At 45.6% G+C, this 127,254-nt stretch overlaps 2 protein-coding genes across 2 annotated transcripts; one reads left to right on the top strand and one right to left on the bottom strand.

Annotated features, from left to right (window-relative positions):
• Window positions 1-1,387: 1,387 nt before the first annotated feature.
• RNF169 (ring finger protein 169) lies at window positions 1,388-21,085 on the bottom strand (the record flags this gene model as incomplete). Its single annotated transcript, XM_079972138.1, has 7 exons — window positions 1,388-7,867; window positions 9,201-9,297; window positions 10,066-10,178; window positions 10,732-10,878; window positions 13,760-13,836; window positions 20,281-20,630; window positions 21,066-21,085. 7 exons carry the CDS (start codon window positions 21,083-21,085, stop codon window positions 6,662-6,664), a joined length of 2,010 nt encoding a protein of 669 aa, XP_079828264.1. The 3' UTR covers window positions 1,388-6,661.
• Window positions 21,086-47,623: 26,538 nt separating this feature from the next.
• CHRDL2 (chordin like 2) lies at window positions 47,624-98,397 on the top strand. The gene is made up of 11 exons (XM_079973956.1): window positions 47,624-48,027; window positions 58,011-58,123; window positions 60,393-60,486; window positions 73,133-73,278; window positions 74,318-74,411; window positions 78,112-78,161; window positions 78,835-79,003; window positions 80,467-80,661; window positions 85,940-86,113; window positions 91,643-91,735; window positions 97,222-98,397. Exons 1-11 carry the CDS (start codon window positions 47,952-47,954, stop codon window positions 97,299-97,301), a joined length of 1,284 nt encoding a protein of 427 aa, XP_079830082.1. The 5' UTR covers window positions 47,624-47,951; the 3' UTR covers window positions 97,302-98,397.
• Window positions 98,398-127,254: the final 28,857 nt, after the last annotated feature.

Raw genomic sequence — 127,254 nt, 5'->3', positions numbered from 1 at the left:
TCCCCACTTCCTTCTGCTTGCCCCAAACCAGGGGTGTCGGTAAAAGGGCATGTTGTCCCTTGCACACTTCTTTTGCTTTGCAGGTTTAAATTGCCCCCGACGACCGCTTGCCCCAACTCTTTCCTTTCCCCTTAGGCTGTGGCTCTAGGGGGGAAAAGCAATTAAATATTTAACCCTTAATGTAATTGTGCAGTTAATATTCTGCTTTACGTACCCGGTAATCCTTCACAATCCACTCTCTGAGCTCAAAGAGAATTGGCATTTGCAGATGTGGTCTTTTCAGATCAGTTAGCTAAACCACCCAGTAGCAATTCATGGGCCAAACCTTGCTGTTTCTTTTACCAAGGCAGAATTCCCTCTTTAGACCACCCAAGGTTCAAATGGCAACCACTTAAATTAGTACAGTTCTGCAGGGAGGGAGAGGTAAGGGCAATGGCCACCCCCAGCGGCAGGCTACCATGTACACACAGGACCCCACCTCAGTCCCATTCGTTCTCATAGTCCAGACTTCCGACTCCCATGGCTTTTTTCCCATGGGCTCATGCAGAATGGCTTGGCTTCCTCACACCAAGTCACCGTAATGTTTTCTCTAGATTCAAGCACTTCTCTTTTGCCCGTGCGTGGGAATGCCTGCAACTCATTCCCTGGGCATGTACATGGGAGCATGAAGGTACATGCACAGAGATCAGCTCGGCCTGTCACCTCTGTGAGCCCCCTCTCTGGAGCATGAAGCACATTTTACCCTCTCAGATCGAAATCTATTTTTGTTGCAGAGAACTCTCTAAAATTCATTGAAACCCAAGCCAGTCTTGGGGTTGCATTCTACCTTGTTGATACAGTGGGACTACTAGACAGAGGTAGGGAACCAAGTTTTGCATACGTAGGCTACTGAATGTGCGTCTGAATAGGCCTCGGCAAATTCTAAGACACTTGTAAGTAGATGGAAGAAATAAAAGCATCTCTAAAGAAGAGTTAAAATAACCACTGCTGGATCAGCATGGAAGATGGGCTAAGTCCCCTCCCCCTTCCAATTCATCTGACTGCTAGTTAAGTATTGATCCTTGTTCAGGGTGGCAACGTAGGTAAAGCTACGCTAAAGGGGGTTGTGGTTGAATAACTACAAAAATGATCCACTCTCCACAGTCATTTCCTGGTCAACTCAACTATCTTATTTTAAGTGAAGGGGCTTGTCAAAGAGGGAGTTTTAGGAAAGCATGCAATTTCATTGTGTTAGAATCAGTAGCTGGGTTGGGTTAAAGGACATCCACTTTTCTTTTTTACTGTTGCAAACCCCCTTCTCCCACCCCCAAAAATCCATTTCTAAGAACTTAGTGAGGGAGACTTGTGTACCTTTACCCATAAAGACACCCCCCCACACACACATTCGTTTCTCAGTAAACAGATTTGTTTTATCAAAAAATCTGATGAAGCCACAGTGATTAAGTTGCGATCTCAAAAATGATGCTTTGTCTTGTACTGCACTGGTTTTCAAGTACCAAGCGGAGGATACACACCAAAGCACAAAATGATTTAAAGCATACTGGGGGGGGGGGGGGTTGTTGGGAGAAGGGAAGTAGATAAATGCAGCAACATCAATTTTTCTGGGAACAGTCTGACAGTAAACACCAGTAGAACCTAGCTTACACAGAATCCCACCAATGGTAACCAAAAAAAGGTGTTTTCTTTGTTTGCATAGTGGATAGCTAATTCTATACCTGCTTGCAGTGTTTTAAATAGTTGGAAAAGGAACAATGTTTTCCATCAGATTCCTAACAACACAACATTTAGGAAGATGGCGGCACCAGCTGCAGAGTTCAGCAGTGCAGTTTTGACCTTACTGTGGAGACTCAGCACAGAGTATCTCACAGACCAGCGTCGAAATTGATGGACTTTCACATCCAGTCAGTTCTTGGGCAAGGAATGTTACTTTAAGCGACTGCATCTGGTCCTCTCCAAGAGCTGAAACTGGTTTTGGGTGGCACCTTCCTGAAGGCAAGGCCGCCTTAATCCACCGGTAAAGATGAAAATCAAGATGCCAGCATGATCCTTTTTAAAAGCCCAACAAGAAGCGTTGCAGGTGCTCGTTGAAGCAATGTCCAGGTTTGTTTTTTGTCTTTTTTTTTTGGGGGGGGGGGAATCAATGCATTATAGAAAGTCTTTAAGGCTTGTACTTTCCTCTTCCTTTGCCTTCATTGAGAGAACTTCAACAAAGTGCTTGGGTTTGACCTGTAGTCCATGACATGCCCCACAATACATTTGAAGAGAAAGAATACTGACAGTTATATAATAAAATGCAATACAATCATCGTACAAAATCCAATCTTTTGGCACTTTCCCCATCTTCGCTATTTCCACCAACATCCGTAATCAACTGAAGAACTTGCATCGCTTCCTTTTCCAAACAGGGATATCCAGGAGGGTCAAAGTGGATTTTCAGGGTCAGATTGTCTCTTTGGCAGCTGCATTCATTCACTCACTGTCAAGATCTCTCTCCCCCCCAACTGAGCTATAAACAGAACCCCATTTTTAAACCTCATCAGGAACCAGAAGTCTGAGAAAGGCAAGAGCAGGAAGTTCACAGCCACTGACATTTATGGCAAGACACTCTTTGACCTCCGTGAGCACGTAACAGGCCCAACAGCAGTGCTCTCCTTGATAAGCAGGCAATCCTGGGTCAGTTTCTGACCAAATGAGGGCAGATCTCTCAAAGGCAAGGAAAACACAAAAACACCGGGCACGCTTTTAGGCTATGAGGTGGGCAGCCAACCTTGCAAGATTAAGGCCCCCCACATCTATCTAGACTAAAGGGCCCGTTAATACATTCAGTGGCCAATAGGCTCATAAGTCCAAAGAGATTCGTGTTTGGCATCAGGTCGGCCAGAACGTTTGGGCAGTAATAGTTTGCAACTGTCCTACCTAAGGGCCAGTTTAGAGGATGTAAGGGCCACACAGCTACCTCTTGTCAGATTACATCCCTGCAGTGTGCATTGCCACATCCCCCACTAGCTAATGACGCATGGCGGGGAGGTTCACAGCCATGACTTCATCTAATAAGTGATCTCTCGCTCACACACATGTATATACACACACACACACACACACGCAAGAGCCTTGTTTGGCCTCCTACTCCTGAATCTTGTTCACATCCTGAAACAGTCATGTTTGCGTTCCATACACACCCCTCTTCCGGAATGCCTGCATTTGAAACACCAAGCTGAGGCCGCTCGCTCATTGAATAGATCCACTTTCAGAATGTGCTTCGGTTTGGAGCTTCACGCAGCAAAATCGCTACCAACATGAGTCTGACCAAACTGCGGAAGCAGTGGAAGACAGGAGTGCCTGGTGTGCTCTGGGCCATGGGGTTACAGAGTCGGACATGACTAAGCAACAAATATTGCTCCTTATGCCTATTTCCAGACATTGCCCTGGATTACAAGAGCATATAGCAGATCTCTGTTTGCAAGAGGGCTAGAGCTCTTTTGCAGCTGGTGTGTTTCCTTCAAAAAGAAGGCAAGATGCAGAATACTACTAGGCGCCCCTTAGGCCATAGGGCTACTTCAATAGTCCACTGCAAGGAAGTTAAGAGCCGAATTGATACATCACTTTGGCTATGTGCAGGTGTGCAGGCACATTACATTCCTCAGGGTGCTCAGATTGGCTTCGCTTTCCTTCCGAGCACATAATCAGTCAAAAATCTGGGTTTGTTCCTATAGAATTTGTGGAGTTGTCCTTTGTGCCTCTTACCATGAAATCTTGATGTCCCCAAGTGCAGCCATAGGCAGTCTCTTGTCTGAGACTACAAGGACAGCACTAGACCTTTTCACAGCATATCCTGGAAGGAGACCGCTGGTGTGAAGATGCCACATGGGTAAAGCTTTGCTGCCCTACCTTTCCATAGACTGTCAAAGACCTAGACTATGCTTTTCCAAATTCAGTCAGGGCCATATCACACATCTGACTTCGCCATTGCTTTGCCAACAGGTGTACCTGGAGGATGCCCTGTGTTTCTGGCACTCACTTAAATCACTTGTACATCCCGAGGGTGTATTGATCAAAAGTCTAACATCCGTGGGTGAAGAGGCCTTCACTCTCACCCATTCGTTTTTACCAGTAATGAGACATGGCGGAGTGATATTCTCTGTTACTCCATGCCAGCCTTAAGCTGGAGCCTTTAGCATTCATCTCCTGCCAGGGCCTGTGGGGTGGAGGGAACGTCGCTGGGCCCTAAATGGGTCTCAAGGGCTGAGCCCCTACAACATGCACCGGGACAACACGGAACAGACAGCCTGACTACCTGTGTGCGGTAGTGCAACAAAAGAACTGGAAACCCACATAATTCTTCCAGTTATGATCCTAAATTCCCATTAAGAAACATGATCATCAGCTCACCCAAATTATGTTACTTGACGTGCGATCACTTGGAAGAAGTGCTCTACATTCACCAGAGATTATGCAGAAATAAGCATCTGAAGTGAACTCATACTTTCCAAGTTTTTAAGGCCCAATTCTCCTCCTCTGAAGTGTCTTTCAAATCCCCTTTTCTTACTAAAGGGCCACATCTTTCCAAAGGGCCTGAAAAGGTCTGGTCTCCATAAGGGTTTCCTTACTGTAATGGCAGTCTTTGGCATGTCGAGAATAATACCAATTGCTCCCAGGTTTTCAGCAAGGAAACATTGCATTTTACATAAGCATTTTCTGTCTCTATCAGATCAGCAAAATGTAAGGTTGCAATTCTACTCAAGCTTACCAAAAAGTGAGCACCACTGAAATCAGTGGGGCTTCCTTCTAACTATGATAGAATGGCAAGAACCTAAGGAAATAAAGCAAAAGTGAAACCAAAACATATTCTAGTTCTGTTTGACAGGAAAAACAAACCAATTTGGAATTAGTTCAAAGGGCGAGAGCAACACTTTCCTCCACATAATTTTTAGAGAAGGAAATATTCCAAAGGAATACAGCAGCACAACAAAAACTGTCGGCATGCAGAGGGCCGGGAGGCCAGCTGGCTAGCCCCGGCTGTGCCGTTTCCTTCCAGCGGCCCGTGCGAAGACCATCACCTCTGCTCCGACGTAAATCAGTGACCTGGGCTTCACAGCCAGGGCACACTAAGTAGTGACACGTAACAATCTCATGTCTGTTCCTTAAGGTGGAATGGAAATGTCAACATAAACTTGGGTCTATAAGTGACTGTTGAAGTGCTAAGCGCATTTTTAAACCGCAACCTGTTTTTAGAGATTACAAGTTTCCACCCATTGAGAGCTTCTTTGGCTCTAACCATACTAGGGTGATGTACTTATAGACTATTTACTCTGTATTTCACCTTTTGTGGCTTTCAACTTTTCCTGAGCAGCAAACCCAGAGGCCTCAATGTCAATCTATCATGGTACGTAGTTCTAAGGGGCTTAAAAACACCTGCTCCTAGTGTGGGACAAACCTGGCTGATTGCAGTGGCCACTTCTGAAGTCATCATGCGTCAACTTATCCTCTTCCAATTCTTACGACAAAACAGGCTTGTGAAAAATCTACAGCAAAACAAAAAACCCTCTGCAGCACACTAGGAAACAAGCATTGCTGAAGAGATTGTAAATATGACACACTTCCACATGTGGAAACTTTAACTTGTTGACCAAGTGAGCACTGGTTAGGGTGGGTGTCCAGAAAATACTACCAACACCACCTATCTCCAATTCAAAACCCACTTTAAATGGGACAGTTTAGTCATCTGCATTGGGCCTTTCAACTCAGCAATCTCAAAAACCAGACACTGGAAGAGTTCAACAGAATCCACTCTCCACGGCCGTCTCATTCGCACAACACATCCGCACACATTTCGAGTCACAGAAGTCATTCCACTGCTGTCATAGTTTATATCCCCAAAGCTGTGCATGATGAGGACCAAGAGAAAGGCTTGGGATAACAAACAAATTGCCACGGTAGTGAGAGAGACTAGGTGCAATTTCTCTGCCTTCAGTTCTGTCTCGCCTGAGTGGGAAGCCTTGTAGTTGTACTCTGCAAATCTGACTCCTATTAACATGGCCTTGGGATCAAAAAATAATCTATGGCAATGCAAACGGATTGTGCCAGGTGTTAAGAGATGGACAGCTCAAACAGCAGCCACAGATCTGGCAAAAGGTTATTAGTTTGGGTTCTGTATAAACAGCCCTCCATAGATGTGAATGCTCAGTAATACACTGTATATTTAAATACATTCCTGTGTATCCCACAGTTCAAGCGACTGGCCTCCCTCCTTCTCAAGGCTGCTCCTGAGGTTAAAAGATCACTTACAGCAACTGGTTTCAGTGACAAAAAATGCCAATCCAATAGTGTCATCTACTCACAACCTGGAAGCTGTTTGCATACCAGTGGGACTCAGCTGTAGACACGGGTCTATGCCCTTCTGATCAGTGAAATTTAAATGCATTCCTGTGAGTGGGTCTGAAGAGTCTCAGAAGCAACTTCAGTAAAAAGAATAAAGTGTAGCCTACATCTGTGCAAAGACCTTGACTGTAGCGTGAACTGGATTTAACTCACCTTACCATAAAAAAAAAGGAAACACAATTGGGGGAGGGGGAGGTAGGATAACAAAACAGGTCTTCCTCCTTCCCAGATCATTTTGACCAACCTCACATTAACTAGAAAAGGCAACATTGTTCAATAAGTGCTACTTTGCACCCGTGGTGCTCTTTGACCGCAGGAAATACTGATCTGCCCTCCCTTTCCGCCTTGCCACTGTCCTGTTCTCGCTGTCAAACTTCCGCTGGAGCTGCAAGGCCAGCCGGCGGTCTTCCTCCTCCTGCTTCAGCCTCTGCTCCACCTCACTCCTCCTCCTCTTCCTCGGAGGTTCGGAAGCAGCCAGCGCCCCGTGGTGACAGGCCACCTGCCTCAGTCTCTTGACCGAGCCGGTCTGTTCCAAGTGCTTCATTTTGCACTGTCTCTTTCGGCCCCTCCTCAAAGGCGAGGCCTCGTCGCCGAGGGCTTTCTCGATACAGACGCCGTTTGGGAAGTTGCTCCGCTCACTTTCGTTCAGGTACTTCAGCTGCTTCCTGCCGGCTGCCTTGACCGATGGGCCGAGGGCCCCGTTCTCTGGAAACTCCGAGCTGACTCTAATCACTTTCCGGGTCACCATTTTGGCATCGACGTTCAGACATGTTTCCGTCTGCCGCAAGGCTGCTTTTGCGCTGGGGACCTCAGAAATCCTGGTGTTTAGGGTGCTTTCGTTGAGTCTCGCTACGGATGCTTTGGGGTAATCTTCCACCGCCTCCAAGTCTCTCCTGATATTGCCCGAGCTTTCAAACTTTGAAACACAGACGGAAGGCGAACAATCTGTCGCTGCCTGCACGTGCGTGATGGTTTCAGGTGGCAGCACATCGTTTGATATCTGCAGGGGCTCTTTGACAAGTGAGTTCGCGCTAGGAACCAGAAAATCTTCCCCCGCCTCTGGGGCCAGGGATGTTAGAGTGGCTTTAGAGAGAGTCTTTTTCACCTGCCGTTCCTGGAATATCTGCTCCCATTTTTTCAAGATCCTGGGACTGGCTTCGTAAGTGGTTGGCTTCTGTAAACTCCTCGTTAGGTTCCTCGGAGTAGACTTGATAATTAGAGGACTGAGAACTCCGCCGTCGGGAAGCTGCTTTGGAGGTGTGCAGGGGGAACAGACAATGGGCTTGAAGTGATTGAGTTCTTCTGAAATGCTGTCATTGCTCTCGGGGCTGATAGAGCGCTCTGGCTTCTGGAGGACGGAGAAGGAAGCAGCTGCATGGAAGACAAGGCGCTTATCAGCTGTTAGGTCTGGGGCGGAGAGGCAGCGATTGTTCTGGGTGGACGATAAAACTCCAACGAGGGGACCAGGCGCGCCAGATAACTGGTTTATCTGCAAGGAGCAAGTGGGTATCATTAACAACTAATTTATACACAGCTTAATGCCAAAGGGGGTTTACAAAGTACAGGGGTACCTTGGTTTACAATCCCAATCTGTTCCGGGAGTCCGTTTGTAAACCAAAACAGGCTGTAACCCAAGGCGCGCTTTCACCAATGGGGCCTCCAAAAAAAATTTGTTCGCAATCCAAATAAAATGGGTTGCAATCCAAAAAAAGCTTGCAAACTGGGACATGCACTTCTGGGTTTGACGTGTTTGTAATCCAAAACATAAGCAAACCAAGGTACCATGGGATAAAAACGATTTTCACAGATTACGTTGAGAACTGCTGCTGCTGCACATTAACATGGAAGGCAGATTCAGGGTAATAATGAAAACAGCTGTAACACAGCCCTCCAAGCACATTACAAAAAAAGGGGCAAATTCCATGTTATAGATAATTAAAAACGGGAACTGGAAATAAAACTGTCAATATCATGACGATGTTATACAAAACTATGGTACTAACACACTAGACGTACTGCGCAGTTCTGGTCAACACACCTAAAAAATGACATTGGAAAGCTGGAAGGTTAAAAAAAACACACGACTGAAGTGATTGTGGGGCTGGAGCAATTCACCAATGAGGAAAAGTTACACAACATTTGGGGATTAATTCAGTGAACAGGTGGATAAAGAGGGAAGCATGATAGTGGTTATAATGATTATGGATGGTGAAGCGGACAGAGACAGAACAGTGCAGTACAATAGGAAGAACCCCAGGTTATTTGATGAAGCTAGATGATGGAAGATTCAGACTAGAAAGAGGAAAGTTCTTATTCACACAGTGCATAGTTAAAACTATGGCATTCACTCCCAAATGATGTAGTGATGTCCCAAACTTCAGGTGACTTTAAGGGACAAATTCCTAGAGGAAGAGGCTCCCACTGGTTGCTAGCCATGAAGGCTGCGTCCAACCTTCACTATAGGGCAGTAAAAGCCTCTGAAATGCCTCTGAAAACCAGTTGTTGGGATTTGCAAGTAGGGAGAGCGCTATTGCACTCAGGTGGTCCTGTCTGGGGGTGTCTTATGGGCACCTCTGTGAAAAGAGGGTGCTAAGCTGGGTGGGCCTTTGGCTTGAGTCAACTACAAACTGCCACATGGAAGCACCCACAGGACCCTCTGCGGTAGTAAAGGAATGTGTCAAGACACACACATTCAGTATTACAGAAAGCCAGCAGATGCAGCAGTCCCTTGGTCAAATCAAAGACTCTTTGCAATACAGCTCAGGACATTTTGAGGCAGTGGAACCCAACATGATAGCCACCATTTTCAAAAACATCATCACCTTTGTTCGGACTGGAGCTGATCTTTGCCTGCTTTTGGATCTTTCTCGAAGGGTATCGTTGCAGCTCTGGCTCCTTTCTACCTTGGAGCTCAAGCTTCTAAAAAAATGTAAAGAAAAGAAAAGTTTAGTGGGGAAAGCACCATAAATTAACACAATGCCTACATAATGCTATCATTAAACACAAGATTGATCTTTGTGCAGTATCTTCCTCTTCGTCTCACCTGGGGGAAGGTAGAGGCACAGACCCACAGTATATATGCAGGTAGACTTACATGTATTGAACAAGGTACTGTTCTGGTTCAGCCACATGCCTTCTATCTAGAAATCATATGTCACTAGTTTTAGTTTTATTGCTTCTAATGGACTGAGCTTTATTTTAAATGTTGTTAACCCATTAGTAATAAGGATACTTCAGATATGGTATAAAAACCATTTATTTTTACTAATGGCCCATGACCTACAGAGAGCCGCCTCACCCAGAACATGAAGGGGCTATGAAATATAGAGAGGAGCTCCAAGTGTTCAGCATTTCTGGTCCACATGAGTCCCAAGAAGACTGCAAAGCAGGCAAACAAAATCCAGCTAAATTGTCCCTTCACGCAACACTGCCCCCCCCCACAGCTCCACAAAAACCAGGAGTCACAACTTCCTTGTGCCCCAGTCCCTGTAACACTTCTGCATAAATGTGCACACAATTTCAAAGTGGTTTCTAATTTGCAGTTTATTCCAGGAACAAATTCTGGGCCACTATAACACAGTCCAGACTCATCTGCTCACTCTCCTAATATTCCCTGCCCCACTTACCACCATTGCCTTAGCTGGAACTTTCCCCTAAAGACAACCCAGAGAGTGACCAAGGACTTACCCTGCCACCAATGCTATTGAGTAGGTGCTTCCCTTGGAGACAAAAGCTGACCGATGTGCAGATTTGCCCTGGAATGGTTCCTCGTTCTCGGAATCAGAGAGGCGTTCCGGAAACTGAAAGGATCAAGGAAAGATTAGTTGACACTTTCCTTATTTATAACAATATTTTAAACCGCCAACACGCAAAAAGTACCAATGTGGCATACAGTGGACCACAAACAGCCTCACTCTGGCAATTCACTGCTTCTTCCAACAGTGTTTTGAGCCTCCATTCTACAGAGCAGTTACGTTTGAAGTACGCACTGAGCAGAGGGGGATTTGTTGCCTGTAACCAAATTTAGATGTTTACTGCCGGATGTCCCCAGTTCTCCTTTGGCAGTGGCAGTCAGCAGCCCAGTCAGCCTGGTAGCGCAGTTGGCTCTGGCTGGCTCCGGGCTGCCGCTGCCACGTTTCCCGGGGACAGATTTGCAAATCTGGGGACATCTGGTAACCCTACTATAACTAAATTGTAGTATATTGAGGGGGGGCACCGCACATGTTTTGCCCACAAAAGGTTCAATCTCTGATGCCTCCAGGCTATCCTGGTTATGGCAGGTAGGTATACAGGGGGTTTTTTTTGGTGTTAGTGGGGAGACAAAGCAGCATAGCACAACCCACAGTTACTTACACGTTCTTGGGTCATTTTGACCATTAAGGACTCCTCTTTCTTCTGATCTTCTGTTTTTCTTTTCCCTGCATCAGTAGTGTCCTCAACAATCAGCTTGTGAATAAAATCATCAGAGGTTCTCTCTTCTTGCAGTTTTTCATCCCTCAACTAGAAGCAAATGAGAATTCATGTCCTGGTTTAATCTTGCTTTGGCTGCTGCTCTTTTTTAAAAAATGCAGCTGTTTTATTACTGCGGCTACATTTGGGTGCCACAGTTAAAGAGAGACATTGACCAATTGCAGTGTGTCCCAAGACGGGTGACCAGGATAGCGAGGAGACTGGAAACCAAACTGTATGACAAATGATGGAAAGACCTGGGTCTCTTTAGCATGGAGAAGTGACTTTTACACTGATTTTATGGCAAAACCTTCCAAAGCAGTTAACATAACTTAAAAACAAAGCAATCTATAGAAATACAATAAAACAGCTGAACAACGGTAACGTTAAATCCAGATAAAACACATCATTAAAACCTGAAAACACTAAAAGGTGGAAACAAATAAAGATAGTCTTCACCTAGCACTGAAAAGGTCTCAGACTCTGCATCATGTAGGCCTCTCTGAGAAGAACATTTCAGAATCCAGGTCCCACAATAAAAGGCCCCTATTGTGGTCACCACTCAAGGCAGGGGGACCCATAAGAGGACCTAAGTTGGCTCAGGGTAGCCATTTTAGAAATATAATTACTTATTTTTGGTGTTGCAAGGTTATGCTTTTTAAAAAATAAATAAAAAATAAGGCAGTTATTATGGGGAAGACTGGAGCTGCAGCTGTTCCTCATGCAGAAAAGTCTCAGAAACAATCCCTGACATCTCAGGTAGAGCTGGAAATGTATTGTCTGAATCCCTGGAGAGAGACGGCCAGTCAGTGTCGACAATATTGAGCAAGATGGAGCAAAGATCTGACTCCTATTTTCCTATCTATTATGCAAAAATTATAGTGAAAAGATCAGGTGTAGCATAGGACTAAATCCCAAGACTTGGCAGTAACTCCTGAATTTAGGCACTGGAAAATCTACATGTCCCACCTGAGCATAGGTTTAGGAATCTGCTTCCTTTGGCCACAGTTTAAAGTTCAGAAAAGGTGTTTAAACATTGAGAGGAAGCACATCTAAGCTCTGCCAGTGTGTCTGAAGAAAAAGAGCAAGGCCAGCAAGCCAAACAGGAAGTGGACAAAAAGCTGTCTCCCAACTGCACACGTGGCAGAGTCAGAGCCCCAGAAACACTTGAGAACATTTTCTCCTCAACTGCTGTAAAGGAAATCATTAGAACTACTGCCAGAAATGCTTCTACAGCATGAAGAAAATCTTAGTGCAGTTTCAACAAGGAAGCTGTGTAGGATATGCAATTCCCAGCTTCCCTTTCCTAAAGTCACCAAGCTTCTGGTGCTGCAGGCTTTAAAACTACAAGATCTGTATAAGGAATTCATTATTTCACCTCTCTGATACTGCATGCAGAACATTTCTATTTTCCCCCCTCTGGTGGCCAGTAGGCAACTGTGCTATCTTATTTATAATCCTGCAGTTTTGAATGAATCACCCAGAAGGCTCTTCACGGAGGATTAAAAACTACTAACTATTTCTATTGGGCAACTGGGTGCTTTACCAAGCAAAGTACATGGGGCCTAGAGTCTCTCTGGAGAAAATTTAAATGGCGGGTAGCTAGGGGACTGCTTTGCAGTGTGTCCAACCACCCAGGGAAAATAGTTTTAAGGAGGAGATGGTAGGGGCAAAAAGAGCAATGGAGATGGAAAAAGAATGATGGAAGAGGTGAGAGTAATGAGCAGAGCGATAACGAGGAATGAGTTAAGGGTATAGGGATCAAGCCTGGTTTGCACAATGTCTTCCGCCCCACAAAAGACAAAGCACTTGCACAACACAGGCACACACAGCACCCTGCAGGCATGTGTCCTCCTTGCTTTTCCATGGGCCTGGCAAATGTAGAATCCCGTGGAAATAAAACAAAGCAACCTGAATTTATAACAATGACAATTTATTATTTATACCCCGCCCATTTCCCCAGCCACTCTGGGCGGCTCCCAACCGAATATTAAAAACATGATACAATTTGTGTGATTTTTTACAAGGGATTCCCTCAAACGCGTCCATGGATGCGTACTGTCATTTTGTTGGCACCCTGTGTAAAAATCACGCAAGATCCACAAAGATCCATGACTTGGATCAACATCTGTGTGTCATGACAGCACTGGGAGTGGCAAGGGAAGAAGAGAAACTGAGGTGTACAGCTCTGGCACACTCTCAACATTCCACAGGTCTACAAGGGTTGGGAGCCCTTGCAATAATAATTTGCAGAAAGCATGGAAAACATTGCGCAGTTATCTCCTTTGCTCCACCTAATCTCTTTCTCTCCTCTACCAGGGCTGAGAAAGATTCCAACAAAATGAAACAGAAGTTCTCAACTGTGCCCAAGCAAACCTCCTTAGTCAAGGAAGAGAACAACAATTAACATACTTTAAATCGCCCTCAGTAGTAAAAGACTGCCCAAATTCACATTTACAGAGATGTGTATAAATTTGATGTAAATAAATGGATAGAGAGATAGATCTGACATTCAGAAAGAGAAGACAACAGAAATCTGCAAGAGTCTACGGCATGCCTTAACACCCCTGAATGCAAAATGCTTATTAAAAATAGGGTATGGATCCTATCAGCCCCCAAGAATATCTGTCAGTACTACAAAAGGATGAGCACAAAATAAACACCGGCTCTATGCTGGAGACAGATACACACTAGGCACATGTAGCAGTGGCTGCTTTGAACTTTAACAGCCATAGACCTAGAACAGGGGCAGGCCACTTCTGGCCCTCCAGATGTTGTTGGACTCCCAGCTCCCACTAAGCCCCACCAGAAGGTCCAAAGTGTCGCAGAAGATGGGTGGTGGACTCCAGAAACTTCTGGAGGGCCACCAATTGCCCATCCTGGTCTTGATGATATGGCTGCAATAATTTATCACAGAATCCAACTGTCTTACCTTTCGTAGCTGGCTTTTGTATTCCTCATGCAGCTCTCCAGGCTTGCTTAATGTGATGGGTGCTCTGAATATAAAATCTGCAGGCAGAAAGAGGGGTTGGAGGAGTTGTTTAGCGTTTTGAGCATTCACAGAAATGCAGCTAAGCATGGTTATTCTTAAAAACAGCCCCTGGCCTCTCAAAACTTTTTTTAAAAAATCAAGTGCAACAATGGTAGCCTACCTATGAAACTTGAGTGAAACTAAGCAGGATTCGCGCACATAGATGTCCTGCTGTTGGAGAGCAAAATGCCGCACTACCTCCTGTGTCATCTCTAGTAAAAAGCTCAACAGCAACTTTAAAAACCACACCCACTTTGGCAAAACACATGCCCAGGCAAGTCACTCTCTGGAACCAGAGATTCTCTACAAAGGAATTCAAGACCAAGTCATCCATAAAGCCATCCAATTTTATCTCATCATGTTTGCAAAGAAGAGACTATCGCAAAACAAATATAAGTCACTGATAAGAAGCTGAAAAGGAACAGGTTAGCCAATCCACAATTTGTGCCCACGCAATACCACCAGCTAGCTTTAAGAAAACTTTCCACATTTAAGTTACCAAACACAGGACCCATTTCAGTATCACGTGGGCATGTTTATTTTCAGACATTAAGTGTGTGGACATGAGTGCAAGAAGCAAAAAAAAAATTTTTTTAAAAATGTACCATGTGCCTCTGTCACTGCCCCATCTTCTAGGCATCAGCTTGGACTACAAACACCCATTTGTGATATACTGCCAGGTCAAAAATTATGAAGCCATTATCACAATACAGTGGTACCTCGGGTTAAGTACTTAATTCGTTCCGGAGGTCCGTTCTTAACCTGAAACTGTTCTTAACCTGAAGCACCACTTTAGCTAATGGGGCCTCCTGCTGCCGTCTGTTCTCACCCTGAAGCAAAGCTCTTAACCTGAAGCACTATTTCTGGGTTAGTGGAGCCTGTAACCTGAAGCGTATGTAACCTGAGGTACCACTGTATTAACTTCAAACTGGTTTTGGATGATTTATCGACATATTGCCCAGCCCTAGATGACATGGGGGTGACATGTGTACAGCACCCCAAAAAGGTGCCTGCATCCAGCATTGAATGTACATTATCATACATGTGTTAAGGGACTTATGTCAATTCTTTCCCTAACAAACATTTGAAAAGTCAGGATTTGCCAGAAAGTCAAAGAGTCTCTAAATGTGCTCTCCTTTATACAAAGGAAGCCTGTCCTGAATTTCCCTATCACTTGAAAGGGAGCATGATTGTATAATAGAGTGGAAATGCTTAAAGGGAACCACGTCTGGCTCTCAATACTCCTTTCTAGTAGCAAAATGCATCTTTTACTTTCCAGACATGTTAGTATGCCTTTCTTGGCACAAGGTCACGATAAATCTACGGGGGAGGAGCATGCGTGTGCACACACATCAAGATTCCCACACCAGCAGCACCCATAACACAGGCATGCACGAAGCTACACAGCCAGTCAGCTGTGAGCAAAATTTATCTGCCGGGACCCAGGGAAGCCTCACAACACGTGGATTTTTTATTTATTTTTTTAAAAAATCATTTAATGGTTTAGCACCAGTGTTGAAGCAATGATTCTTCAACATCAACTTCGTTGGACTGGTCATGTTGTATGGATGCCTGATTGTCTTCCAAAGCAACTACAGTGGTACCTCTGGATAAGAACAGGATCTGTTCCGGAGCCCCGTTCGCATCTAGAAGCAACCGTAACTAGTGACAGCACATCTGCGCACATGCGCGTCGCTTTTCGACACTTCTGTGCATGCACGTGATGTCATTTTGAGCATCTGCGCATGCGCAAGCGGTGAAACCCAGTAGTAACAGAGCACAACTTGAACGCACTCAACCCGAAGCTCATTCAACCCGAGGTATGACTACTCTATTCCGAACTTAAAAATGGAAAACGTAATGCTGGTGGTCAACAAAAGAGGTTTAGAGACTGTCTCAAGGCAAATCTAAAAAAATGTAGTATAAACACTGACAAATGGGAAACACTGGCCTGCAAGCGCTCCAGTTGGAGAACAGCTTTTACCAAAGGTGTCCTGGGCTTTGAAGACACTCAAACTCAGGACACAAAGGAGAAACGTGCTAGGAGGAAGGCATGCTTGGCAAATCCACACCGTGATCAACTCCCGTCTGGAAACCTGTGTCCCCACTGTGGAAGGACATGTGGATCCAGAATTGGCCTCCACAGTCACTTACGGACTCATTGTTAAAACAGTGTTTATGGAAGACAATCTCACTCGGCTACGAGGGATCGCTGAAGAAGAAGTAGTAGTGTCTGTATGGAGAGACAGATCTAGCAACTTTGTGTACTCGTGCAAGGTTCCCCTAAGACAAAACAGCATGTCCCCATGGCAGACGTTGCTCTGAAGCGACCCAACATTGGGTTGCATGAAATCTGACAGAACTGTTGCTCAAGACTAGACAGAATTTCCTAGATTAACAAAACAAAATCCAGTTTCCTATTTGAGGAAGTTTAATGACAGGGCAGGGCAGGGCCTAAAAGCAGAAGACCCTCTCTGAAGTTTAGCAGGTCAGAGTTTGGTCAGTGCCTAGATGCTTAAAGCTAGGGAAGAAAAATTGACTTTGAATAAACTATTTCTTAACATGTTTGTGACTGTTTACTGCGTTTAGTTAACCTGAAAACATGCCATACACAATCTTGACATAGAACACTTTTGTCCATTCTGATAATCCAATTTAGATAGAACAGCTGGATATTGCAAACAAATGTAACCTGGTACATATGATAACAGAAAATAAATTAATTCAAGCTTCATTTGCAATTTCCCATAATCAAAACAACAGCGGAATGTTGCTGTGTACCCCCCCTGCAATTACAACCCCTATTTTGTGTGCTCAAGAATCAGACAGTGACTTCTATTCAAAGCAAGAAAGCCAGCCATTGAGATCTGAAGATCCACAAGAGTCCACTTTAACTCTTTGTGTCCCCCTCAGTACAAAAGTACAACTTGCAGACCAAAGCTCAACACAGCATTATCTGAGGAATTCTCCTGAACTGAATAGTCAATTTCAAAAAGCAGTTTTCAGAAAACCTGTCAAACTACACCTAACCCAGACTTTCCATCCAACACTAAGCTATTCATTCTTTTCTGTAGTTGTACAGCAGACCAGAACAACCAGAAAATGTCCATTTATGGGGGGGAGCCGATAAAATTAGTGGCACTGAAGTGCTTTTAGAGATGAAAAGGTTTTCAGCATAGATAACACAAAGTTTTATGGCACACTGGAATCTAGGGACCTGTTGCACAAGGAATGCTCTCTCAATAACAAGAAAAAAGAAGGGTTAAGCCCTGGACACATGGCAGGCAAAGTGAAGGTAATCTGGTTAGTGGAGATCCAGCCCAGACAAGTAAAGGAAAATGGCACAAAACTGAATTTACTCATGACATCCAATTCAGCGCCCAAGGTAGTGGTGGTTGTTAAAACCCATCAAATCCCTTGCTTTAGGACAGAATAACAACCTTGCGGAAGGCGGTAGGAATTGGAGAATAACAGTAAATCCAGGTCACCCATGCACCTTTGACCAGAGAAGGGACAGGGCCATTCCCTGTTTACACACCTTAGGAAAATCTTTCCCCATACTATCACCGTCTCAATTCACCAATCATCTTCTTTTGGGCAGCATTATGTGTCCAGCATACATTATGTAGCTCAGCAGGTAGAGCACGAGACTCTTAATCCCAGGGTTGTGGGTTCAAAGCCCATGTTGGGCAAAAGATTCCAACATTGCAGGGGGTTGAACTAGATGACCCTTTTGGTCCCTTCCAACTCTACAATTCTATGATTTAATTCTATGTCCAGAACATTCTATGTCCAGAACATTCTATGTCCAGAAATTCTATGTCCAGAACATTCAATACATCTACCCACAAAGTCAAGAAATATATGACCAACACCAGAAGCAAAACTAAACTCACACTTGCTCATCTCCTGAGCATGTTTAAAAGGTGCAAATTCACACTCCATGATAAAACTCTCAAACACACATACACAAAGCCCTGCTTTACACCATGCAAAATATATTTTGGACTAATTCAGCACCATGAGTGTTAGTTGTTTTCAAATACACAGGCAGAGTGACTAAAAAAAGAATCATCTTATGTTTGTGTACAATTGTAATCCATGTAAGTGATTCAAGGAGTGGCCATCGTTCCATCAGTAACCAAGAACAGGAAATTAGCAGATTTAGAAACATATTTTGTATATGCATCATTACACAGCCGACCTCTTGTTCTTAGGAACATCACCTCACTTACTAAGTGTCATATTGTTCTAATAATACTGTGCTCCATAAACAATTAGTGATGTATACGCCTTTTCCCAATGTGCATGACTATCACACCCAAGAACTCACTAACTCGCACACCAAAGGCATCCCATTTCTCTTTACACTGTTGTGGCCCATGTGTACAACACAATACATTTCTTGGGCTTTCAATGCTACATTCTCCTCTGTCCACCCCTCCTCTCAACACCTGACTCAAAGCAAACCTCAACACACCTGGGACATGCTGTTTTGTCAATCAGGCACTAAATTTATCACAACTCTCGAGACCCACAGAGGCTGTACTTTTTGGTACCTCTGGTTAACCACGTACTTGAAAAGCCTCACAATAACACGCCCATCACACTGCCCATGCCCCATAGCCAACGGATGATCAACCCGTGTGGTGTAGTGGTTAGAGACTAGGAGCTGGGAGGCCAGGGCTCAAATCCCAGCTCAGCCATGAAACTCGCAGGGTGACCTTGGGCTAGTTCTCAGCCTAACCTACCTCACAGGGTTGTTGTGGAGGGGGGGAATGGGGAGGAAGAATACGCCTTGAGCAACTTGGGAGAGAAAGTGGGATACGGTGGTACCTCTGGATGTGAACGGGATCCGTTCTGGAGCCCCGTTCGCATCATGAGCAGAACGCAACCCGCGTCTGTGCATGCACGTGACGTCATTCTGAGCGCCTGCGCATGCGTGAACGGCGAACCCCGGAAGTAACCCATTCCGTTACTTCTGGGTCGCGCTGGGACGCAACCTGAAAAGATTTAACCCGAAGCATCTGGGTTAAACCACAGAGCCTAGGACTTGCCGATCAGAAGGTCGTGGTTCGAATCCCCGTGACAGGGTGAGCTCCCGTTGCTCGGTCCCCGCTCCTGCCCACCTAGCAGTTCGAAAGCATGTCAAAGTGCAAGTATATAAATAGGTACCGCTCCGGCAGGAAGGTAAACAGCATTTCCGTGCGCTGCTCTGGTTCGCCAGAAGCGGCTTCGTGATGCTGGCCACATGACCCGGAAGCTGTACGCCGGCTCCCTCGGCCAATAAAGCGAGATGAGCGCCGCAACCCCAGAGTCGGTCACGACTGGACCTAATGGTCAGGGGTCCCTTTACCTTTACCTATGACTGTATAAAGGCAATAAGAAAGAAAATTGAATGGGGCATGTCTGGTGACTGTTCCCCTGAATGACCTGCCCCTGCGAGGAAGAAATACACACACGGGACTCCTTCATTTCACAAGATACACTTCAGACAGATGCCAACTGTGAGGACAATGCAAAATATAAGAATGCAAACACAAAGGAGCACAGCCAATTGCAACTGACTGCACAATACATGTGCTTGTTACACTTCTCCTTTGAGTGCACCAAAGATGTATAAAACATGGACCTCCAGCACATTGCTGATGTTTTCAAACAAACAAATAAACACACACACTCCAATGTTGTGGTTAGCAAATTCCTTAAAAGCAAACAAAACAACTTGTATTTTTTATTAAGAAAGAGATCAATTATTTCTGGGTATTTAACCAATTCTTCCTGGAAATGAAGCCTGAAGGAATAGATTTCAGCAAGACTCGCAGAGAGTGGATAAAAGCAGGTGGAAAACGCAGGTCTTTGGGGTCACCTGAAAGGTGGGTCAACACGCATCATCCGGCTCCATCATTTGCTCTGAAGGCATTGCAAAACAACCACCGCAGCCACCACACGCATCTCAAGCCTGTGTCCATTTAGCTAGAAATACAGTAAATGCAATTGGGCTACTCGGGCGAAGCCCCACGCAGAGCTGCTCCCCCCGCGTGACACAGCCCCACGGCATCTCGTGTTTGCATCTTGTGTTTTTCACAAGATCTACGAATGCAAATTTAATTAACAAACAACAACAGCCACCTGCCCGCAGGCCCACGCGCCTACGCCCGCCCCCGTGAAATTTACCCATTCACACACGCGCGCCGCGCCTGGGCGCATCCCGACGTGCTTCGCTGGCAACTGGGGCGCCCGTCCAAAAACCACGCACACCCTGAGGCTCCGCTGCCCACGGAGACAGAAACGCGAGCAGGCACGCGCGCGCCCAGACAACGTCAACGAGTCGCGTGCGTTTCCTTCTCTCTCTCTCTCTCTCTCATACACACACGTAACCCATTCACACGATACGTGTCGCGCACGGGCGGGCGCCGCACCTCGCTCTGCCTGGGCGGGCGGTGGCGGAGGCGGCGGCGGCGGCGTCTCCCCTTCCGACGGGGCCCGAACCGAGGAGAAGCTGCGGCAAAACGGGCGGCCGGGGCCCTGAGGCGGGCAGCGCCGCGGCCCGCAGGCGCACCGGGACCCGCCGCCCTCCGCCGCCGCCGCCTCTTTCTCCTCAGGCCCGCCCTGGCGCCGCCTCCTCCGGCCCCGTCGCAGGAGCGGAGGCGGCGGCGGAGACCCCGCGGCCCGGACGCCGAGCGCCGCCGCCGATGCTGCTGCCGCCGCCGCCGCCATTTTCTCACGGCGTGAGGGGAGGGAAACGAGCCCCCGCGTCGGCCACGCCCACCTCCTCCATATTCATGAGCCCATCCACCGCCAGCCGCCTCCTCCTCCTCCTCCGCCGCTGCTTGTTTGTGATGGTGGCGGCGGGGGAGGGTAGTCCGTTAATGCGCGCGCCGCGGACGACGGTTAGGAAAAGGCCCGCGCCTGCCTCGGCCGCCGCGGGAGCCCCGCCCACTTCTCCCCCACATCCAATAGCCAGGCGAGGGTGGGTCGGCCGCGCCCAGTCAGAGGAGCGGGCCGGGAAGGAGGCTCCTCCTCCTGCTGTATAAGTGACACCGCGGCCGCGGCCCCCTCCCCCCCACCGCCTCAGCCCTCCCAGGCGTCGTTCGCTTTTCGCCCCGGTTTTTCCCTCACGTTACACGCCTGCACGTTGTCAATGAACGCAAATAAAGTGACTGGAAACACGCGTGTATCTGTGTCTAGACATACGCATATTTACACGAAAAGGGTGTCTCGCATATCACTGAGGGAGGGAATACAGAGACGGATCTCTGTGTTGTGTTGTGTTGTGTAACGGGGTATGCAGATAAAACACTCAGATATTTACAAAAACAACGTGGTTTTTTTAATAATATTTTATTAAGTTTTATCAAAGAAAAAGGTTGCATAAAGAAAAACACAGAGCATATAAACATACAAAAGACATCAGAATGCAAAAAAAAACACCAAAAAACAAGCAGTTAACATATAATAAAAAAAGAAAAAAACCAAGAGAAAAAGAAAAAGTTAAAACACTAAAAAAGGATTCAAAAAGTTAAAAATAAAAATCCCTCTCTTTAATTTCTTACCATTCATGAACTTATTTTCTTGACTTCCTCACACCCCCCTTTCTTGTATTCCAATTTGAAATTGATTAGCAAATTCCTTCTTATTAATTTTATCCTTGATTATCTTTCTTCACATATTGTTTATTCCTAATTTTCATCTAATATCTATCCCTTCTTTCATTCATATTCTTATTTTACCTTTTTTACTAGAACCCATTCATTTCATTTCAATGTCATCAACATTCAAAAATTTTACAATGCAAAAACAACGTTTTTATATAGCACGTGTGTGTGTGTGTGATATAAAGTCTAAAACTCAGACCCATCTCAGACCTTCCAAGGCTCTCTTTTTGCCTGGGACGTCCCTGATTTACAGAAGCTATCCTAGTTTCTGATTTTATATATATACAGGGTGAGTCTTTTAAAAGAGTATCCACGGGGCCACTTTTAAAGTACTCACCCTGTACAGTGGTGCCCCGCAAGACGAATGCCTCGCAAGATGAAAAACCCACTAGACGAAAGGGTTTTCCGTTTTGGAGGCGCTTCGCAAAACGAATTTCCCTATGGGCTTGCTTCGCAAGATGAAATGTCTTGCGAGTTTTTCCGACTCCCCCCCCCCTTTCTAAGCCGCTAAGCCGCTTATCCGCTAAGCCAATAGGCCGCTAAAAGCCGCTAAACCGCTAATAGCGCTAATCCGCTAAGCCGTCAATGGGCTTGCTTCGCAAGACGAAAAAACCGCTAGACGAAGAGAATCGCGGAACGGATTCTTTTCGTCTTGCGAGGCACCACTGTATATAAAACATTGTTTCTCAGGTCAGCTCCCTATTTGGTTCACTTTTCCTGTTTGCAATGCATAGTCTGTCACACACCAACTATAAGTATCAGTTATATATGTTGTTGTTGTTATGTAGTGAAGTTTCACCCTGGGCCAGCAGGGGGATACTGTATATAGTTTTCACTCAGGTCTGTAGATAGTTTTCACTCAGGTCCACGTCAGTTATTTTAGGCGGGAACTCTGGGCTGTTGCTGCTACAATGTTGACAGCCGGCTGCCTATAAAAGCAGGCCGGCTGAGCTGTTTGCAGTCAGTTCTATTCCAGCTTACAAAATAAAGAGCTACTTGGAGAAATCGCTGTGTCGTCTGCTATGTCAACCCACAACTTAACAGTTGTTGTTGTTGTTTAGTCGTTCAGTCGTGTCCGACTCTTCGTGACCCCCTGGACCAGAGCACGCCAGGCACTCCTGTCTTCCGCTGCCTCCCGCAGTTTGGTCAAACTCATGCTGGTAGCTTCGAGAACACTTTCCCACCATCTCGTCCTCTGTCGTCCCCTTCTCCTTGTGCCCTCCATCTTTCCCAGCATCAGGGTCTTCTCCAGGGAGTCTTCTCTTCTCATGAGGTGGCCAAAGTACTGGAGCCTCAGCTTCACAATCTGTCCTTCCAGTGAGCACTCAGGGCTGATTTCCTTCAGAATGGAGAGGTTTGATCTTCTTGCAGTCCATGGGACTCTCAAGAGTCTCCTCCAGCACCAGAATTCAAAAGCATCCATTCTTCGGCGATCAGCCTTCTTTATGGTCCAGCTTTCACTTCCATACATCACTACTGGGAAAACCATAGCTTTTACTATACGGACCTTTGTTGGCAAGGTGATGTTTCTACTTTTTAAGATGCTGTCTAGGTTTCTCATTGCTTTTCTCCCAAGAAGCAGGCGTCTCTTAATTTCGTGGCTGCTGTCACCATCTGTAGTGATCATGGAGCCCAAGAAAGTAAAATCTCTCACTGCCTCCATTTCTTCCCCTTCTATTTGCCAGGAGGTGATGGGACCAGTGGCCATGATCTTCGTTTTTTTTTGATGTTGAGCTTCAGACCATATTTTCCGCTCTTCTCTTTCACCCTCAATAAAAGGTTCTTTAATTCCTCCTCACTTTCTGCCATCAAGGTTGTGTCATATTGAGTTGTCCATGGAGTTTTCTTGGCAGGGTCAGTTATATATATATATATATGAAGCTTTTTACACGTGAAAGTCAAAAGCGAGGAAGCATCCAGAAGCCACAAAGAGATGGATCTTGTCCTTTGAGCTCCCTGGAAATTTAATTCAGAACCAGAGATTGTCTTTTAAAGTCCAACTGGATTGGACTGTTGATCTGAATTGGACGGATGCTTCAGATACTTTCAATTGTGGCTACTATTCTATATATATATATATATAGAATTAAATCCCCCTGAATTAAATTTCCAGCTTCATCAAGGCTTATTTATGCCCACAAGCCTATGCAACAGTGGCTTGAACCATTGCCCCCCACTACCCAGCCATTTTGCAGATTTTTCTGCACTGCTTTGAATGTTTTTCTATATTTCTGTACACACATTCTGGATATTTTGCAATCGGGCGATACATAAATATAAATACCGATTTATTTATTTTCTAATGGTAGGCAGAGAGCTAGCTGGGCAGTCCCACAGTTTGGTACCACAACTGAGAAGGCCCTGGATTTTATTTATTTGTTTAAAAGAATTTATATAATGCTTGATTTAAAAAACAAAACAAAACAAAACCCCCAAACCTCAAAGCGGTTTTACTGCGCTTCTGACAGTGGGGGCATCATTCAGCCTAAGGCCTCAGGAAAACACAGCAGAGGGGAGTTGGTACACATAGTTATAAATAAATTCATAAATGTCAGAATCTACCGTATTTTTCGCTCCATAAGATGCACCTGACCATAAGACGCACCAAGTTTTTAGAGGAGGAAAACCAGAAAAAAAATATTCTGAATGAAACAGTGGATGTATGATTTTTGTGGTTCATGCTGTGACCCCAGACATGTGATCTGATGGTGAATTTGGGGTGACCCAATGCAAAAATCCTGAGGATCCATGAGCTTTTACCTCCCCCCTCCCAGGCAGCCTCCGCTAGCCTCCCTTATCTCCCTCCCGATCCCACCGATCAGCTGCTTTCTTTCAACACTCCCTTCCCTCTTGTTTGCCTTAGTGTCTTTTCCTTAGCTGGACCAGTTTTTTGCTCCTCCTTTTCTTCTAGTTTCTCTCCTCATTGCTTTAGTCTTCCTGTCACCTCTCCTTGCAAGTTTGCTGTCTTTACCTCCCCCCTCCCAGGCAGCCTCCTTTATCGCTAGCCTCCCTTATCTCGCTTCCGATCGCTTGCGATCAGTGGCTTCCTTTCAACACCCCCTTCCCTCTTTCAAAAAAAAGAGCAAAAAAAGGAGAGCATGATCTGTGTTATGTACTGAAGTTCTCACCCTGGGCCAGCAGGGGGATACTGTAGATAGTTTTCACTCAGGTCCACATATGCAAATAAGGGATTGAAAGTGACGTTCAGTGATTGGATAGTTACAGAAAGTTGTTACAGTTGCGTTGTAGTGGAGCTCTATATAGCAGGCTGGCTGAACCCTTCAGTTCAGTTCTGTTCTGGCCTGTGACTAAACAAGAGCTGTTTGAAGAATCGCTGTGTCGTCTGATATGTTCATCCACAACTTAACAATCTGCTTTTCGCAAAATATTGGAAGACACAAGATTTACCCACTCTGGAAGAATGGCAGATGAAGATGATCGATTATATGGGACTGGCAGAAATGACTGGCAGAATCCGAGACCAGGGAAAAGAGTCGGCGGAAGAAGACTGGAAGAAGTTTAAAGACTATTTGCGGAAATATTGTAAAATTAATGAATGTTAAAATGATGTTAGACAGAAATTAAGTGGTTTCCAGCTGTAATGTTTAAGAGATATGAAAAATAAGGTTTAGAAATAAGTAAAAACTAATGGAGAGGATTTGCTGAACTAACAATTTGAATTGGAATATAAGAAAGGGAGGTATGAGGAGGTCTGGAAAATAAGTTAAAAGAAAATAAGTAAATGAAACTCTATGTGTTTTTAGTTGTTTTTATTTTTGTATTTCAGTATTTTTTGTTGTTTTTTCTTTTTGTTTTATATTGTATCATTTTTGAAAACTTTAATAAATATTTTACAAAAAACAACAACAACAATCTGCTTTTTGCCTCTGGGCAATCCAGCACCAGGGACCACGCATTCTCTCCATAAGAAGCACAGACATTTCCCCTTACTTTTTAGGAAGAAAAAAGTGCATCTTATGGAGCAAAAAATACGGTAGCTAATATTTGGGATAGTAAGGGAAAATGCAAGCTACAGAACTTAGCCAGCTTATTCAAACCAGCCTGGTCAAGCTGGTTGAATGCAAGCCAAGATGAAACAATGGCTGGTCATCTACGTATTTAAGAAGGTTCTCAGGTCTGTGCAAAACAGGGGTTTGCCGAGGTGTGTGAGGTGACAGGGAAAAGTATTGTTTTACTGGAGGCTTGGCTTTTTGGCGAAAGATGATGGGAAAAAGGAAGAGAACGAAGGGCAAAACCATCTCAGTACTAGCTGGAGGAGGTTGCACTAAGCGACCAGGAGCCGCAACTGACCGCCACTTCGGAGCCAAGCTTGCTGAAGCTATGAAAGGGGCCACAAGAGATACTCTTGGGATATAATGTTCTGCACCCCTCCACGGCAGACTTCCCAGTGTCATTCGGAATAAATAACAAGATGAAAGATGAAAAGATCTTTTTTAATAATTCCAGTAATTTAGCTTTAGTATGTATAATGGGACATGAATCCAATATCTCCATTCAGATCAGGTCTCTCCATAGCTTTTAGTTTGGTAATGAGTTGTAATTCAGCAACTTCTCTTTCAAGTGTATTTCTAAAATTCTTCTGCAATAAGACAGCTACTTTAAGATCTTGTATAGAATGCAATTAGAAGCTAATTTTGGTCATCTATCCCTTTAAGAATCCCTTGCCCTTCTTTGTGGAACCAACTGGCCATAACATTCCTCAACAGTTATAAGGCTGAAGTATCTGACAAAGTGTGTATTACACACGAAAGCTCATACCTTGAAAACTTATATTGAGTTGATCTTTAAGGTGCCACTGGAATTATTAAAAAAGATTTTTTCGTCTTGCTATTTATTATGACTATGACAGATCAACATGGCCTTCCACCTGAATCTGGTGTCACTCGTAGTTGACCTCTCCCACGCACACTGTCTTAGGCAACTTATTCCGGTTTTCAACTTCGGCTTTTGATCTCAAAACGTTCTGTTTATCACAGTTGATTCCTCTGTTCGTCTTTATTGGAATCGGAGTGACCGGCCTGTGCACCATGCGCCTTGCTCTTTGCAACCCTGATGTCAGGTAAGTGCCACCCCTTAGGGCAGGATCAGCCCTTGGCATGGTGCTGACAACTGCCATCACTGCAAAACCATGTCCCATGCTCCCCACCTCCCAGTGGCCCCTGGGTGTCCTTCACTGATGGATGTGAGGCAGCGCTTTTGAATGGGACCTCAGCTGGACTCCCATCCGTGGCAGCTGCCCACTACTTTACGCAACTCAGAATTAATCACAGGGATCCGTGGCCTGAGTGGATGGGAGTGAGATTGGCTTCTTTTCAGAAGCGACACTGCCACTGAAGAGTGTCTGGGGACCCAGCGGCAGGGACTGGTGGCCTGGTTGGCCAGCCTGATAAGCACCCTTCCAAGCTCCTTGGGGGCAGACCTTTTGCCACTTCTTTAAGTATTGCATCTTAAAGCACCACCTGAATAAAATATGGCCTGCTGTGCTCCAGAGGTAGAATAATAATAATAATAGTTATAAAACAAATTATAAAGCCACAGTAAAACATTAGCGTCAGCTTCTTAGCTTTAGAGTAAGAAAACCAACCATATAAGCATTGCCATTCCTCAGCCAAGTTGTACCCAAGGCATTGCAATGGGCGGTACAGCATAGCTAAAAGGGTATTTGGGAAGAGAGTAAAGCCAATGAACTGTGTGTGCTGAAAGCACAAAGTCTAGCAGGGGCCTGTCATGGAGAAAGTGTAGGATTGGGTTGTCAACATCGAGTTCTGTCCAGCACTGCCTCACAAACTTGCTGCTGTCTCTGGTGCAAGGCAGTGAGAAGCTGCCCTTGCATTTAGGTAACTATGCGTTAACTGGCTTTAAAGGGTTTTTACAAATACTTGTGGTACGATGGACTTTTTTTACATCCCACATTATAAAATAAGTGTGCTCTTCTGGTGGCACTGAGGAGGCCATGATTGTTAAATTGGGTGGGAACCACGTGCCAACAGTTGGACTGAGCGTTATGCTTTATGCTGTATGTTTTTCTTCTTCTTACAAAGATGTACTCCTTGCTGTCTGCCTCTTGTCACGTTTCTCTGCCTGGCTGGGACAAAAAGAGCAACCCAGAGCCTTGGAACAAGCTGTGACCCAGCGACCAGTACAAGGTATGGCACAAAATACTTAACTAGGGTTATGATGCTAGTTATCTTATAGGCCAGGGATGGGGAGCCTGGTGTCCAGCAGAGATTGTTGGGACTCCAACTCCCATCAGCCCCATCCCTGAAATCTATGGAAGATGGGCTAATAATAATAATAATAATAATAATAATAATGTCCATTTGGTGGGAGGAATAATAAGCTTCAGCTTTGGAAGGCCTGGTGTGTGTGATCACAGCATTTGGGGTTGGACTAGATGACCCTTGGGGTCCTTCTATGATTCTTCATTCTCCTCTCCAGTTCAATCTTCTAAACTCTGACTGAATAAGCAGAATAGATCCCTGAGTTTCAGCCATTGACTTGTGGTTCTTTCTGCAAAATTGCTTTTAAGCCCATTAAAGTTGAATGATTAGAGATCCTTTCCCCCAGTGAGGCAAAGGTTGTAGCGTCCAAGTCACCTTCAATGGTAGCCCCACGTAGAGCGCATGGTAGTAGTCCAAGCTGGAGATAACGCTTAACCGTGCTGCCCTCTTTCAGTTCTATGCGGTGAATGCAGACTATGAGAAGCTGAAAAAGGAGTGCCCAGATATCAGAAGAGCAAATGAATCTGGGAGCTATAGTTTGGGTCATAGGGTTTGATGCTTTTGTAACTGGATCTGTAATGCCTTTTAGTCAAATACAATAAATCATTGATTGATTGATTGATTGATTGATTGACTGACTGACTGACTGACTGACTGGTGAAAAAGTGCTTTTTTACTGAGATGCTAACTTTTTCTCTGCATGTCATTCCTTGCACAGCTTCCTGTGCAAATATAAGGCTTGTGCATTTGACTAGTGTTGTGTGGAGGGAAATGCAGCTCCTGGGCTGAAAAATGTCCCCTCCTGCCCCCTTGGGTTTCCAGTGTGGCCTTCACAGATATTGGCACAATGTGTGGGGGGGTGGCTGCTGAGCTGCACCCCCCATTGTGAGGGCTGAGGGGGTGATGGTGATGCCTCCCCAGTTGCTGCCATTATCTGTGGGTTGACTGTGATGCCACAAAAGCATTTGGCAGCTGAGCAGGTATAAATGTGGGCCAAGGCGCAAGCCTCGGCAGTTGCCCTCCCCAGAGAGAAACGGGTAGCTTGGTGGCACTCAGCCCTGGTGGTCTCCTGCCCCGTGGCAGCAAGCTGGCAAGCGGAAGGAGGCAATCGCCGGGTGCTGGGATGCTGTGGAGCAAGGGGAAGGCAAGTACAAAGTTTACTTGCTGGTGGGATCGCTACTTGAAGGCGACTGATATTCAGCTCTGAAGCTGGTTGGTGTCTGGCAATGGACCTGGCGAGGCTGCAGCTGGTGGGTGGTTGTTGGAAGAGTTTGCGTTCAGGCTAGTGGAGGCCACGAGGCTACGCTGGCTGAGATGGATGCAAAGTGGTTTGGAAGCCTTGTTTGTTAACAGGCAGCCAAACAGAGAGGAGTCTGGGGGGACGCTGTCGGATGGGGGCCATCCCACTCACCTGTCTGCCTTTGCCTTACAGGGATGTCCGGAGCCGGCGAGGTTTTCCCCAAGTCCAAAGTCATGAAGAGAACCGCAGGACATCCCTATTTACATCAGAGAAATGAATGTGAAATACTGGCAGTGAGCAATGGACAAGGCTGTAGCCGTACCTGAGAGAAGGAGCTTTGAAGGGAGACTGCAGGCTGCATTGCAAGTGATGGGGCAGTGGGGAGAGAGAAGAAAAAGAGGGAGGAAACATTAGGCCACATTAGGCGCACCGTCCGTCCATTGGAAGTGCTATGAAGACGCTTTGAACAGGAATGGCTTCCCTCAGGGATTCTGGGAACTGTAGGTGGTTAAGGGGACAGAGAGTTGTTAGGCGGGTTAGGCTTAGGCTTAGGAGTAGGAGTAGGGCAGGGGTAGGGTTGAGCTGGGGTAGGGTTAGGGTTCCCTTCTTGTCAGGGAACTCTGGGAAGTGTAGCTCTAGTTAAGGGTTAGCATTAGAGTTAGAGTTAGCGTCATGAGTAGGGGTAGGGTTCCCTTCTTGTCGGGAACTCTGGGAATTTTAGCTCTGGTTAGGGGGTAGGGGTAGGGTTCCCTTCTTGTCGGGAACTCTGGGAATTGTAGCTCTGGTTAGGGGGTAGGGGTAGGGTTCCCTTCTTGTCGGGAACTCTGGGAATTGTAGCTCTGGTTAGGGGGTAGGGGTAGGGTTCCCTTCTTGTCAGGGAACTCTGGGAATTGTAGCTCTAGTTAAAGGTTAAGGGTTAGCGTTAGGGTTAGAGTTAGGGTTAGCGTCAGGGGTAGGGGTAGGGGTAGAGTTCCCTTTTTGCCAGGGAACTCTGGGAATTGTAGCTCTTGGAGGGGAACAGGGGGTCTCCTAACAACTCTCTGCACCCTTTTCAAACTATAGCTCCCAGATTCTTTGGGGGAAGAAGCCATGAGTGTTTAAAGCGGCTTCATAGCGCATGAAATGGTGTGGAAGTGGCCCTGGCCTCCCTCACCCCACTGCCCCTTATTATTGCGGAATCAGTGGCGTAGCGTAGGTTGTCAGCACCCGGGGCAAGGCAAGTAATTTGCGCCCCCTAATCCGTGGATTTGTGCCCCTAACCCGTGGATTTGCGCCCCCTAACCCGTGGATTTGCCCTAACACCAGATGTTGCGCCCGGTGCGGCCGGCCCCCCCTGCACCCCCCACGCTACGCCACTGTGCGGAATCGAAAAGATTTCCCCATGCAAATCTCTTGGCAACAATGTATTTCATCTGGAAAAATATTTAATAAAGATTATTTTTTATTAAAACCTTTGAATGTGTTTGAACTGTGAGTGCGCAGAGAATGATTTCCCTTGAAAGCAATGCCCTTAGATGACAGAATCATAGAATTGCAAAGTTAGACAGGACCACGAGCATCTTCAAGTCCAGCCCCTGCAGGAATCTCTTGCTCTACATGGGGCTCAAAGGACAGCCCTGAGATTAAGGGTGGCCGTAATCTGAGCATCCTGGACACTGCCCCATGGTTCTCCTTGCCCTCCACCAAACACCCATCAAGTGTAACAAAAAAGATATTTACATTTCCCTGTTTCCCAGCCAAGTTAATCATACCCTTTTGTCTCCATCTGGGTTTGTTATTTCTGGAATGAGTACCTGTCGCGCTCAGGTATCAGGATGCCAGGAATTATCACTCAGGCAGAGGGGCTGCTGAGTAGCTGAGCCCACATGTCTAGGAATTTCTGAAACTTTCCCAGTGAGCCAGTACATAGATACATTGATCAGTGAATTCTTACATTTGGTATATCGTGCAGCAAAGGCCCTTTGAATAGATAGGAAGAAACTGTGATGAAGTGCTTTGTGGGGACAAATCACAAAAGTCACAAAAGTGATTGTGCTGGTTTTGGTAGTGGGCTGCATGTGCATGAGATCTGCTGGAGGGGCAAACCCCCCCCCCCAACGTATTCATAAATTCCTGCAACAGTACTGAGGTAAAATCAGTCACTGAATGGTTTGTGCACCCAAAAACATCAGGCTCAATGGTCTACTCCTGAGTAATATATTTAATCTCCCTTTCACTTTTCTCGTTTGCTTCTGTTGTATCCAAAAATTAGATCTCATGTAAAAGGTCCAGTTTAAAGCGTACAGCTGTGTCTATTTTCCACGTGCTGAGACAAAGTCAGTAGAGTTAAATTTATCTTGTGAAAATAATTTCCCTTTTCATCTTTTTTTTTTATAATAATAATAAACTGGTGAAACCAGTTCCTGGTTCCTGCTTGCTAGTTTTCTACAGTTTGGCTAGATGGGCCATTGGCCTTGTCCAGCCGGCTACTCCTATGTTCTTATATCTGATATTTTAATTTATAGAAATGTACCAAAGGTGTGAATGAAAATCCATGTGTAACCAGCATGCATTCCACCACAGTTCCCAGCAGATGTCTCTGTTGCCCACAAATTCAATTGTTCCAACTGGAGTGTTAATTGACATGGAATAATCACATACACATGCAGGTCAATGGAGATCAGGATAGCAATTATTACCGTAGTTCCCCTTTAATATTTACATTGTTAGCAAATCTGAATGCTTATAATAATAGGGTGGCTGGGTGTCCTACTTAAGAAAGGACAGTCCTCTGTTTGAAAGAGTCTAATTGTATTCCAGTCCAAGTCTTCATTCTATTAAAATCTTTTGTGTACAGTGGTGCCCCGCAAGACGAATGCCTCGCAAGATGAAAAACTCGCTAGACGAAAGAGTTTTCCGTTTTTGAGGTGCTTCGCAAGACGAATTTCCCCATGGGCTTGCTTCGCAAGATGAAAACGTCTTGTGAGTTCTTGAGAGTTTTTTCCCTTCTCCCCCCTTTTCTAAGCCGCTAATAGCCACTAAGACGCTAATAGCGCTAATCCGCCAATCCGCTAATAGCCGTGCTTCGCAAGACGAAAAAACCGCAAGACGAAGAGACTCGCGGAACGAATTAATTTCGTCTTGCGAGGCACCACTCTAGTTCCAGCTGCCTTCATTGGGTCAATGATTAATAATAATAATAATAATATATTAAATTTGTATACCGTCCTTCATCTGAACACCACAAGGCAGTTCACAAGATGAAACTACAAAATGGGGGAAATACATAATAAAAGAAAAACACATTTAAAAGGTGTAGTGGTTCTAAGGGGTTTCTCGTGCGTAAGCAGGTGCCTATCTCCCCGGCTGGGTGCAAACACCTGGCTGGGCTGCCAAAGTGAATCTCCTCTGTCCGGACAGCCACTTACCCGTGGCTGACTCAATCGCTGGCAGAATCTGTGAGTGGGCGTTTCTTAAACTTCCAGCAAAGAAGCTCTTTGACGCCTAGTCTCCGCCTACCCTCTCTGCGTGGAAGCCTTCTGCGCAGGGAGGGCGTGGGCAACGGAGGACCCCTACTCTCCCCGCTGGTCCCAGGCAAGGAGTCATGGGACCGCCTCGCCACTTCCCCCACCTGCCCCCCTTTCTCCACTGGTGCTACGCTGATTCTCTTCCCCAGAAGATGGGCTGCTCCTCCCGATCCCTGGACGCTCTCTGGAATCCCTCTGGCTTTTGCTCTCTCCCTCCAGCACTGATGGCAGTTCCCTGACAAAAGGTGATATAATGTTAATCAACCAAAGACCTGGTTATATAGAAATATTTTTCCCTGGTCCCTAAAGATATGTAATGAAGGTGTCTTTCTTTCTTTCTTTCTTTCTTTCTTTCTTTCTTTCTTTCTTTCTTTCTATTACTATTTATTAAATTTATATCCCACCCTTCACCCAAAGATCACAGGAGAGTTTACAGCATAAAAACAACAAAATGCATGACACAATAATAACAAAGCAACGATCCCCGCCACACAGTCACAGTTGTTGTTGTTGTTATTTATTAAATTTATTATTTCTTAAGTTTATATACCACCATTAAAACCACCCAAAGTTGGACTTCCGGAGGCGGCGCGAACGGCAATGGCTGCCCTCTTCTTCTTGTGAAGGGGGAGCTCCGCGGAAACGGGTCGTCCGCTACGGCGAAGCGGAGACCCGCACCGAAAAACCACAGGCAGCAAGAGCCTGTGGCCGTGGGACTCGGCGGGCGCCAGAAGCGCCCCCCGAAACGGTGAAGGGACCTCGTAAGAGGTCTCCGAACGTGGAGGGGGTATCGCGGCGCTGTGAGTTGATCGCTATTCCTGCGGAGCGAAGCCGCATAGCTGCTGTCGGTGAGCGCTGACCTTTCTTCCTGGAAACATCTAATCCTGAAGAGCAACAACCCGTGAGTAACAAAAGACAATAAGAATTGGAATATAAATTTGCTATAAATTCGGCTGAAAGCGGGAGACGTAAACAGGAAGTCCGTCTTCCGCTGCTACTTAAGACTTAAAGCAAAAGAATTTGATGCCTGGAGCCTGTGAAGAGGCGTTAAAAACAACTAATCTGTGCATCCATTGAAGTTGCTTCTATGCTAAAGCGGGACTTAATCTTTTTAAAGTGATTTTTCTTTTTTATGGACTGTGCTTTACTTCTTTCCATGGAATTTACAACTTTATTGAGAAGCCCAGGTAATGGATCTGCCTGAGCAATAGAACTGTCAGAGTGCAGACTTTGATACTTTGTAACTTGAGATTGCTTCAATCTGAGTTTTTTTTGGATTTGCTACATTGAAACATCTTTTTCTGGCACTTGCTGAGACATTGTAGTGCTTTTAAACCAACTCTGCTAACTACAAGAATTGAAGGTTCTTTGGAAATTAATTTGGACTGTGGAAATTAACTGGATTTTAACAATTTGGCCTTTTCCCTTAAGACACATTTGAACTCCCCCTAGAGGCCTTTGGATTTATAGTTGTATGTGACTTTACTTTCTATTTCCTTTCCTCCTATTTGACTGTTTACTCTCTGGGCTGCTGGATTCTCATGGGAACAATTCAGTTTGACCTTGACTTATAGACAAAACTGGAATGAGTGGCACCGGGAGAACAAGAGCGGCTAAAGCGAAAGCTAGACAAACAACCTTAACCTTAACTTCACAGCTGCGTAGATCATCTGTGCCTACTGTTTTGTCAGCAGCAGAAGAAGAAATTGAGCAACTACCGGAAGATATGGCTGCAGGAGCATCTGGCTCAGTATTAGAGAAAATCTTTGAAAAATTGGAAGCCTTGGACAAGAAAGCGGATGAACAAACGGCTAAGATAGAACAAAATACAGCCAGTGTAAATAAATTAGCCGAACAAGTTGCTTTGAACACCCAATCAAAACTTTTTGGGCCTTTTTAGTGATCTCCTGATCTCTGAACAAGTTGTCGTTCATCTTCCATCTAAAGGAGCCGGTTGGGATTAATCTCATATCCATCTTTACAGCGTTATGGTCGGAGCAGGTCTTTGGGCAGATTTCCACTTTTCTCGTCTTAGGTGCCAGGCCTCTAGTTATCCATATTTGGTCGATTCTTGTCCATGTCAGTTGGGCTTCAGAGAAGAATGTTCCCTCTCTTCCCAGGGGGTTCTTTGTCCTCCAGATATCAATCAAGTCCATATTGTCAGTCATTTCAAAAAAGGTTTTAGGTAGTCTGCCATCTTTTGTCACATTTTGGCTTTGAGACTTATCCATGTTGGTTGACGCCACCCCATTCATATCGCCCATCATGATGATGTTGTCATAGTCCAGATAGTCCAGCATTATCTCATGCAGCTTCTTGTAAAATTCCGATTTCCCCTCGTTAGGTGCATAAATTCCTAGTATCAAAAACTTTTCTCCTTGGTTTTGTATCTCAATTGCCAAAATTCTTCCTTGCTCATCTTTAAATAGAAATTTTGGTGAAAGGCTCTCCTTTGCATATATCACCACTCCTCTTTTCTTAACTCGATCCGACAAAATAAATTCTTGTCCTAATCTTTTGTTTATTAACACTTTCCTATGGAGCCTAGTCACATGTGTTTCTTGCAAACAAATAATGTCCAAGGTGGAAAAAAGAATTATCTGGGATGCAAGTAAGGCGGTTATGAGGGGGTTTCTGATACAACAGAATGCTGTAAAGAAAAGAGCACAAAATGAGATGAGAGAAAAGATAAGATTTTGGAGAAAATTAAAGAATGCGAGAAGAAGTTAAGATCGAAACCGAAGTCAAAGGAGATTTTGAAAGAAATTAAATTTTATCAAGCACAATACTCCAAATTGATAAATCAGGAGGTGGAGTGGAAAATCAAATTAATGAAACAAAGATCATTCGACTCGGCAAATAAATGTGGAAAACTGCTAGCATGGCAGTTGAAAAAGAGACAAAAATTAAACACGATCACCAACTTAGAGATTGAAGGAAGAAATATTCAGAACCCTGTCGAGATTAGGAAGTGCTTCCAGAGATATTTCATGCAATTATACACTCAAGGGCCGCAAAATGAGGTTGAGATAGAACAATTTCTGAGAAAAAATGGACTACCAAGGTTGTCTCAAGAAAACAGATCAATCCTGAACTGTAAAATAACACGACAAGAGATTGAAGTTGCCATTCAGAATATGCAACTGGGCAAATCTCCAGGGCCAGATGGGCTTACCTCCAAATACTACAAGATATTGAAAGACTACTTAATATATCCATTAATGGAGGTGTGCAATGAGATTATGGAGGGGAAGAAAGCACCGGAAACGTGGAAAGAAGCCTTCATCACATTGATACCTAAATCAGAATTGGAAAAGACACAACTCAAGAATTACCGTCCCATTTCCCTTTTAAATGTGGATTACAAAATTTTTGCAGACATCTTAGCAAACAGACTTAAAAAGGTGTTAAGTGAAGTGATCCATAAAGACCAGGCAGGCTTTCTCCCAGGAAGACATATATCTGCTAATACAAGGAACATTATTGACATTTTGGAACTATTACAAACGAATATTAATACTAGAGCAGTGTTAATATTTATAGATGCGGAGAAGGCCTTTGACCACAGTTCAAGAAGGACACTGACAAACTGGAACGTGTCCAGAGGAGGGCAACCAAAATGGTCAAAGGCCTGGAAACGATGCCTTATGAAGAACGGCTAAGGGAGCTGGGCATGTTTAGCCTGGAGAAGAGGAGGTTAAGGGGTGATATGATAGCCATGTTCAAATATATAAAAGGATGTCACATAAAGGAGGGAGAAAGGTTGTTTTCTGCTGCTCCAGAGAAGCGGACACGGAGCAATGGTTCCAAACTACAAGAAAAAAGATTCCACCTAAACATTAGGAAGAACTTCCTGACAGTAAGAGCTGTTCGACAGTGGAATTTGCTGCCAAGGTGTGTGGTGGAGTCTCCTTCTTTGGAGGTCTTTAAGCAGAGGCTTGACAACCATATGTCAGGAGTGCTCTGATGGTGTTTCCTGCTTGGCAGGGGGTTGGACTCGATGGCCCTTGTGGTCTCTTCCAACTCTATGATTCTATGATTCCTCATTGCTTTAGTCTTCCCGTCACCTCTCCTTGCAAGTTTGCTGTCTTTACCTCCGCCCTCCCAGGCAGCCTCCTTTATCGCTAGCCTCCCTTATCTTGGCCCCATTCAAAAGCGCTGCCTCACACCCATGTGTTCTTCCTAATGCTCAACTCATTGGAGACTGATCCATGAAAGCAGGGATGTCCAACAGGTCGACCGCGATTGGCAGGTCGGCCCCCGGTTGTTAGAAGTTGATCACGGTCGATCGCTGGCTCTTTTTCATCCGCGGGGGAGGGAGCATTCGACCTCGCCCCCCTCCCTCTGTCCTTTATCGCGCACAATTTCAAGAACGGAAGATGGAGTTTCCACTAGCGGGATGACTTATCGTTTATTGATTTATGTCGCAGCCCTACCAGAAAAGCGGCAGAAGTATCAGCTGTCCCCCCTAAAAAAAGGTCAAAAACTTTGACCTGCACCCATAAAAAAAGGTTGACAATTTAGACTTGGTCCTTTAAAAAAGCTGGAAAAAAAACCCAATGGGTAGATCGCTGCCAGTTTTTTATAGATCACAGTCTCTTGGGAGTTGGACGTCCCTGCATTAAAGAAAACAGGGGCACTGCCCACCGAACTCAGTTTGCCTTCTGCTAACAGCACCAACCTGCAGAGAATACTTTACCAAACAGTGCCCCCAAATATATACCAGGACTTGTTTTGATTAATTTCTATAGGAGACATTGCGGTTTTTAAAGTCATAATTAGGAAAAATGGTAATAATCACATATAAAAGAAACAGTACTCAAGAAGGAAATAAGGAGGCCATTTACACAATAAAGGAAGTCTTTTATTTTTATGTTTTCTTTTTTTAAAAAAAGTTTTTATTAACATTTTCAACATAACAAATTATCAAAACATATTATATTCATTATTCCCCCTTTCCTCCCTTCAAACCCTCCCCCTGAGACTTCCCTCAGCTCCTCGCTCTGATTTCTCAGCACATATTATTCTCTGCATGTTATAAAATTATACATATCCTTACATGATCAATCTATCATGTTATCAACCAATAATTTTGTGTATGTTTATTCAAAACCTGCCAAGGAGCCCAATTAATTTTGTTGTCTTTTTAGATAAATTGTAAAAAGCTCCCATTCTTCCTTAAAGTCACAGTTGTCCTTGTCCGGCAATTTGTATGTCAATTTAGCCAACTCTGCACAACTCATCATTATGTTATTTTTTCTTTGTGTAAGGGGATAGGAGTTTAATTTTGATAAGTCAATTGTCAATGGAGGTGGGTTTGTTTGTATGTATGAGTTGTTGTGGACTATGTTGCAAACAAAATAAAAAATTGAAATTGAAATAAAAATAAAAATAAAAATAAATATAGCATTGTAGGCTTGGAAGGGACCCCAAGGGTCATCCAGACCAACCTCTGGCAATGCAGGAATCACAGCTAAAGCATCCATGACCGATGCTTAGAAACCTCGCATGAGGGAGAGTCCATTACCTTTCAAAGTAGTCCATTCAGCTGTTGAACAGGATGGTGTTGAAGTGGTATTTAGCGCCCATCAGACTGAACCAGGCAGAGGGCCTTCTCGGTGGTGGCATCCGCCCTGTGGAACACCCTTCCATTAGACGTCAAGGAAATAAGCAACTATCTGACTTTTAGAAGACATCTGAAGGCAGCCCTGTTTAAGGAAGTTTTTAATGTTTGATGTTTTATCGTGTTTTTAATATCCTGTTGGAAGCTGCCCAGAGTGGGTGGGGAGGCCGGGACAGATGGGTGGGGTATAATAATAATAATAATAATAATAACAATAATAAATTTTATTTATATCCCGCCCTCCCCAGCCGAAGCTGGCCTCAGGGCGGCTAACAACAATCAAAATAATCCAACATTCTAAAAACATTCATTATAAAATTAATTAAAATCAAATTGATGGCAACCATTAAGCAAAATTCTGTGCAGATTGCCAGAGGAGGGGGTCAGGCTGCGCCCTGACCAAAGGCCTGGTGGAACAGCTCTGTCTTGCAGGCCCTGCGGAAAGATGTCAGGTCCTGCAGGGCCCTTGTCTCTTGTGACAGAGCGTTCCACCAGATTGGAGCCGCGGCCGAGAAAGCCCTGGCTCTAGTTGAGGCCAGCCTAACCTGGGATCTTCAGGATGTTTTTATTTGCAGACCGTAAATTTCTCTGTGGGACATACCAGGAGAGGCGGTCCCGTAGGTACGAGGGTCCTAGGCCGTATAGGGCTTTGAAGGTTAAAACCAGCACCTTAAACCTGACCCTGTACTCCACCGGGAGCCAGTGCAGCTGGTATAGTACCGGCTGAATATGATCTCGCAGCAAAGACCCCATAAGGAGTCTCGCCGCGGCATTCTGCACCCGCTGGAGTTTCTGGGTCAGTCTCAAGGGCAGCCCCACGTAGAGCGAGTTACAATAATCCAGTCTGGAGGTGACCGTCACATGGATCACAGTGGCTAGGTCAGGGCGAGAGAGATAAGGAGCCAACTGCTTAGCTTGGCGGAGATGAAGAAATGCCGCCTTTGTTATAGCTGTAATCTGTGCCTCCATAGAGAGGGAGGTATCGAAGATTACACCCAAACTCTTAACGGACGATGCTGGCACTAATTGCACCCCCGCAAGAGATGGGAGTTGCCCCCTCAATCCCATATCGCCCCATCCCAGCCAGAGGACCTCTGTCTTTGAAGGATTTAACTTCAACCGGCTCCCACGTAACCATCCAGCCACAGCTTCCAGACATCTGGTCAGTGTGTCTGGGGCCGAGTCAGGATGGCCATCCATCAACAGATAGAGTTGGGTGTCATCAGCATACTGATGGCAACCCAGCCCAAAACTCCGGACAAGCTGGGTGAGGGGGCGCATAAAGATGTTAAAAAGCATCGGGGAGAGAATCGCACCCTGAAGCACTCCACACACCAAGGAGTGGCGCGATGACAATTCTCCCCCAAGCGCCACCCTCTGTCCCTGACCAGAGAGAAACAAGCGCAGCCACTGAAGGACTGTGCCCTGGATCCCCACGTCGGCAAGGCGGTGGTCCAGGAGTTCGTGATCGACCATGTCGAAGGCTGCTGACAGGTCTAGGAGAATCAGCAGCCCCGGCCCGCCTCGATCCAGCTGCCTGTGGAGATCATCTGTTAGGGCGACCAGAGCCGTCTCGGTCCCATGACCAGCACGGAAGCCGGACTGGAATGGATCCAGAGCTGATGTTTCATCCAGAAACCTACCAAGCTGTTCAGCAACCGCTCTCTCAATCACCTTACCCAGGAATGGAAGATTTGAAACCGGGCGGTAATTGGATAGATCTAAGGGATCTAATGATGTTTTCTTTAAGAGCGGACGCACCACTGCCTCCTTCAGTTCCCCTGGGAATATCCCGGTGCCAAGGGACAAATTGATGATATCACCCAGGGGGGCCCGCACCTCATCTGGACACGCTCTAATCAGCCAAGACGGGCACGGGTCAAGAGTATAAGTCATGGGTAGGCAAACTAAGGCCCGGTGGCCAGATCCGGCCCAATCGCCTTCTAAATCCGGCCCACAGACTGCCCAGGAATCAGCATGTTTTACATGAGTAGAATGTGTGTTTTTATTTAAAATGCATCTCTGGGTTATTTGTGGGGCATAGGAATTTGTTAATCCTCCCCCCCCAAAAAAATAGAGTCCAGCCCTGCAAAAGGTCTGACAGTGGACTGGCCCCTGGCTGAAAAAGTTTGCTGACCCCAGGTATAAGTAATAAATTGTTGTTGTTGTTGTTGTGAAATGGGATGGGTTCTGCCTATGCGACTTCCCCGTGGGCTTGTGTTTTGTCAGGCTCTCACACACACCCTTTTGCAAGTGAAAAGAAACCTGAAACTGTAAGCTGTGCACATCAATATTAAATAACAAAAGGCTTGATTTGCTTTATGAGATTCTAACATGCACTTTTCTCTACCTGGGACCTAAATATCTTAGACATGCTTAGCAAAGATGATCCGTTCACCCCAGAAGCTTCACCCCACAAGGAAGGGGGGGCGTCACTTCCCCAACAAAGGAATTCTTCCTGTGATGAGGAACGAGTCACTTCTGATTCATGGTAATTTTTTTTAACTAACTCACCTAACTTGCTTGATAATATTGTGTTAGGCAGGGAGGCAGAATCGCTCTTCTTATATAATATGAGCTTAAGAATACTTAACGTTTCTACATGTATTTTTATTTTTATTTTTATTTGTTTAGTGAAATTTATATACCACTTGATTGTAAAAAACACCCCCAAAACCTCAAAGTGGTTTACACAGGGAATAAAACAATAAAATTACCAGTATTTGTCTTGGAAGGCAACACTGTGTGTGGTAATTTTAAAAAACCCAACAAATTTTGTAAAAAAACAAAAAACCAAATAACCTAATAACCTAATAATAGCCCATCTTGTCCAGCATTCTGTTCTTAAAGTGGCCGACCAGATGCCCATTATGGGAAACCCACAAGCAGGATTCGAACACAAGACCACTCTCCTTTCCCATGGTTTTTAGCAACTGATATTCAGATACATTTCTTCCTCCAGCCGCGAAAGCAGAGCATAGCCATTGTGGCCAGTAACCATCAATAGCCCTTTCATCCTCCATAAATTTCTCCAACCCTCTCTTTTTACAGCCATCCAGGTTGCTGGCCATCATTGCCTGCTGTGGCAGGGAGTTCCACAGTTTACGCAATGCGTGAAGAAGTCCTTTCTTTTCTCTGCCCCGAATCTTCCAAACTTCATCTTCATCAGATGTCCATAAGTTCTAGTGTTATGTGAGAGGGATAAAAAAAAATTTCTCTGTTCACTTTCTCCATGCCAGGCCTAATTTTACGGACTTCTATCATGACGCCTCTTACTCGCTTTTTTCTCACCTGGCAATAAAACTGCTGCGTTTTATACCCCTCAAAATGGGATGCCAACCACAATTCTCTTCTCCCTAGTGTCCTCTGGTGGATCCTAAAACTTAAAGAGCCTCAATAATAATAATAATAATAATATTTTTTTATTTATACCCCACCATCCCCGGCCAGAGCCAGGCTCAGGGCGGCTAACACTAGTAAAATTACAATAAAAACATAATAGGTGTGGGGGGGAACAATTTAAAATACAGGTTAAAAATACAATTTAAAATGCAGCCTCATTTTAAAATAGCTGATAAATCAAGACCATAAGGGGAGGGAAACGTAAGGGTCAGACTGAGTCCAAACCAAAGGCCAGGTGGAACAGATCTGTCTTGCAGGCCCTGAGGAAAGATGTCAAGTCCCGCAGGGCCCTGGTCTCTTGTGACAGAGCGTTCCGCCAAGACGGGGCCAGTACTGAAAAGGCCCTGGCCCTAGTTGAGACCAATCTAACCACCTTGCGAATTGGGACCTCCAAAGTGTTGTCATTTGTGGACCTTAAGGTCCTCCGCGGGACATACCAGGAGGGCGGTCCTGTAGGTACGAGGGTCCTAGGCATGGTTTGGACCATTAGTCTGGATCCAACCTTCTCTCCAGGGCCCCCAGACTGGTATTTTATTGGGGGTGCATTTCGCAACATGTTCTTGACGCAATAGTAGCAGTGGGTTTATTCTGCCTGAGTTTGTTCTGCGTTGCTTCCCCTATGCGAGCTCTTTGGAGGGCTTTAGGGCAACGAAAGCCGGGCAAAAATAAACCGGAACATTTGTGGCGTAAAAAGTTGTGGGATTTCAGCCGGGGGTTACAGGGATAAGCACGGATTGCAAATGAAGGAGTGTGAAAATAAGATGGTGTGTGATCACTCCAAGAGCATAAAGAGCACAAATCATTATGAATCCACAATGGGGGGAATGAATTCTAAAGGTAAAGGTAAAGCTACCCCAGCCCGTACGGGCCAGTCTTGACAGACTCTGGGGTTGTGCGCCCATCTCACTTAAGAGGCCAGGGGCCAGCGCTGTCCGGAGACACTTCCGGGTCACGTGGCCAGCGTGACATCGCTGCATCTGGCGAGCCAGAGCCGCACATGGAAACGCCGTTTACCTTCCCACTGGTAAGCGGTCTCTATTTATCTACTTGCACCAGGAGGTGCTTTCGAACTGCTAGGTTGGCAGGCGCTGGGACCGAGCAGCGGGAGCGCACCCCGCCGCAGGGATTCGAACCGCCGACCTTTCGATCGGCAAGTCCTAGGCGCTGAGGCTTTAACCCACAGCGCCACCTGCGTCCCTAAGTTATAAAAGTAGAGAACCAAAATCTGCCGGATCGCATGAGGCCATCTGTACAAAACTGTTTTGACCGTTATTCTTATCATTCTTCTAACAGAAGTTGAGATTTGTCACCTAAGAATTCCACCCTAGATCCATTTACCTGGGAGTAAGCCGTGTAGCATTTAATAGGACTTGCCTTCTGAATAGAACATCAACAGGATTGTGGTGCTAATTGCTACACAAAATATATATTAAATCAATATAAATTAATGTTTCAGACATTGGGTGATATCATGCTTAGCTTGGAACATTTTAACCACTGAATTCTGGTTTCTTACTCTTCCTTTTGCTTTCTCTGCAGGTCATAGCTGTCAACTTTTCCCTTTTCTTGCGAGGAATCCTATTTGGAATAAGGGAATTTCCCTTAAAAAAAGGGAAACGTTGACAGCTATGCTGCAGGTTCACCCCATGAAAGGAACAGCCTGGTGGACAGTTGTGAAGAAAGACATCTGTCTGTCTGTTTCCAAACACATTCTGCATATTGAGGATTAAAGCATCGGGTGAAAAACAAAGCTGTAAATCTGGCCAGATCCCGCTTTTGTCCTTGACAATTGCATTTACCTGTCTTGAACAAGAGAAGCCACTTTCTGTACTTTTGAAGGAAGTGCCATAACTTGCAATTTGATAAGTCAAAAAGGCTACTGCACATTCTTGGCAGCTGAAAAGACCTCTGCAATATCTTATCGCCACCCCTATTCCTCATTGATGTTGCACATAAAAATCAAAAAAAGGATGAAAGCTCAGTTGGAATCAGCCCTTCCTGATTAAAACAGCCCTTTGTGGATTAAAATTAGCTTTAACTAATTAAAATGGGTCTCTGCTAGTTAACTAAAGCTTTGGCTGATTAATCTGATAATCAAACTTGCAACACTGTTCCGAATGGCATGGTGCAGAATTGGTGCCTTAATTGGTATCCTGTTCCCTCCAAATTTCTTTTTCCTTTAGTGTTCTGTCTAGTGTTTGACACCATCATGCACAAGGCTTAGTGGCGAAACACTTACTTTGCAAATACCCTCGCCTGAAAGAGTGAGAGCCACTGCCAATTATTGTAAACAATGGCTAATAGTCAAGACAGCTATGCTCTGTTGCTCTTAAAGCTCTGAGCTAGACCTAGAGCTATTGGTCTGGCTCAGTATTGTTTGTTGTTTGTTGTTTAGTCCTTTAGTCGTGTCCGACTCTTCGTTACCCCCTGGACCAGAGCACGCCAGGCACTTCTGTTTTCCACTGCCTCCCGCAGTTTGGTCAAACTCATGCTGGGAGCTTCGAGAACACTGTCCCACCATCTCATCCTCTGTCGTCCCCTTCTCCTTGTGCCCTCCATCTTTCCCAGCATCAGGGTCTTTTCCAGGGAGTCTTCTCTTCTCATGAGGTGGCCAAAGTATTGGAGCCTCAGCTTCAGGATCTGTCCTTCCAGTGAGCACTCAGGGCTGATTTCCTTAAGAATGGAGAGGTTTGATCTTCTTGCAGTCCATGGGACTCTCAAGAGTCTCCTCCAGCACCATAATTCAAAAGCATCCATTCTTTAGCGATCAGCCTTCTTTATAGTCCCGCTCTCACTTCCATACATCACTACTGGGAAAACCAGAGCTTTAACTAGACGGACCTTTGTTGGCAAGGGGATAGTATAAGCCACCATTATCCTGAGTTTATTGATTTATTAAATTTCAAGGCTGCCCATCAGCCAGAGTCTCTTGGGGGCTTTTACAAAAAAAAAATAATAAAAAAAATGCATAAACACAACTCAGTGTTGTTGGTTTTTTTAAAAAAACCACACCTCATTACAAAATGCATGAAAAGTCATAAGCCAGCATAAAGTAAAACCACACAGCATGAAAATGGATAAACATACAGAAAGCATTATAAAAACCAATGGGGGAAAAACATTGGAGGAAAAACGCATTATTTGATCTACAGTATTTATATCCTGACTACTAAACAAAGTTCCTTAGGTGGTTTACAACGTAATTAGAATTTAAAAAAGGCCTGAGGGAATAAGGCAAACCTACATAGTTTACATTTTCTGAAATAATAGGTGAACCAAAACACAACCGTCTGAAAAATTGCACTCCTCTGAATTTTGCAATGCTGTTCGCCAGCCAAGCAGTGTGTACAGAAATGCACACAGTGGGGTAAAGGGTACGTAAAAATGAATGTACAAGGGGACATATCATGCAGAAATGCATTATGTTTGGGGAAATTGGTTTGCAAAATTTTTGCAAAATTGCATGGAACAAATTTTCGCTAAAATGCTGGTGGGTTTTCACGAGGGGTCTTCTCTTCCCCTCCAAAACACAGAATGGAAGAGCGAGAAACTGAAAGATGCTGAAATCTACAGATTCGCCCTAGGACCAGGTGGCCGTCTCCGGCCAGGGCGTTTGACAATGGGAGCATCGCCAGCAAATATAACCTTTTTTTGCTGGCTTCTTGCCCAGCCTCGTCTAGGTGGGGCAGGGTGAGGGCTGGAATCTGGGGAAGGGAGTGTGCCAGTCACACGCTGCAGATCCCGAACCCATAATCATTACAGTGAGGAGTACTGCCTGAGGAACAAGAAATCCAGAGTGGCTGCCAAAAACATCCAGGGTTCAAGGTCGATGCAGATCTTTTCAAAGTGACAGGTTCACCATCAAAGGAGCTGAGCTGTTGCACAACTTCGATTCGCTGCAGGGTGGTCCTCAGGGCCCGTCTGAATTGGCCCCACGTGCTACCCTTGTGCTTGTTCCAATTAAGAAACTGCAAAGATGTGAGAGATAAGGGAGGCTGGAGCAGATGCAGTCCCTCCTTCGTATAATCGTAGACCTGGAAGCGACCTCAAAGAGCATCTAGCTCAGTGGTTCTGAAAGTGGGTGGTATCGCTCCCTAGGGTACAGGGGATTTTTAGTGGCTGCTAAGAGGCAAGGGATGCAGGTGGGGCTGTGGGTTAAACCACAGAGCCTAGGACTTGCCGATCGGAAGGTCGGCGGTTCGAATCCCCGCGACGGGGTGAGCTCCTGTTGTTCAGTCCCAGCTCCTGCCAACCTAGCAGTTCGAAAGCACGTCAATGTGCAAGTAGATAAATAAGTACCACTCCAGCGGGAAGGTAAACAGCGTTTCCGTGCGCTGCTCTGGTTCGCCAGAAGCGGCTTAGTCCTGCTGGCCACATGACCCGGAAGCTGTACGCTGGCTCCCTCGGCCAATAAAGCGAGATGAGCGTTGCAACCCCAGAGTCGGCCACGACTGGACCTAATGGTCAGGGCTCCCTCTGCCTAAGAGTCAAGGGGGTGGCAGTGGCAGTGAAGGTGTAAACGAATATCAGTGGATAAAGTTCATCGGTTTTGTTGAATTACCGTATTTTCCCATGTATAAGACGAGGTTATTTTATTTTAAAATTATGTAAAAATTTGGGGATTGTCTTATACACGGATGGTGGAGAGGTGGGACAGGCAATTGGTGGCTGCCACGAGCAGACGATCGTCAGTGGCATTTTTATGGGCGATTGGTGGGTGCGCTGGCTATTGGCTGCGGCGGCAATGGGGCGGGCGATTGGCGCTTGCTTTTGGTGAGCACGCAGACGATTGGTGGCTTCGTCGATGTGCATGCGTTTGGCTGTGGAGGTCCTGCGGATGAGTAATTATATATATATATATATATATATATATATATATATATATATGTTTGTGTGTGTGTGTAATTTTTTATTAGTTTTTTTAACATATCATTTTCAACAGTAATTAAACATACTTTTACATCTTATTCAGATTTTTGACTTCCATCAGTCCTGTCTGAAAATTTTCCGATATAATCTCTTAGTATGCATTTCTCACTTTCCCCTATTACATTTCGAACTCATAACCAATATCTCTATCTTTTTCTACTTTGTAACACTTCTTACAAAACTTACAAAACTTCTTGTAGTCCTACTAGCATAATTTGTTGATTACAGTTGCTCTTCAAATAATTCATATACTTCTTCCAATCTTCTGTAAATCTCTGGTCCCGCAGGTTTCGAATCATTCCTGTCATTTTGTCCAATTCTGCATAGTCCATTAATTTCGTCTGCCCTTCTTCTTTCGTTGGAATTTCTTCTTGTTTCCATTTCTGGGCTAGCAATACTCTTGCCGCAGTTGTTGCATATAAAAACAATTTAACATCTTGCCTATTAATGTCCTGACCTATAATACCAAGTAAAAATGCTTCTGTTTTTTTAAAAAATGTATATTTTCAAAACCCCCCCCCAATGTTCAACAAGTCCAGGCAATCCCCACCCCCCAAAAAAACTCATGAAATGTGGGCAACCCCCCCCAAAAATAACACGGGGGCGTGTTATACATGGAAAAATACAGTAATTAAATTTATTAGTTTTTATTGGATTTTGACTACATGCACAGTTAATTGTTACTGCTTTTAATTTAGTTGTGTTATTATATTCCTTCGTGGGTCATGCAAAAAGCAGTTCTGAATGATGCTTTTTCTAGCACCCATTGGGAATGACTTTATGGAAGCAAGTAGGGGGCAGCGCCCCCCGGCAAAAAAAATTAGGAACCACTGCTGTATGTTAAGGTGTTTCCAGATGTGCTTTGGCAATTGTCATCATAATTATTATCATCATCAGAGAACGTTCCGGCAACGTGACTGAGATACAAAAGGTACAGATAGACCAGCTGGACTATTTCCTTCATCTCCCAAGTTTCTTCTCACGAGGGAGGAGAGGATGGAAACATCTGAATAGTTGTTGGCATTTAACGAGCGAAGAATCCAAAAAAAAGGAAGGAAGGAAGGAAGGAAGGAAGGAAGGAAGGAAGGAGAAGTCTCAGAAATGAAGGAGTTAAGGTTTTCCGGATTTCAGCCCCTCCCGCTGCTTTGCTTAAGAAAACTTGGGAAGGGGGGGGGAGAGAAGAGAGAGGTTTTTAAAGGCTGATTTTTTAGAAATTGTGCTCCAGTGGTTCCTTGCTTTCCCTGAAAGAGGCATAATTGCTGAGCCCAGGGCACTTGGTTCTGCCGGCAAGGACCAGCGTAGTTCTCCCAGGTGGATGGCCAAGAAGACATCTGAAATCTGACGATTCTGGTCTCTGCTCTCTCTGATCCAGAAACTCTCCAAAGAGAGGCAGATAGATAGATAGAGAGATAGATAGATAGATATCGGGATACATCTACATTTTTTCTCTTCTTTCCCTCCCTCTCTCCTGGCGTCGCATCTTGAGCAGAAGAATGGTTGCAGAAGTCCAAGAGGTTATTTTTGGCCTGGGATGCTTGCTCCTTTATTTAACTCTGGAAACCGATGCCGGTAAGTAAACTGCGATGGAAAGGCTTAAACAAAAACGATAGAAAGGTCCAGGTGAACGGATGGGGAGGCGGAGGATCTGTTGGCTGAAGGAGGGTGTGTGGTGCAGTGGTTAGAGTGCCAGCCAAGGACCTGGCAGAGACCAGGGTTTGAATCTCCACCTGGCTATGAAGCTCACTGGGTCACCTGAGGGGGGTGTGTGGTCCAGTCACAGTCCCTCTCAGCCTATTTTAACTCACAGGGTTGCTGTGAGCATTAAATAGGGAGAGGGAACCCTGTCAGCTACCTTGGGGATGGATGCAATAAATAAATAATAATAATAATAATAATAAATAAACCTGAGGACTCAGTGTGCCAATTTTGACTGCGCAAATATTGTCAAGGTGTTTAGATTTGCGTCTGTTATGAGATTTGCGTCTAGCAAAGGGAGATAAAGTCAGCAAGAGGTGGCTTGACCTGTTTCTATAATACTCCTACAGCACGATGATCGACTGGGGATGGCTCTAACGCGAGACCCGTTTGGATGTTCTTCCTGGGGCCCCTTTCCTTTTAGTTGGGGCTTGCGCTAGGGAGATTCTCTGGGCCCTATTTGAGCCACGTGCAGGAGACTTTTTTTGCTCACCTTTGCAACAGCGCTGCCAGGAGCGCACCAACCATCCTAAAGTCAGATCTCATGCATCCGGATTCAATCAAATTGCTCTTTCCCTCTCAATCTCAGCTCCCGATTTGTAGCAGAGGTGACGCTGTTGCAACGATGAATGGGGGAATGTCTCTAGAGCAGGCATAGGCGAACTCCAACCCCACCAGATGTTTGGGACTACAACTCCCATCATCCTTGACCATTGGTCCTGTTAGCTAGGGATGATGGGAATTGTAGTCCCAAACATCTGGTGGGGTTGGAGTTCGCCTATGCCTGCTCTAGACCATGGGTAGGCAAACTAAGGCCCCGGGGGCCAGATCCGGCCCAATCACCTTCTCAATCCGGCCCGCGGACGGTCTGGGAATCAGCGCATTTTTACATGAGTAGAACGTGTGCTTTTATTTAAAATGCATCTCTGGGTTATTTGTGGGGCATAGGAATTCGTTCATATATTTTTTCCAAAATATAGTCCAGCCCCTCACATGGTCTGAGGGACAGTGGACCGGCCCCCTGCTGAAAAAGTTTGCTGGCCCCTACTCTAGAGAAATTTGTGGAGGAGGAGAAGGCTATCGATGGCTGCTAGCCATCCCTTTCTCACCAAAGGAGAATAGTCTACCTCTCTTCTGCCTTGGTCAAGACCCCACCTGGAATACCGTGTCCAATTCCGGGTACCACAATTTAAGAAGGATGTTGACAAGCTGGAAGGTGTGCAGAGGTGGGCGACCAAAGGTCTGGAAACTAAGCCTGATGAGGGACAGTTGAAGGAGCTGCGTATGTTTAGCCCGGAAAAGAGGAGACTGAGAGGAGATATGAGGAAATGCACTAAGGGCTGTCACATGGAAGAGGGAGCATGCTTGTTTTCTCCTGCTCTGGCAGGTAGGACTCGAACCCATGGCTTCAAGTCTCAAGAAAGGAGATTGTGACTAATTCGGGGGGAAACTTTCTGACAGAAAGAGCTGTTTGGCAGTGAACAGACTCCCACAATTGGTGGTGGGTTCTCCTTCCTTGGAGGTTTTTAAGCAGAGATCGGACGGCCATCTGTCATGGATGCTTTAGCTGAGATTCCAGCATTGCTGGGGGTTGGACTAGATGACCATTGGGTCCCTTCCATCTCTAAGATTCTATGATTCTTTCAACCATAATTCTGTGATTCAGTGCAGACTTAAGGGAAGGATGTTGTGTTATTTTGCTATGTATGTTCCAATCTAAATGGAAAGGGGTTCCCACTTGCTGACATGATTGCCCTTTCTGCAGTCCTCTGGGATTTCCTTCTCTCTCTCCTGCCCTGGCAGTATGTGAACTGACTCACTTACAGGAGGAATCTGTTTTGAATCAACTCAACAGGGTGCAGATTTTTGTAGCTGAGATGCCCATATTACCTTGCTAAGAGGGAAGACGCATCATAAAAATGGTCGTTCAGTTGAGTCAGCTTGTTTGTTGTGGGGTGGGGGCCAGCGGGCAATGAAAATTAAACTGACAAAAGAGAGATGATACGATAATCTTTATTGTCATTGTCCCATACAGAACAACAAAATTGAAAAAAATCTACATCAGGCATTCAAAAACCCACAAGCCTGCTGTCCCAGCTATCCCAGCCTGGTTAGCCCCCTAAAAACTCTGATACCCCATAATTGAATGTAATATACTCACATAAAGCAGTGTTTCCCAACCTTTGGTCTCCAGCTGTTTTTGGACTACAATTCCCATCATCCCTGACCACTGGTCTTGCTAGCTAGGGATGATGGGAGTTGTAGTCCAAAAACAGCTGGAGACCAAAGGTTGGGAAACACTGACATAAAGGCTACCTTACACTGCGTTTAAAACCAAAATCGCATTTGGATGGAAATTGTATCTCAGGCGGCTAGTCCTAGTCTTTATAACCCTGGACCTTCTTCCAGAAGGCAGAAGCTGAAAGAGATGAGGTTCTTCTCCTGGTTGGAGTGTATTGTGTGGGCTTGCCTTTCTTGGGTTTTCCTTCCTTCATTTGTGGCGCAGGACTATGCGGCTTGGCTCGCTTGCATGAGTCGCCAGGAGCGTTGTACCTCTGGGAAATCATAGAACGTAAAAAGCTTCTTCTGGCTTTTATGCTGAGGCCCACAGTGACCTGGGCTAAGTGTGAGAGTATCTGTATTCTTGGTTGTTATTGTGGTGGTGCGGCTTCTACATTGCCACATGTGTTCCAACTCTACAGTTTGATGATTCTTGCTCCCTTTAAGTCCTGTAGATACCATTTTACATCCTCTAGACCAGCCTTCTTCAACCTGTAGCCCCCAGATGTTCAACTACAAATCCCATCTTCCGAGTCGGTTGTGGATTTTTTTTTTAACTTAATCTTTTTCCCCAATGCAAAATTACAACAAAAATTACAAACATAAAGTCCAAAACAAAGCCGTACAAACAAGAAAAGACAAAAAACAAAAAATACACAAAAAAGGATCACACATCTACAAAGAAAACCATATCGTCATACTAATCATTACGCACATATTGACTTCCTTCTTTTGTTTTGAGATCTCAAAATTTTTAATCTTTCTAAATTGTTGTGTCTGATGTAAATTACCTCTATCTTTATGCTTTTTGCACCATTTTTCACTTTCTTTAACCCTGCAAAGCTTCATTCATTACATACCGATATACTTACTCCAGAACAATGTTTTTTCATATATCCTGTAACACAATCTTATTCTTTTACTAATTTTTGGTCCGATTGTGGATTGTCGGTTGTGGATTATGGGAGTTGTAGTCTGACCATGTCTGGGGACTCAAGCTTGAAGAGCTCTGCTGGAGACCACAACAGCTTCAGGTGCTTAAACTCCCTTGCTCTCTGTCCAACCATCGGGTCCAACCCATAGTTGTACCTATAGAAACAGACGCATTTTCTTACTCAGGTGCACCTAAGAAAAGAACCTGGAATGAATATGGGTGCTTGGGAGGAGATAGGCTGCGCATTGTGGTTTGCTCCCTTCAACAGTGTGGTAAAGATTTCCTGATAATTTAGTAATAACGGTAGAAGACCCATTAAATTCACTTGAGCAGAAGATACAAGAGTTTGGACAAGTTGCAGGTTTCGAACTTAACAAAAATAAGACAAAATTATTAGTTAAAAATATACCAGAATATGATAGAGGAAAAAATTCAACAAGAAATAGGTAGAAATATTCATAATAAAGTGAAATATTTAGGGATTTGGTTGACATCAAGGAATATTAAAATTCTACAGTGTGGTAAAGATTTCCATCTCTGAGGAATCACCAAGGCTTTGCCGCAAACTGGACTTCTGTAGCTCACTTGCGCAGAACAAATTAAGATGACGGGGTCAAGTTGAAAAACAGAGTAGATTCGTGTCGGTAGCAGAAAAATCCTGTTGTTGTTGTTTAGTCGTTTAGTTGTTTGTGACCCCATGGACCAGAGCACACCAGGCACTCTTGTCTTCCACTGCCTCCCACAGTTTGGTCAAACTCATGCTGGTAGCTTTGAGGACACTGTCCAACCATCTCGTCCTCTGTCGTCCCCTTCTCCTTGTGCCTTCCATCTTTCCCAACATCAGGATCTTTTCCAGGAAGTCTTCTCCTGAGGTGGCCAAAGTATTGGAGCCTCAGCTTCAGGATCTGTCCTTCCAGTGAGCACTCAGGGCTGATTTCCTTCAGAATGGAGAGGTTTGATCTTCTTGCAGTCCATGGGACTCTCAAGAGTCTCCTCCAGCACCAGAATTCAAAAGCATCCATTCTTCGGTGATCAGCCTTCTTTATGGTCCAGCTCTCACTTCCATATATCACTACTGGGAAAACCATACCTTTAACTATATGGACCTTTGTCAGCAAGGTGATGTCTCTAAATCCTACGTATTCCCATAGGACGCAACCTTGTGATGTCAGATTATTCAGAAAATAGCAAACTGCCTTGCACTGAATGAGACCATTGGTCCAGCTGACTCAGTAGGGTCTCTACTGACGGCAGTAGTTCTCCAAGTGGAGATCCCTCAAGCCCATCTCCTCCAGCTGACAGCAGAGGTCTTTCGCACACCTCGAACCCAGGACTCTCTACAGCCAATTCAGGTGCGCTACGGCCAACCTCTTGAGCTGAGGCTACAGAGTCTTGAGAGTGTGACTCTGGTTGAAAGGAAGGGAATAATTCAAGGAAATGAGCAAGGAAAGAAATGATATCTAGAATCACAAATGGGCATAGCTGTCAACTTTCCCCTTTTTTAAAGGGAAATTCCCTTATTCCGAATAGGATTCCTTGCAAGAAAAGGGAAAAGTTGACAGCTATGCAAACCAGCCGAGACATAGGTAAAGGTAAAAGGACCCCTGACCATTAGGTCCAGTCACGTACGACTCTGGGGTTGCGGCGCTCATCTCGCTTTATTGGCCGAGGGAGCCGGCGTACAGCTTCTGGGTCATGTGGCCAGCATGACTAAGCCGCTTCTGGTGAACCAGAGCAGCACACAGAAATGCCGTTTACCTTCCCGCTGGAGCGATACCTATTTATCCACTTGCACTTTGACGTGCTTTGGAACTGCTAGGTGGGCAGGAGCAGGGACCGAGCAACGGGAGCTCACCCCGTCGCAGGGATTCGAACCGCCGACATTCTGATCAGCAAGCCCTAGGCTCAGTGGTCTAACCCACAGCGCCACCCACGTCCCTAACCAAGACATATTCTTCAAAAATAGAAGGAAAAAAGAATGAGTCTCCCTCGTGCATTTTGGAGCAGGTGACTCGAGCACACACCACATTGACAGGGGTATCGAAAACTGCAATTTGGTTAAATCTATCACGCTTAAACGTTTTTCTCATTTTATTGCCGGGTAGCAGTGGCGTTGAAAGCAAAAGAGAAATGTCTTGCTCAGTGGGATCTGAACCCAGATCTCCTGGGTCCAAGATCCAACTCTCCTCCGCAGGAGCACTTTGATTCTTCTCCGATGATGTCACAAGGTCACAAACATATTAATCAGCCTAGAATAGCAACCAGCCCCTGGTTCTTCACTCCCGGTCGCCAAAGCTGGTTCAAGTTCCCATGTTCCCTTGTAAGCTTACATTCTCCTTCCAATTAGCCCAATTAGCTGGACAGATGGAGAGCGCTAAAACGATGACTCGCCAGGAAGTTTTATTGCAGGCAGATCCAAATAGTTTGAGTACCAAGGTGTTTGAGAACCAAGGCACCACTGTTTTCTGAAAGTTGTATGGTTAATTATCTCCTTGGCTCAGGGAGGTCACATAACTCCATAGCCTCAAACATTTCTCTGATGAAAATAGGGACGTCCTAAGGAAAAGCAGGATATTTCAGGATCAAATCAGAAACCAGGATGGCTGCTGTAAATCAGAAGCCGCCTCTGGAAAATAGGGACATTTGGAGGGTCTGTATTCATGGGAGAGTGCCTCTGATTCACAGTGTTTACGGAGCTCACAGAATGTAAATCAAGTGCTCACCTGACAAATGTTGGAGGGCAGGCCACACCCTGGGAGGAAACACTTGTTTTCTGGATGAGAAACACAACCACAACTTGTCTGTGCAACCGCAGATGGGTATCTCCGCCTTTGCTGATCTACCTGTGCGAATACCAGAGAAGGAAGCTGAGCATAGGAAGCTGCTTTGTGGTGAATCAAACCATTGGCCCATGTTGTCTGCACGGACTGTCAGAGCAGCTCTCCTGACAGCTGATAGGAACATGATAGGAGTTTGTAAAATGATGCCTGGCGTTGAGAAAGAGACGTCCACCCCCCCCCCCCCCCCCATAATAACTCGTGGAAATCCACTAAATGATTTTTGGTTGTGCTCGGATCCTGCTTGCAAGTTTTACCCAGGTATCTGGTTGGCCTCTGTGAAAACAGGATGCTGGACTTGATGGGGTTTGGCCTGATCCAGCGGGCTCTTTTCTGATTTACTATAAATTCGGCAGAGTTAGCAGCATTTAAACTGAAACCTGCAAGCTCAGCACACACTTGTTTAGCTTTAACAGGGTCATCACCCTTTCAGCTAGTTCCAAAAGAAGAGATGAGCTTATGCAAGACTGCGACATACTTATTTTCGTCCTGACTTTCCCTTGGTCGTTTTCATCGGACTATCTCCAGGCTACTTAATGCTCTCAGCAAAGAAACCAATAATCCCAATTTTGCTAAGAAGCTATTCATTCCGCTGGCCTCACATAGGATTGTGAAAATCAGCTCAATAATTTATTTTTTAAATTATTTTTTATTCATTTTTCTTTTTCATTCATTACATACATCTCAATTTCTTCTTATTATTATTGTTTTTTATTATAAAATACACACATATTGCGAATATACAAGCATACAAACATACATTTCATACACAAACATACCTACATTCAGTCCCACAGATAATTCCTTTTCCCATCACTATCCACCACCCCTCACCCCACCTTTGTGTTAGACTTCCAATCTACTCAACTGCAATTTCTTTCCACTTCTATTACTTTCTTCCACACACCTTTAACCTAATTTCATACTTCTTTTTCTATTACACATTACTTATGTATCCCCTGTGAACAGAAGACACTCTGATTTATTTATTTTTTATGTATTGTGTTGTTCAGTCGTTTAGTCATGTCCGACTCTTTGTGACCCCATGGACCAGAGCACACCAGGCACTCTTGTCTTCCACTGCCTCCCACAGTTTGATCAAACTCATGTTGGTAGCTTCGAGAACACTGTCCAGCCATCTCGTCCTCTGCCGTCTCCTTCTCCTTGTGCCCTCCATCTTTCCCAACATCAGGGTCTTTTCCAGGGAGTCTTCTCTTCTCATGAGGTGGCCAAAGTCTTGGAGCCTCAGCTTCAGGATCTGTCCTTCCAGTGAGCACTCAGAGCTGATTTCCTTCAGAATGGATCGGTTTGATCTTCTTGCAGTCCATGGGACTCTCAAGAGTCTCCTCCAGCACCATAATTCAAAAGCAACTTTTTAAGTGTAAAAAGTTACAAATGACCAGTGGCGTAGCGTGGGGGGTGCAGGGGGGGTCGGCCGCACCGGACGCAACATCCGGGGGTTAGGGTTAGGGGGCGCAAATCCATGGGTTAGGGGGCGCAAATTACTTGCCTTGCCCCGGGTGCCGGACAAAAACAGGAGCACTTCCCAACGGGAATTTAATCTGAAAACGGGCCATGACAGAGACATCTCAAACACTGGCAACATATTTGTCAGTGCATAGCTCAGTTAGTTAGATGTTATCGAGCATCGCCTCTGTCAGAACAGAATTCTGGACCTGATGAGGTTTGGCCTGATCCAGCAGCTCTTCTTATGTTCTTATCAGGGCTGCCTTTACCCGGGGGTGCAAGGGGTGCAGGGCACCTGGGAGCCAAATTCAGGGGGGGGGGTGCCAGGCGCCCGCCGCTGAAGCCGCCTAAGCTCTTATCTACCTGTAATGGTTGTAAGGGGGTTACTTGTGCGTAAGTTGCCTTCAATTTTAGTTAGATTGCCTGGCCAACCATGCTTTGGCTGACAGCTCACACTCCGTGACCGGTCAGTCACTGGCAGAATCCGTCAGTGGCCGTTTCTTGAACCTCTTCCAGCATAAGAGCTGTTTGACGCCTAGTCTCCTCCTACTTTCCCTGCGCGGAACTCGTCTGCGCAAGTACGGGGAAGGCAGGGGCGTGTCAGCACTCTCTCCACTAGTCTCTGGTGAAGTGTCTTGGAGACCCGTCTCCAGTTCCTCCATCTCCCTCCCTTCTCTACTGGTGTTGCGCTGAATTCCTTCCCCCCTGCTGGTCCCCTCTCCGGCATCGCTCTGGAGCCCTGCCTCCGCCTCTCGCTCTGATGTCAGTTCCCTGACACTACCTGTTATGAAATAATAAAGAATTTTGATCAAGCTAGAAAAACAAAATACATATATACCTAGGTATTGCCGAAATGTATACCTACTATTTCACTAAAGGACTTTTGACTTAGTGCACTCATTTACCAAAGACACGCTGCGCCAGCGGCGGCGCTTGTCATTCGCAATGGCAGCACTTGTCAGACTCAGCGACGGTGCTTGTCATTCTCAATGCACATGAAATTAACTAAATTTGGGGGCTCTGGGAGGATCTTTGCACCCCAGCGGCGCATATGCTAAAGACGACCCTGGTTCTTATATCTAACAGTCGCTACAGGCACCCAACCACCAGCAAGCTAAGAGGCTTATTGGGAATTGGCCAGTAGGCTACTGGTTTATCCACGAGCTTCCCCCGGCCCTCTCCATGTAATATGTTCAGGAGAAGGAGATGGATAAAAGAATTTTAATACTTTTGCTCAATCTACAAAGCAGGACTATCCATGGGGAACCAAGCTCTGAATTTATGAGAATCTCAGTTTTCATCTTTAAAGCAAGTTTCTAGACCTCATGGGTCATAAAGACTCTCACTGAAATATGAGTTGCTTGCTCCCCCATACTCAGTGAGGGACATGTTGTTTTAGGACAGGGGTAGGCAACCTAAGGCCTGGGGGCCGGATGTGGCTCAATCACCTTCTCAATCTGGCCCACAGACGGTCTGGGAATCAGCGTGTTTTTACATGAGTAGAATGTGTGCTTTTATTTAAAATGCATCTCTGGGTGATTTGTGGGGTCTGCCTGGTGTTTTGGATTTTGGATGAGGCTGCATTTTAATGTTGTACTTAATCTTGCTTTTAAATTGTATTTTAATCAATTGTTTTTATACCTGGTGATAGCTGCCCTGAGCCTGGTCTTGGCTGGGGAGGGCAGGGTATAAATAAAAATATTATTATTATTATTATTATTATTATTATTATTACATGAGTAGAATGTGTGCTTTTATTTAAAATGCATCTCTGGGTTATTTGTGGGGCATAGGAATTCGTTCATATTTTTTTTCAAAATATAGTCCGGCAACCCCACATGGTCTGAGGGACAGTGGACCCGCCATGGCTGAAAAAGGTTGCTGACCCCTGTTTTAGGGTCATTCTACCTCCTGATAAGGGACGCGGGTGGTGCTGTGGGTTAAAACACACAGCCTAGGACTTGCCGATCAGAAGGTTGGCGGTTCGAATCCCCGCGACAGGGTGAGCTCCCGTTGCTCGGTCCCTGCTCCTGCCAACCTAGCAGTTTGAAAGCACATCAAAGTGCAAGTAGATAAATAGGTACCTCTCCGGTGGGAAGGCAAATGGCATTTCCATGCGCTGCTCTGGTTTCGCCAGAAGCGGCTTAGTCATGCTGGCCACACGACCCGGAAGCTGTACGCTGGCTCCCTCAGCCAATAAAACGAGATGAATGCCGCAACCCCAGAGCCGGCCATGACTGGACCTAATGGTCAGGGGTCCCTTTACCCTTTACCTTTACCTCCTGATTGCTTTTCCTTTCCCCACTTTGAACACAACACCCCCATGTTTTGATTTCCAGATCCGGATGTCTCCTGCATATTTAACAGCAAGAAGTACAAGGCAGGAGAGAGCTGGCACCCTTACTTGGAGCCGCAAGGAGTGATGTACTGCATTAGGTGCACCTGCTCTGAGGTACCTTGCGAAATCCTTAACTGGCTTGGGGGCAGGATCTCCAGATGAGATATTTTGAGCGACGATGACCTGAGCGGCCATCACCATCAATAATACGTATATGGTGCTTAATGTGCAGCACAGTAATATAATTTTTTAAAATGAAAATGTACAGTGGTGCCTCGCAAGACGAAATTAATTCGTTTCGCGAGTTGCTTCGCCTTGCGATTTTTTCGTCTTGCGGAGCGTGGATTCCCCGGGTATTAACGGCTTTAAGAAAAAGGAAGCAAACCCACAAGACGTTTTCATCTTGCAAAGCAAGCCCATAGGGAAATTCGTCTTGCGAAGCACCTCGAAAAACGGAAAACCCTTTCGTCTAGCGGGTTTTTCGTCTTGCGAGGCATTCGTCTTGCAGGGCACCACTGTATAGGTTATACAACATTTTAACCAAAAAAATACAAAGAAATGTATCTGTGGTTTTAAGCAACAGCAGAAGTTTGAAGAAAGCAGGGAGGGAGCAGTGCAGTAGGGAGGGGGCAAAGGCTCGAGGATGTTTCATGTTTGATGTGAGACCAGTGCCAGATTTGGGTTTGATGAGGCCCTAAGCTACTGAAGGTAATGGGGCCCTTTACATGTCCAGCTGTCCTTTGTCAACAACAAATTGTGTCTGTTTTTTGTGTTGAATATATGCTATATTGTACTGTAATTTATGGACCTAATAGGTATCTGAACCACAGAGCCTAGGACTTGCCGATCAGAAGGTCGGCGGTTAGAATCCCTGCAATGGGATAAGCTCCCATTGCTCGGTCCCTGCTCCTGCCCACCTAGCAGTTCGAAAGCACGTCAAAGTGCAAGTAGATAAATAGGTACTGCTCCAGCAGGAAGGTAAATGGTGTTTCCGTGCGCTGCTCTGATTTCGCCTGAAGCAGCTTAGTCATGCTGGCCACATGACCCAGAAGCTGTACGCCGGCTCCCTCGGCCAATAAAGCGAGATGAGCGCCACAACCCCAGAGTCGGTCACAACTCGACCTAGTGGGCAGGGGTCCCTTTACCTTTAGGTATCTAAAGCCATTTGCACATATTGCCATGCAACCTGTCCATGCACAGAACGAAATATGCATTTTATCAAAGTAATTGTTGAACTGAAACCAGTGATATTTTAGGGAGCAGGCTAGCAGGCAGGGCCCATGACTTACATCCTAGGAGCCTACACAACACAAAACACTGTTGCTGTATGTAGGTTTTATTTTATGTGCTTTTTATCTTATATTTTGGAAATGTACATCCAGTTTTTTCCCCTTTAAATTTTCTGTGGGCCCCCAAGAGAGTGGGGCCCTAAGCTACAGCTTGTTCACCTTATACATAAATCTGCACTGTGTGAGATGGTGGGGTAAGGATTGGTAGACGTCAGCTCTGTGTGATCTGCCTTATGGCTGCAGTCAGTGATTTCAGCTCAGCCGAGGTGACCATTGCCCAGCAGTGATTTCAGCTTGTGGAAGCTAGCCAAGGCTGCATACCTAGGCTAGCATCCCATCCTTCTCACCAGTGAAGTGTAGCTGGGTTCCCACGAGGCAAGACACAGCAATAACAGCAAGAACCTTCACTGAACTACACAACTGGGAAACAGGGGCAAAGCAACTGCTTATATACATCCCTGAAAGCCTGGGCCACTCCCACTCCCAATGTGATTGGCTGTCTAAACTTCCAAGCTGCGAATCACGACTCAAGAGTTCAAGGGCCAATGGCAGAAGCCCAAATCCTGAAATGTTCTGTGATTGGACATCATGTATCAAATCAGAACACAGGCGCTTATCAGAATCCTTAGTCCAGACTCAAGCTCAGGCAAACTCAGACCACTGAATACATAACAGGTTTGACTGTCTATCGATCTATTTATTGATTCTAAGTTTTAATTTATATATTTTTTAACTGCTGCTATATCTGTGTTGTCCCGGTTATACCTAATTGCAAATTCAAATGTATCCCTATCGTGTTTTATGACTTCCTTGATATTGTATGTAGGCTAGAACTGGTCTGTGACGGAAATAATAAAATTCAATTCAATTGATTGATTGATTGATTGATTGATTGATATGGATAAACATTGACCAGTCAAACAAAGGAAATGAAAAGGCATGGAGCTGTTTAAAGACTTTCGCTGCACTAAGAATTGTCTTCTTGAAAAAGGCTGAGGCTTCCAGGTCAGAGAGCAGAACTGGTGAGGATTTGTTCTGTTGATAGATATTGAGCCAAAAATTCATCCTCACTGATTATTCCCTTTTCTTTACAGGATACCAATGTCAGCTGCTCCCAAATACAGTGCCCGCCTCTTCAGTGTCCGAATCCCATCAGCGACCCACACCAATGCTGTCCTAAGTGCCCAGGTAAGTGGATTTGAATGCTCCTTCCCTGACAGCACACAAACAGTTTATACATATCTATATCCTGCTGTTTATAGCAGTGCCCCCCCCCCCCTTCCCCAGAAATGTACGTGTGATTGCACTGGTGAGAAATATCCTCATATGGGGGGTGGGGAGGCAAAATTGCTGGAAAAGAAGTGTCTCTGGTAGGAGAAATTTCCAGTAAAAGGCTGATGACTTTTCATGACTTTTCCAAAATGAAAACTGATGCGGAAATGTGGATATCATCAAATCGTAGGGTTGGAATAAGTTCAGCCCCCGAAAGTGAACTTTTTTTTTTTTTTTTTAAGTGAGGAAATAAAGCAGGCATTTTTACCAAGCAAGATAATGTGACTTCAGTTGCAATCTCTTCTGCTCAAAGATAGGGATATGGGATTAAAACTGTGTCTTGTGAGCGCTTTGCCAATGTTATTTTTCAGATAAAGTAAAGGTAAAGGGACCCCTGACCATTAGGTCCAATCGTGGCTGACTCTGGGGTTGCGGCGCTCATCTCGCTTTATTGGCCGAGGGAGCCAGCGTACAGCTTCCGGGTCATAATAAATAATAATAATAATTTATTATTTATACCCCGCCCATCTGGCTGGGCCTCTCCAGCCACTCTGGGCGGCTTCCATAGAAAGCAAAAATACAATAAAATATCACACGTTAAAAACTTCCCTGAACAGGGCTGCCTTCAGATGTCTTCTGAATGTCAGGTAGTTGTTAATCGCTTTGACATCTGCTGGAAGGGTGTTCCACAGGGCGGGCGCCACTACCGAGAAGGCCCTCTGCCTGGTTCCCTGTAGCTTTACTTCTCGCAATGAGGGAACCGCCAGAAGGCCCTCTGCGCTAGACCTCAGCGTCCGGGCAGAATGATGGGGGTGGAGACGCTCCTTCAGGTATACTGGACCGAGGCCGTTTAGGGCTTTAAAGGTCAGCACCAACACTTTGAATTGTGCTCGGAAACGTACTGGGAGCCAATGTAGGTCTTTCAAGACCGGTGTTATATGGTCTCGGCGGCCGCCCCCAGTCACCAGTCTAGCTGCCGCATTCTGGATTAGTTGTAGTTTCCGAGTCACCTTCAAAGGTAGCCCCACGTAGAGTGCATTGCAGTAGTCCAAGCGGGAGATAACCAGAGCATGCACCACTCTGGCGAGACAGTCCACAGGCAGATAGGGTCTCAGCCTACGTACCAGATGGAGCTGGTAAACAGCTGCCCTGGACACAGATTTGACCTGTGCCTCCATGGACAGCTGTGAGTCCAAAATGACTCCCAGGCTGCGCACCTGGTCCTTCAGGGGCACAGTTACCCCATTCAGGACCAGGGAATTCTCCACACCTGCCCGCCTCCTGTCCCCCAAAAACAGCACTTCTGTCTTGTCAGGATTCAACCTCAATCTGTTAGCCGCCATCCATCCTCCAACCGCCTCCAGACACTCACACAGGACCTTCACCGCCTTCACTGGTTCTGATTTAAAAGAGAGGTAGAGCTGGGTATCATCCGCATACTGATGAACACCCAGCCCAAACCTCCTGATGATCTCTCCCAGCGACTGCATGTAAATGTTGAAAAGCATGGGGGAGAGGACAGAACCCTGAGGCACCCCACAAGTGAGAGCCCAGGGGTCTGAACACTCATCCCCCGCCACCACTTTCTGAACACGGCCCAGGAGGAAGGAGCGGAACCACTGTATGACAGTGCCCCCAGCTCCCAGCCCCTCAAGACGGTCCAGAAGGATGTTATGGTCGATGGTATCAAACGCCGCTGAGAGATCCAGCAGAACTAGGAAACAGCTCTCACCTTTGTCCCTAGCCCGCCGGAGATCATCAACCAGTGCGACCAAGGCAGTTTCAGACCCATGATGAGGCCTGAATCCCGACTGGAAGGGATCCAAATGGTCCGCTTCTTCCAGACGTGCCTGGAGTTGTTCGGCCACTGCTCGCTCAATCACCTTGCCCAAGAATGGAAAATTTGAAACTGGGCGATAGTTGGCCATCGTGGCCGCATCTAAAGATGGTTTTTTAAGAAGCGGTTTAATAACCGCCTCTTTCAGCGGGTCTGGGAAGGCTCCCTCACGGAGGGAAGCATTCACCACCCCACGAAGCCCATCGCCCAGTCCTTCCCGGCTAGCTTTTATAAGCCAGGATGGGCAAGGATCCAGGAGACAGGTGGTTGGCTTCACTCGTCCAAGCAGCCTGTCCACATCCTCGGAGGTAGCAGATTGGAATTGATCCCACTCAACTTGACTAGACAGAACTCTAGCACTCTCCCGCCCCGGCCCTGCTCCCACGGTGGAGTCTACTTCTTCCCGAATCTGAGCGATTTTATCTGCAAAAAACTTTGCAAAATCATTGCAGGAGAACATGTGGCCCGTACTGGGCCCCGATGTTGCAGGTGGTTCCACTAAATTGTGAACCACCTGAAAAAGTCTCCTGCTGCTGTTTTCTGCAGATGCAATAGAGGCGGTGAAGAAATTCTTCTTCGCCGTCACTATCGCCACTTGGTAGGCTCGACGTTGAGCTCTAACCTGTGTCCGGTCAGATTCGGAATGAGTTATCCGCCACCGGCGCTCTAGCCGTCTCAACGATTGTTTCATTGCCCTCAGATCCGTGGAAAACCATGGGGCTGTCCGGGCTCCATGCAATCGGAGAGGGCGCTTCGGAGCCAAACAGTCAATAGCCCTGGTTAACTCCACATTCCAGCGGGCCACCAGGGAATCGGCTGAAAGGCCATCAACATGGGATAAAGCATCCCCTACCACTCTCTGGAAACCATTTGGATCCATTAAGTGGCGGGGGCGGACCATCCGAATTGGTCCCACCTCCCTGCAGAGGGGATGGGTTGCAGAGAAGTCCAGTTGCACCAGGAAGTGATCTGTGGCCAGCATGACTAAGCCGCTTCTGGCGAACCAGAGCAGCGCACAGAAACGCCGTTTACCTTTCCGCCAGAGCGGTACCTATTTATCTACTTGCACTTTGATGTGCTTTCGAACTGCTAGGTTGGCAGGAGCAGGGACCGAGCAATGGGAGCTTACGCAGGGATTCGAACCACTGACCTTCTGATCGGCAAGCTCTAGGCTATGTGGTTTAACCCACAGCGCCACCTGTGTCCCCATTAATTGTAGCATTTGGTGAAAGCTGAGAGAGAAGCCCAGCCTTCTGAATTTTGGGGGTGGATTTCTGGACAACTTCCTAACCTGCATCTGGATTCTGGCACTAAACTATAGGCTTCACCCTGACACAACCTCACTAGGCTTTGCTACCAACATTTCTTTTTCAATTTCCTTTTTTAAATTTACTGAGAAGTCTTCTATCATCACCACTTGGGTTAGAGGGGAATTTGCTGGTATCAGTTTTCCTTTATAGTTCACCCACATCTTAGTGATATTTCTTAATCAGGGATTTTCAATATTCTGCCACCATTGCCTGCTTGGTTTGATAAAAAAATATATTTGCTATCTTCTCGCTCATTTCCTGTGTACAGTGGACCCTCGGGTTATGTATCGCTCTGGATACGTAATCTTCAGGTTGCAAAAGCGGCAAACCCAGAAGTGTATTCTTCCGGGTTTTGCCACTCACACGTGCGCAGAAGCACTCTATTGCGCCATGCGCATGTGCAGAAGCGGCACCTCTGGTTACAGATTTTTCTTTTTTTTTTTATAATAATTTTTATTAATTTTCCACACAAATAATAAAGAACAATATAAAACAGTATAACTTCAAGCTCATCGGTTCATGCCCTTTTTTCTTTGACTTCCCCATACCTCCCCAACCCTGCATCCTTATTTAATAATTCTTTAGCAACCCTTAGGTCCATTGTCTTAATTCCCTTTCATCAAAAATTTCTTAAGTTTTTTATTTACTGCTGCAATTCTTTACTTCTTACCCCCTGACATCTTAACATTCCTCAATTTTACAATTACTTTTAAGATATATTTTGAATTTCTTCCAGTCCTCTTCCATTGTCTCTTTCCCCTGGTCCCGGATTCTGCCCGTCGTCTCGGCCAGTCCCATAAAGTCGATCACCTTTGTTTGCCATTCTTCCAGAGTAGGTAGTTCTTGCGTCTTCCAATACTTTGCCAGTAGAATTCTTGCTGCTGTAGTGGCATACATAAAGAAAATCCTATCCTTCCTTGGCACCATTTGGCCCACCATGCCCAAGAGGAAAGCCTCTGGTTTCTTAGGAAAAGTCCACTTAAGGACCTTCTTAATTTCATTATAGATCATTTCCCAGAAAGCTTTAACCTTTGGGCAGGTCCACCAAAGGTGGTAGAAAGTGCCTTCAGTCTCATTACATTTCCAACACTTATTATTAGGCAAATGATATATTTTTACAAGCTTGACTGGGGTCATGTACCATCGGTAGATCATTTTCATAATATTTTCTTTTAAGGCATTACATGCAGTAAATTTAATACCGGTGGTCCATAACTGTTCCCAGTCAGCAAACATAATATCATGACCGATATCTTGTGCCCATTTAATCATGGCTGATTTCACCATTTCATCCTGTGTATTCCATTTTAACAGCAAGTTATACATTTTTGATAAGTTCTTAGTATTGGGTTCCAACAATTCTGTTTCTAGTTTTGACTTCTCTTTCTGAAATCCTATTTTCCTGTCCTGTTTAAACGTCTCATTTATCTGATGGTAATGCAACCAGTCTCGAACCTTAGGCTTTAGTTTCTCATAACTCTGAAGTTTCACCCTTTCGCCATCGTATTCTAAAATCTCATGATATTTTGGCCATTTAGAATCCATATTAAGTTTTTTTACTTCCCTAGCTTCCATTGGTGACACCCACCTAGGGGTTTTACTTTCCAACAAATCTTTGTATCTAATCCAAACGTTATACAATGCTTTCCTTACAATATGGTTTTTAAAGCTTTTATACACCTTTACCTTGTCGTACCATAAGTATGCATGCCAACCAAAACTATTGTCGTACCCTTCCAGATCCAAAATGTCAGTGTTCTCAAGAAGTAGCCAGTGTTTCAACCAGCAGAAAGCTGCTGATTCATAATAAAGTCTTAAGTCCGGCAGGGCAAACCCCCCTCTATCCTTTGCATCAGTTAAAATCTTAAATTTAATTCTGGGCTTTTTGCCCTGCCAGACAAATTTTGATATGTCTTTCTGCCACTTCTTGAAACAGTCCATCTTGTCCACAATCTGCAACGTCTGGAATAAAAACAGCATTCTAGGCAATACATTCATCTTAATAGTAGCAATTCGGCCTAACAAGGAAAGTTTCAACCTTGACCATATTTCCAGATCCTTTTTAACTTCTGACCAACATTTTTCATAATTATCCTTAAATAAGTTCACATTCTTGGATGTTAAATTTACCCCCAGGTATTTTACCCTTTTTGTTATTTCCAAGCCTGTTTCATTCTGAAAACTCTCTCTTTCTTCCATTGTTAAATTTTTTTCCAACACTTTCGTTTTTTGTCTATTCAATTTAAAACCTGCTACTCGACCAAATATATCAATTAGTTCTAATACTCTTTTGGTACTAGTGTCTGGCTGTTGCAAAGTCAATACCAGATCGTCCAGATCATGATCTCTGGACGATCTGGTATTGACTTTGCAACAGCCAGACACTAGTACCAAAAGAGTTACAGATTTTTCAGGACCCTCAAAACAAATTAAATTAAGTGGCCAGAATATTGATTGCAAAGAACTTGAAGGGGGAGAAAATACCATCATTATTAGAATGGCAAAGCAAATTCTGTGGGTTTGTGGAAATGGCAAAATTGACCGCAATCATTAGAGGCCATTCAAATCAGAGAATAATTAGGAGTGGGATGGAGTGAAGGAAAACATGAAAAAATATGGTTCCGGAACTGGAATATTAATAGATAATGTGTAAAACGTGCAGGGGTAAGCAAGGAAATAATAAAAGAATCAATTGAATAATTATTAAACTACGACAACACAACAAGATGTTGTGTACCTTCACCCCCAGAACCTGGAGACCCAGAAAAAAAGACACCACCACCAGAACAATAACAGATTTATCCAGGATGTCTCTGCAACTTTTGAGCTGGAACATTCATGGTTGTAACTCCCCGGAAAAAAGGAGGAAGATATTTCATATATTAAAAAAGGAACAATTGGACATTATCTGTTTGCAAGAAACACATGTGACCAGGCTCCATAGGAAAGTGTTAATTAACAAAAGACTAGGCCAAGAATTTATCTCTTCGGACAAAGTAAAGAAGAGAGGAGTGGTGGTTTATGCAAAGGAGAGCCTGGCACCTAAATTCTTATTCAAAGATGAACAAGGAAGAATTGTGGCAATTGAGATACAACATCAAGGAGAGAAATTTTTGATATTAGGAATTTATGCACCGAATGAGGGGAAATCAGAATTTTACAATAAGTTGCATGAGAGCGTCCTGGACTATCTGGACTATGATAACATCATCATGATGGGAGATATGAATGGAGTGGTATCAACCAACATGGATAAGTCACAAAATCAAAATATATCAAAAGATGGCAGACTACCTAAGACTTTTTTTGAACTGACTGACAATATGGACTTGATTGACATTTGGAGGACAAAAAACCCCTTGGGAAGAGAAGGAACATTCTTTTCTGAAGCCCAGCTGACATGGACAAGAATAGACCAAATATGGATATCTAGAGGCCTGGCACCGAAGACCAGAAAGGTGGAAATCTGCCCAAAAACCTGCTCCGACCACAATGCTGTAAAGATGGATATGACACTACTACCATCCGGCTCCTTTAGGTGGAAGATGAATGACAATTTGTTCAGAGATCAGGAGATTGTTAAAAAAGCCCAAAAAGTTTTGAAGGACTATTTTGAGATAAATTTGAACACTTCAGTGGAAAAAACAACTATCTGGGACGCAAGTAAAGCGGTGATGAGGGGGTTCTTGATACAACAGAATGCTGTAAAGAAAAGGGCACAAAATGAGAAAAAAGACAAGATTTTGGAGAAAATTAAAGAACTGGAGAAGAAATTAAGATCAAACCCGAAGTCACAGCCGATTCTGAGAGAAATTAAATTATACCAAGCACAATATTCTAAATTGATGAACCAGGAAATAGAATGGAGAATTAAATTAATGAAACAAAAAACATTTGAATCGGCAAATAAATGTGGGAAACTGCTAGCATGGCAGTTGAAAAGGAGACAGAAAATGAATACAGTTACTAATTTAGAGATTGAAGGGGAAAATGTTCAGAACCCCATGGAGATCAGAAAGTGCTTTCAGAGGTATTTTAAACAACTATATACTCAAGGTCCGCAAGATGAGGCACAGATAGAACAATTTAGTTTTGACCCTACAGGAGCCAGAGCCAAGTACGAAAAAAGCATTACAATTGATCCAAGAATTTGGCCAGGTGGCGGGATTTAAATTAAACAAACAGAAAACTAAAGTATTGGGAAAGAACTTGACAGATACAGAGTCAGAATGGTTTCAGAAAGAGACAGAGTTAAATGTGGTTAAAAAAGTGAAATACCTAGGGGTAAATATAACATCAAAAAATCTAAATCTGTTTAAGGATAATTATGAGAAATGCTGGTCAGAAATTAAGAGAGATCTAGAAAGTTGGACAAGATTGAAACTTTCTTTGTTAGGCCGAATCGCCGCTGTAAAGATGAATGTATTGCCAAAAATGTTGTTTTTGTTTCAAACATTACAGATTGTGGATAAAACAGAATGCTTCCAGAAGTGGCAGAGAGATATTTCCAAATTTGTCTGGCAGGGCAAAAAGCCCAGAATCAAGTTTAAGATACTAACTGATGTGAAAGAAAGAGGGGGCTTTGCCCTGCCAGACTTAAGGCTGTATTATGAAGCAGCAGCTTTCTGCTGGCTAAAAGACTGGCTACTTCTGGAGGACACTGATGTATTGGATTTGGAAGGTTTCAACAATGCGTTTGGTTGGCATGCATATCTATGGTACGATAAGGCTAAGATTCATAAGGCTTTTAAGAACCATATTGTCAGAAAGGCAGTGTTTAATGTCTGGACAAAATATAAAGACTTATTGGAAAATAAAACTCCAAGGTGGCTTTCACCATTGGAAGCTAAGGCCCGAAAAAGACTCAATATGGAGGCCAAATGGCCAAAGTATTGGGAAATATTAGAAAAAGAAGGAGACAATTGGAAATTGCAGAGTCAGGAGAAAATGAAAGACAAAGTGCGAGATTGGTTACACTACGCCCAGATTAAAGAAGTTTTTAAACTTGATAAAAAATTAGGATTCCAGGTGGAAAAATCGAAATTAGAAACGGAATTGCTAGAGCCTAAGACCAAGGTACTTTCAAGAATGTACAACTTGCTGTTAAAATGGAACATACAAGATGAAACGGTTAAATCGGCTATGATAAAGTGGGCACAGGACATAGGGTATAATATTATGTTTGAGGACTGGGAAAAGTTGTGGACTACTGGGTTGAATTTCACTGCATGTAATGCTTTGAAAGAAAATGTAATGAAAATGATATATAGATGGTACATGACCCCAGTCAAACTTGCAAAAATATACCACTTGTCTGATAATAAGTGTTGGAAATGTAAGGAAAATGAAGGAACGTTCTTTCACCTTTGGTGGACCTGTCCTAAGGTGAAGGTCTTCTGGGAAATGATATATAATGAGCTGAAAAAGGTATTTAAGTATACCTTCCTTAAGAAACCAGAGGCCTTCCTTTTGGGTATTGTTGGCCAAGGGGTGTTAAAGAAAGACCGAACTTTTTTCATGTATGCAACAACAGCAGCAAGGATACTTATTGCTAAACACTGGAAAACCCAAGATCTACCCACACTGGAAGAATGGCAGATGCAACTGATGAACTACATGGAACTGGCTGAGATGACTGGCAGAATCCGAGACCTGGGAGAAGAAATCGTTGAAGAGGACTGGAAAAAATTTAAGCTTTATCTGCAAAAATATTGTAAACTGTATGAATGTTAAGCAGGATGCTTGATTTTAGACAAATTGGCACCATCAAAATAGATGAAGTAAATCATGAAGATAATTTAAATATAAGATGAAAAACCTATTTTTTTTTAGATAATTATTAGGCTAAACTAAATTTTCTTTTGTAAGGATTGGAATAAACGTATCTAAAATTTGAAATATATTCGAAATTTGACAGTAAGGATGGAGATAAGGGAATAAATTGTTGTTTTAAGTGTATTAAACTAGAACGTAGGAGCGGGAGATGTGAGGAAGTCCAGAAGTGATAAGAAAATATGTGATATGCAATGTTATGTTCATTTTTTTTTTTTACTGTAAATGAAAAATTCTTAATAAATATTTTTTTTAAAAAAAAAAACACAACAAGATGGAAGAAGTTAAAAAAAATAGTGAGATCACACATGTGTGAAGGGGAGTGGGGGTATAGGGGAATTTATAAAAATTTCTAATTTAATATTTCTAATTGCATTGCATTTATATATAGCAAAGGGAAGTCTATAGCAATTAGGTATATTTTAATCTAGTCAACTACTGTATGTAATAGGCTTATGTTACAAAACGAATATGGATTTTGAATTGGATGTTTGTAATTCTTTTTCGGTTTTGGAATAAAGTTTAAAAAAATAAGAAAGAGAAAGAAAGAAAGAAATTAAATTCATAACCAGAGGGTCCACTTTACCACTCTCTAGCCATTCTATCTCTCCTTGCTCTGTTATCCCATCTATGATATATACAGTGGTACCTCGGGTTACATATGCTTCAGGTTACATACGCTTCAGGTTACATACTCCGCTAACCAAGAAATAGTACCTCGGGTTAAGAACTTTACTTCAGGATGAGAACAGAAATCATGCTCCGGCGGCGCAGCAGCAGCAGCAGGAGGCCCCATTAGCTAAAGTGGTGCTTCAGGTTAAGAACAGTTTCAGGTTAAGAACCGACCTCCAGAACAAATTACGTACTTAACCTGAGGTACCACTGTATCTTAACTGATTTGCTATATAATATAACTTTATGTTGGGGAGACAGTCCTCCTGTTTTCTGGGGTTTATGCCATCTTCTTTTTGTTAATTCTAGATTTCTTATCCCCATTACAAAATGTATTGATCATACCAACATTTCTACAATCCCTTTCCAGCCTAGGGGCTTCTCTGTGTTGTGGGTAGTGTGGCTGTGTGTCCCTCTTTAGAGTAGACAGTCCTCTATTGCAGCAGCACCCAAACTTTTCCGGGCTACTGCCCCCTTGGTCCCACAAACGCCTCCGCAGTGCCCCCTATCCTATAAAAAGCAACATTAGGAACAACGGTTCGTATGTCCCCCTAAGGGAGATAACAACCCAATAAAATCCAAAGCAGCGGCAATTGATTGCACACTTACTCAAAATCCAATTAAAACCATTTAGTTTAATTAACTCAACGAGATGGAAGAACTTGATTCAGCGATGCCAGCTAGTCGAAATCCAATAGACCAGGGCCTGTCCAGTCCAAGCCCAGTTTAAAGATGAAGGACTCTAAGAAGGGAGAGCAGCTCTCTCTCTCTCTCTCTCTCTCTCTCTCTCTCTCTCTCTCTCTCTGTGTGTGTGTGTGTGTGTGTATGTACTGAGTTGAATAGGATCCAAAAGCAGCAGTCTGATTGGTCCTAGAACAATAGGATTCCGAATGCAGCAGTCTGATTGGTCCCAAAACAATAGGATCCAGAATGCAGCAGTATGATTGGTCCACAGGAGCCACCCAATCCAGCTCCAGGTGGAAGTAAATCCGCAACCTGATTGGCCTACAGGAAAATCCCGGAATTAGCCAATCACGTGGGGCCCATTGTGTAAATAATGTATATAAAGCAGACATTCTGGGGGAACTTCCATTCCTCCTCACCACTATGAGCTGAATAAAGAGCATGAAATCCACTCTCAACTCTGAGTATATTTCAGTGTGTAAAACCATCTTGGTTTGTGTTAGCAGCACCAAAGTGTCCTCTCCGGGGAACAAGCCTGGAGGTCTTGGGCTGCCTAGACAACAAGTCTCCTCTCTCAACCTCGCTGCATGTTAAATTGCTGTTTTAGGGGTTGTTTTTAAAAGTCTGGGACGGAGTAATCCGTTTTGCATTACTTTCTTTCTTTTTTTATTAAATATTTATTGCTTTTTAAAAAGGAAAAAGAAAGAAAAGAGAGAAACAAACAAATAAAAAAGAACAAGAACAAGAAAAAACAAAACAACACAATACAATATACAAAACACAACCTCAACACCTCACCCAACATAATAAACTGAACAAAACAAAACAAAAACAATTTGAAAACATACATCATTCCTTTTCCATATTCTAACTTTCATTCCCTTATATCATCGACCTCCTCTCACCTCCCTCTTTGTATTCCACTTCCATTAATTGTTTTAGCAATTCCTTTCCATCTTTCTCCATTTTCTATCATATAAATGTCTTAACATATTTTTAATCTTATTTCCATTAAAATTGGTATACTTATTTAAACTTAACTCCTTATAGCATTTCTACTAAGGTCATAAAAATTCATTCCAACATTTTCCTGTCACTCATTAATTTTACAATATTTCTATATAAAGACTTTAAATCTTCCAATCTTCTTCCACCATCTCCTCTCCCTGGTCTCGGGCTCTGACAGACACCTCCATCCACTCCATACAGTCCATCAACCTGGAGATCTTATGTCCGAAGCTCTTAACTCTTTTCCACATCCCTTCTGCAGTTCTTCTCCATGTTCTTTGATGCTAAAGAGCAGATCTCGAGGAAACTCCAATCCAACGACACCTCCACTCCCTCTCGACAGGTCAGCCAAATTTCCACAATTAAAGCTAGGATCCATAAAGTATTTCAGGGCATATTTCAAAATTCCTCCAACTCCAAAGGCCCCTCGAACTCCAATCTCCTCCTGACCCAAGTCCATATTCCAAAAGTCAGTTAATCCCTGCATAGAGGGATCTTTCCAACTTTCCTTTTCTAGTCTAGGCCAGGCTCTGATCTTCAAAGTCTGACTTTTTCTAGTTTCAATCATAAAGGGCCTCAACTTATAGTCTTCGATTTGCCTCTATAAGACTAAAGCTCCCCCTTTAGGTTTGACAACAGCAACTTTCTCCTTCTCCTTTTCAGCAATTTGTCCTGCTAAAATAGATTCCTGTGTCAAATCCTGAGTAATTTCTGTATTGGTGCTCACTTTTGGTCCCAAAATGTCAGTTTTAGTAATCATACCATCCAATTTTTTTTATGAAGCTGTTCCAGCAGATAATTTGTCTTGCAAAATGCAGTTGCTAAGGCTTCTCCTATCGACATTCTCGAATGTCCAAGGTCAATCTCTAGTTCCCACACTTCTTATCAAGCAGCTGGAGATTTCCCAGATCCACTCTTGTAACAGTTTCAAAAGCTACCTCTAGAGGGACCGTTTTGCATTACTTTCTATGGGAAAGTGCACCTTAGTTTTGGAACGCTTTGGTTTAAGAACGGACTTCTGGAACGGATTAAGTTTGAGAACCAAGGTACCACTGTACATAAAATTGCCGGAGGGTTATTACTTCTCATTGGGGCTTGATTGCCTGCCAGAGATCATTACATGTGGTTTGCTACAGTTAGCCACTCCTGGAAAAATCGTCGCAGGGGGATGTAGGGAGAGAGAAAATGTTCTCGATCGTGTCTTCTTCTTCCTCCGCAGAGCTGCTCACCCTGCCTGGGATCCAGACGCCAGCCAATTCCTCCTGCCGCTACAACGGCACGGCCTACCAGCATGGCGACATCTTCACCCACAACGAGCTCTTCCCTTCCAGGCAGTCAAATCAGTGCACTCAGTGCAGTTGCTCGGTAAGTGGCTTCGGAGAGCCGTTCTGGACGCCTCGCCGCAAAACGGTCGTTGAGGAGTTGGGAAAGGTTCGGAAGAGGGAAACCCAAATGATCAAATCTCACGGAACAGGGCAACCCGAGCATGTATCAAAATTGAGGTGCTGCAATATATGACAACAGGCCAGGGAAAACGAAAGAAAGTATTTGCTTAGCACACACCAACATCAGGGTAGGGCCCTGGTGGGGATGGGATAGGATAGGATAGGATAGGATAGGATACGATGATACGATACGATAATCTTTATTGTCATTGTCCCATACATAAAATCTACATAAGATATTCAAAACCAACAAGCCTGCTATCCCAGCTATCCCAGCCTGGTTAGCCCCCTAAAAACTCTGATACCCCATTTTTAAATACAATATACTCCCATAGATACTACCTTACACTTCGTTTAAAACCAAAATCGCATTTGGATAGAAACTGTTTCTCAGACGGCTAGTCCTAGTCAGTGGCGTGGCGTGGGGGGTGCAGGGGGGGCCGGCCGCACCGGGCGCAACATCTGGGGGTTAGGGTTAGGGGCGCAAATCCACGGGTTAGGGGGTGCAAATTACTTGCCTTGCCCCGGGTGCTGACAACCCACGCTACGCCACTGGTCCTAGTCTTTATGACCCTGTACCTTCTTCCAGAAGGCAGAAGCTGAAAGAGATCATTTCCGGGGTGCGCACTATCCTGCGCTATCTCTGCAGCTTTCTTATGGCACCCGGAAGCGTAGATTTGATCCACCTTACCTTGGAAACCCAGCTAGATGGGCTGGGTAGAAATAATAAATTATTATGATATGATTATTATTGGAAAGGCAGGAGTGTACAGGCAGGAGCCTTTTCAGTCAGAAGCTGGACACCCAAGCTATGGGGAAACGGATGGTTAGACTACTGCAATGTGATGTAACTGGGCCTGCCCTTGAAGACGGTTTGGAAATGCTAGCTAGCTCAAAACACATCAGGTGGGGATGTGCTGCTATTGACGAAGTGTATGGATTTCTTGTGTTTTTCTCAGGAAGGCCACATTTACTGCGGCCTGGTGACCTGCCCAGAGGTGCTGTGTGCCTCTCCCGAAACCATGCCAGGCTCCTGCTGCCAAGTCTGCAGAGGTAATGTGAGAACCATGATCCTCGCCACATCCCTCGCTCCCACACCATGGACCTTTGGAGGGGTGGTAAAAACAGCCAGAGATCTATTATTATTATTATTATTATTATTATTATTATTATTATTATTAAATTTTATTGAATACAAAAAAAGAATATCAAATAAAAAAAGAAATACAAAACAAATTTCATACATATACACATAAACATGATTATTTATACATCCATAAAGCAATATTCAGAAAGAAAGAGGGAGAAGGGAAAAAGAATAGACAAAGAAAGAAAAAAGGAATAAAAGAAAAAAGAAGGATTTAAAATAGAAATTTAGAAAATAGAAAAGTTTTCGCTATAAACAACAGCTCCAGATCTATGCTTGCATACTACTATATATTTCCGTCTTGCAAGACATCAACCTTAATTAAAATGTTTTAAAAAGACTTCCACCATTTATACCAAGTTCTTGTCTGCTGCCAAACACTGCCCTTTGTTAATATTTCCTAGGCTGCCCTGTGCAGGAATTGGTTGTTTTTCTTTCTTTTTCTTTTTCTTTTTCTTTTTCTTTTTCTTTTTCTTTTTCTTTTTCTTTTGTATAACAATTTTTGTTGAGTTTTCCATATTTAGTCACATTTTATTACATAAATCTATAACCTTAAGCATTGCTCAAACAGAGCATCGACCTCCTTCCCTCCCTCTTTCTGACTTCGAAAAATGTTTTAGTAAATTCTTAGCATTTCTATAACCACTTTTTTACCTTCTATCTTCTTTTAACATTCCACCTCATTTTTTACCTTCTGTCTTCTTTTAACATTTCACCTCATTATATGTAAAACAGCTCCTTATTTTAACATTACAAAATATTTCAACTCAAACCTACAAACGTTTATACTAAGGTCAAAGCCTTCTGGGATATAATATGTAATGAATTAAAGAAGGTTTTAAAATATAATTTCAGTAAAAAACCAGAGGCATTTTTGTTAGGTTTAATTGGAGAGGAAATTCAGGAAAAAGATGTAAATTTGTTTGTGTATGCCACAACGGCTGCAAGGATACTTCTGGCCCAGAAATGGAAGTAGCAGGAACTTCCTACGTTGGCAGTAAAAAGATGATGGAATATGTAGAGTTGGCAAAGCTGTTGGGGAAGATCTGGAATCGGCGAGACAAACTGTTTCAAAAGGACTGGAGCAAATTTATATTTTACATGAAAGAAAATTGTAAACATTTGAAAACGTTTGTAGGAATTGGTTGCTTTTCTAGCGCCATCTCAAGCTCCTTTGCTCTCCTCCTAGAGGAAGATTATTTTTCCGGGTGCGCTGTGGGTTAAACCACAGAGCCTAGGACTTGCCGATCAGAAGGTTGGCGGTTCGAAAACCCGCGATGGGGTGAGGTCCCGTTGCTCGGTCCCTGCTCCTGCCAACCTAGCAGTTCAAAAGCACTTCAAAGTGCAAGTAGATAAATAGGTACCACTCTGGCGGGAAGGTAAACGGCATTTCCGTGAGCTGCTCTGGTTCTCCAGAAGTGGCTTCGTCATGCTGGCCACATGACCCGGAAGCTGTATGCCGGCTCCCTCAGCCAATAAAGCGAGATGAGCACCGCAACCCCAGAGTCGGCCACGACTGGACCTAATGGTCAGGGGTCCCTTTACCTTTACCCAGGAGCAACTAGAGCTGTTTTGCTGCCTGAGGCAGAACTTTATGGAAGCAGGCTAGTTTGGGATCTGCAGGGCATACCACGTGGCCCCCATTCCTAGCTCCATTCCAACACCACCTGAATTTACCGCCCGAGGCAGCTGCCTCGCTCTGCCTCATGGAAGGACTGGCCATGCTTCTCCCCATCCCATCTGAACTCCTTGCATTTGGTTATATAGGGCAGTGGAGGTAGAGATTCTGTGGCAGGGGTCAGCAAACTTTTTCAGCAGGGGGCCGGTCCACTGTCCCTCAGACCTTGTGGGGGGCCGGACTATATTTTGAAGAAAAAAAATATGAACAAATTCCTATGCCCCACAAATAACCCAGAGATGCATTTTAGATAAAAGGACGAATTCTACTCATGTAAAAACACACTGATTCCCCGACCGTCCACAGGCTGGATTTAGAAGGCGATTGTGCCGGATCTGGCCCCCGGGGCCTTAGTTTGCCTACCCATGGGCTAGAGCAGGCATAGGCAAACACTGGCCCTCCAGATGCTTGGGACTTCAATTCCCATCACCCCTAGCTAACAGGACCAGTGGTCAGGGATGATGGGAATTGTAGTCACAAACATCTGGAGGGCCAGAGTTGATTCCCGAACCGTCTGCAGGCCAGATGTAGAAGGCGATTGGGCCGGATCCAGCCCCCGGGCCTTAGTCTGCCTACCCATGTTCTATGGTTTCTTCAAGTTCTCTCCCTTAAGAAGTTTCTTTCTCCCTCTGTTTGATATAGTGAATAGTTACTTCCTTGGGAGTGAGGGGCAATAGGGTGTCATGACGGAGGGGTGTGTGTGGTCAACTGTGTTTCACCTCGGGGTGCTCCTGTTAAGCCCAGAGATCCCAGAAATTTGCTGCCCTAATAATTTGAAAGTTAACTTTCAACTGGGCTAACTCTATGCACACGTAACGTTAACATTTGAAAGGCAGCAACCGCTTCAAATGAAAACATTCATTTGCTATCTTTCAAACAAAGACAAGAAAGAAAACTCGATCAATTTAAAAAGAACCGCAAAAGTGCTTTCAGGCCAATAAGTGAAAAATGGGTGCGTGATGTCACAGGCGCCAGCCAGTCCATGCTGTGCTCAGTGGCCATCTTCTTAAAGCTGCAGATCCAGTTTTTCTTTCTTTTTTTAATAATAATTTTTATTCAATTTTAACATATAAATTATAGTACATACCACAAAACTCCATCTCTTATACAATCTTTTTTGGACTTCCATCAGCTCATCTGATGATCCACTGTTTTAACCACTTCATATGCAATTCTTAAAATCATATTACCTTTAATTGTCTTCACTAACATCCTCCCCCTTATCCATTTTTGCGATAATTCTAATAATACTCCTCACAAAACTTCTTGCAAACCTACAAACGTAGTCTGTTCATCACAAATACTTTTCAAATAGTCTGTAAATTTACTCCAGTCTTCTGTGAATTTCTGGTCCCACCAGTTTCGAATCCTTCCTGTTAATTTATCCAGTTCTGCATAGTCCATTAATTTCATCCTCCATTCTTCTTTCCTCAGTAATTCTTCTTGCTTCCATTTTTGGGCCAATAACGTTCTTGCTGCTGTTGTTGTGTATAAGAACAGCTTACATTCCTTTGTATTTATATCACTTCCTACAATGCCCAGTAAAAATGCTTTTGGTTTCTTTAAAATGTATATTTCAACATTTTTTTTCATCTCATTATATATCATCTCCCAGAAGCTTTTCAGTTTTTCACTTTACTTGATCCTGGAGAGGAAATGGACAAAATATACTGAGTGTTACAAAGGGGTAACACCGAGCAGCGGGAGCGCACCCCGCCGCAGGGATTCGAACCGCCGACCTTTCGATCGGCAAGCCCTAGGTGCTGAGGCTTTAACCCACAGCGCCACCTGTGCCACCACTCAAATAATGCTTTGGTCAGGTTAGGAATCTGAATGAATAAACAGGATTGGCTAAACTGATGGACTAAACTGTATGCTTACTATGTGAAACTCCCAGTAGATCTATGCTTTTTCTTTCCTCTGTGCAGATAATTCCTTTGAGAGGCTGATAGAAGAGCCCCAATTAAACAGAGGCGTCGTAAGTAAAGCTTTCAGTTTTTATTTCTTTGAAATACACAATTACCGGTAATTAAGAGGCATGTTCTTTCGACATTGCTCACTAGCAGGTCGTCTCATGTGCAATAAACGTTACGGGTTCTCAGAATTTGCCGTAATAAAAGGTGATATAGAGAAAGTGGATAGAGAAGAGGATTTAAAAAAAATAGATTTATAGTTTTGTTATAGATTCATAGAATTATAGAGCTGGAAGGGAGCCATCTAGTCTCTGCAGTGCAGGAATCCCAGTTGAAGAATCCCTCACATAATATTGAAATTGAAGCTGCATTTGGGGAGATTCAGGGCAGATAAAAGAAAGGACTTCTTCACACAGCGCACAGTTGAACTATGGAACTCCTTGCCACATGAGGCAGCGATGGCCACTAAACTGGATGGCTTTAAAAGAGGATTAGATTAATTCATGGAGGAGAGGGCTGTCGAAGGCTACTAGCCTTCGTAAGGGCTCTCAGAATCCGCTTTGATTGCCCTCCTTTTAGTCCCCGCATCTCAGGAACTCAAACTCTAAAGAGCCTTTAACTGAATGAGACTAGAATCAAAGTTGGCAGAGACACCTGAGGGTCATCCAGCCTGACCCCGTCCAATGAGATCGCCTGCTGAATTGACTGGGGATCTTGCCATGTTGTCTGGCTCCGCAGAGGCACCCCCGTTACCACTGTGCGGTGGGCGCCGGGAGCAGAGGATCTGCCGTAGCAGTTGATCCCCCGACGGGAGCCTCGCTGGAACTGATCCCCAAGAGCATCAAACAGAAAGTGGGGAGCGGCGGAACGACGGTCAGAATCATCCTGAAGGAGCAGAACAAAAAAGGTAACGTCATTTCAGGTGAACACTGCGATGTGCTCTAGGCGAGGCTTCTTCCCTTGCACCTAAAGCGGCGGTCAGCGCAGGATTAGGGCATGTTAGATTTTTCAACTTCCCTTTTTTTAATAATTTTTTTAATTGGCTTTTTTTGATAATTTTATGCATATTTAACATAATCATTTCAAACATTAAAATACATGGTTCTTCTGAACTTCCTTCCCTCCATCCATGGGTTCCACGTTTTAATCTTTTAAATAATAATAATTTTAATACATCTTTTAATGCATCTTTTAATAATAATAATTTTTTATTTATACCCCGCCTTTCCCGGTTCAGAAAACTGGGCTCAGGGCGGCTAATAACAAATTTAAAACACTTAACTGATGCAATGAAAAACAGCATAAAATACAGTATGAAATGTAAATAACAAAAAATTCAGAATTTCAAAAATCAATTTTTTTTGGGGGGGGGGAATCCATCCAATAAACATTAGATGATCATCAGGGCTAGCTGGCAAAATTACCGTATTTTTCGCTCTATAGGACACAGGTTTCCCCCTCCAAAAATTAAGGGGAAATGTGTGTGCGTCCTATAGAGCGAATGCAGGCTGCGCGGCTAGGCCCAAAGCCAGAACAGGGAGATGGAACGCTGTGCAGCGCTCCGTCTCGCTGTTCTAGCTTGGGGTTAGCTGCGCAAAGCCACAGCAGGGCAGCAGGGTGCCTTCACCCCGCTGTCCTGCAGAAGCTACGAAAGCTGAACGAAGGTGGGGGGAAGGTTGCAGCGCTTCCCCCCACCGCCAGCCCCACAAGCTCGGGGGGCAGCGGGAAGGCAGCATGCCTCCTCTGCGCTGCTCCCTGACATGGGAACTCCCACTGGGCTCCGGAGGCTTCGGGTGAACGCACCTTGAATGCACAGAACGCACCTTGTTTTAGAGGAGGAGAACAAGGGGGAAAAAATTTTTTTTCTTGTTCTCCCCCTCCTATGGTCCGGTGCATCCTTTTTACCCTTAGTCGTTTAGTCGTGTCCGACTCTTCGTGACCCCTGGACCAGAGCACGCCAGGCACTCCTGTCTTCCACTGCCTCCCGCAGTTTGGTCAAACTCATGCTGCTAGCTTCGAGAACACTGTCCCACCATCTCGTCCTCTGTCGTCCCCTTCTCCTTGTGCCCTCCATCTTTCCCAACACCAGGGTCTTTTCCAGGGAGTCTTCTCTTCTCATGAGGTGGCCAAAGTACTGGAGCCTCAGCTTCAGGATCTGTCCTTCCAGTGAGCACTCAGGGCTGATTTCCTTCAGAATGGATAGATTTGATCTTCTTCTCAAGAGTCTCCTCCAACACCTTTACCTTTTACCTTCCTACTACCCTAAACTTTCCCACACATCTGAAATGGCTTGAACTTGGACTGCACTCTTAATTTTTTTCTATTTTCACCTGTGGTCTTCTCTCTCTCTCTCTCTCTCTCTCTTTCCAGCTTGTGTGTACAACGGGAAGACCTACTCGCACGGAGAAGTGTGGCACCCCACGATCCGCCACTTCGTGCTGTTGCCCTGCATCTTGTGCACCTGCAAAGATGGGAGCCAGGATTGCCGGAAGATCACATGCCCCAAGGAGTACCCCTGCGAGGAACCCGAAAATGTGGAAGGGAAATGTTGTAAAGTCTGCCCAGGTAATAAACAGACACACTGACTGCATTTCATGCTTGTGTGTATTACCCCTTTGCAGTATAAGACTGGGGGGGGCAGGGGGTTGGACTAGATGACCCCCAGGGTTCCCTTCCAAATCTACAATTCTAGGAGTTTAGCACTAGGAAGAATACTAAGGTGGGGTGTGCACAGAAATGCATATATTCCCAAAACACTAGGGGAAATATGCATGCCAAAATGTGAATTTTAGGCAACACTGAATACGAATTTGCACTCAGATCGCAAATGGGTGTAGAAATGTGGAGAATGGATAGACACCGTATATTACAAGGACAGGAAGAAACATTAGAGACAGAATAATTGCCACACACAGGAAGAGCCAGAAGAGAGTTTGAATGCTTCACTTGTGGGTGTATAAATCATTTCATGTGCCAATACGAATGGAAGTCGTTAAAACTGAAGCTGCGATATAAAGGATTTTGACTGGAGCATAATTGGAATTTGTAAGATCTTGGAACGCAGAAATAAAGTAAATCATCAAGCCATCAATTCTAGCACACGGGGCCACCTAAATTGTTTAATTTGGCATCTTGGTGATTGGTATTTTTAGTTGTATTGTAATTTGGCATTGTTATAATGAGGTTAGGGGACGCGGGTGGCGCTGTGGTCTAAACCACTGAGCCTAGGGCTTGCCGATTGGAAGGTCGGTGGTTCGAATCCCGGTGACGGAGTGAGCTTCTGTTGCTCTGTCCCAGCTCCTGCCAAGCTAGCAGTTCAAAAGCACATCAAAGTGCAGGTAGATCAATAGGTACCGCTCTGGCGGGAAGGCAAACGGTGTTTCCGTGCACTGCTGTGGTTCGCCAGAATCGGCTTAGTCATGCTGGCCACATGACCTGGAAAAAACTGTCTGTGGACAAACGCCGGCTCCCTCAGCCAGTAAAGCAAGATGAGCACTGCAACCCCAGAGTCGTTCGCGACTGGACTTAACTGCCAAGGGTCCTTTACCTTTACCTTTTTATAATGAGGCTATTATTGGATTATTGTAATTGAAAACTAATAAAAAGTATTTTTAAAAAAGTGAAATGTGGAGAATGGGAAAGTGGGAAAAATGAGAATATGGGAACTCGCAAAATGGATGGATTGGCCCATCCCAATGCAAGGGTTGGGACGCGGGTGGCGCTGTGGGTCAAAACCACAGAGCCTAGGACTTGCCAATCAGAAGGTCGGCAGTTCAAATCCCCACAACAGGGTGAGCTCCCGTTGTTTGGTCCCTGTTCCTGCAAACCTAGCAGTTTGAAAGCACGTCAAAGTGCAAGTAGATAAATAGGTACCGCTCTGGCAGGAAGGTAAACGGCGTTTCCGTGCGCTGCTCTGGTTCGCCAGAAGCGGCTTAGTCATGCTGGCCACATGACCCGCAAAATGTACGCCGTCTCCCTCAGCCAATAAGGCGAGATGAGCACTGCAACCCCAGAGTCGGTCATGACTGGACCTAATGGTCAGGGGTCCCTTTACCTTTAATGCAAGGGTACGCCAGGGTTATGTGAAGTCTACAAATCACTGGGTACAAATGTGGCTCCCGCATCTCTGCCAGGAGAAATTTCACAGGGTTCCCTGATGGATGAACTTTGGGACATGTTGCTTGTATTCAGAGCTGCCGCCTCTGAATTAAACACCACTTATTTATAGCTCTGCCCCAGGAAGAAAATCTCAAGGAAGAGGCCATGGCCAACTGAGGTGTCCAAGAACCTCAACTAGACACAATAAAGCCAAACTTAATTTATTAATTACTCCGCAAGCAAAAACAGAACATTACCAGTGGCTGGTGAAGGAAAAACCCTGAGGGCCAGACTATGTCTCCGTGAGCCCCTTGGCAGGCCAAAGATAAACATGGCAGGCAGTTGGAAAACAAGAACGATGCAGGGGGAACCGGGAAGAGTGTAAATGACACCTTGGCGTGGGTGCGCGAAGGAGCCAGCGGGGTGTCACTCATTTGGGTCCTGGAACTGGGGCCATGCCATGAGCTGAGGCTTTGGCAGACTGTCTCGCCAGAGCGGTGCATGCTCTGGTTATTTCTCGCTTGGACTACTGCAATGCGCTCTATGTGGGGCTACCTTTGAAGGTGACCCGGAAACTGCAACTAATCCAGAATGCAGCAGCTGGACTGGGGACTGGGAGTGGCCCCCGAGACCATATAACACCGGTCCTGGGAGACCTGCATTGGCTCCCACTACGTTTCCGAGCACAATTCAAAGTGTTGGTGCTGACCTTGAAAGCCCTAAAGGGCCTCAGCCCAGTAGACCTGAAGGAGCATCTCCACCCCCATCATTCTGCCCGGACACTGAGGTCCAGAGCTGAGGGCCTTCTGGTGGTTCCCTCATTGCGAGAAGCAAAGCTACAGGGAACCAGGCAGAGGGCCTTCTCGGTAGTGGCGCCCGCCCTGTGGAATGCCCTCCCACCAGATGTCAAAGAGAAAAATAACTACCAAACTTTTAGAAGACATCTGAAGGCAGCTCTGTTTAGGGAAGCTTTTATTTATTTTATTTTTTTAAAATAATATTTATTAAAATTTTCAAGGGTTACAAAAAGCAAAAGTAAAAACAATAACAATAACACCAAACAAAAACAAAACAACACATCACAACAAGAGAAAGAGAAAGAGAAAAAAAACCACAACTAATCTTCCCAACTTATTTTTCATTCGCTTATTTCCTTGACCTCCTCACACCTCCCTTTTTTGTATTCTAATTCAATTATCTATTTCAGCAAATCCTTTCCATCTTTTCTAATTTTTGTTCTATAATTTATCTCAATATAATATAACTTTACTTTCCCTCCTTTCACCATTTTTTTCTTCCCCCCCCCCCTTTAACCTTATTTTAACATTAAAACTAAAATGCTTGTATGTGTTTAACTCCTTATAACATTTCTGCTAAATCCATAAAATATCAATCCATCATTTTTCTATCACTCATTAATTTTGCAATATTTCTATATATAAACTTTAAGTTTTCCAATCTTCTTCCATCAACTCCTCTCCCTGGTTTTGGATTCTGCCAGTCCTTTCCGTCAATTCCATATAGTCCATCAACCTGGAGATTAGGGAAGCTTTTAATGTTTAATAGATCATTGTATTTTAGTGTTTTGTTGGAAGCTCCCCAGAGTGGCTGGGGAAACCCAGCCAGATGGGTGGGGTATAAATTATTATTATTTATTCATTCATTCATTCATTCATTCATTCATTCTTATTGGGCTGCATCAATCTAGCGTGCTCATTCCACCGGGTAGATGGTGGAACAAACTGGAGCAGCAGAGAGACAGAAGTTTAGCACTTGCCCTGATGGCTCAGGTTACTACATAAAGAGATGTTTTGTTTTGGTTTTGGTTTTGAACATGGGAAGCTGTATCAAGCCCTTGGGACTCTGACATGAGAACACAGGAAGAGCCTTGCTGGATCAGGCCCACAGCCCATCTCACCCAGCATCCCGTTCTCACAGCAATAGGGCTGCTGTTTGTCTGGGATTTCCCAGACATACCTGGGATACATCCGTCGGAAATAGCATCCTGGAGGGGAAACCACTTCCGTGTTAGAAGTGTTGTTGTTTTTTGGGCTGATTTCCTTAAAAAATAGCTCAGTAACTTCAATTTTTATTTTAGATTTTGCAAGAAAAGAAAAGCTTAACAACTTTGCCCAATGAGAACTTTTGTGTCCAGATTTTCACTTTTTGCAATATGGCAACCCTACACAGCGGTGTCCTTTTTGGGAAGCCTGTATGCAGGAAAAGGAGACAGAGAGGAGATAGGATAGCTGTCATCAAATATCGAAAGGGCTGTCACTTGGAAGCAGTGGCAGAGCGGCCCTTGCTGGCATCCAGGGCAGGTGTGTGGGCGCCAGGGGATGTGCAGTGCGCCATGGGGACAGAGCACACAGCTAGAGCGCCCCTTGTCCACTGGAGTCAAGCTGGGCAATGCTGTGGCCCCTGCCCAGCCACACAGCGGGTAGCCTGGCTTGCCAACACCACCCTGCTTTGAGGGGTGCATTCATGGTGCCCTGCGAGCCAAGCATGGCACAGAGCCCAGCTGGAGGGCAGGTGAGGAGGACGCAACAGGGCAGGGAAAGAAAACGTGGTTCATGTGATGGGGTGCAGAGGCAGTGTGGGCAGCAGGATGAGCCAGGCTCTGTCAGGAGTTCAGCCTACACTCGAGTAGGACCCTGGCAGAGACACATACCCAACTGGCATGTTCCCTCCCTCCTGGTCGATCGTTCGGGAGCTTCATAAGCTTTCTTCAGTCATCACAATGACCGATGCCAACAGAAACAGGCACACTTAGGGATCCGCAGAGTTTGCGCATCTTGCGTGACAGACCTCAGCAATTCAGCATTTTGGCTAATCTACTTTATTCACATATAAACACACACAGAGCACTGCAACATGGCTCCCTCTCTCTCTAGCATCAGACAGCAAAGAACAAAGGACAATAGTCCCACTTAGAATCATAGAATCATAGAATCATAGAGTTGGAAGAGACCACAAGGGCCATCGAGTCCAACCCCCTGCCAAGCAGGAAACACCATCAGAGCACTCCTGACATATGGTTGTCAAGCCTCTGCTTAAAGACCTCCAAAGAAGGAGACTCCACCACACTCCTTGGCAGCAAATTCCACTGTCGAACAGCTCTTACTGTCAGGAAGTTCTTCCTAATGTTTAGGTGGAATCTTCTTTCTTGTAGTTTGGATCCATTGCTCCGTGTCCGCTTCACTTCATGGAACACAGTGACACAAACATCCTGTCTCCGTCACTTCCCACTCTGTGGAGTCAAAACACATACCGTCATGTGATAGACAACAATCCCATGACTGCAGTCATGGAGCAGGAATTCTAACAGGCTCCGTGCAAGGCGGTGGAAAAGCAGGGAAAGGAGGGAGGTGCGCTGGGGGCAGCAGTTGCAGCGTGTAGCCTCGAGCATGGGGGTCTTTTGAGGTAGAGTGAACTGGGGGAGCGGTGGTAGAGTCATGTTTATTATGCGCAGAGCTTGGGATGCAAGCACACACCATGCAGCCGAGGAGGTGGTGTGTTGCGGAGCCGGCAGAGAGAGCTCTGGACTGTGGGAAAACATCCGGAGCGTTCTCGCCTCTGACAGGCATTGGAGACCCGCAGGCACCAAGGCCCCGCTCCGCCTCGCTTACCTCCCCGCTCTCCCCTCCCCGGACTCTCTGCCTGGCACCCTCCATGGCTTGGCACCCTGGCTCGCCGCGCCACTATGCCCAGTGGTAAAGACGTCTCTGTTTGTGTGTGCTTTTAGAGGACAAAGAGGCGCCCACCGACAGTGGGGTCGATACCACCAGATGCCAAGTGTCCGTCTACATGTTTGTTCCGTCCTCCGCCTCGGAGAACCCCAAAGAGAACTTGAGGAAGATTGCGATCGAGCGGGAATCCTCGGAAGATGTCGAGATCTACATCTGGAAGCTCGTGAAAGGTAAGGAGCTCTTTCGAACCTGCAGCGCTCTCGCTTTTGTGCGCCTGGGTTTTGGCCTTGCTTTTAATGAGTATTATGAGTTTCATCTATTTATTTCGAGGACTTATACACAGTCTTTCAACCAAAGCATTTTCTCTTTTTAAAATAATAATTATTATTAATTTTCCATTTAAACCTGTTTCGTTGAATTCTTCATCAGCCAATTAGTTCAACACTTGTAAGTAGAGAGATATGCAATTTCTTCATTAACCAATCTTTTTTCGAAAAGATATAGACATCAGAATTGGACATTTGCTGATTATACAAAGCTTCACAGCCTGCTCTCCACTGGGTAAAGTCTGGCACTGCGATTCATTTAAGGACTTTCAGAGACTTCAGTTTGTTAGTTTTGATGTTTTGAATTATTCCATAAAGTTTTTCACGTTGTTATTGTTTCTGCCCATCGTGTTGCTTTTAATAGAGAATCAGGCAATAACCTGGGAAGTAAGATTTACTTACTTAGAATCTGGCCCAAATATAAGCTGCACCTTTAATGCAGCAGTCTGTTTGGCCCTAGAACAATAGGCTTCAGAATGCAGCAGTCTGGTTGGTCCTAGAACAATAGGATTCAGAATGCAGCAGTCTGGTTGGTCCTAGAACAATAGGATTCAGAATGCAGCAGACTGGTTGGTCCTAGAACAATAGGATTCCGAATGCAGCAGTCTGATTGGTCCTAGAACAATAGGGTCCAGAATGCAGCAGTCTGATTGGTCCACAGCAGCCACCCAATCCAGCTCCAGGTGGAAGTAAATCCGCAACCTGATTGGCCTACAGGAAAATCCCGGAATTAGCCAATCACGTGGGGCCCATTGTGTAAATAATGTATATAAAGCAGACATTCTGGGGAAACTTCTATTCCTCCTCACCACTATGAGCTGAATAAAGAGCACGAAATCCACTCTCGACTCTGAGCATATTTCACAGCGTGAGAGTCCAAACTCAAAGCTACTCGGAAGGAGGGGGTAATAAATACTTCCAGAGTAACAAATGCTTTCTGGACCGAGAGAGCAGGTCACCCAGTTCCTTGTCATGTTTGACCAGTGATATCGCTTACAACCTGCCAGCGGTGGAGGCGCTATGTTTGGGGGGGTTGCCAGGTTTATACGGCGTTCGTTGGGTGGTCCCTAGGCTGGAGGCCAGAGGAGAGGAGCCACCCAAAAGGAGTGATATGGAAAGAAAGATTCTGGGCAGCGGAACAAGCTGAACTGAATTTCAGGTTTTCCCAATGAGTTGGGCCTCCCAAAAAAACAGGCGCAGAAGGTTGGCATGTGAGAGATTGTCCCAAAGTCGCTCAGTGAACTTCAAGGCCAAGTCAGGATTTGAACCCAGGGCTCCGCAATCCTGGCACTCTAACCGCTAGACCACACAGCCCTCTAGGCTTGATAGGAGGCTGGTGGAGCACCGTCACCTCTTCGCCGGCCACATCGCGATGTAGTGGTTGGGCTAAGGCGAGCGAGACCAGGGTTCGAAAATCCTCGCTTGGTCACGAACCCTCCCTGGGGCGTTCCATGTCTCACTATCCGTTGGCCTAGCCTACCCCACAGGGTTGTTGTGTGGATAAAACAGAGGAAGGAGGAGCAGCCTGGGCCCCTTTAACAAGCCTACACATAGATAATAGGATCATAAAATTACAGAGTTTGAAGGGACACCAAGGGTCATCCAACCCCGCAATGCAGGAGTCTCATGGGGAGCGGGAAAGAACCTTTATTATTATTATTCTTTAATGGCATTTATTTAATTGCATTTGTGCCCCATCTTTCCCCCCTAAGGAGCTCCAGGTGGCGTACATGTTTCTCCCCCTCTTCATTTAACCCCCACAACAACAACAACCCTCAGAGGTAGGTCAGGCTGAGAGAAGGCTCTCAAGGCCACCCAGGGAACTTCGTGGCCGAGTGAGGATTCGAACCCTGGCCTCTGTTGTAAACAAAATCTGCCCTTTTTCCCTTATGGGGTATCCAAGTGCCCGTATAGAGTCCTTTCCCTATCGGTAGGAGAAAATAACAGAGGCCAACCAGAGAATATTGAGAAGCAAAGCAGCTAGTAAGTCTGATCTTTATTGATCTGTTGCAACAGGGTGCTCCCCTCACACGCAGGAAAGGAGGAGGGCCCAGAACAAAGGTGTGCCTGCCCTTATATGGACATTTTAAATTGCCCGCCTTGGAGTCCAAGACCACCCCCCAGATACATCATACCTACATCACAGAAAGGGCAGTCTACAACAGAAATCTGAGTGCGTTGTTTAGCTCCTGTCTGGCAGGTTACCTGTTAATGGTCACTTGATTTGATACCCCAGGGAGCCTGGCCAGTCTTTTGAAATGACAAATACTTAGTTCCTGAGCCAGGTCACAGGATCACACCCTATTCAAGCACAGACATACCCTTAAGACAGGATTTGTGAAGGAAAAGACAATGAGGTGGCTTTTCCATTTTCCTTCAACCTTGCAGAGAAATCATTTGGTCAGTTTGGGAGTCAAAAAGGTTTCAGGGCTGCTTTCCTGTGCTGCTTCAGACATGTGGTTTATATATTGATGTGTTTGCTTGGTACATTTATGAACATTTATTATATATATAAGACCTTAAATTTTTTATTTCAGTGTGTTACGAAGAGCGGGTGGTGTCGGGGGCTCTCCCAATTTATTTATTTTTCGCTGAAAGTTCTCTGTGGAAAACATTTCAAGTTCTCGGGTTAATTTAGGTTACATCTGCCTTCGTGCAGAGATGTGATCCCAAAGCCCCTCTGCCAATAAATTATTACCATTATCATTATCATTATCATTATTATCATCATCTCTGCTCTGAGTCTGAGGGCCCATTTCACAGAATTGCAGAATTGTAGAGTTGGAAGGGCCCTCAAGGCGTCATCTAGTCCAACCCTCCACTCTGTGTGGATGGGGGTCCAGGAGGGGTCTCTCAGAGCAGGGCCCAGACCCCCAAACCGTTTTTTTTTCTGAGTGCCCCAGATGTTTCTCAGTAGGTAATTAATTTTGGGGAGATCGAATGGGAGTAACCGGGTAGGATATTTACACGAGGAAATAAACTAATTGAAGATGATTTTATCTAGAGTTGCAGGTGTGTGTGTGTGTGTGTGTTCAGGGGGTGATAATTGAAGGGGAACTGAGTTTATTTGGAGCAGGATCTGTGGTGAAGTTAATTGGAAGGACCTGACCTAAAGTAATCTGGGGTGGAGCCCCAATTAATAGGAGACTATCTGGCAAAGGGCTGGATGTAAATATCAGTTGGCATGCCTTCTGTGGCATTCAAATTATGGATCTGCACTGTGTACGTGGGAATTAGCATATGCAAATTCCATGCAAAGTTGTGCCCCGAGGCTGCAGCCCCAGATCTTTTATGTGCCTAGCAAATTGCCCCTGCTTAAATCGCTTGGCAGGATTCGCCTCTGTGACTCAATGTGGGCACCCACCCTCTCTCTCTCTCTCTCTCTCTCTCTCTCAGTCCGTTTTCCTCTCCGCTTTAAACAATTGACTCAATGGCAGCGGCACAGAAAGGCGCATAAATCTGCAGACAAATATTTTTATATTTCCTGTTTGAGCCACGTTTCAAAACGTCAGGGGATTAGCAGAAACTCAAAACCCAGTTGCTGTGTCTGCCAGGACGGATGAAATATGTACCACGTTTGGCCAGAGCTGTGGAAAAAAAGGGAAGGGCAGAGAGGAGAAGAAGGTTTCTCTTAGATAGGAGAAGGGATGAACGGGCAAAATAAAATAAATGTCCTTTTTATGCTCCGTGTTACAGCAGGGCCAGAGCTCCAGGTGGTTCGACAATAGAGCCAAAGAGTCATAGGATTGTTGGAGGGGGTCTCCAGCGGTCATCTAGTCTAGCCCCCTACAATGCAGGGATCTCAGCTGAAGCATCCATGACTGATGGCCACCCAGCCTCTGCTTAAAAACCTCCAAGGAAATGGTTTGAGGCTGTTCTTAGGTTCGCTTCCAGCGACATACCTGAGGCCGGGGAGTTGTCCACACACGTGACAGAATGAGGTGGTCGAATCCTGGCAAGGCAGCATGGCCTGTCCCACTTCAGTCTGCATAAGAACATGAGAAGAGGCTGCTGGATCAGGCCAGTGGTCCATCTACTCCAGCATGTGGTTCTCACAGTGGCTAACCAGAGGCCCATTGAGGTGTTAAGCTGTGTGCCAGGCCAGGGGCGAACGAAGGCATTGTGACACCCGTGTAGGGTGCATGTGCAGCTACGTACAATGCTTGATCTGTACGTAGTGACGCCGCACGTGCACTGTACATAGTGGTTTGCCAGCGGCAACTTCTAAAACTTAGCAGAATTTTACATTCCCCTTTTAAACGCACAGCGGTTAGCTTGTTGCAGGCTTGTTTAAGCTTCTCAATATTAGATTCCTGGTAAGGTAAAGGTGCAAGTAGATAAGTGCAAGTAGATAAATAGGGACCGCTTTCTAGCGGGAAGATAAACAGCGTTTCCGTGTGCTGCGCTGGTCCTGGCTTGCCAGATGCAGCTTCGTCACGCTGGCCACGTGACCCGGAAGTGTCTTCGGACAGCACCGGCTCCCAGCCTCTTGAGCGAGATGAGCGCGCAACCCTAGAGTCGGTCATGACTGGTCCTGACGGGCAGGGGTACCTTTAGCTTTTTAAGGTAAAGGTAAAGGGACCCCTGACCATTAGGTCCAGTCACGTACGACTCTGGGGTTGCGGCGCTCATCTCGCTTTATTGGCTGAGGGAGCCTGCGTACAGCTTCCGGGTCATGTGGCCAGCATGACTAAGCCGCTTCTGGCGAACCAGAGCAGTGCACGGAAACGCCATTTACCTTCCCGCTGGAGTGGTACCTATTTATCTACTTGCACTTTGACATGCTTTCAAACTGCTAGGTTGGCAGGAGCTGGGACCAAACAACGGGAGCTCACCCTGTTGTGGGGATTTGAACCGCCAACCTTCTGATCGGCAAGCCCTAGGCTCTGTGGTTTAACCCACAGCGCCACCCGCATCCCTTTAGATTATATCCCTCTTATATCCCTTATATCCCTCTTAAAAGAATAGACACGCCACAATCTTGTGTAAAGTATATATAAAAGAAGTTTACTCACACATTCAGTTCACAGATGGATCCCTGAAGGCAGACTTAGTTACAAAGTATATACATGTGGAATCTATCCCATATGGAGAGAGTCCCTTTGTCCTCTGTTGGCTGGAAGCATCTCTAGCTAAAAAGCTGCTGCTCCAACGATGGAGGAAGTCAAAGAGGGGAGAGTATGCAGGGTGCCTTGTCCTTTTCTGTTACCTGGACAGGTAAGGTCACATCCACCTCTAATCACATGTAAGAGGAAGTAAGTCCCAGCCCAGGAGGAAACAGGAAGTTCTGACTGGCTGGACCAAACATCCCCTTGCATGTCCACTCTAGGGAAACAAGGAATGTTGTACTTGACTGCTATCTATGTATCACATCCCACATAATTTTCTAAACTATGCATCTGTGTCTGGTTCTTGGTTTTGTTTTTTTTGCAGGAATCTTTCATTTGATCCAGATCAAGAAGGTGAAGAAACAAGAGTTCCGGCAAGAAGTGCAGAACTTCCGACTGGTTTCCAGGACAAACGAAGGTATGGCTGACCCAAGCTGAACTTTCAAAGGTGGTGTGGCAGTTCGGATTGGGTCTGCTTGGGGCTTTGCCAACACAGAATCCCAGAGAGGTGGTGGTTTGGTAAAAATGTTGTTAACTCCAGCGGAAGGAACAACCAAAGTTACAAAAATGTATTTAATTCCCCCTCCCCTCTCCGTTGAAGCGTAAAGGTAAAGGTAAAGGGACCCCTGACCATTAGGTCCAGTCGTGGCTGACTCTGGGGTTGCGGCACTCATCTGGCTTTATTGGCCGAGGGAGCCAGCGTACAGCTTCCGGGTCATGTGGCAAGCATGACTGAGCTGCTTCTGGCGAACCAGAGCAGCACATGGAAACGCTGTTTACCTTCCCGCTGGAGCGGTACCTATTTATCTACTTTCGAACTGCTAGGTTTCGAACTGCTTTCGAACTAGGCTTTTGAACTGCTAGGTTGGCAGGAGCAGGGACCGAGCAACAGGAGCTCACCCCATCGCAGGGATTCGAACCGCCAACCTTCTGATCGGCAAGTCCTAGGCTCTGTGGCTTAACCCACAGCGCCACCCGCGTCCCTTCCATTGAAGCATAGCTGTCAACTTGTAAGGAATCCTATTCAGAATAAGGGAATTTCCCTTAAAAAAAAGGGAAACGTTGACAGCTATGCATTGGAGCAGGAAAGATGAGGTAGGATTGCAAGACCAGTTGTGGGGGGGTTTTTTGGGGGGGGATGCAATAAAATTCAAAGACAAGATGCCTTGAAACATTTGGCTTTCTTAGCTGTTGAGATTAATGCACACCCCTCCCAGACACTTTACTTTCTGGTACAGCTAACAACATCGAACGGGCGCTTCTTGTAAAACTAAGCATGCCATGCGAGGCAAAGCCCTCTTGAGAGTCTACCACTGAGATTCCAGGTTGGGGTGTGTGTGTCTTGTGTGTTTGAATGCTCCCCAGTGGAAAATAACTCCTGGCCTGCAGAGCACTAACATGCCAGAGAAAGTTTAGAGTCTTTTGGTTGGGAGGGGGGGGAAGATGCCTGGGAATGTTATGATAGGGCAGCCTTAGTCAGCCTGGCGCCCTAATAATAAATAATAAAAATAATAAATAATAATAATTTATTATTTATATCCCACCCATCTGGCTGGGTTTCCCCAGCCGCTTTGGGCAGCTCCCAACAGAATATTAAAAACATGATAAAACATCAAACATTAAAAACTTCCCTGAACAGGGCTGCCTTCAGATGTCTTCTAAAAGTCAGATGTTTATTTCCTTGACACCTGCCAGGAGGGCGTTCCACAGGGAGGGTGCCACCACCGAGAAGGCCCTCTGCCTGGTTCCCTGTAACTTGGCTTCTTATAATGAGGGAACCGCCAGAAGGCCCTCGGCGCTGGACCTCAGTGTCCGGGCAGAACGATGGGGGTGGAGACGCTCCTTCAGGTATACTGGACTGAGGCCGTTTAGGGCTTTAAAGGTCAGCACCAACACTTTGAATTGGGCTCGAAAACGTACTGGGAGCCAATGTAGGTCTTTCAAGACCAGTGTTATGTGGTCTCGCTGACTGCTCCCAGTCCCCAGTCTAGCTGCCGCATTCTCTGTTCCCAAATAAACACTTCTCCAACCTGACAAGCGCCGGAAAGGAACGGAATGTGGGACGAGCTTCAAACTAGCTGCCCTTGCAGACTTTACCCGGTGTGAACACATCACCTTAAGACAAAACTTTATTCGCATTAGCCAATGGCCATAGCAACAGTAAAACATTACAGTATATGCAGAAAAGGAAATTGGATATAAGAGCACAATTTAAAGTCCCGAATCAGCCGTCAGTTAGTGGCCCTTATTCTGATTGCCCCTGCTATGAGCCTAGCAACCTTTGCTGTTATCTGATAGAAGAAAGGCCATTGTGGCAGTGGTTGAGCGCCCTGGGATGGTTAGTATGAGTGGGGTGATGATCTCGTTCCTCAGGTCTTTGTAGAGAGTACAAGACAGGAGGACGTGTGCCGCTGTTTTCGGTGCTACCATCTCCACAGGGGCAAAGAGGTTTCTCAGGCGGGATCTTTTGGAATCGACCCTCGAGTACCACAGATGGCAAAACATCCAGTCTTACAAGTGTAAAAGCACGTCTGTATTTTGGGATAATAAGTTTGTGCAGATATGGGGCCAGAGAATCAAAATGGAGAGGTGGAAAATGAACATACCAAGGGCAGAATTTCCTTATAGTGGCCAGGTTGTTCCGATGCTCAACATCTTTTAGACGTTGACCAGTTAGACTGTTTGCTTTAGTAGGGCCCATCGTGAGTAGGTGTTGTGGGGATGGGCCACAAGAGTGAAGTTTTTGATCGACGGTTTTAAGCCAGGCACTTTTATGGGAGTCTTGAAGTACTAGGGATAGTAAACCGGGAGGATTTGAGTTTAGGCGGAGCCAGAAGTTAAGAGTTCTTAGCCAAGTCTGCACTTCTACTGAAGGGAGACTTGCCTCCAGCCGCAGTGCACATCGCCTTAAGCTCGCAATTTGTTCTGTGCCCTGTTAGTCACTGGACTGCTGGGACATCAGAAGCTGCCAGAGACACCCGCTCGCATTTCGTCAAGGGCGGGCCGAGGGTTACGAAACCCCCACCCACGCCGAATCACATCCCTTCCCGAGTCTGTAGAGCTGCTTGGTGTCTAATAATATGCAATCCATCTGGCATTCTGGGAAGCAGAAGATGTGTCAGACGAATCCATTCCCCCTCCCCATATTAAAAATAATCCCCCATATTAAAAATAGCTCCTGGAGCATTCCTGGAAGATATGTAAGTGTTGTTACCAGAAACTGCAAGGACAGGCTTTGCTTTCCTGTAGGAATCATTTGTTAAGATTGCTTAAAAGGCCAGCAGACAGATACCTCTCTAAGGTTAGCGATTGTGTCATGGCTGTTCCGGAGCATGAAAGAAGCAGAACGTCATTAAACTCTGGGACTCGCTCCTGCGCATAGCTGTCAACGTTTCCCTTTTTTTAAGGGAAATTCCCTTATTCCGAATAGGATTCCTCGCAAGAAAAGGGAAAAGTTGACAGCTATGCTCCTGCGGGAGGCAGCAATTTCCACCAAACTTTAAAAGAGAATTGGATAAAGGTGTGAAGAACAGGACCATTGATGACTTCTAGCTATGATGTGACAAAAACGCTCCTGAATACCCCTTGCTGGAAAATACAGGGGGGGGGAGAGGGCTTGTTTGTGAGAATTTTCTGCTGTGGTCTAAACCACTGAGCCTCTTGGGCTTGCCGTTTGGAAGGTCGGCGGTTCGAATCCCCACAATGGAGTGAGATCCCGTTGCTCGGTCCCAGCTCCTGCCAACCTAGCAGTTCAAAAGCACGCCAGTGCAAGTAGATAAATAGGTACCACTGCGGTGGAAAGGTAAACAGCATTTCCATGTGCTCTGGTTTAGTCCTGCTGGCCACATGAGCTGGAAAGCTGTCTGTGTACAAACGCTGGCTCCCTGGGCCTGAAAGCGAGATGAGAGCCGCAACCCCATAGTCGCCTTTGACTGGACTTAACCATCAAGGGGTCTTTTACCTTTTGGACATCTGATTGGCCACTGTGAGAACCATAGGTGTCAGCTCTAAGGGGCCCAGGTCCCTCCGCCCCCCCAATAAAATATTTGCGGTGGGGGTCAATGTTGAGAGCAGTCTGTTGCAGAAGAGACTGATCACAGTGTGGCTCATAGGGAATTCCCAGACATGTCTTCTTCTGGGGGGTAGGGCCCTATATTCTCATCCGGGAGGAATTTTGCATTTTAAAGCAAATGTCCTGGATTTTGAGGTTTTTAAGAAGAAGAAGAGTTTGGATTTGATACCCCGCTTTATCACTACCCGAAGGAGTCTCAAAGCGGCTCACATTCTCCTTTCCCTTCCTCCCCCACAACAAACACTCTGTGAGGTGAGTGGGGCTGAGAGACTTCAGAGAAGTGGGACTGGCCCAAGGTCACCCAGCAGCTGCAGGTGGAGGAGCGGAGACGCGAACCCGGTTCACCAAATTACGAGTCCTCTGCTCTTAACCACTACACCACACTGGCTTTAAATTTTGCATGCGCCACCACACCACCCCCCCCCAAAAAAAAATCTTCTGGTCAAGTTGGTGAGGACCTGACGCTGGACCAGAAAGACTGTTTAGTCTTCTCACCTTCTTAACGTGGAGGTTCGATTTAGGTGTTGCAGAAGGACCTCCTGTCTGCCACGAATCTGTTTTAAACCCACAGATGCCCATGACCTTCCCATATCTTGCAGCGTTTCCATTTAATGTTTGAATAATAATAATAATAATAATAATAATAATAATAATAATAATTTATTATTTATACCCTGCCCATCTTCTGTGTTTACCCAGTCACTCTGGGTGGCTCCCAACAGAATATTAAAAACACAGTAAAAGATCAAACATTAGAAACTTCCCTAAACAAGGCTGCCTTCAGATGTCTTCTAAAAGTAAGATATTTGTTTATTTCCTTGGCATCTGATGGGAAGGCGATCCACAGGGCGGGTGCCACCACGGAGAAGGCCCTCTGCCTGGTTCCCTGTAGCTTCACTTCTCGCAGGGAGGGAACCACCAGAAGGCCCTCAGAACTGGACCTTTGGTCAGCTCGAATCTAGAGGCAGGGTTTGAGAGGCCCTTGGCCGAAACCTTGGAAACCCACTGCCAGCGTGGTCCAGCCTTTGGCAACCTGGTGCCTTCCAGCTGTTTGGCACTACCATTGCCCTGCCAAGTGCCAAGGCTGGATATACTAAGAAACTCATGGAGCTGCAGCTTCTGGGCCCATAATCCTGGAGTGGCCCCAGAAGCAACTTGACTCCACATTGCTTTAAAAAATTGGAGCTGGTAGACCCAATTTGAGTCGCGCAACTCGAATGGGTTATTTTTGTTGTTGTGAAGATTTCAACAAAAGCATCTCAAAGTCTGAGAGCCAGCAGCAAAGTTGTTCTAAAGGGGGTTGCGATCTGTTCTGGAACAACTCCATTGAAGACGATATTGATGGCACCCAACGTTGCGAACGGGACCCCCATGACAATTGAAGCTTCATGGTCCCCAAAATTTAGGTCCACCACGGCCAGATGCAATTGACAATGCTGGCTGGGAACGATGGGAGTTATAGTCAAGACATCTGGAGTTTCGCCAGGCTGCCAAAATCTCGTGTTGGCAGTACCAAGCTAGGCGTACTCAATGTTTCAACCTAGCCAAAGTCATCTTCCTGCATTCCTTATAGAGGGCGTGTGGTTTGTGAAGGAATAGATTCATTTCGCAAAAGGAGGACAGAAGGAGATTCTCATTTACAAAAGGTCACGCTGCAATAAATTAGTATTTAAAGTACCAGAGAATCCTTTCTCTTTGCTAGCATTTTTTATTTATTTTTTTGAGGATGGGGGGTGGGGGAGAGATAATATTCTATAAATAGTTTATTGCCCTTATAGGGTATACGTTTCATGGGAATAGTGAGTAATGAATATCCTTCTATCTTCTCTCAGCTTATTGGAACACGTTCTTGGTGCAAGGCCCAGAGGCGAAGATCTCTGAAAGTCCGGACAGAGAAATTAAGAACTTGTAAAAGAATTGGGGGTGGAGTCTATTGATATTAATATATATGGGGGAAAGTTGCATTATTGAGTAAACTATCGCCGCAGAAGCAGGAAAGACAATCTACAACCAGCTTTGTAAAAATGCCAGCAAATTAACCCATGGGAATGAGGACGACCAATATGGCTGCTTGACTTCAACGCTCTAGATTCTGTTGATGCAACCAGCTTTTCCAAATGCTGCAAGAGTGAATGGATGGCTCTTTCGCCTGCTATCTGCGAAGGGTAGTGGGGGGGGGGGAGGAGAACGAAGAAAGATGCTGTCAGACCTTTTAGGGGAAGGGGAGACTGAGGGGCTGCCGCTTCCTATAGAGCACGTAGGAAACCATCATAACAGAGCTTTGATTCTGCTGTTTCACCGACTATTCTGGGATAGCAAAGGACAAATAGGAAGAGGGTTTCCGTTGCAGAAACGGAATATTTTTCATTTGCCTCCCCAGCTGCTCTGTCGGAGTCTCTGTGTCGCTCGAGGTTTTGGGTGCAACCAAGAATTGATGAAACTCCAAACTCACAAGTTTTGTCATCCAATGCCGGAATTTGAAATCTGAATTCAGGAACTGGATTCCAAATTCCAAAATTCAAATGATCTCCCCTGGACACTTTGAGGAACTACGCTTTTAAAAGCCCACTCTCCTTCTGCCTCTCCTTTGAATTTTGAATGTAAACCTTATGTCAAGGGCTTTTTGTTTTGTTTGGGTGTCTGGCGCAGAGGTTGCCCCAAATTTCCCCGCCTTGGCATTCCGCAAACTCATCCCCATTCCCTCGCTACCTTACCCTGTGAAAAGTGTTCTTCAGAAAAGCAGTTTGCACAACCCACCAAGGACGACAATAACACAACAAAATTCAAAACAGTAGCAATTGCACATTTATTCCGAAGTCAATTGAAACAATTTAGTTTATTATTTTTATTTATTAAATGTGTATACCGCCCTTCATCCAGAGATCTCAGGGCAGTTCACAGCATAAAAACACAAGATAAAAATAGCAAATGCATAGCAAAGCAAAACTATAACCCCCTTCCCGCTGCCGCCAACCCCCCAAAATCAGAAAAATTGATGAACTTTATTTATATATATTTACAGTGGTACCTTGGGTTAAGAACTTAATTCGTTCTGGAGGTCTGTTCTTAACCTGAAATTGTTCTTAACCTGAGGTACCACTTTAGCTAATGGGGCCTCCCACTGCCACTGTGTGATTTCTGTTCTCATCCTGAGGTAAAGTTCTTAACCCGAGGTACTATTTCTGGGTTAGCGGAGTCTGTAACCTGAAGCGTCTGTAACCCGAGGTAACACTGTATACTTTTCAGATATATAAATTTCACTCATTTTTCAATCAGTTCGATATTTCAAAACTTGATTGCCTTCCCCCTCTTTCTTCGGTTCCTTCAATTTATTTTTAAAATCTTCCGCATATCCAAATGAGCAAAATGGATGGCCCACTGATATCTGTTTCTCAAAGTCTGATGGTGGCCATTTACTCCTCCAGAAGCCCCACTCTTAGTGCCCTCTCCGTAATCCCAGAGGCGGAGCAAGATGAGGGGCGGCGGTCCGCCCCAGGTGCCATCGCTGAGGGGGGTAACATCTTTGGAAACCGCTGAACTGGACGGATTTTAAAAGAAACCCTCTAACATTTTACCATAGAACTGTAGAATTTCAGAGTTGAAAGGGAATTCAAGGATCGTCTAGCGACCAGCAGTTCTCAACCTGTGAGCCCCCAGAAGTTGTTGGACTACAACTCCCATCATCCCTCGCTAGCTCAGGGATGATGGGAGTTGTAGTCTATCAACATCTGGGGACCCACAGGTTGAGAACCGCTGCAAGTCTAGTCCAACCCCTGCAATGCAGGAATATTCAGTCGTCCCGTACGGGGATCAAACCTGAAACCTTGGCGTTATCATTACCAGGCTCCAACCAACTGAGCTATCCAGGCTCACGTTCGGCAACTGTCCTGCACTTGCAAACTACCTAGGTGCATATGCGCTATATATATATATATATTTTAAAATGGCAGAGCTGGTAAATGCTGCATGGAAGAATTGGGACACATGAGGTCTGCATTCTGCTTCCACAGTCAGAGGCAGCCCTGCTTCTGAATCCCAGCCGCCAGGAGGAGAGAGGGCTCCTGTGCTCGAATCCTGTTTGCGGGCTTCTGGCTGGCCACTGTGAGAACAGAATACTCGACTAGATGGGCCGTTGGCTGGCTCCAGCAGGTTCTCATGTTCTCAAAAGTAGTTCAGCCCTTCCCACGTGGAGTTGTTGTTTAGTCGTTTAGTCGTGTCTGACTCTTCGTGACCCCCTGGACCAGAGCACACCAGGCACTCCTGTCTTCCACTGTCTCCCGCAGTTTGGTCAAACTCATGCTGGTAGCTTCAAGAACCCTGTCCAACCATCTTGTCCTCTGTCGTCCCATTCTCCTTGTGCCCTCCATCTTTCCCAACATCAGGGTCTTTTCCAGGGAGTCTTCTCTTCTCATGAGGTGGCCAAAGTCTTGGAGCCTCAGCTTCAGGATCTGTCCTTCCAGTGAGCACTCAGGGCTGATTTCCTTCAGAACGGATAGGTTGGATCTTCTTGCAGTCCATGGGACTCTCAAGAGTCTCCTCCAGCACCAGAATTCAAAAGCACCCATTCTTCAGCCATCAGCCTTCTTTGTGGTCCAGCTCTCACTTCCATACATCACTACTGGGAAAACCAGAGCTGTAACTATACGGACCTTTGTTGGCAAGGTGATGTCTCTGCTTTTTAAGATGCTGTCTAGGTTTGTCATTGCTTTTCTCCCAAGAAGCAGGTGTCTTTTAATTTCGTGACTGCTGGAAAACCCTTTCAGCTGTCCCTGTGTTTAAAACCAGGCTTTCCCCCATCACTCGCCTGTGCCTGGAATAATGGCGGTTTTGGCGCCACGGGTCTCGCGCAGACTGTCAACACTGTGCACTATGGTAGTGGTTTAGTACATGGTTATATCACATTTATAATGTATCTCACACCGTTCTCCGCTGCACTCAGCTCAACTGCAAGATGCATCTTCCCAAGAACCAAATGGGGTCCATTTGTCACAAGAGGAGAGCGTGCAAAGGGACTTGCACTCAACTCACCCCTGTCTGTTTTTTGGGGGGAAAGGTTCACAGTCTGATAAATGTATTTATGCCTGTTTTGATTGGGTGTGTTTGGGGAGAAATCTATTTATTTGGAGATGTGTATCTCTGTCTCATAGACTGGAATAAACTGGTTTCTAAAGCCAAGCATTCTCCTCCTGCTATTTTATATATATATATAATGTCTTCCTTTTTAAAATAATAATCTTTATTAATTTAAATTACACACTTATACAAAGAATTTACAAACTCATACTACAAAAAGAAAATTAAAGAAAAAAAATTAAGAAAGAAGGAAAGAAGAAAATAGAGAAAAAAGAAAGAAGAAAAAGCAAATTTACGTACATAATTTTTTTAAAATCTTCCTAATTAATACTTAAATAAACACTTAAATAAAAAAGCCTTCTAGCAAAACAAGTCTTCCAATCATTCTCATTATACTCTTTATACTGTGGTTGTATATTAAAGAATATAAAACTGTGCGGGGGGGGGGGATAAAAATAATATCTTCCTTAATCATATTAAGGAAGTCCTGGCAGACTGGAGGAGGGCAAATGTTGTCCCTAATTTTCAAAAAGGGGGAAAGAGAGGACCCAAATAATTACCGCCCAGTCAGTCTGACATCAATACCAGGGAAGATTCTGGAGCAGATCATTAAGCAAACAGTCTGTGAGCACCTAGAAAGGAATGCTGTGATCACCAATAGTCAGCATGGATTTCTCAAAAATAAGTCATGTCAGACTAACCTGATCTCATTTTTTGACAGAATTACAAGCCTGGTAGATGAAGGGAACGCAGTGGATGTAGCCTACCTTGATTTCAGCAAGGCATTTGACAAGGTGCCCCATGATATTCTTGTAAAGAAGCTGGTAAAATGTGGTCTTGACTATGCTACCACTCAGTGGATTTGTAACTGGCTGACTGACCGAACCCAAAGGGTGCTCATCAGTGGTTCCTCTTCATCCTGGAGAAGAGTTACTAGTGGGGTGCCACAGGGTTCTGTCTTGGGCCCGGTCTTATTCAACATCTTTATCAATGACTTGGATGATGGACTCGAGGGCATCCTGATCAAATTTGCAGATGACACCAAACTGGGAGGGGTGGCTAACACCCCAGAGGACAGGATCACACTTCAAAACGACCTTGACAGATTAGAGAACTGGGCCAAAACAAACAAGATGAATTTTAACAGGGAGAAATGTAAGGTATTGCACTTGGGCAAAAAAAATGAGAGGCACAAATACAAGATGGGTGACACCTGGCTTGAGAGCAGTACATGTGAAAAGGATCTAGGAGTCTTGGTTGACCACAAACTTGACATGAGCCAACAGTGTGACGCGGCAGCTAAAAAAGCCAATGCAATTCTGGGCTGCATCAATAGGAGTATAGCATCTAGATCAAGGGAAGTAATAGTGCCACTGTCTTCTGCTCTGGTCAGACCTCACCTGGAGTACTGTGTCCAGTTCTAGGCACCACAGTTCAAGAAGGACACTGACAAACTGGAACGTGTCCAGAGGAGGGCAACCAAAATGGTCAAAGGCCTGGAAACGATGCCTTATGAGGAACAGCTAAGGGAGCTGGGCATGTTTAGCCTGGAGAAGAGGAGGTTAAGGGGTGATATGATAGCCATGTTCAAATATATAAAAGGATGTCACATAGAGGAGGGAGAAAGGTTGTTTTCTGCTGCTCCAGAGAAGCGGACACGGAGCAATGGTTCCAAACTACAAGAAAGAAGATTCCACCTAAACATTAGGAAGAACTTCCTGACAGTAAGAGCTGTTTGACAGTGGAATTTGCTGCCAAGGAGTGTGGTGGAGTCTCCTTCTTTGGAGGTCTTTAAGCAGAGGCTTGACAACCATATGTCAGGAGTGCTCTGATGGTGTTTCCTGCTTGGCAGGGGGTTGGACTCGATGGCCCTTGTGGTCTCTTCCAACTCTATGATTCTATGATTCTATGATTCTAGAAGGCGAATGGGCTGCATCTGGCCCACGGGCCTTAGGTTGCCTACCCCTAGTATAAACAGCCTGAGCATAAGACGAAGAGGCTTATCAGCACCAAAACAGGTCGCGCTTCTCCATTAGTCGCAGCTTTGGGTCTAGCACAGAGCAACCAGGATTCTGTGTCTCCAGCTCCCATCCTTCCTTCAACTCGGCTCTCACACAACTCTCTCGCTCTTGTTCTGCTACCCAGCAGATAGGTGAGGGGGCTGGAGGAAAAACCCACCCATTAGCCCACCCTCTATTAGCTGTATCTCTCCCAACCTGGCTCATCTTTTAGGGATGCTGATGAGGACACTCCTGGGGCCAGGTGAGGTCATTGACTTCTCATTTGTCAGACCAGTTCAGCAAAAGAAACCTCTCTTAGATTCCAGGACCCCAAGAATTGGGGAGGGACGCAGGGCATCACCCTGACTCCCAAATCCACAACATCCAGTTGCCATCATGCCTGTCGAATATCTCAGGGTAAGGTAAAGGACCCCTGGACGGTTAAGTCGAGTCAAAGGTGACTATGGGGTTGAGGCGCTCATCTCGCTTTCAGGCCGAGAGAGCCGGCGTTTGTCCACAGACAGCTTTCCTGGTTGTGTGGCCAGCAGGACTAAGCAGCTTCTGGAGCATGGAGGACCGTGACAGAAGCCGGAGCGCATGAAAACGCCATTTACTTTCCCACCGCAGTGGTACCTGTTTATCTACTTGTACTGGCATACTTTCGAACTGCTGGTTGGCAGGAGCTGGGACAGAGCAACGGGAGCTCACCCTGTCGCAGGGATTCGAACCGTCGACCTTCTGATCAGCAAGCCCAAGAGGCTCAGTGGTTTAGACCACAGCGCCACCTACGTCCCATCCTTTTTTAGACCCATTTATGACTTCAGGGATAGGGACACGGGTGGCACTGAGGGTTAAACCACAGAGTCTAGGGCTTGCCAATCAGAAGGTCGGCTGTTCGAATCCCCGCGACAGGGTGAGCTCCTGTTGCTCAGTCCCTGCTCCTGCCCACCTAGCAGTTCGAAAGCATGTCAAAGCGCAAGTAGATAAATAGGTACCACTCCGGTGGGAAGGTAAACGGCGTTTCCGTGCGCTGCTCTGGTTCGCCAGAAGCGGCTTAGTCATGCTGGCCACATGACCCAGAAGCTGTACACCGGCTCCCTCGGCCAATAAAGCGAGATGAGCGCCGCAACCCCAGAGTCGGCCACGACTGGACCTAATGGTCAGGGGTCCCCTTTACCTTTACCTTTATGACTTCAGGGATGGAAATCAATGGAGCTGCCCATGGAAATCAATGGAGGAGAAATCCAATATTATAATGCAGCTCGGATCGACAATCGGTGCAGAAACAAAATGGAGGGGGGGTGGGGAAAACCCCAAACAAGAGAGAATTGGCAAAACAGCAAGGTGAGCACTAAGCTTGCCCGGTGGGCAGAGATTACAGACTGCAGACTGGCTTTTGGCAGGCTGGGATGTGGGATAGCGCCACTTGCAATATCGTCTGGAGGGATGGGGGGGGGAGAGATGCGTCGGGAAGATGTAGAAACCTCTGCCTTTTGCAGACATTGCTTCTCGTGCAACAGTAATAATAATAATAATAATAATAATAATAATAATAATAATTTAAATATAACCTGCCCATCTGGCTGGGTTTCCCCAGCCACTCTGGGCGGCTCCCAACAGAATATTAAAAACTCGATAAAACATCAGACGTTAAAAACTTCCCTAAACTGGGCTGCAGCACAGATATTGCAAAGGGGGTAGCGATCTGTCATGGAAAAACTCCACTGAAGACAATATTGATGGTACCCGATGTTGCTGGTTGTGAAGGGGCAACCCATGGCAGTTGAAGTTTCAGGCCACATGCAATTGTTCCATGGCCACATGCAATTGACCGTGCTGGCTGGGAATGATGGGAGTTATAGTCAAAGCAGCTGGAAGTTCACCAAATAATGTATGTGGTTATATGATTTGATAATCTGGTATGTTGAAATTGTTTAATAATTTTTTTAAATAAATAAATAAATAAATAAATAAATAAATAAATAAATAAATAAATGTGGTATAAACACCAACAGGTGGGAAACACTGGCCTTCGAGCGCTCCAGTTGGAGAACAGCCTTTACCAAAGGTGTCATGGGCTTTGAAGACACTCGAACTCAGGACTCAAGGGAGAAACTTGGTAAGAGGAAAGCACGCTTGGCAAATCCACACCGTGATCAACTCCCACCCGGAGACCAATGTCCCCACTGTGGAAGGGCGTGTGGATCCAGAACTGGCCTCCACAGTCACTTACAGACTCTCAGTTAAAACCGTGTTTATGGAAGACAATCTTACTTGGCTATGAGGGATCACCAAAGAAGAAGAAGAAGGTCCAGCGCCGAGGGCCTTCTGGCGGTTACCTCATTGCGAGAAGTAAAGCTACAGGGAACCAGGCAGAGGGCCTTCTCGGTAGTGGCGCCCGCCCTGTGGAACGCCCTTCCAGCAGATGTCAAAGCGATAAACAACTACCTGACATTCAGAAGACATCTTAAGGCAGCCCTGTTAAGGGAAGTTTTTAACGTGTGATATTTTACTGTATTTTTGGTTTCTATGGAAGCCGCCCAGAGTGGCTGGGGAGGCCCAGCCAGATGGGCGGGGTATAAATAATAAATTATTATTATTATTATTATTATTATTATTATTATTATTATTAACCTGCTTCCTAAAACCAGGCAAGCTCTTACCAGGCTTCGGAAAGGAGGTGTGAGTCCTGTGGCCCCATGTTTATCAGCAGAATGTTGGGGGTTATATGATACTGTTATAAGAATTCTAAGGTCCCAAATATAAAATAAACGTTCATAACTGTACATGGCAAACACATACATAACTATATAAACCGTGTGTCTGAAATAGTACAGGAGAGCAATCCTGAAGCCATTTTGACACTCCCAAACCATTTTGACTGAAATATACTTGGAGTTGAGAGTGGATTTCATGCTCTTTATTCAGCTCATAGTGGTGAGGAAGAACAGAAATTCCCCCAGAATGTCTGCTTTATATACATTATTTACACAATGGGCCCCACGTGATTGGCTAATTCCAGGATTCTCCTGTAGGCCAATCAGGTTGCAGATTCACTTCCACCTGGAGCTGGATTGGGTGGCTCCTGTGGAGCAATCATACTGCTGCATTCTGGGTCCTATTGTTCTAGGACCAACCAGACTACTGCATTTTGGATCCTATTGAACTCAGTACATAACACTGACTCTCCCAAATCGACCTCAAATATTTCTCTGCAAGTAGTCATCTGCATTGTCATTTGCTTACCCGTCTTAAGGGCGTATCTGTGTATGAACAGGGTGAGCCTGTGACCTGGACTCAGGAATTAAAGTATTTGCCATCACAAAAGAATGGCCAGGCTGCCCAGGTAAAGCAATCAGTGACCATTATCAGGTATCCTGGCAGAGAGGATTTCTGCTGTAGACCGCCTCCTTCTGTGATGTATGTATGATGTTTTGGGGAGTGGTCTTGGACTACAGGGTGGGCCATTTCAAAAGTCTGTTTAAAGGCTTGCACACCATTGTTCTGGGTTCCCCTCCTGCGTGTGGTGAGTGGCGACCCTGTTGCAACAGTTTAATAAAGACTTACTACAGTGGCACCTCGGGTTAAGAACTTAATTCGTTTGGAGGTCCGTTCTTAACCTGAAACTGTTCTTAACCTGAAGCACCACTTTAACTAATGGGGCCTCCCGCTGCCGCCGTGCGATTTCTGTTCTCAACCTGAAGCAAAGTTCTTAACCCGAGGTACTATTTCTGGGTTAGCAGAGTCTGTAACCTGAAGCGTCTGTAACCCGAGGTACCACTGTAGCCGCTTTGCTTCTCAATATTCTCTGGTCGGCCTCTGTCGTTTTCTCCTTCCAATAGGGAACCCACTTAAGGACTCTATACTGGCTCTTGGATACCCCATAAGGGAAAAGGAACAGTATTTTTCTTATAACAATACTTTGCTCAGGAGGGAATGTGGCCCTTGATCCATTAGAAAAGTCCCCGCTTAACTTTCCTGTTTCAAGATGGAACGAAAGCATGTGGAGCACAGCCGAAAGCAAATGTCATCCAGTTTGGATGACCACCAAATGTCCAAATCTTGCAATCCCCACAATCCCCAGCAATATCTCTTTCCCTGAACTGACATCTCCTTCCCTGCCTTTCCCATTTATGGCCAGGCTTCTCTTTATCTCCTCCCAGATCTTCATTTCTACATCTCCCCTCTCTCCAAATTCTTCCTGCTTCTAATTTCCGCTCGATTCCACCCCCCACCCCCTGCAGCAGCAAAAATAAAAATAAAAATAAAAATGCACATTCTCCTCGCTGGTGCTCCAGCACCTCTCCTGCCTAGACTTTGGTGCCAGATATCTGTGATCTGCTTTTGCCGTTACATTGAGATGCATTTCAGCGGGAAAACTGCTCCTCTTTGGCTGACGTTCCTTTGGCAGCGGACTCTGAGGAAAGGCCAGCGAAGGACACGCCACCTATGTGGGCCCATTAATCACGGACCGACCTGCCTCCCCTCCCATAAAAGGGTTTGGCTTAGCAACGCCACCCTTGGCATGTTGACCTGTCAATTTGGATCAGGGCACACTTTGCAGGAGGGGTGGAAATGAGATACTGTTGAAATGACTCCCATCGGACGAAAGGCTTGTTGAAGTTAGGGTAGCAGAAACGCAGCTATGAAGCTCAACTCTAATAATAATAATAATAATACTTATACCCTGCCCATCTGGCTGGGCCTCCCCAGCCACTCTGGGCAGCTCCCAACAGAATATTTAAAACACAATAAAGTAACAAACATCAAAAACTTCCCTAAACAGATGTTTTCTAAAAGTCAGGTAGTTGTTTATTGACAACTGATGATGAGGGCGTTCCACAGGGAGGGTGCCACTACTGAGAAGGCCCTCTGCCTGGTTCCCTGTAACTTCACTTCTCGCAGTCAGGGAACCGCCAGAAGGCCCTCAGAGCTGGACCTCAGTGTCTGGGCTGAACGATGGGGGTGGAGACGCTCCTTCAGGTCTACTGGGCCAAGGCCGTTTAGGGCTTTAAAGGTCCTGATGTTCTGCACTAGAACAGAAAGACAAAGCTCCTGTTGCCTTGTCCCAGCTCCTGACAACCTAGCAGCACAACAACCAGCGCAAGTAGATAAACAGGTAACACTGTGGCAGGAATGTAAATGGTGTTTCCATGCACTCTGGCTTCTGTCACAGTGTCCTGTTGTGCCAGAAGCTGTTTAGTCCTGCTGGCCACACGACCAGGAAAGCTGTCTGTGGACAAACGCCAGCTCCCTCGGCCAGAAAGTGAGATGAGCACCGCAACCCCATACAGTGGTACCTCGCAAGACGAATGCCTCGTAAGACGAAAAACTCGCAAAACGAAAGAGTTTTTCGTTTTTTGAGTTGCTTCGCAAGACGGATTTCCCTATGGGCTTGCTTCGCAAGACGAAAACGTCTTGCAAGTTTGTTTCCTTTGTTTTGCAAGTTTGTTTCCTTTTTCTTAAAACCGTGCATTCATTTCGAGGAGCAACTCATAGCACGCGGTGTGGTAGCCTTTTTTGAGGTTTTTGAAGACTTTGGTGATTTTTGAAGCTTTTCCAAAGTCCGTGCTTCGCAGGACGAAAAAATCGCAAGACGAAAAAACTCGCGGAACGAATTAATTTCATCTTGCGAGGCACCACTGTAGTCGTCTTTGACTGGACTTAACTGTCCAGGGGTCATTTACCTTTTTACCTTCTTCTGGTCAGCCCAAAAAGGAGCTATATAATGGCAGTTCAATGCTCCACCAAATAAATCGGCTCCAACCTTAAAAAGGCGTTTTCCTATTTTGCAGCAGAGCTCATTTCATATCAAAGGTGCAATGTTATGTAATGTTGAAAGCCCACGATCAAAAACCATGGCAGGAGGCACCGCGTGAAATGATAAATAATAATTTGTTTCTCTCCTCTTTCTAGGTTCCAGTGCTTTATAGTTCCAAGCAGGCACAGGGCCAGCCACAGCCAGCTGCACCCTCAGAGGTGCAAACAACCGTCTTATCATGCAAAGTCCTCTTAGGGAAGATCCAAGAGGAGAATCACGCGCTGGGTTTGCATATGCCTCTCAGGGCTTGTTCCCTGCCCCGGCAAAACATAAAAGCACAGAAGCAAACATATCGATCAGGGGAGAAGGAACATGACTGGTGAACGTTGCCACCCTGCTAGGAAAGCCCGGAGGGAGGGAGGCAACACAGGCTGGGCTGCTTTTGCTGCTCCACCCAATTTCCTCTGGAAGAAAATCAATAACTCTCAGGCAAAAGGAGTCAGCATCTCTCTCCCCCCCCCCCTCCCGCCATGTTTTCAACCTCTCTTTTAAATCAGAACCAGTGAAGGCGGTGAATGTCTTGTGTGAGTGCCTGGAGGCCGTTGGAGGATGGAAGGCGGCTAACAGATTGAGGTCAAATCCTGACAAGACAGAAGTACAGTCATACCTCATGTTACGTTTGCTTCAGGTTGCACGTTTTTCAGGTTGCGTTCTGCAAGTACCGGAAAGGGTTACTTCTGGGTTTCGCCGCTCGCCCATGTGCAGAAGCGCAAAATGTCGTCATGTGCAAGCACAGAAGTGGCAAATTGCGACCCGTGCATGTGCAGACGCTGGCTGCGTTCTTTTCAGGTTGCAAACGGGCCTCCAGAACGGATCCCATTTGCAGCTAGAGGTACCACTGTATGGTTTTGGGGGGACAGGGGGTAGGCAGGTGTGGGGGACTCCCTGGTCCTGAATGGGGTAACTGTGCCCCCGAAGGACCAGGTGCGCAGCCTGGGAGTCATTTTGGATTCACAGCTGTCCATGGAGGCGCAGGTCAATTCTGTGTCCAGGGCAGCTGTTTATCAGCTCCATCTGGTATGCAGGATGAGACCCTCCCTGCCCACAGACTGTCTCGCCAGAGTGGTGCATGCTCTGGTTATCTCCTGCTTGGACTACTGCAATGCGCTCTACGTGGGGCTACCTTTGAAGGTGACTCAGAAACTACAACTAATCCAGAATGTGGCAGCTAGACTGGTGACTAGGAGCGGCCGCCGAGACCATATAACACTGACAGACCCGCATTGGCTCCCAGTACATTTCTGAGCACAATTCAAAGTGTTGGTGCTGACCATGTAGGGTGCAGGCTAGGATCCAGTTCCTGATCAGGAAGGGCACTGCAGTTTGAATTCCACCGTCGGGGCCCCAGTGAAACTGACTCCGTCCCGCAACGCCGCTGCACCAAGGGAGGTGAGCGGATGTATTGTCTTGGCTATGATCCGCCTCCGCAGTTTGAATCCTGGTTGTTGGTTTCCCTTTGGGATATCTGGTCAGCCACTGCGTGTAAATAATAAATAATAATAAATAAATTTTTATTTATACCCCTTTAGAAAACCGGGCTCAGGGCGGCTAACAACAAATCTAAAACACTTAATTGGTGCAACAAAAAACAGCATAATATACAGTATAAAACGTGAATAATAAATTCAGAATTCAAAAATCAATTTAGGGGGGAAATCCATCCAATAAACATTAGATGATCACCAGGGCTAGCTGGCTAAATTAGTCCTATTTGGGCCAGGGAGGAGACCAGGGGAGAATTAGCTGTGGGATCCCAGAGCGGGTAATCTTCATAAAAAGGGGAGGGAGAGGGAAGGAAGGGGAATAAAAGATCAGGCTAAGTTCAAATTGGAGGCCAGGTGGAATAGCTCTGTCTTACAGGCCTGACAGAAGGGGGTTAAATCCTGAAGGGCCCTGGTCTCATGGGACAGAGCATCCCACCAGGTTGGCACCATCACTGAAAAGGCCCTGGCCCTGGTGGAGGATAATCTGACTTCCTTAGGGCCCGGGACCTCTAAACTATTATTATTCACGGACCTTAAGGTCCTCTGCGGGGCAGACCAGGAGAGGCAGTCCCGTAAATACGAGGGCCCTAAGCTAATGTGTTAATGCTGCTTTCAAACGAGGATTGCCTCCAACAGCCCTTCAAACAGAGGAGTGTCTTCCGTAAAGCAGAGCTATAACACCTGCCCCAGATATCTCCTCTGTATCTGCTTTGCTGCCGGGAAGAATTTGAAGCCAGATTTGCCAGCCAAACAACAGCCTTGCTTTGTGAAGGCCCTTGAACCTCTCCTTTGGAGTCGCTTCCAGTTCTGCAGTCATTATTCACCCTCCCTGCGATTTCCTTTTCTCCCTTCCCCTTTTTTCTTTTTTGCCCATGGTGAATTGTGTGATCAAAAACACCAACCAGGAGTCTCTATTGATCTGCTCGCACCTGTGAGTCTACCATTCTCTCTGATGGTTTTGCCAGTAAATGTCGAGGATGGGGGTGGCACCTTTGCAAAAGAAAAGAAGAATGCCAGGCAAGGTTTTCAATGCCCCCCCCCGCCATGGCCCCTACAGGTACCAGGAACTGCCATTAGGCATAGAACATTTGAAAAACACACAATTCAATCAGATTTAGTATCCCTACAAAAGCTGGCACAGAAGGCACAATCTCCAAATTTTGCCAGAACCAAACTTCAAAAGAGGTTTTGTTCTATGCTTTTAAGTTACGGCATGTTTCTGGGTGTTTTGGCAATTGCCATCATCATTGTAGCCAAGTTCTAGGTATGAATGTTGGCTAATGTTGGTACTTAACCCCTGTAAAACTGGCTAAAATTTATAAACTAGCATCGAATCTGTGTTGGAGATGTAAGGTATCAGAGGGATTCTTATATCATGTATGGTGGGAATGTGATAAAATTAGGAAATTTTGGAGAAATATACATGAGGAACTGAAAAAAAATGTTTAAAATTGCAATTGGTAAGAAGCCGGAAACATTCCTTTTATTCCTGGGATGTTATAACAAATGACATCCCAAAAGACATGAAGAGAATCTTTTTATATGCAACAGCTGCCACAAGGTTAGTGATTGCAAAATTTTGGAAATCATAAGAAGTACCAACACTGAAAGATGGGCAAAATAAATTTTTTGAAACGATTGAATTAGCAAAAATGACGGCAACAGTTAGAATGCAATCCAATCAGAATCTCAAACAGGAATGGAAATGTGTGGAAGAATACATGACCAAAAGATGCTCCAACAAGAGTTTATTGATATGTTGCTGTTGTTGTTTAGTCATTTTGTTAAGTTGTGGGTGAACATATCAGACGACACAGCGATTCTTCAAACAGCTCTTCTTTATTCAGAACAGAACTGAACTGAAGGGCTCAGACAGCCTGCTTATATAGAGCTCCAGTACAACATTACTGTAGCAACTTTCTAAAACTATCCAATCACTGAATGTCACTTTTGATCCTTCATTTGCATAAAAACTATCCAATCACTGAACGTCACTTTCTACCCTTCATTTGCATAACTATCTACAGTATCCCCCTGCTGGCCCAGGGTGAGAACTTCAGTACATAACACATTTAGTCATGTCCAACTCTTTGTGACCCCATGGACCAGAGCACGCCAGGCACTCCTGTTTCCACTGCCTCCAACAGTTTGGTCAAACTCATGTTCATAGCTTTGAGAACACTGTCCAACCATGTCATCCTCTGTTGTCCCCTTCTCCTTGTGCCCTCCATCTTTCCCAACATCAGGGTCTTTTCCAGGGAGTCTTCTCTTCTCACGAGGTGGCCAAAGTACTGGAGTCTCAGCTTCACGATCTGTCCTTCCAGTGAGCTATTGATATGTATTGATATGTATAGACTGATTTCACGAAGTTAAGCTAAGCTAAGCTAAACTAAGCTAAGCAGATATATAAGATTGAATGTTTAATTATTAAGATACAAAATTAGAAGGAGAAGGAGAAGGAGGAGGAGAAGAAGAAGAAGAAGCTCTGACTCTACAGTTGGAGGCAGCAATGCTTCCAGGTACCAGTTGCTGGAAACCACAAGAGGGGAGAATTGCTCTTGTGGTCGAATCCTGCTTGCAGGTTTCCTAAGGTAAAGGTAAAGGTACCCCTGCCCGTACGGGCCAGTCTTGACAGACTCTGGGGTTGTGCGCCCATCTCACTTAAGAGGCCAGGGGCCAGCGCTGTCCGGAGACACTTCCGGGTCACGTGGCCAGCGTGACAAAGCTGCATCTGGCGAGCCAGAGCCGCACACGGAAACGCCGTTTACCTTCCCGCTGGTAAGCGGTCCCTATTTATCTACTTGCACCCGGAGGTGCTTTCGAACTGCTAGGTTGGCAGGCGCTGGGACCGAGCAGCGGGAGCGCACCCCGCCGCAGGGATTCGAACCGCTGACCTTTCGATCGGCAAGTCCTAGGCGCTGAGGCTTTAACCCACAGCGCCACCTGCGTCCCACCTGCAGGTTTCCTACAGGCATTTAATTGGCCACTGTGAGAACAGGATGCTGGACTAGATGGGTCGCTGGCCTGATCCAGCAGGCTCGTCTCATGCTGTTGTTGTATATAATTTTATTAAGTTTTCTGTTTTACAATTTCAAATACTCATTTTACATCCTTAAGATATCAGTGACTTCCCTTCTTCTCTTTCCATGGTTCATTTTACATATCATAAATCCCTGAATATTTTACAGAAACTATACCTTTAAGTATTCCATTATTGCATCAAATCAAAACTTGATTACACTGTTGAATTTTTCCTAATGCTGCCAGCGTTTTCAGCCATATACAATTATTTCCCATATATTTAATAAATGTTTTCCAATCTCCTTTAAACGTATCTTCTTCTTGGTCTCTTATTCGATATGCTAAGTCTGCGAGTTAGTTGTGAATATTCTGTCAACTTAAGTTGCCATTCTTCTTTAGTTAGGACCTTGCTCGTTTTCCATTTGGGGGCTAGCAAAACACGGGCAGCGTTAGTGGCATACATAAACAACCTTTTTTGACACCTGGGAATTTCAGACTGAATTACCCCCAACAGAAAGGACTCTGTTTTTTTGGTGGGGAAAGCACTTTTAAACATTTTTTTTTCAATTCATTATGGATCATTTCCTAATACTCTTTCACCCTTTTACAAGTCCGCCACATATGAAAGAACATTCCCTGCTGTTCTTATGTTCCCAAACTTGCTTTTCTGAACAACAGTGAGTCATCGCCAGCAGCATTGACATCACAGGTCATGTTGCTAATCATTATGCAAACTTTTTCTTCATAAAATGGGCCACCTCACTGCGGGTTTTCCGCACGGTTTAATTGGCCAGGCTTTCAGGTGCCGAAAGGTGTCTCAACAGGTCTCTTTCTTCTCTCTTTGGTGATCACTCTTAGCCCAGTAAGATTGTCTTCCATAAACATGGTTTGTGGAGTCCATAAATGACTGTGGAGGCCAGTTCATTGTATAAAGGGAAAGGGACCCCTGACCATTAGGTCCAGTCGCAGATGACTCTGGGGTTGTGGCGCTCATCTCGCTTTATTGGCCGAGGGAGCCGGCGTACAGCTTCCAGGTCATGTGGCCAGCATGGCTAAGCCGCTTCTGGCGAACCAGAGCAGTGCACGGAAATGCTGTTTACCTTCCCGCCAGAGCGGTACCTATTTATCTACTTGGACTTTGACGTGCTTTCAAACTGCTAGGTTGGCGGGAGCAAGGACCGAGCAACGGGAGCTCACCCCCATCGCGGGGATTCAAACCGCCGACCTTCTGATTGGCCACCCGTGTCCAGTTCATTGTATATCATTTCCCAAATCAGCAACTTCTCTTTCAAGTCTGAAATTCTTTTGTAATAAGACAGCTGCTTTGAGATCCTGTATTGAATGTCCTGGGAGATTGAAGTGTTCTCCTGCTGGCTTCTCTCGATATGCTGACCATCTGCAGTGCAGCTCGGCAGAGCAAGGAAGGCGTCCATTATGCAACATTGCACCTGCAAATAAAAAAACGGAACGCAAGGCCTGGGGCATGGGGTGGATTAGAGAAGGTTGCCAAGTGGATTTTTCCTCCGCTTCCAGGGAAAACCGAGGCAGAAACAGCTCCCTTTCTGCATCATCCCCTTTCACTGCAGGGTTTATTTATTTATTTATTCCTTCATTACATTCATGGTATGGTTACCAGATTTTTTTCGATGAATCTGGGGACACTTTCCCCCCCGTCGCATGGATCACAGTGGCTAGGTCAGGGCGGTATCTATTAATCTACTTGCACTTCTTGCTTTTAAACTGCTAGGTTGGCAGGAGCTGGGACCGAGCAACGGGTGCTCACTCCGTCGTGGGGATTCGAACTGCCGACCTTTTGATCGGCTAGCCCTAGGCTCTGTGGTTTAACCCACAGCGCCTCCGCCGTCCCTTCATAGCTTCTTTACCTTATACGTCAATCCGGCACTGCTCCTATCCTTGGATTATTTGCTCTCCTTCTTCAGGGGAATTGACCTTTTCGCTGAGCTGTCACTGCTTCCTGGAACCCAGTTTTTAATAAGCGGCTCCAACCTTTTGATTTCCCGCAAACTGACTGCGTCTCACCAGCAAGCAAAAGCAGCCCGAGGTGGGTGGGTGGGATGAGAAAAGACAGCTCTTGGGTGCTGGAAGCCCTTGCCGGGCCGTGGGCGCTTTAAGCCATTTCTGGCACCGAGTGGGTGGCTGTTTCTGGAATGCCTTCGGCTTTCGGCTTCTGCTGTCATTCCTGAGCCGAGCGCAGCAACATCCTGCCGTATGGTGAGCGTCAAAAGGTTTCCGCAGTGCCAGGGATGAAAGATCCTGGAAACTGAAAATGAGGGAGCATCCTGCCCTCAAAAAACAACAACAAAAAACCTCCATAAGATACTACAGTGGTACCTCGGGTTACAGACGCTTCAGGTTACAGACTCTGCTAACCCAGAAATAGTACCTCGGGTTAAGAACTTTGCTTCAGGATGAGAACAGAAATCGTGCTCCGGCGGCGCGGCAGCAGCAGCAGGAGACCCCATTAGCTAAAGTGGTGCTTCAGGTTAAGAACGGACCTCCGGAACGAATTAAGTTCTTAACCCGAGGTATCACTGTAAATGGAAGGAGTTAACTGTAGTAGAAAGATGATTTTGGACAACTGTTACAAGTGAAACAATGAAATTCAGCTAGAGGGGATTCGAGGAAGTCAATTAACAATGAAATTTAAAATGAATTTTAGAAAGAGTAAGTGTTTTTATTTTCCTTTTTTTCCTTTTTAGTAGTATTGTAAGGCGTTTTGTACAGGGACGCAGGTGGCGCTGTGGGTTAAAGCCTCAGCGCCTAGGGCTTGCCGATCGAAAGGTCGGCGGTTCGAATCCCTGCGGCGGGGTGCGCTCCCGCTGCTCGGTCCCAGCGCCTGCCAACCTAGCAGTTCGAAAGCACCTCCAGGTGCAAGTAGATAAATAGGGACCGCTTACCAGCGGGAAGGTAAACGGCGTTTCCGTGTGCGGCTCTGGCTCGCCAGAGCAGCGATGTCACGCTGGCCACGTGACCCGGAAGTGTCTCCGGACAGCGCTGGCCCCTGGCCTCTTAAGTGAGATGGGCGCACAACCCCAGAGTCTGGCAAGACTGGCCCGTACGGGCAGGGGTACCTTTACCTTTACCTTTAGGGCGTTTTGTATGTTTTATATGTTCTATTTGTTAAAATCAATTAAAAATATATTGAAAAAAAGAACAGTTTCAGGTTAAGAACAGACCTCCAGAACAAATTAAGTTCTTAACCCGAGGTCCCACTGTACAAAGATACAAGAAGGAGAAAGCAGCCCTGGTGCATCCTTGCAGAAATTGGGTCCTCCCTTAAAAAGGTCACGTATTGCGATGAGACCTGGACAACCGACACCCTGTGTTGTGGGTGGGTACTATTGGTCAGCCACAACACCCGATTGGTAGGTCCCTCGAAGCTGGGTACAATCTGGCCAATGGAACGCAGTCCAAACGGTTTGAGGGCCCAATTTATGCCCATGCACGGGACCCAGAGCTTCCTCTTTCGGCGCGTGCATTCGGAACACCCACCCACCTCTCCCTACTTTTAGGGCCTTGCGCTTGACCTTGCTATGCCGTTGTGTGTCGTCTGTCGTTGGGACAGGGGCACGGCAGGAATTTTCCCCTCTTGGCTGATTAGCTGTTGCCATTTGGGTTTCGCCTGCCACGTAGCAAATCGTCACAACTTATAAGGTTGCGGATAGGCTCTGGTTCAGGTGATAGGGATGGGAGAAGGCCCTCGCCATCCCTATGTGAAGGGCATTCCGTTAAAGGAATCCAGGGACTCGATGATTTGGTCAAGCCCTGAGAGGGGGTTGTTCCCGTGCCTGAGTCCAGGGGAACATTTGAGTGGCGGAGTGAGCCCGTTCCCGGCTTTCCACTTATCTAGGTGTTCACCCTTGGCTGACCTATGCTGGTGCCCTGGGTCACTGCTACCTGTGCAACCAGTCACTTTCTGTAAATAATAATAATAATAATAATAATAATAATAATAATAATAATAATAGTTTATTTATACCCCGCCCATCTGGCTGAGTTTCCCCAGCCATTCTGGGCAGCTTCCAACAAAGTATTAAAATACAGTAGTCTGTTAAACATTAAAAGCTTCCCTAAAGAGGGCTGCCTTCAGATGTCTTATAAAAGTCTGGTAATTGTTCTTCTCTTTGACATCTGATGGGCGGGCATTCCACAGGGAGGGTGCCACCACCGAGAAGGCCCTCTGCCTGGTTTCTTGTAACCTGGCTTCTCGCAGGGAGGGAACCGCCAGAAGGCCCTCGGTGCTGGACCTCAGGGCTGAATGATGGGGGTGGAGACGCTCCTTCAGATATACTGGACCGAGGCTGTTTAGGGCTTTCAAGGTCAGCACCAACACTTTGAATTGTGCTCAGAAACGTACTGGGAGCCAATGTAGGCCTTTCAAGACTGGTGTTATATGGTCTCGGCGGCCGCTCCCAGTCACCAGTCTAGCTGCCGCATTCTGGATTAGTTGTAGTTTCCAGGTCACCTTCAAAGGTAGCCCCACATAGAGCGCATTGCAGTAGTCCAAGCGGGATAACTAGAGCATGCACCAATAAGGTTGTGGCTGAAATTCTGCCAAAAACCAAAACCAAAATTTGAGTCTTGTGTGAATTTATTGAGGGAGGAGGTTTCTGGGTAGGAACACACAAAATAACAAGATGGCATCACTCCTGAGAGATCAGGAAAGGCCCTGCAGGATCAGGCCAGAGGCATCTAACGCAGCATCTTGTTCTGGCCAAACAGATACCCAGACGGGACTCAGGCAAGTGGGACCTGAGTGAGAAAGCAGCAATGCTCTCCCCTCCAAGCAGCTGGTATTTCAAGGACTCCTGCCTCCGAACCGAGCCATTGTGGCCAGAAGCCATCTCAGTTGCATTGCATTCCACTTTTGACTGTTGTTGTTGTTTCGTCATGTCTGACTCTTCGTGACCCCCTGGACCAGAGCACGCCAGGCCCTCCTGTCTTCCACTGCCTCCCGCAGTTTGGTCAAACTCATGCTGGTAACTTCGAGAACACTGTCCAACCATCTCGTCCTCTGTCGCCCCCTTCTCCTTGTGCCCTCCATCTTTCCCAGCATCAGGGTCTTCTCCAGGGAGTCTTCTCTTCTCATGAGGTGGCCAATCTTCACTCAGTTGTGGGGCTCCCCTTGGAGCCAGTCATTCACTCTCAGTCTAACCTACCTCTCAGGGTTGTTGTGGGGATTAAAAGGGGGGGGGGAGAATTACGTACACCACCTTGAGATCCTTAGAGAAAAGTTGGGCTATAAACGCAAGAAATAAATAGTAACAAATAAAGAACATTTCGGCCATCGCGTTACAGAAGTTTGGTTCTGCTGCCTAGTTTCCATTTAAGTTTTGTTGTCATTTAGTCGTTTAGTCATGTCCGACTCTTCGTGACCCCTGGACCAGAGCACAACAGGCACTCCGGTCTTCCACTGCCTCCCACAGTTTGGTCAGACTCATGCTGGTAGCTTCGAGAACACTGCCCAACCATCTCGTCCTCTGTCATCCCCTTCTCCTTGTGCCCTCCATCTTTCCCAACATCAGGGTCTCTCCTCATGAGGTGGCCAAAGTCTTGGAGCCTCAGCTTCAGGATCTGTCCTTCCAGTGAGCACTCAGGGCTGATTTCCTTCAGAATGAAGAGGTTGGATCTTCTTGCAGTCCATGGGACTCTCAAGAGTCTCCTCCAGCACCAGAATTCAAAAGCATCCATTCTTTGACGATCAGCCTTCTTTAGAGTCCAGCTCTCACTTCCATACATCACTGCTGGGAAAACCATAGCTTTCACTATATGGACTTTTGTTGGCAAGGTGATGTCTCTGCTTTTTAAGATGCTGTCTAGGTTTGTCATTGCTTTTCTCCCAAGAAGCAGGCGTCTTTTAATTTTGTGACTGCTGTCACCATCTGCAGTGATCATGGAGCCCACTTTTGATTAGTGTACTGCTTTTCTATATACTATGCACAAGGCGGTTTACCACAGCAAAAAGACTGATACTGATGAATTGGGAAAAGAAAAATGCAGCTCCCTTCCACAATTGGATCGAAGACTTATACAAACTTGCAGCATATGAACAACTTGCATATAAACACAGACTTGCCATGGACAAATTCAGTGTTATTCGGAATCCATTCTTTCAAATACTGTAATAGGTTAAGATCTGGTGACCTACAATAACAACCCTGCAAAATAAACAATATTGGGGTGGTCCCCCCTTTATTTTCCCCTCATTTCTCTTTTCTCTCTCTCTCTCTCTTATTTACATCTCACCATGTTTAGTGCACATATAATTATGTACTTTTTGAACTTTCAATAGATATTTTTTTTAAAAAAAAGCTACACACAAGGCAGTTTACAGCAAGAAAATAAAACAATAAAATTGTCTGTAAAAAACGCTCTGTAAAACTATTATTATTATTATTATTATTATTATTATTACCCCCTATACCTGCAGGTATCAGGATAGTTCACAGGACGAAATCTGAATTTAAATCCACAAAGTACCGTACGTAATCAAATAAGAGCAACAACAACCCAAATCTCCCCCGACACTATTTAAAAGGGCACAGGATGTAGGTTAAAGACAGTTATAACACCATAAAATATATATTTTAAAAATATTTCAAAAAACAATAATTTAAAAGCAATTTAACAGAAGAAGCAAACCAAAAACAATGAAAAAGAGATTAAAACATAGACCAATGTCTGGGCAGGCTTGGCTAAACAAGTTTTTTTCCTCTCAAGTGCTGAAAAGAGTACAGTGAAGGTGCCTGCCTGGTGTCAAGTGGCAGGGAGTACCAGAGGGCAGGTTTTGCCACATTAAAATATCCAGTTTTTACAAACGCAGAACGGGTATTATGTGGCATCTATAACATTTCTGCTGGTTCTGCAGAGTGGTTCTGCAGAGCTGGTTCTGCAGAGACCCCCTGTGTGGGCCACATGTTGGGTAAGGCAATCTTGCAGGTGTGCGAATTATACGACTCTATGAACGCACACAGAGAGGAATTTCTTTCTGACGCCTTCGCTTTGCATAGCTAATGGTTTTACAGACCTCCGCCGTGCCCTTCTGAGTCATGCCAAACGTTGTAATGACATGTACAAGGATTGGGGCGATACGTAAGAAGTTAGGCATGTCAAGATTAAACCACAGGTCTCGGGGCAGTCACAAAATTCATAACGAAAACAGAAGAACCTGAGGTGCCAACCTGAGCCTGGACAGACCTACAATATTGGGTGTGATCGGAACACCTTGGAATGAAATTTTTTTGCAAGGTTGTGACAGGACCCAGCCGGAGCACGAAAAAACTGGGAATAATAATAATTATTATTATTATTATTATTATTATTATTATTATTATTATTTCTTTATAGCCCGCCCATCTGGCTGGGCTTCCCCAGCCACTCTGGGCAGCTTCCAACCAAATATTAAAATACAGTAATACATCAAACATTAAAAGCTTCCCTAAGCAGGGCTGCCTTCAGATGTCTTCTAAAAGTTTGGTAGTTGTTCTTCTCCTTGACATCTAGTGGGAGGGCGTTCCACAGGGCAGGTGCCACCACCGAGAAGGCCCTCTGCCTGGTTCCCTGTAACGTGGCTTCTCGCAGCGAGGGAACTGCCAGAAGGCCCTTGGAGCTGGACCTCAGTGTCTGGGCAGAATGATGGGGGTGGAAACGCTCCTTCAGGTATACTGGACTGAGGCCATTTAGGGCTTTCAAGGTCAGCACCAACACTTTGAATTGTGCTCGGATACGTACTGGGAGCCAATGTAGGTCTTTCAAGACTGGTGTTATGTGGTCTCGACAGCCGCTCCCAGTCACCAATCTAGCTGCCACATTCTGGATTAGTTGTAGTTTCTGGGTCTCCTTCAAAGGTAGGCCCACGTAGAGTGCATTGCAGTAGTCCAAGCAGCAGATAACCAGAGCATGCACCACTCTGGCAAGACAGTCTGCGGGCAGGAAGGGTCTCATCCTGCGTACCAGATGGAGCTGGTAAACAGCTGCCCTGGACACAGAATTGGCCTGCACCTCCATGGACAGCTGTGAGTCCAAAATGACTCCCAGGCTGCACATCTGGTCCTTTGGGGGCACAGTTACCCCAGTCAAGACCAGGGAGTCCTCCACACCCACCTGCCCCCTGTCTCCCCAAACAGTACTTCTGACTTGTCAGGATTCAGCCTCAATCTGTTAGCCGCTGTCAGAGCTGCCTCCAGGTCCCAGCTCACAGAGGACCAACGCTAGGCTGTAGTTATGTACAAAAGTCTTTATTGAGGTTCAGTTTCCATTTTAAAGCCGCAGCGTGCAGCTCTACGTCTCGACCTTAGACCGGCGAAGTCCCGTCTGAGTCTCCTCCCCTTCCACACCAGTTTAAGACTCTCGCTTTGCTCCACCTCTTTCTAAGTTCCTTTCTCCTCTGGGCCCTCCTGCCCGCTAGGGTCTCATCCTTCCTGGACTCCTCTGACGCTGACCCTGACGGTTCTTGCCCCTCCTTCCGGCGGGCTTTAGGACCTGGTTCCCTATCCGGGCTACCTTCTGTGCCGCTCGCCTGTACCTTTGAACTTGGTGCGCGCGCCCAGCCTGCAACTTTCCTCTTGACCGTTAACTCGCTCTCCGATGGAGGCGTGGTCAACCCTGACTCATCTTCTCTCGCTGGTGGTGCATATGTGGGCTCTGACACCTGGGACTCCTCCCCCCCACTACGCTCTGGTGGGGAAGCTGTTCCTGATTTCCAACTGCTGCTCTGGGAGTCCCCGCTGGCCCCTTGCTTCTGGGGTGTCCCCCTTGGCTCGCCCCTTGCCCTGCCCATCGGCGCCCCCTTCTGTGAATCTTCCGATTCGCTGGAGAGGCTCATGGAATCTCTCGGGCTGCTGTCATATTCTCCTACGCTGCCCTCGGATTGCTCCCCCTCGCTCTCCATCTCTTCTCCTCCCTGCGCTCCCACTGAGTCCCTGACAGCCGCCATCGATCCTCCAACCGCCTCCAGACACTCACACAGGACTTTCACCGCCTTCACTGGTTCTGATTTGAAAGAGAGGTAGAGCTGGGTGTCATCCGCATACTGATGAGCACCCAGCCCAAAGCCCCTGATGATCTCTCCCAGCGGCTGCATATAGATGTTGAAAAGCATGGGGGAGAAGAAGGAACCCTGAGGCACCCCACAAGTGAGAGCCCAGGGGTCTGAGCACTCATCCCCCCCCCCACTTTCTGAACACAGCCCAGGAGGAAGGAGCGGAACCACAGTATGACAGTGGCCCCAGTTCCCAGCCCCTCTAGACAGTCCAGAAGGATGTTATGGTTGATGGTATCAAACGCCGCTGAGAGATCCAGCAGAACTAGGAAACAGCTCTCACCTTTGTCCCTACCCGCCGGAGATCATCAACCAGTGCGACCAAGGCAGTTTCAGTCCCCATGATGAGGCCTGAATCCCGACTGGAAGGGATTCAATGGCAGTGGCAGAGGAAGGCAAGAAATTTTGGGGTCTGTGAGGCTTTGGGGCTGGTTTGGGCCTTAGGCATGCGACCACGAGGTTTTCTCGTGATACCTGCGCCCTCCAGAGATGCCAACCCCCAGCTGGTTGTGTAATGCTAAGCAGGAGAGAGACAGGATTCTTCCTTTAATGTTCTTGGCACCTGCCGCTCTTCTTTCTAATTTCTTGGAAGCTCGCAACCAGCGTCTTCCCGCACTGTGCAATCACAAAGCCTTGGCACCCTGGGACGTTTTAATTTAATTTCATTCTATTGGGTGGGTTTTTAATTTTCCAATAGTTGGAACTTGCCCGGAGGAAGCAGAATTCTTGCTATCGTTGACAGGAGCCCTCAGGGAATGGAAAGCTTTGACTCAGTTGGCAAAGGGGTGCAGGGCTTGTGTTTGAGGGGCAGGGTGCCCGCACCCCGGGGACAGAAGGGGTGGCGGCAGTGCCCCCTTCTGGCCACCCTCACCCTCAACCACAGGTTGATAAAACAGCATGGGACAGCCACACGGATACTGCGAGTTTTGCTGCCTCAGGATTGTTAATTACTGGACTGAGATTATACCGTGCTGGAGAGGTAATAATCATAATCATAATCATAATCATAATCATAATCATAATCATAATCATAATCATAATCATAATCATAATCATAATATTTATACCAAATTTAAAACACTTTAAAACACTTAATTATAAAAGCAGCATAAAATACAGTATAAAAACATGAATAACAATAAAATTCAAAAATCAATTAGATAATCCCCAGGGCTAGCTGGCTGAATTGGTCCTACTTGGGCCAGCAAGGAGGCCAGGGGAGAATTAGCTGTGGGGTCTCGGAGCAGGTGATCTTCATAAAAGGGGAGGGGGAAGGAAGAGAAGGGAAATAAAAGATCAGGCTGAATTCAAATTAAAGGCCAGGCGGGATAGCTCTGTCTTACAGGCCTGACGGAAGGAGGTTAAATCATGAAGGGCCCTGGTCTCCTGGGACAGAGCATTCCACCAGGTTGGAGCCATCACTGAGAAGGCCCTGGCCCTGGAAATGTAAAGAAAATGAAGGAACATTCTTTCACCTCTGGTGGACTTGCCCTAGAGTGAAGGCTTTCTGGGAAATGATATATAATGAGCTGAAAAAGGTATTTAAGTATACCTTCACTAAGAAACCAGAGGCCTTCCTTTTGGGTATTGTCGGCCAGAAGGTGTTAAGGAAGGACCGAACATTTTTTATGTATGCAACAACAGCAGCAAGGATACTTATCGCTAAGCACTGGAAAACCCAAGATCTACCCACACTGGAAGAGTGGCAGATGCAGCTGATAGACTATATGGAACTAGCCGAGATGACCGGCAGAATCCGAGACCTGGGAGAAGAGAAAGTTGAAGAAGACTGGAAGAAATTTAAGATTTATTTAAAAAAGCATTGTAATTTGGTTGAATGTTAAGAAGGATGCTAGATCATAAATAATTGAGCACCACTAAACTAGATGGAATTAGGATGACAAGTGAGATTGAGGAAAAAATATAAACCTTTGGGAGAATTATTAGATTATATTTTAAATGAATGGGATACAAGAATGTAAACAAGATGATAAATTGCGGGTAAGAATTGACAATGATGCAAGTGGGAGCGGGAGACGTGAGGGAGTCCAATGAAGCTAAGAAAATATGTTATGATATATGTTTCATTGTTTTTTATTTCTGCAATTATGTTTAAAAATTTTAATAAATATATATATATATATATATTAAAAAAAAGAGAAGGCCCTGGCCCTGCTGGAGGATAGTCTGACTTCCTTAGGACCTCTAAACTATGGTTATTCATGGACGTTAAGGTCCTCTGCGGGGCAGACCAAATAAAGAAGGAAAGTAAATAGCTTCTATATAATAGTAATAGAAATGATTGTGCTACCAGTGAAGCAGTAAAGAAGCTTTTGACTGTGAATTTGAGTGTGACTCCTGTTCTTGTCCTCTGCCTCCAGGGAAAACTCTGCTAGAAAACGGTAAGAGGTGGTTTTACTGAGGTGTCGCCACACAAGCAGAAAGCGCAGTGGAAGTGTCTGGGCAGTAACCCCTAATACTGGGACTCATCTGCACGCATGGAAGAGGAGAGTGACTTTGGTACCCTTGCAACACCTTAACTCCCCCTTGGGTTGTTCTCTGCCAGTTTTAGGATAGCAAAACAAACATCTGCCTGTCAAACACAGCTGTATCTCAGCTTATGGGCCTTATACGTGGCAAACGGGATGTATAATCAAATGAAAAGGCACTAAGCACTTAAGAGGGACGCGGGTGGCGCTGTGGGTTAAACCACACAGCCTAGGACTTGCCGATCAGAAGGTCGGCGGTTCGAATCCCCGCCATGGGGTGAGCTCCCGTTGCTCGGTCCCTGCTCCTGCCAAACTAGCAGTCTGAAAGCACGTCAAATTGCAAGTAGATAAATAGGTACCACTCCGGTGGGAAGGTAAATGGCGTTTCCGTGCGCTGCTCTGGTTCGCCAGAAGCGGCTTAGTCATGCTGGCCAGATGACCCGGAAGCTGTACGCCGGCTCCCTCAGCCAATAAAGCGAGATGAGTGCCACAACCCCAGAATCGGTCACGACTGGACCTAATGGTCAGGGGTCCCTTTACCTTTACCTTTAAGCACTTAAGAAAGGTGGTTGTCTTTAAGGGGCTTAGGGAACAAGAGCTCTCTCTCACACACACCCCACACTTTTCTCCCCATTTACGACAGGAGGATTTAATAAGAGGGTTGCGTTGTTTTTCTACCCCACCTGGACAGAGAGAGCACGCCACATTCCACATCTGCCAGGCGGCGTAACCAGAATCTAATTAAAATCACACGCCAAGTGAGAGTCGGGCTCCCAGCACAAAATGGGCCTTTGGAAGCAAGCTGAGAACGTCAGCCTTGAGGTGGAACGGGGAGGAAGGGGGGGTCTGTGGCTTGGAGCACTTCCACTGAGGAGAAGCAACCAGATATTGGAAGGGATGTCTTTGTGCATGTGTGACAAGGATAAATGAGAAGACCCAACAGGTTGGGCAGAGGCTGTGAGGGGAAGGGTCTGTCTGCCGCTCGATGGACCATGGTCAGGGCAGCTTGTAAAGGCGCTGAGAGTTTGGCTGCCGGAACGGGGTTTTACGGCCGGCTGGGAAGGGATGTCTTGAGCAAAGGATCCAGGTGGTCTTCTTGGGAGTTATTGGGATGACTCACAGAACCTGGCAGAACCACCCTGAGGAAACCGAAGTTGTACAGTTCTCCTTGCACTCTTGCGGCCGCTTGAGCTTGAACCAGACCTTCGGTTCATGGATGGATCTCAGTCACTCATTGCATAGGGCTGTCTCTGGAGACGGTTCGGAAATGTCAGCTGGTGCAGACATGTCAGCTGGTGCAGCGGCCAGGTTGCTCACCAGAGCAAGACAGTCTGAGCACATTACACCGATCCTGGTCCAACAGCACTGGCTACCGCTTAGTTTCTGGGTCTAATTCAAAGTGCTGGTTGTGACCTATAAGGCCTTAAACGGCTCAGGACTGCAATACCTCAAGGACCGCCTCTCTCCATATGAACCTACCAAGACCCTGAGATCGCCTTCCGAGGCCCTCCTTCATATGCCTCCTCCTCGTGAGGTCCAGAGGGTGGCAACATGAGAACAGGGCCTTCTCTGCGGTGGCTCTCTGTCTCTGGAATGTTCTCCCCAGGGAAGTTCGCCCGGCGCCTTCATTATACACCTTGAGGCACCAGGCAAAAGTGTTCCTTTTCAACCAGGCCTTTGGCTGATCCAATTTACATCCTATGCCCTTTTAAAAGGTGTTTTTCTTGGGGGGGGGGGGGGGCTATTGGTTTCTTGTTTTATTTTTACAGTGGTACCTTGGGTTAAGAACTTAATTTGTTCCGGAGGTCCGTTCTTAACCTGAAACTGTTCTTAACCTGAGGTACCACTTTAGCTAATGGGGCCTCCCGCTGCTGCTGCACGATTTCTGTTCTCATCCTGAAGCAAAGTCCTTAACCTGAGGAAATATTTTTGGGTTAGCGGAGTCTGTAACCTGAAGCGCCTGTAACCCGAGATACCACTGTATTAGGTCTCTTGTGGTTTTATATCTTGATTTCATTCTGTGAACCACCCTGAGACCCCTGGATATAGAGTGGTATATAAATTCAATCAATCAATCAATCAATCAATCAATCAATCAATCAATCTACTCAGCAGGTATCTGAAGGTCTCAGGCAGAGAAGGGTCTTCTTCTCCATCACCTGGTTGTTTTAAACTGAAGATGATGGAGATTGAGCTTAGGACATTAACTGCCCATGGGGAGATGAGCAAGCCAGCCTAGACATTGCTAAGACGGGAGGGCAAACATGGTGTTCTGGGGGTTCCCCCAACCTTCTAGAGTGGATTTGGGGAAGGTATTGGGTAAGGAGGGGGAAAGCTCTTTTGAGAGAGCAGGATTCCTTGTGCTAACTTCTGCCAGTGGAACAGGTTAGCTGAATCCAGCCCTATATATGTGAATGCTTATACAACCAAAACAGTATACCGTACTTTTCCATCTATAACACGCCCCCATGTATAAGACGTCCCCTATTCTGGGGGACTCTAATTTAAGAAAATGAGGGGAGATGGCACAGAGTTGTTGAGCTTTATTTGGGGAGGGGATTACCCAGGGTTGCTGAGCTTTTTCTAGGGGGATTGCCTAAAATTGCTCAGCCACACACGTCAATAAATCAGCCATTGCCAGCAGAAGGTGACAAACTGCCAGAGCGTCAGCCAATCAACACGGTATTTCATGGACAAGCGGAAGGGATCAGCTGGCTCAGGGAAACATCAAGGTTTGCATAAGTCAGGGGCCAGCAACCTTTTTCAGCCGTGGGCCAGTCTACTGTCCCTCAGACCATGTGATGGGCCGGACTATATTTTGAAGAAAAAAATGAACGAATTCCTATGCCCCACAAATAACCCAGAGATGCATTTTAAATAAAAGGACACATTCTGCCCATGTAAAAACACTCTGAT

This window comes from Podarcis cretensis (genome assembly GCF_951804945.1).
Source record: "Podarcis cretensis genome assembly, chromosome: 4".
NCBI classification, from domain to species: domain Eukaryota; kingdom Metazoa; phylum Chordata; class Lepidosauria; order Squamata; family Lacertidae; genus Podarcis; species Podarcis cretensis.
The sequence above is the reverse complement of the archived record's forward strand: the minus strand, read 5'-3'. Positions and strand labels throughout refer to the sequence as shown.

Excerpts from the sequence above, each read along its gene's own strand:
- CHRDL2 (XM_079973956.1), top strand. The coding sequence starts at position 47,952 with ATGGTTGCAGAAGTCCAAGAGGTTATTTTTGGCCTGGGATGCTTGCTC. Across the intron at positions 78,162-78,834 it reads CCCAATTAAACAGAGGCGTC|AGGCACCCCCGTTACCACTG; the intron begins GTAAGTAAAGCT and ends CTGGCTCCGCAG. Across the intron at positions 80,662-85,939 it reads ATGTTGTAAAGTCTGCCCAG|AGGACAAAGAGGCGCCCACC; the intron begins GTAATAAACAGA and ends GTGTGCTTTTAG.